At 40.8% G+C, this 144,179-nt stretch overlaps 2 protein-coding genes across 2 annotated transcripts; both read left to right on the forward strand.

Annotated features, from left to right (window-relative positions):
• Window positions 1–875: 875 nt before the first annotated feature.
• On the forward strand, window positions 876–116,269 carry nrn1la (neuritin 1-like a). Its single transcript, XM_033634424.2, has 3 exons — window positions 876–1,089; window positions 90,343–90,493; window positions 113,993–116,269. Exons 1-3 carry the CDS (start codon window positions 1,032–1,034, stop codon window positions 114,288–114,290), a joined length of 507 nt encoding a protein of 168 aa, XP_033490315.1. The 5' UTR covers window positions 876–1,031; the 3' UTR covers window positions 114,291–116,269.
• LOC117261868 (tripartite motif-containing protein 16-like) lies at window positions 43,888–47,187 on the forward strand. Its single transcript, XM_033634423.2, has one exon. The coding sequence runs from the start codon at window positions 44,022–44,024 to the stop codon at window positions 45,696–45,698; it is 1,677 nt and encodes a 558-aa protein (XP_033490314.1). The 5' UTR covers window positions 43,888–44,021; the 3' UTR covers window positions 45,699–47,187.
• Window positions 116,270–144,179: the final 27,910 nt, after the last annotated feature.

Here is a 144,179-nt window from a genome sequence, read left to right on the forward strand (position 1 = left end):
ATTTTAATCCCCTAAAAAAAGTCTTGTTTAATGTAGCACTAACAGACCCTCTAAGGAGTTGGATATTTAGTTTTTCTGGTAAGTTCATTTGTCTGAGTGGTTTTAGGCCTTTTTTTTCCAATAGCAAATATGCACATTAGCATTTGTATTATCAGAGCTAAGCATAAAATGCATTGTGCTAACTTAGCTAGCAGCTAGCATTGGCGTTATCTCCAGCCTCTCATCCAAATATGGTCACTTCTGGCTCCAGAAATCAATGGCAACGGCCAAAATGCCAAACGGGTGTCGAAAAACCAATGGCTGACGTCATGGTGGTGACGTTCATTATTTTATACAGTTTACGGTGTGAATTCATGAACATGGATGCATGTGTCTACATGGTTGCAGCTATTCAAATTTGCACTTTCCTCTTCCATGAGTCCTCTCAGGACCCATAAGATGTTTTTTGTGACCCTTCTGAGGGCACCAGAGCCCTAGGTAGGGAACCACTGGACAAAACTTTCTAGTTGGGTCACACAATCATCTAATAATGTCATGTTAGCCTATATAATGATACATCAATTACAAGGGTATATTAACTGCAGAATGATACTTTGATACTAGAGGTATGTTTTGGTGATGACACCTCTGCACTTTTACTTTACTAGGATTTTGACAGCGCGCATTATTTGTTAAGGAGTATTTCTACATTGTGACTTTCACCTAAGTAAAGCATCTCTACCACCCGTCCATCTACAACTGTGCAGCTCACCGGGGACTCTCTGAGCTGCTGTAGAGCTTCCTCCTCCTCCTCCTCTTCCTCCTCCTCCTCGGCACGGACGCGCCCTCCCCTTCAGCGGAGCGGATCAGCGCGCGGTGGATGCGCTCACACTGGAGTACAGAGCTGCACCAAGGACAGGAGGGAAGCACTTTGACCAGCACTGAGGAGCGGGACGGTGCGTGCTGCGTTTTCTATTGGAAGAACAACTTGGGGATTTCGGTGCAAGCCTCAAACTTATCTGTGAGGACGGAGGACGACTTGTCGGGTCAGCATGGCATCTCTCATGAACTCTGCGTGCCTCCTCTTCTTGCCTGTTGCTCTGCTACTGAGTAAGTACTGAACATATTTGCGTGATTCTGTGGAAAAACTTGTGTTTCTGAACAATGCGTAACTTCCACTGCGGCAGTGGGGATGTTTGGAGTAGTTCTGCCTGCGAGTCATTGCGCGTAATCGGATGGCACGGATGCATATCTGGACTTTGACTGAATGTTTATGATGCCTGTTCAATAGTCTTCTGTTGTAGCCTTCGTCCCCTCATCTTTTAGACTTGACTCTGTCCTGCATCTCTGTGCGCTGCAAGTTAGAGTGTCCCGTAGCTTCACACATTCATCTCCAGCATCCAGCGGAACATGTGCCTCTGCTGCAGGAGCCATCCGATCAGGGAGAGACCATATAGAAACTAATAAAAAAAATAGCCTAAAGGTTGTGGATGCAGCAGGAGGAGTGATCCCGTAACACTGGAATATGATATATTCCCCCCAGCTTTTAATACTGTTGCTAAATGGTAACTTTATTAGGCTATAGTAATAGTGCAGCAACGGTAGATTCATTCATGTTAACTAGGCAGATGATGGGAACCTTATGTCAAACCTGCAGTGGAGGTTTCTCTTGGGATTCCCATCGACCACTTTGCAAGTTTAATGAAGTGAAGTGATAAATTAAAGGGGTGCTCCAGCAATTTCATACTGCACTTCCTTTAAGTTGGGGGACTCAGACAGAGTGGGAAAAGAATGGTCAGAATCAGTACAGCAGAGGTTGTGATATCCTGACTTTACAAGGATAGCTTGGATCCCAGAAGTCTAAGATTCAAATCATCAGTCGGAGACCCCTCAGTCAACTAATATTCTTCAAGTCAAGCAGTCTTTTTATTTGTTTGTCATTGAATGAGCTGTGCACTTCAAAGGACATGTCCTTCCTCACATTCATCTGCAGAGTGAGTGGCCCTTGATTTCATGCTGCTCCGGTACAGGCAGCTGCGGTCCCCAGATCCAGGGTGAGAGTGAGATGGAGGCAGCTGAGGCTCTGCCTGCTCAGGCTCCGAGATAGCGTTATCTTCTGCCTTCTGCTTTGAAGTGGTGAATTCATAGCTCTTTGCAACTTTATACGATACTGTCTGTGGCTTTTGTTTGATATCTAGTGTCAGCAAATAACATTGCACCTTTACGATCTGTAGCAAGTGTAGTTAGCACGTATAGACTTGGAGGGCTAGCTTGGCTTGTTTAATGTTTAATGTGATGGTCCCTGTCACCCTGTGGTGACTGTGGCTCAAAGGAGGAGTGGGTCATCCACTAATTGGAAGATCAGCGGTTTGATCCCCGACTCTTCTAGTCCACATAAAGAAGTATCCTTAGTCAAGACACTGAACCCCAAACTGCTTGCGATGCCTGTTCTATTGGTGTGTGAAATCATGTGAATCGTCACTGAGTAGCAGGTGCCACCATGTGTGGTAGCCTCGGCCACCAGTGTGTAACTTTGTGTGTTAATGGGTGAATGTGACATGTAGTGTAAAAGCACTTTGAGTAGTTGTAAGACTAGAAAAGTGCTACATACTTTAAGTGCAGTCCATTTACCCTGAACGTCCCACCAGACCCTGCTCAAACTCTCAAACTCTATATGGAAAAAACTCTGAGTCGGGTACAGCACTAGTATAAGGTTCTGGGACTGCACCATTACCACACCAGCACACGCCTGTTGCGTGCCAAGAGGGCGGGGTCTGCACACCATTTGACAGTTAATGTAGTATGCAGATACAATGGATTTGCCGCTAAATCTCAGCAGCGAGACAGAGTCAACATTCAGGCTTACATAAAATCATTTTTTGAACATTACTGTTAATGCAGGCAGTTATTTGTTAACAAGAAAAGCTTTTGCCCTGTTTCCTCAGCTGAAAATTATGTGATTGCTGCCGATGACTGATAGATTGCACTCCCCCATATTAAGGGGGTTCCCTGGCGCACTGAAATGGAGTGGACCCACTTTTCCATAGTCAGTGTATTACAATCAATAGATGTCACTTAGCAGCCCCCAGCTTGGTGAAGTGGGCAGGAATACCGACATGGAAGCCTGGCAGTGTACTGCTGTGGATGGGGCAGCAAGAAAGTGTGTTTTAGCCACTTAAAAAAAGTCCAACCTAAAACAATCTATAATAGTTTGTGTGTAAGCGATTTAACAGTGGGGAGCTAGAGCCTTTATATCATTCTCTTCAAAGCCAGAATCCACTGAGAAAAAACAATAATTTAACACTGCTGGACACGGGAGCTGCTGGTTTACCGATCACTTAGTATTTTTTGTGTTATTGAGAGACTATGGCTGTTAAAAGGGTCAGTTCAGATTCACCAAAGTCACACAACAACACAAACAAACTGATGGAGGCAGCAGTAGAAAAGCAGTGTCCATGTTCAGTGGGCCAAAATTACTGTTGTCAATGGAGTCAGGTGGCGGATTACAAGAGCATTGATGGGGAATTGAAGCTGTTAACACCCCCCATCACGGAGCCACCTGTGTATGAGTAAAGTGCCAAAAATGTTCTCAATATAGTGCACATTTAAATTGTTATTAATTTTTTAAAGTGGCATAAATAAACCTATGCAGCTGCCCATCCACAGAAGTACATTGCACACCTTCCATGGTGGTACGCCTGCCTGTTTCTCCAAACTGGAGGTGTGCCAACAGACATTTACTGTCGGTAATACACTGACTATGGATAAGGATCTCTTGCAACCCCACCTCAAAACATCTGAACTATCACATTAAGTCCATAGAATAGGTCAAGCTCCAAAAACACTGGATCTTACATTTCCCATAATGCAACTTGAAAGCACATTTCATCAGACCCTCGTCTGGTGAATGCCCACATCTTCCAAACTCCATGCCCTCAGTTTGTAACAAAAACGTTTTGTTAAAAATCTATAAAGTCTCTAGAATAAAGCCAAGATAACCTAGGTTACATCACTATGACATCATCGTGGTTATTTGTTAAATTTTGGAAAGCTCCCTCCGGAGCCACAGGCGACGTTACACAACTGTTTTTTTCAGGCTGCATAGTAGCCTACTCTTCATGATGAATAAGCTGAACTTGAGGTCTGAAATTGGTGGAGTGGCTCTTTAAATGAACAAAAATACTATATTGGTCATCTGAAACAAATCTAATCTACTTTAAACTACACTATATGTTAAAACCAATCATCGTCATCATTGATCGTCGTCCCATGCTGCTGTGGATGTCAGAGCAATGTGGAAGAGGGGGTAGATGGGATGGGGCTCCCATGGGAGTGTGACACCGTGAGGGGAAAGGAAAAAAATGTCCCACGGATGGAGATAAATGATGAATGAATCACATCTGTCCCCCTCCTCTTGCACAGCAGAGTCTCTGGAGACTCCGTTCAGCCCCGCATCTGAACCTGACGGGGAAACACTTCTGTGCTGCTGTCATCTCATTCGCTCACTCTGTCCCTCATGTTACTCTCACAAAAGGAAAAGAATAGGCTCGTTACGTATTAATACAGGCTGATATTTTTACATGAAACTCTTTCTTTGTTCCTATCAAAATGTGTGCGTGTGTGTGTGTGTGTGCTTATGGCGATATGTGTGTGTATCCATGAGCGGTGCTCGCGGTCACCTTTGACTCTGACTATCATTAGTCACAAATTCTATAAATAACATAACTGAAGATCAAAACCTGTTTGAAAAAATATCATCCTTCAATTGCAATTGCTTCAAATACACTGAAACAGTTATTAAAACATAAATTGGCTAGGATTATTAATAGGACTAGTATTTATAGCTGCCTTTGATCACTATGGATCTTTACAGCACAGAGCTCTTATTTTCATGTGTCATACAGGAGCACATTAGTGTGGAAAGTCTTTCCCGTTTGTTTTGTAAGTCGGCTCTCAGTCACATGGGAGGAATTTCACAATATTTATACAACATTCTGCAAATGTTGCAAAAAAAAATCAAAATGTTTCTCAAAGGAAAAAAAGGAGGGGTTTGAAGCAGAAGAGTGAGAAAATTTAATCTGCTCAATATGCACACACATACAGGCGTTTTATGTTTTGGGTTTGGCTCTCTTCCTCAGCAGCATCAAAGGGGTTGTTCTTAGGTGTCTCTGGAAATAAAGGAAAAGAAAGAAATGACACACTGATTACATCATAAACAAAAAGCTATTACTACAAAACAAGAGACCTTTTTTTTCACAAAAGATATTTAGACATGTCACAGTGGGGAAAGCTAAGGTGTGAAATATAAAGCCGTTGATGACTGTATTCAAGTTAATTGCTTCAATTAAAAGGTTCTGGTCTTGTACATGCTGTGTGCCAAAAACTGCAGTTCTTTAAACGGCCACTTGAGGCTGAGCCAAAGGGATAGTGCACCCAAAAAAGGAAATTCAGCCATTATCTACTCACCCATATGCCGATGGAGGCTCAGGTGAAGTTTTAGAGTCCTCACAACACTTGTGGAGATCCAAGGGGAGAGGGGGTAGCAACACAACTCCACCTAATGGAGGCTTATGTTGCCCCAGATTCAAACGTCCAAAAACACATAATTGAAACCACAGAATATCTCCATACTGCTCGTCCGTAGTAATACAAGTGTCCTGAAGCTGGCTACAGTGAGGCTAAAAAAGTTCAAATGACGTTTTTCCGAACAACTTTTTATGTCGGGGCTTCAGGACACTTGGATCACTACGGACGAGCAGTATGGAGATATTTTGTGGTTTTAATTATGTGTTTTTGGACGTTTGAATCTGGGGCGCCTTAAGCCTCTATTAGGTGGAGTTGTGCTGTTACCCCCTCTGCCCTTGGATCTCCGCAAGTGTTGTGAGGACTCTAAAACTTCACCTGAGCCTCCCTCAGCATATGGGTTATTTTTGGGTGCACTATCCCTTTAGTCCCCATAGACACCAATGTTGAAATGCCCAACTTTACAGCAGAAATAAACATGTTTACAGCCTGGTACAAAATATGTTTTTTGTCTTTATAGCTTATTTCCTTTTTCATGACAACTCTAAGGGGGTGAATATTTATTTAACTCACCTGTTTACATTTTATTAAGGCTTAAAGTTATGCATAATTAATGCATAATTAAGGGCGGGCTGCTTTGAGTGACTGTCTACTGATAGTGTCCTCGGCTTTTAAGTCAGATCCACCCTTCACTCCTCCTCAGCACCAGCCTCTTGCCCAAATATGATCACATCTGGCTCCAAAAAACAAAGATGGTGATAGCCAAAATGCCAAACTCAAGGCTCCAAAATTGGAGTCCAAACACCAGTGGTTGGCATCTCAGTAGCAATGCCCATTATTTTTTACAGTCTGTGTTTCCTACTTCAAGGAATGTAAAAGTCTCTGTTGCAATACTTGTGCCTGTTGCGGTGGTTACCTGCAGCTTCCCTCTTGTATTTTGTTTGGTTTGATAGGCTAATTGGGCCAAAAGGAGAAGTGCCGCCTTACCTTAACAAGTATGACTGTGCTCTGCAGTTTGTAGGCTTGTGAATAAGCAGATCTGCACCCAGCCAGTGCAAAACTGTTAATGAGCTTCTTCTTTGGAAAAACACACAAAGAGTACACACTCAGTCCAAAAACAAGATAGTTCACAATGTCCGGATATGTAGACGGAGGCCTGTAATCCATTCTTGGGCTGACATCATGGAAGCCATGGATCTGTGTTGTTTATCGTGACTAGATCGTCCCAATACCTCTGCCTGGCACTGTGATTCAAATTCTTCTAGTACAGTTCCTTTTCTTTCTTTTTTCCTTTCTCCATCGGATTTGACTGATGACAGTTTTTAGTCAAACAAAACAAAAGGTAAGCGCATAAACCAGCATGGCACAGGTAGATTACAAGATTGTGCCCCCGTCCCAAAATTTAAAGGTGTAGTATAATTCTGCAGAAAGATAACTGATTTAATCTCATTTCCAAGTCGTCAAATACCGACACTTTGGGTTTGAAGTTTAGTCTGACTACCAATTTAAGGATGTTGGTATCAATATACGGGCTGGAAAACAGGTTAGTGAACAGTAGAAGGCAGCATGGAGGCCAGTGAAAATGTTATGGTGGTTGATTCTTTTTTATATCTCTTGCTCATTCAGTCTCTCTCTCAACATTGGTGCCGACATTTTGAATAAAATGTTTGAGTGCTGCTTGGATGGAGATGAATGGTATTACGTGGTGTCGCGTCATTGCATTGTGGCGGTAAGATTAGTGTGCCCACCTGTCATATTTCTGTCACTGCTGATGAAAGCCAATCGTAGCTGGAGCCAATGAATACCCTTAACTACTGCAGAGTCATTTGTCCAGAGAGTAAATACTGATTATAACCTCTACCAAAAGCCAGATTTTAGCATGTGTTAGTGGCTTAGTTGATCAGTGGGAAAGAGTTTTAAGGTCATACAGTAGATAAATGCTAATGTCAACATGCTAACATGTTTACAGTGGCAATGCTCCAATATCAATGTTTTATTATGGTTGCCATTTTAGTTTAGCATGTTAGCACACTAACATTTGCTAATTAGCACTTAATACAAACTGTTAAATATGACAGTTTGCTGCTTTACAGGGGTTTTGTGCCAGTAATTCCTGGACTCCCCACTGGTTGCTTGCTGTTTTTACACTTTGTTTGTTGTACAGATTAAACAAAAATTTGTGGGTATGCATTTGTTACCTTTGGACTGAGCCAGGCTAGCTGTTTCACCATTTCCAGTCTTAATGCTATGCTAAGATAACTGGTTCCAGGTACATTTTTACTGTAGAGACATGAGAGTGGTTTCAATTTTTCAGCAAAATCTCGACAAGGAAGCGAGTAAGTGTGTTTCCCAAAATGTCAAACTGTTCCTTTAACTTTATCTCAAAGTGGTAGTATCGAATATAGTTAATTTATTGGAACACAGGGAGCCTCTTTCTGTGTCTGTCCTCCTCTCCCGCTGAGTTTCAGTTATCTGTTTGTCTCCTCTGTCTCAGCTCAAAAAGCTGCAAGTATCAGGGCCAGAGACACAGAGAGGTTTCCCCTGGGTGCAGGTCTCCTCTGTGCGTCATCAGCGCCCCAATAATCACATTAAAAGGACTCCATGGGCGATGGGGAGAATATATTTGGCTTTTAATTGTTCTCCTCAGGAAACGCTTCCTAACCTCCCTCTCTCTCTAAGTTCCCCCACAGTGGGTCGACTGCAGTGCTTTTTGGAGGTGTTTTTTTTTTCTTTTCTTTTTTTAAATGCACCACAGACACATGTAGTGGAAGATTCCTCATTAAAATAGGTTTAAAAGTCTCGTGGAAAACTGCCTGCGCTTTCCCTCCGTCCTCCCTCCTTTCCTCCCCGTGCGACTCACAGAGATCACAGTCTCTGCTGCTGAGCACACACACACACAGCTGTGTCCACCACACTGCACACTTTCCTTTCCTTCTTCCCCCCTGCTTCCTTCACCCCCCTCTTCTTTCCTTCCTTACTCCTAGCAAACCTCATTTCCTCGTTTCTCTTACTTCTCATGTCTCTGCAGTCATTAATATCTCTATGCCATCCCTCCATCGCTCCTCTTCTTTTTTTATTTTATACTTGCTCATCTCTCTGCTTCTGCCTCTTTCATCATCTCCTACTCTTTTTTTCTTACTCTTTTCTGTGCTTCCTTCGTCCTTTTCATCAGGGATTCACAAATATTGATAAATGTGATAGCAAGAATCCTGCGTCACATGTGTCAGATCAAAGCAGAGCTGCTTAATTTCCAGGATATATATATTTTTTAAATAGAAGGATCTTAAGAGATGTCCTGGGGTGAGATGTACAGTATATAACCCATGTGGGCCAAACGGTCTGACTGACATGTGATCTCAGGAGATCACAAGTGAGGAAACATGGCAGCAGTGATTACTCTGCACCAAAGATGGAGCGAAAATAAAGGGACCATTGAGACACTTGTCCCTCCTCTCATTCACTTCCACTGAAGCCTAACCTGACTGACCACGTGAAAATATCATCCAGTAATCATTACAAGTCATTAAAACAGCTTCTGAAACAGCTCACTGTGAAGATGCACACTGTAAGTCCTGACTGTACAAGACAAAGCAGGTAGCAGCTGCACCTGTCTCCTCTTTCAGTCAGTTCAGTCTGAATAATCCTGAAGCTGAACAGTCTCCTGAATCGTTAGTGTCACTGTGTCTCAACTTTTGCATTGGAGCTCTACACACTGGGGACTGAAAGTCTGAAAGAATATTAAAAAAAACCTCCTGCATGGAAACTATACAATGTTTAAGTTTAGTAAAATATTGCAATTATGGCATATATTCATTCTGGTTAAATCTGCGAGAAGAAACTTTTTTTTGGCAACTTGAGGGCAGCAGGATTAAGTTATGAACACAACATTGAGATAGTACCTTTAAGTTGATATGGCAAACTTGTTTGCAAACAGTCGCTTGTTTAAGCAACACATGAATAAGCAACTGCCCGAAAACTTTATGTGAGCGCTGAGAGTGAGCCAGAAGAGTAAAGTTGCGGGCCAGACGGCGAAACAAAGAGCTGAAACTCAGTATAAAGCCAAAGGTCTAAATCTCTATAGTTTCATCACTACGAGCTCTTTCATGTCATCCCACTGTTTTCACATTATTATTTGATTCATTTTTATTTTACAAATACCAAATGTAGCTACTTTAAAGTTATAATCTGACATTGTCATGAAATCAAACCCCATTTGTTGTACTATTTATGGTCAGCATTTAATCAGCAATAGCCTTTCAATGTATTTACAGTCAGTGATTATTCCTCTAATAGTCATTTTTATTGAAAGTTGCGCAACGGCTTAAGGAAGTTATGACAGGCCGCAGTGCACACTATTATGACTGGCCCTAGTGCACACTATCGTGCATGTATTGTCTTGATGCAAATAGAGACTTGACATTGGGCAGCATCAACTTACATATTACCCAGCAATCATCATGGCATATCTGGGAAAAATATCAAAGAAAGTAAGAAATTAATAATTTCATTGATTTTTTTTTTATTGTATATTGATAGACTTTATCGCTTATATAGATAGAAGCATATCATTTTGTTTTAGATAGCTACTGACTATTTAGAAAAAGAAAAAGAAAAAACCATGACATAAATGTGTTTGCCTTTTTAGCAAATGGCACCATTTTTAAAGTAATAATAGCATGTGTATCCGTATATCCGCAGCGAATCTCACAAACTATTGGTCCAGTCAGCCTAATATGTTGTGTGTACATTTATGGCTGTATGCTATAGGTCTCCCATGGTTGCGGTGATTCACATTTAATGAAAAAGCCTGTTTTATTGGCTGCTTTATAACATCACTGACTGCTGATTCCTCAATCCTCTTAAGTGGTTAGTAGGGGCTGCAAGTTTTCCAGAAATTGTCTCGGCTAAAAACAACAAACCTTACTGTCTGTTCCAGGCCACATTTTGGTATTTGTCGTGGCTCAAAAACTGACATCTATATCATACCTGATACGTTGTGATCCACTAAAGTTAGGCACAATACTAGATAAATAAGTCAGTTGTTTTTTTTCCACCTGTTTTTCCTAATCTGCCTGGTCCTATTTCCTCCCCTCCATCTTTCAGCCTCCCATCTCCTTCTACCTTCCTTCACATCCCTTCCTCAGTCTCCCTGTTTGTGTGATCTTATCTTCAGCTTCCAATTGTTAATGAACATGCAGACACCCCTTGTTGGTAGAGTAATGCCTACATACACACACACACACACACACACACACACGCACATAATTAACAGACAGAAGGATATGTGAACATGCACATACGCACTTAAATCTTTCAAAGGCCCTTAAGCCCCTCTAAGGGCACACTTGAATCTTACACCAACAAACACACTGAGCACATATACAACAGCATATGCACAAATGTTACACACTCACACAAACACACATTAGCGCCCTGCATTTTTTTTTTATCTGCATCTCCTTGATTTCCTTAGGGGGGGATTGTTTTTGTAAGTGTGTGTGTATGTAAGCAAAGTGTGACAGTTTTTATGCGTACACACGTGTAGAATGAAGAAAGGATTGGATTTAGACAATTAAAACCACAAGTTTTGAGTGTGTGTGTGTGTGTGTATGTATGTGTGTGTATGTCAGAGTTTTCCTAACAAATACCAAGTAATGAAGTACCAGCAGAGCATGACTCTCTTTTCCCTATCCACAAACTACACTGAGCATGAATATTCATACACACACACACACACACACACACACACACCCCACACACACACACACACACACACAGAGTTTAAAGACGCTGTATGGCATGCACCCACACATATACTGTATGAAGGAGTCACTGTCCTCTGTTGTAATCAGTCAAATTGAATTCATCTCCTGTTCTCACTGTGTGGTCATGTGTGTGTGTGTGTGTGTGTGTGTGTTGGCATGTAGCTCCCCAAACCAAAGTTTTAATCTGAGTGCATATGCATATATGGGTGTGTGTGTGTGTCTACACTAATTCTCCCAAACCCCTCTTCCCACAAACACACACACACACTCTTCACCCTGCAGTGTGTACAGAGAGCATATAGGAATATTATTGGCAAGAAGGAGAGGGCTGGTTGTCCAAGGTCAGCGGAACTCTTGTCTTTTAGTCAGTCTCCACATCCCACACACACACACACACACACACACACACACACACACACACAGACATATACACAAATACACAATTCTATAGGGAAGCAGTGCAGAGAGCGTTCCCTTTCAGTCTGAAAGAAGCAAGGGAAATAGAGAAAAGTGAAAAATTGCAATGTAGTTTACAGAAACACAATACAAGCGAAGAGTTAGAGAAGTGTTATGGAGGTGAGTGAGAGAGGCAGAGGACAAGCGGAGAGAGAGGACGAAGAGAATAAGATGGAGAGAAGGAGGAGGAGTGAGGGATAGAGACGCAGGGAGAGATCAGGACCTGTATTTATCAGGCCTGTCAGAAAAAGGCAGACCATCATGGATCACTGACCAGAGCCTCCGGACAATTCAATTTAATAAGATCTGAAGCAAAAGGGAAAAAAAAGAGAGAGACAGAGATCCTGCAAAAGCTCTCCAACTGAGGAAACTTTGAATAAAACCCAGCAGAGAGGAACGGAAAGACGGAAATGGAGAAAGAGAGACCGATAACACAGAAAACCAGCAGTCATGTCGAGTGAAGGACGAACGGGGTGAGATCCATTTGCCACACAGGTTCAAAGGAGGAAGACTTCTTTGAGTACATCAGCAGCGTAAACAGAGACAGGGGGGCATGTCGCAACTGATGATGTCGTCATTAATCAAAATGTAATCAGGCTTCCCTCTAAATGGGCCGAAAATGTGATAACGCCTGTTAGTGTAATAAATGGCCAGATTATGTAGCATCTTTAGATTGATAATGCTCTCATCTTATCCCTGATGGGCAGACCATTATCCAGCAACACTACACTCAGAGAGGCTCTGCATGTGAGCAGGAGCAGACTGGCGACCACTGCAGTTCGCTAATGCACTTTATGCACAGCACACAGTTTGCTGGTGTTGTTTTAAAGCTGCAATAATTGATTTTTTGTCCACTTGGGAGCAACTGAACTCGTTGTATACAAAACACTGACATATTTTCACCTATAAACAATTAATTATGGCTAACGTGTTCTCAAACAATTGCCTATTTAACTCTAGCAGAAACAGAGCAACATTAGCATTTATTTGGAGTCTTGTTTCTGGCCACCTGACAAATGGTAGTTAAATCTTTAAACTCTCCTTAATCCGTTTGGATCTCTTTTAACTCCTGAGGGAGATATATCTGTTTCTTTAGTTGCTAAATGGTCCACTATGTTCATCAGCTAGTTGCTAACTTTGTCTGATTGCTGTTTGGTGCTGGGCAGGCAGTCAGTAAGAGTTTTCACTGAAAACAGCTGCCTGCTGCTGTAAAAGAAGTCTATGAGAGTGGTGTGTAAACCTGAAGGTTAAATGATGTGTCGAGCTGAGAGGAATTGAAGAGTCAGGTGAAAATTCTCTGTGCGTTCATCACTACAAGGGCCCCCTTTCCCCTGGAAACATTAGCTCCTTTGACAGTAGCCCCTTTTACACTGCCAGATTTTCTGTGTGTTGGACCGTTTTGCCATCAAGCTGTGAGCATTTAGACACACAGAGCCGGATTGGCGATTTGATCCAAGGTGCCCAATTTTCCGCCTCGTAGGGTAGTCATATTGGCAGAACCTTTTTGGTTTAAACAGAACGAGGCAGCCTTCCACCATGGGAGGGGCTGTTGATGACTTGTGGGAGGAGCTGTTGATGATGCCGCACGTGCGACCCACTGGCAGTGGATAAACAGGAAACAGCTGATAGCAGGAATGAGCAGCTAGTATTAGTAGCAAGAGGGAAACGCAAACCTGACAGACACTGTAAAGATGAGCAACTGGGGAGACAAGGAATTGCGTGCCCTCCTTGCCCTCACAAATGGAGAGGCCATTAAATGATGGGAACAGTGAAGGACAGGCCAGCCGCGCTTTCTTCGGAGTACGTCACTGTTTACGTCATACGCTGAGCTACACGTTTTGTTACTTGCTCACGCCCCGAAAAATGCACATGTATAAGGTATAGGTAGGCAGCATTTTGCCCCACTCCTCAATTTTGTTTTTATACTGCCAATGCTGAAAGAAGACTGATTGGGCTTTCCTGCAAATTTGCACAATTCCTGTCTAAAAAGGGCTACTGCCTCTTCAAGGTGGGAATTTCACACTGTTATGCTGCCTCACCATCACAAACGTGGAATGGGGTGACAAAGTCAAAAGCAACATCAGTATAGACATGACAGTGGGCAGGACAGGATCATGGTGGCACAGGTGTGAGGTTTTGATGATGTGCTATGTGTGTGATCCACTTTTTTAAAGATGTAGCTGATAGCAGTTAGCAGCTAACTCAAAGAAGAAGAGCAGCAACCAAAAATGTCCACAAATTGAGAAAACAATGAGGTGAGGTAGCTCCTTACGAGAACGAGAGCAACTGCTATATAACTGAGACGGTAAATTATTCGTGGTGCCATGTTAATGCCATTGTGGTTAGTTTAGAAAGCACTGCTGGCACATGTTTTATGTCACATTAGAGTCACTCTTGTGCTACGTCACACCCGTCACACCAAATGTGCTTCCTCAGAGCCAGCATGCTGTCTAAAATCATGTCGCTGTTGTTTGGTTCTGAGTTAAAATTCAAAGACAAAATAAAGAAGGGACTTCACAGTGGCCCAAAAAGGGCTATTCAGTGACTGTTGTTTGAATGTCCACTCAAGATGCTCCGTTACTGTTCAAAAATAGTTCCAAAATGAAATTTTTCTGTGATGTTACCTGGCCGTCAGCTGGACATCCTTCCTGAGCATCCTAGATACATCTAAATATGACAACAAACATGAGCTGAACTCAAAGATCTAAAACATTTTCTATACACACAAAAGACCATTTCCCTCAAATATTGTTCACAAATCTGTCTAAATCTGTGTTAGTGAGCACTTCTCCTTTGCTGAGATAATCCATCCCACCTCACAGGTGTGGCATATCAAGATGCTGATTAGACAGCATGATTATTGCACAGGTGTGCCTTAGGCTGGCCACAATAAAAGGCCACTCTAAAATGTTCAGTTTTATCACACAGCACAATGCCACAGATGTCGCAAGTTTTGAGGGAGCGTGTAATTGGCATGCTGACTGCAGGAATGTCCACTAGATCTGTTGCCTGTGAATTGAATGTTCATTTCTCTACCATAAGCCGTCTCCAAAGGCGACAATTTGGCAGTACATCCAACCGGCCTCACAACCGCAGACCACGTGTAACCACACCAGCCCAGGACCTCCACATCTAGCATGTTCACCTCCAAGATCATCTGAGACCAGCCACCCGGACAGCTGCTGCAACAATCGGTTTGCATAACCAAAGAATTTCTGCACAAACTGTCAGAAACCGTTTCAGGGAAGCTCATCTGCATGCTCGTCGTCCTCATCGCGGTCTCGACCTGACTGCAGTTCGTCGTCGTAACCGACTTGAGTGGGCAAATGCTCACATTCGATGGTGTCTGGCACGTTGGAGAGGTGTTCTCTTCACGGATGAATCCCGGTTTTCACTGTTCAGGGCAGATGGCAGACAGCGTGTGTGGCGTCGTGTGGGTGAGCGGTTTGCTGATGTCAACGTTGTGGATCGAGTGGCCCATGGTGGCGGTGGGGTTATGGTATGGGCAGGCGTATGTTATGGACAACGAACACAGGTGCATTTTATTGATGGCATTTTGAATGCACAGAGATACCGTGACGAGATCCTGAGGCCCAGTGTTGTGCCATTCATCCACGACCATCACCTCATGTTGCAGCATGATAATGCATGGCCCCATGTTGCAAGGATCTGTACACAATTCCTGGAAACTGAAAACATCCCAGTTCTTGCATGGCCAGCATACTCACTGGACATGTCACCCATTGAGTACGTTTGGGATGCTCTGGATCGGCGTATACGACAGCGTGTTCCAGTTCCTGCCAATATCCAGCAACTTTGCACAGCCATTGAAGAGGAATGGACCAACATTCCACAGGCCACAATCAACAACCTGATCAACTCTATGCGAAGGAGATGTGTTGCACTGCGTGAGGCAAATGGTGGTCACACCAGATACTGACTGGTTTTCTGACCCCCCCAGACCCCTCCAGTAAAGCAAAACTGCACATTTCAGAGTGGCCTTTTATTGTGGCCAGCCTAAGGCACACCTGTGCAATATTCATGCTGTCTAATCAGCATCTTGATATGCCACACCTGTGAGGTGGGATGGATTATCTCGTCAAAGGAGAAGTGCTCACTAACACAGATTTAGACAGATTTGTGGACAATATTTGTGAGAAATGGTCTTTTGTGTATAAAGAAAATGTTTTAGACCTTTGAGTTCAGCTCATGAAAAATGGGAGCAAAAACAAAAGTGTTGCGTTTATATTTTTGTTCAGTGTAGATATACATAAATCATATAGGCCTAAATGTCTTTTTTATATTAAAAAAAATGGGCATCGAGTAACGCTAGTATTTGGACGTGGAGTAGTCATCACAATGTGGCTGTCTGATTGCGACCATTTCACAACCAAACCAATAAATTGTCGATATCATTGTATTAAAAACAAAAAAAAACAAAGATTCAATTCAATTTTCAATTTATTTCAATTTTATTTATAAAGCCCAATATCACAAATCACAATTTGCCTCACAGGGCTTTACAGCATACGACATCCCTCTGTCCTTAAGACCCTCACAGCGGATAAGGAAAAACTCCCCAAAAAAAACCCCTTTAACGGGGAAAAAAAAAAACGGTAGAAACCTCAGGAAGAGCAACTGAGGAGGGATCCCTCTTCCAGGACGGACAGACGTGCAATAGATGTCGTACAGAACAGATCAGCATAATAAATTAACAGTAATCCATATGACACAATGAGACAGAGAGAGAGAGAGAGAGAGAGAGAGAGATGCAGGTAATGACAGTAGCTTACAACAACATTAATGAAAGTAATAATATTATAGTTCTGGCTACTGTGGTACAATATGTTGAAAGTATGTATTAATATCAGACAGTATACTTGTGTGACAATAGTCATATGTGTATAATAACAGTAGAAGTATGACTAATGACTAATGATGGCAGCAGCAGCAGGAGGCATCTGGCAGGACCACGGCAGCAGCACAAGCACACACGTCACACTGTCCAGGCACCGCTGCGGTATGAGTTATTCTGAGAGACAGTGGAGCACAAAGGCTCCGGAGAAGAAGCCGAGTTAGTGACATCCAGAATGGCCGAGTTAGCAAGATGCAGTAATAGGATGAGAGTGAGAGAGAGAGAGAGAGAGAGAGAGAGAGAGAGAGAGAGGGAGAGAGAGGGAGCCCGGTGTATTATAGGGGGTCCTCCGGCAGACTAGGCCTAAGTCAGCCTAACTAGGGGCTGGTACAGGGCAAGCCTGAGCCAGCCCTAACTATAAGCTTTATCAAAGAGGAAAGTCTTAAGTCTAGTCTTAAATGTGGAGACGGTGTCTGCCTCCCGGACCGTAACAGGAAGATGATTCCACAGGAGAGGAGCCTGATAGCTGAAGGCTCTGGCTCCTGATCTGCTTTTGGAGACTTTAGGGACCACGAGTAACCCTGCGTTCTCAGAGCGCAGTGTTCTGATGGGATAATATGGCACTATGAGCTCTCTAAGATATGACGGAGCTTGACCATTTAGAGCTTTATAAGTTAACAGTAGGATTTTAAATTCAATTCTGGATTTTACAGGGAGCCAGTGCAGAGAAGCTAAAACAGGAGAAATATGATCTCGTTTCTTAGTTCCTGTTAGTACACGTGCTGCTGCATTCTGAATTAGCTGGAGAGTTTTTAAGGACTTACTAGAGCTACCTGATAATAGAGAGTTACAGTAATCCAGCCTTGAGGTAACAAAAGCGTGGACCAATTTTTCTGCATCTTTTCGGGTCAGGATAGGCCTAATTTTCGCAATATTACGCAGATGAAAAAATGCAGTCCGTGAGGTTTGCTTTAAATGAGAATTAAAAGACAAATCTTGATCAAATATTACTCCGAGGTTTCTTACGGTAGTGCTAGAGGCCAGAGCAATGCCATCTAGAGAAACTATGTCATCAGATAAAGAGTCTCTGAGTTGTTTGGGGCCAAGAACAATAACTTCAGTTTTGTCTGAATTTAACATCAGGAAATTGGTGCTCATCCAATTTTTTATGTCTTTAAGGCAGTTATGGAGTTTAGTTAATTGATTACTTTCTTCTGGCTTCATCGATAAATACAACTGTGTATCATCCGCATAACAATGGAAATTTATAGAGTGATTTCTAATGATGTTACCTAAAGGAAGCATATATAGAGTAAATAGGATTGGTCCGAGCACAGAACCTTGCGGAACTCCAAAACAAACTTTGGTACGTAAGGATGATTCATTACGAACGTCAACAAATTGAAAACGATCAGATAAATAAGATTTAAACCAGCTTAGTGCTGAACCTTTTAGGCCAATTAAGTGATCCAGTCTCTGCAGTAGAATTTGATGGTCAATTGTGTCAAACGCCGCACTAAGATCTAATAAAACAAGAACAGAGACGAGTCCTTTGTCTGAAGCAATCAGAAGGTCATTTGTAATTTTAACTAGAGCTGTCTCAGTGCTATGATGCACTCTAAATCCTGACTGAAATTCCTCAAATAAATTATTATCCTGGAGAAAATCACACAGCTGGTCTGCGACTACTTTCTCAAGGATCTTTGACATAAAGGGAAGATTAGATATTGGTCTATAGTTGGCTAACACCTCTGGATCCAGGGTGGGCTTTTTTAGGAGAGGTTTAATTACAGCTACCTTAAAAGACTGTGGTACATAGCCTGTTAATAGGGATATATTGATCATATCTAATATATGAGTGTTAACTAAAGGAAAGACCTCCTTAAGTAGCCTAGTTGGGATGGGGTCTAAGAGACACGTTGATGATTTAGATGAAGAAATCACTGCGGTCAATTCTTGAAGAGAAATTGGGGAGAAGCAATCTAAATATATATTAGATTCTACAGCTGTGTTTGAGGTTAGATAGGTAGGCCTACCATCCGAGGGCAGGAGGTCATGAATTTTGCCTCTAATAGTTAGAATTTTGTCATTAAAAAAGCTCATAAAATCATTACTGCTAAGGGCTAAAGGAATACAAGGCTCAATAGAGCTTTGACTCTCAGTCAGCCTGGCTACAGTGCTGAAAAGAAACCTGGGGTTGTTCTTGTTTTCTTCTATTAATGCTGAGTAATAGTTTGCTCTGGCATTGCGGAGGCCCCTCTTATAAGTTTTGAGACTGTCTGTCCAGATTAAACGAGATTCTTCCAGTTTGGTTAATCGCCAATTCCTTTCAAATTTTCGCGATATTTGTTTTAACCTACGGGTTTGAGAGTTATACCAAGGAGCAAACTTTCTTTGCTTTGTTTACTTCTTTTTAAGAGGAGCTACAGAGTCGAGCGTTGTTCGCAGCGAGCCTACGGCGCTATCAACAAAATGATCAATTTGGGAGAGGTTAAAGTCGGCATGGGAAACCTCTGTTACTGAAGGTATTGGTATTGAATTTAACGACGAAGTAATCTTTTCCTTAAATTTTGTGACAGCACTATCTGATAAACATCTAGTATAGTAACTGTTGCTAAGTGGCGTGTAATCGAGTAAAAAGAAATCAAAAGTAATCAGATAATGATCTGATAGCAAGGGATTCTGTGGAAAGACTTTTAGGTTATCAATTTCAATTCCATACGTCAGAACTAGATCGAGGGTATGGTTAAAACAGTGAGTGGGTTCATGTACACCCTGACTGAAGCCAATGGAGTCTATTAATGAGATAAACGCGGTAGCCAGGGAGTCATTATCAACGTCGACATGAATGTTAAAATCGCCTACAATAATAACTTTATTTAAGAACTAAACTGGATAAAAACTCTGAGAATTCAGATACAAATTCAGAATACGGGCCAGGAGCACGGTACACTATAACAAATAAAAGTGGCTGCGAGGTTTTCCAGGTCGGATGTAAAACACTAAGAACGAGGCTTTCAAATGAATTATAATCTAGTTTAGGTTTAGGGCTGATTAACAGACTAGAGTTAAAAATGGCTGCAACTCCCCCTCCTCGGCCGCTGCCTCGAGGAATGTGGGTATTATTATGACTGGGAGGAGTGGACTCATTTAGACTAACATATTCATCTTGACACAGCCAGGTTTCAGTGAGACTGAGTAAATCAATATGATTATCTGATATTAATTCGTTTACTAACACTGCTTTAGACGATAGAGACCTGATATTTAACAGTCCGCATTTAATTCTCCTGTTTTGTCTTTCTGTCACAGAAGAGGTTTTTATTTTTATGAGGTTGTTATGCACAACTCCTCTTTGTTTAATTTTAGATTTAAATAATTTAGGTGGTCGGGGGACAGACACCGTTTGTATAAAACTATGAAAACTATGGCTGGGTAACTGAACTAGAAGCTCAGAAAGGCGTTTAGGACTGCAACTCTCTGTCCTGGTCTCAACTCTGGGTTGTCAGGGATTTAAATTACTAATAAAATTTGCCAGGTTCCTAGAAATGAGAGCAGCTCCATCCAAAGTGGGGTGAATGCCGTCTCTCCTAATAAGACCAGGTTTTCCCCAGAAAGTTTGCCAATTATTAACAAAACCCACATCGTTTGCTGGACACCACCTGGACAGCCAGCGGTTAAATGATGACATGCGGCTAAACATGTCATCACTGGTCAGATTTGGGAGGGGTCCAGAGAAAACTACGGAGTCCGACATCGTTTTTGCATATTCACACACCGAGGCAATATTAATTTTAGTGACCTCCGATTGGCGTAACCGGGTGTCATTGCCGCCGACGTGAATAACAATCTTACTGAATCTACGTTTAGCTTTAGCCAGCAGTTTTAAATTTGATTCAATGTCGCCCGCTCTGGCCCCAGGGATACATTTGACTATGGCCGCTGGTGTTGCTAACTTCACGTTCCTCAGAATAGAGCTGCCAATAACCAGAGTTTTATCCTCAGCGGGTGTGTCGCTGAGTGGGGAAAAGCGGTTGGAAACGTGAACAGGCTGGTGGTGAACCGTGGGCTTCTGCTCGGAGCTGTGCTTCTGGCGAACCGTAACCCAACCTCCCGGCTGAACGGGAGTTACCGGAGGACAGTTAGCAGAGGCTAAGGCTATGCTATGTGGCTCCGCACCGGCTACAGGGGGCTGGCTAACTACCGCAGCTTTTGAATGGTTTTCCATGGTGCGGAGCCGCGCTTCTAATTCACTAAGCCTCCAACGCAGCAAATAAGCTACACTTATTACAATTACCACTGTCGCTAAAGGAGGCAGAGGCATAACTGAACATTTGGCACACCGGGCAAGAAAGAGCAGGAGAAGGAGAAGCCATGGCTAAGCTAAAGTAGCTAACAAGGCTAAGAGCGTGCAAACAACAGCTAAGAGATTAGCGAGAAAGTCGTAGAAAGAAGGAGAGCTATAAGTGCTTAAACAGAACCAGTGTGGGTTATGACTTGAAGTAGACGTTAAAGCAGCGTTAAAGCAACTGAGGTGAGAAAGCAGGCTAGCAGAATTCACCAGAGCAGTACAGAGACACTGTCACAGAAACACCGGAAATGACACAACTCGCTTACCGCAATACGTCAGCACGTGAGTGGCTTGACCACTCATGCAATTGTAGAAGATACATGCAATTGTTTTTTTCGTGGCAATAATGGCGTCCAACTGGGACCATTTTTGGCCAGGGACATGATGTCCAACCCTTTGCTGGGAAGACACATTTGATCCATCATTAATATAGAGATATTGATTAATGCAGCTTTAATAAATATATAAAATAATACATATAAAATGCTAATTATATGTTCCCTGCGTTGGATTACTTATCTCAAGCAAGTTTAAAACCTGTTTTTTATACTTTTGTCATAAACCGAATATGATCCAGTGACTGGAACCATTAATTAATTCCCAGCAGATGGTAAGAAGTATGATCTACAAACTTTTGGCAAGCTTTGAAAATGGTCATTAATAACGTGAAGTGAAGTGTGTGATGGGCTGAACCATGAGAAATGTTCCAGCTAAAAACAAATGACATTACACTTTTGCTCTGAGGCGTATGTCGATTGAAGAGATGATGTTGCTGGCCATAAAAACCAAAACAATGAGCTAAAAGAAACATTTTCGCAGAGCTGAGGAGAACTGCAGTTAGGTTGTAATTCTCTGTGGGTTTGTCACAACAAGCGCCCACTTTCACAAGATAAAAATACTGATTTGTGCAGCTTGCTATTTTAAAATATTCTTTGCAGTTTCTTTGGTCAGTGCTTCTGCAGTTCAAGCGAGAACTATTTCACTTCTTTGAAACAGGGAGAAATCAAGGCTATACACAGTAAGATCCAATGCAGATATTTAATACCAAGTTATTAGAGTCTTCATCTTGGTAAAATGTTTGGAAAAAAGGGAATCTCAGAGCGTCTAATGACATTAAAGAGAGAACGCCTGTGTTTTATTTATTTTATTTTTTTGAGTTTTCTATGAATTTAGACATCAGGAACATTGAACTAGGAACTGCATAACAAATTTAGACCAATAAAAAAGAATTAGTGCAGCACTCACAACCTTTAAACTAACTAATTTATTTTTAAATGCTCAGATAATGGGCACAGAGCCTACATTTCTTCATGCAGTCCTTTTGGCCTTCTTGAACTTTAGCATTGTGTTGTGAATGCAGAGATTTTATCAAATGTATTCACCTCACTGAAATTTTTCATTTTGCTTTAGCTTTCACAAATCAAAAAACTTTGGGAAAAAAGTTTTTTTTATGGATTGCGAGACAGCATCGATTTCATGTGCATTGAACACAAACTTCAGTCAGAATGTGGTTAGCTTAGTTCAGCAATAAGACTGGAAGCAGTGGATAGCAGATAGCCTGGCTCTGTCTAAAGTTCAAAAATATGCACAGACAAAACAAATGAGATACACTGTGATAATTAGTGAGCTTTCAAATGTGTTGTAAGGTGTTTCTCTCCCACTCTCTCTGTTTTTGAGGACAGGCAGACTCAGTGGTTTGGTCTAGTTCATTGTAGTGGGTATGCTGTGATGAAGTCATATCAGCTGTGTGTTGAGACCGGAAAATACCCTAAATCATGTAACTGTATGCAATAACTGACAAATTTAATTATTCCTGCAATTTTGCTCTAAATTGAAGAAATAAAAAGGTATGTAAAAATTGCCGCAGATGGTTGATTGGTAGGTCAGGTGAAGGACAAGCCACCACTTCATAAGGTGTCACCCTGCAGTTCAGAGGCAAGGTACAGAAACGTTACTTGGTTCTTTAGAGCTGCAGTGTTCTTTCATGGACAAACTGCACTGTACATTTACTACCATTTGACAGCTTTACCACTAATTTCCTCTTTGCTCTGATTGCCAACACCTGCTCTGAGTGCATCCATCACTTTCTCTTTCTCGCTCTCTACCTCTACTACACACACTACGCACTGAGCTCAGTGGGGTGAGGGTGAGGAAAGATGACAAGTCCCTTTCTGTATGTTCTGCAGCATTTGTTCAGTTTACTTAGTGCTGGATGGTATACAGGTTGATCCAGTATACTGGCTGTACTTTACCGTACAAAATGAATTTTTCATATCCAACCATAGTGATGCAAAGCTGAAACAACTGCTGCAACTCTTCAACAGACAGTAAAATACACTGTGCCCCATGGCAGACCCTTCTTACCAAGGGTAAACTTTATAACCCTCTATAAAGTTAACTCTCTAAACAGACAAAGGCTCAAATAGAGGCCGGAACATATGAATAGATGCCAGACACAGTTTGCAGGGGGAAAAAGGCAAACAAAGTTTTATTTTCTAACAAAAACGGAACAATACTTTTAACCCAAGAGAGGAAACAAATGGGCTGGAGATCACGGCCGAAAGAAACAAAAGATGGGGAAGTCGCTGGGCCAACCACTCATCCCCCTAACTACCTCAACTGAACTGAACTTAACCAAACAAAATCCGAAAACTGAACTACCGCTAATCTTAAACCCAGACTAAAATAACTTAAATAGCAAAGCCTAATAACTTAATACATGCTGGGAATGAAATGGGAAGAAAACCATTCCCCCACTACTCCAGTGCTGCTGCTGCAGGCATATGTCGCTGTGTGTCTCGGTGTATCTCCCGCACTCTGCGCCTCAGCTCCTTTTATCCTCTCCTCCCAATTGCTCTCAGATGCTGCACTCCTATAGAGAGAGACAGGTATGGAGGAGTGACAGAGAGGAAGCTCGAGGGGGAAAGAGAGGGAGAGAGAGAGGAAGAGTGGAGTAAAGACAACCACACCTACTGGGGTGCACAATACACACAGTACAATGCAGGGCCACACGTAACAAAAACAATTAATAACCCACAACTAACTCTCCAACATGGCAAAACACCACGGCACAAAACGATGTGTAACACAAATACTTGTACATTTACAAAGTAACACTGCTGAACTGCATGCTGGGTACAGCTCACTTACTGGCACGTAAAGCAGTCTATTAACAGCTGGGAGAGGCTCTGTCGTTAAACCAATATTAAACTCAATTGTGATATTAAAATCAAAGGTCTCATCAAAATTGTGGATTTAGAAATTTCTGAGTCCCCGAGTATGATGACATTGACATGTTCTGTATTCTATGAAGTCCTGGCAGTCGAGTAACCTTTATGAAGGTTTTAATATACTGTGATACAAATTTTTTGGTCAAACCGCTCAGCACTAAGTTAACTGTCACATCTCTTGACCCTTATAAAATATCTGAAGTAAAAGTTCTGTCACAAAACTGTGTTGTTATGTATAGTTGTGTATGAAGCTGAAGCTACCTTGGCTCTATACATCACAAAGAAATAAGATTGATATCAATCCTCTCATCTTATTCTGGGAAAGAAAGCAAATAACCGTATTTTCGTCCGCATTGAAACAATTCTGCTTAGATGATTCATGAAACCGATTTGCATTCAGCATTCTGCTTTTGCAGCTTCCCAAACAGTTCAGTTAATCTAAAGTCCTGTTCTTGTGTTTTTGTTTGTCTGCATCCTGCGACAGATGAGAGAGGAAGTTGTTTGAATAAATGTGCTCAACCTGCGAGGATGTGAAGTGACACGAGCATTAAAAAAAGATGCGCATGCCTCGGTGGATGAGCACATATGCAAGCCTGCACCTGCCCCTGCGTACCTATGTGTGTTTGGTTGTGTGTGCTTGCATGCATGAACGCGTGTGTCTGTGGGATGGAGGGGAAGGTAAAGTGGACAGAGCTCAGGTTTGTGGCTGCGGGGCCGAGGGCTTTGTGGCTTAGAGACGAAGAAAGAACACGATCGACCGCAGACTCCTTCAGACACCAGACAGAGGAGATAAAGCAGATGCAGTCAAAGAAAAGAGAAAAGCAAGCCAACGGGAAAATCAAACCAAAGCCATCAAAGACGTGAAGGTTGAGGAAGACACATTTGTCCGCCTGCCTGAGTTGTTCACTGCTGAGGCAACCTACACAAACATTTAGACACATATAGTTGTTTTGGATGACAGGATCTTAACAACTCATGACCTTTTCATAACCTAAACCTTTAAGAACTTGTGAGGCTTTGGCACTCAGTTCTTTTGCTTTGTGTTTCAAATACAAAAATGCTTTAGAAATAGGTACCAGTAAGAGAAGTCTGGTCCTTGATTTTTACATAATCTTGTTTGAGTTTCTTCATTTCCTCTGTGCACCTTTTGAACATCCTCAGGTCTGTAAAAGAACTGCAATATCCTCTGCTACACATTTTAATTTCCTATAGCTGATTCCAGCTCCATCTAAATGGCATCTTCTTCTCCAAATGCTCATTAGGTCATTATAATCATGTTCTTTTATTCTCACTCATTTTTTTAAATCAGAGTCATTGTAGTTGTGGTAGTAAAATGGTGTTTGTTATGTATTTGTTGTAGTAGTCTTTGCTGTCATGATGTGACACACCTGCTTGAGCAGCAAATGTACCTGGAACTTAGGAATAGTATCACCTCTTGAGCAGGCCAGAAGCTGAGCACCAGGAACTTCTGTAATCCCCAAGTGTGCAGAGAATAACAGGAGTAATAGCCCACAACAGGTCACAAGTTTAACTGGTGAACGACTTCACTTTTGTGAGCAAATTAACTGGCTATTCCACTGAAATTAATTGATGTCAAGATGCTGTTGTAAATGCTGGTGTGACCAAGCCCTTACACTGGCTATATATCAAAGTCCTCGGACGAAAAGCAAGTGAGGTTTAATACTCGGAAAACACTCCTTTTGTCAGAAATACAGAAGAGCAACTGGTGTATCTGTTTACAGTGCAGCCAAACAAACTCACATTATTGTAATAGAAAAGTCAGTCAGTAATTGGCCTTTCCCATCATGCCATTAGCAGTTGCTGTCTAATTTAATGATGTGCACATTGCAAATGGTTTTCCACTCAACAGCAGGTCATATCAAAGTAAGTTATCTTGCTGAGGAATTAGTGGTGTACAGCCTGGTGTCTGTTCCATTACTCCCAATATTACAAACTGATCCACTGACCAAAGATAAAAATCCAAGATAATCATTATCTAACAATTAACGTTTTCTGGTTTTGCAGGTGTATTTTTGATGAGTGATTTCTGAGTGATCTAACCTCTGCGACACATACCCAGCTGACTTCAATATGAGTTCAGAAAGACGTTGGACTCTGATGTCAAACAGATGTTAAATTTTGGTTGGAATGAAAATCAGGTTGGCAATATTTTAAATGTCTAATAACGTAACAGTTTCACATTGCATGGATGTTAAAATTATGACATTTTGCAGATCCTGTTTTTTTTTCTTCATACCTTAGAAATAAATGTTGTTTGTAAGGTTAAATTCAACCAAATATCAGTGTCTAATGATGTTGACAGCTAGCTACATAGCCTTTTCTGCGACTGCTTCACATTAAAATCCACCCTGTGGTTTCACCATGTAAAAGCTTTTAATGTGAAGCAGTGCCAGTAGGAAATGTACCATTTTCATAAGCAGTTACTTAATACAGCTTTGACATAGTGTAAAGAAAGTTAACATGAAAATCTTAAAGATCATAGTTTAAGCCACTTTCCTCAGGCTATATGACAGATCATAATACATTAAAAGATGCTAAGATAACATAAGATACACAAAAAGTCACATTACGTTAGTGCCTAAATGTTAATACCAAAGTTCCCTCCAGGTTGGCCCTAAAACTGAGGAAACATGATGCATTGCCATAAAGACTGCCCAACATGCTAGAAATGAATGCATGCATTACAGATGTTTTTTTTTTTTTTTTTTTTTTTTGCATATACCCATGCGTTTTTATGTATTTTTAAAAGAAAATTCATATATCGTGTGACGTACCCTTCATGCCTCTGCAAATTGCCCCTCAAGGGACAAACAGAGTGTTTTAAATTTAACTGAATGCAGCTGGTGCCCAGTTTACTTTATTCTTTGCCCTTGCCCTTCAGTCAGCCTGAGTGCGGCACTGCTCGGAGACGTACACATGCCTGTAAATACACATATATGCAAATGCGTTGATAAGGTGGCACAGCCACAGGTTCACTCCTAATCACTCAGTGCTCTGAAATGTAAATGTGTATGGAAATTAACACATTTATCAACACATCCTCAGGTTATCACACAACAGCATCACACACACGCACAAACAGACCTAATTATTTACTGTGAGTTGAGTAACAGAATTTAAAAGGATCTACTTTGATTCTTGTGCAGAAAGTCATACACACACATGTACATCAGGCTCTTTATAGAGACATAACAACACACAACACATTCAGCCCCTGGGACTGGAAGGGGAAGGTTAGATTTCCATACTGCGTACATTCGAGGTGTTTTTCAGCCAGAGGATGGTAGCTTCCTGTTTGTGTGTCAGTGTGTATGTGGCCTAAAGGGAATAGAGGTGCAGGTTCAGACCCAAGGAGTCAGCTACAAAGAGAACATCTTTCATCTTTTAGTGATGAAAGATTTGAATTTGACTTAATTTCAGTGACAGCAAATTCAAAACTGTTATGTTCTTAGCCTACTATAATGAGAAAGATATATTCATCCCAATCATAAATCCTCACTAAAACACAAAATGTTTAAACAGATCATTTTTAAACTGAGCTGCTGTCGTGTGAGAGATGATTTGTGATGGACCACATGAATAAAAGTGACATCACTTGAATTGACGTGTAAGGATGATGACTCCGGTCTGGGGGAAAAGAATCACTGCGGGGATGAACAGTGGAGCTCGTTTCATTCAGCAGGGGTACGCTGTTACTCCTGCGTTTGTTGCCATGTAAACCAAAGATCTTGATTGTGCACTGTTGTTTTCCTTCAACCATTATGTTTGTGTTGATGCTGCCTCTTAGCAAGGTCTTTCTTGAAAAGATACATTTACAGAGAGTGACCTGCAATAAGTCCCTTTTTTTTTCTTCTTCTTTTTTGGTCATACTGGTTTTAATCAATATTTCAGGCTATAGTGTGTGATGGTTTCACCATGGGATATAATTTATTTATAAGTGCATTGAATGTTTTGTTTCTCATGATGGATGGAGGCGGATGGAATATTAGAAACAGCTTTAAGTGTAATGCAGTCCATTTCGACAAAAAATACTTAATGGCATGAGCAAAAGCTAAATATTTAAAGATATTTAATATAATAATGAAAAATGACAAGAATCTTGAAGCCAGTCAGGATCGTGTATCGTGGCTGTAAAGACTGACTTTGCATTTATTGGCTACTAGAAACACAAAAATTTGAATTTCCAGCTCACACAAACAAATTTTATGTCAACAGAATTTAAAGTTTAATGATGAATTCAGACAAAGAATATTTTCCTTCCTTTCTTCCTTCCTTCCTTCCTTTTCATGCCTCCACACTGGCAACAGCTGTGGCTGAAGGCATTATGTTAATTAATAATAATGTTTATTATAATGTTTTCGGCTTGTCCGTCCGTCTGTCCGTCTCATTCTTATGAACATGTTATCTCAAGAATGCCTTGAAGGAATTTCCCCAAATTTGGCATGAACGTCCACTTGGAGTCATTGATGAAGTAATGAGAATTTGATGGTCAAAGGTCAAGTGTCACTGTGAGCTCAAAATATATATTTTTGGCCATTACTGATGAATTTATTCACTAATAAAATTGGATGAAATGATGACATGTTATACCCAAAAGGTCAATGGTCAACTTCACCGTGTCATCATGAACAGAAGGGGAGATTGTTTCACATTTGGTCAGATACTGAACTGGTAACACTAATCTTGGGTGCCCACTAGGTTTGGGCTGATGAATGATGTCCATCACGGATTGCTGTCAGTCATCGACCACTGAGCCCAACATCATGATCCAAAAGCCCCTGTCCCTGTCCGAACCAACACTGAGGCGTGGGTTTGCAGTGGCGCTAAGGGCTAATATTGTGTGCTTTAAAGTGTGCTTAAGTTTATCTAGAAAATCCTAGGTCTTCAACAGGGGGTTCGGACCCCTAAGGGTCTCCAGAGTTACTGCAGGGGGGCCGCCAAATTATTGTTTGAAAATTTAAAGTTTCAATAAATATTTTTTTTCCCCAAAAATTAAAATGTTTGTTTTTAAAATGTTAAAAAATGTCTCAACATATCAGCAAAGATAACTCGACCTAATCATAAAAACACCCATTTAATTTACAGCACACAACATTAATGATAGGCTAACTGTTACTCATGAATCCTTGTGCAGAATATGAGGCAAACGCACCTTGTCATGCTACAACTACTGCTGACTCAGCAGTTATAGGCAAGCGCTAACAAGACAAGACCTGAAAATATTCAGAGAATTATCTCAAGTGCAACTCAGTTTGATGTAATACATGCAGTAGGGTGTCCCTGCTCTGTCTCTCTTTCAGCTAAGGGGACCTTGGCCTGAAAAACATTGAAGACTCCTGTACTAGATGAACTGAAGGCCGCCAGATGGGCGAGGAGTTACCTTTTTTAGCAACCAAGTTTGTTGCCACCATTATGAAGATTTGCCACCATCACTGATCAATATCACATGCTGTGGGCTTACTTTCTCTTTTTTAAATTCACTTGTAACGTTATAGAAAAATTACTGGTTCTGGCAGTTGGGTCAAAAAGTGACAATGTTCCGAGTAAGTTATTAATACTTAGGCCTATAGAGAAACACTGTATGCAATAGTCCACCTTACACCTCTTTCCCTCTCTTTGTCTCGCTTCTGGGTTGAAGATGAGTGTAAAGGTGTTGAATTTTAGCTTCTTTGCAGCAACATATCTGAATCATTGTCAACTGTCATGGCTACATATGCGTCTGAACAGAAATAGATGTAAACTGCAGCATGACTTGTTGATGGAGGCATACAACCACGACACAGTAATTCTAGTATTCTACAGATTTACTGGGACAGATCAGAGACATTGTTAATGTTATTAGTAGCACCTGTGTCTTCTTACTGCGACAAGTCTGCTGCTCCTTTCCTCACTAAATTCACTTCTTCCTATATAACAGACACAGCTCTATTTACTCTACAGTATAGTGAGCAGTAAATTGAGATCACAAGCTATGAAACATGTTTAAAGCTTACTTGTGAGTTCCTCTGTGTTTTTGTATCCCGGGAGATGCTGTGGGTTTACACACTGAAAGCTGACGGTTTGTGTGTTCCTGTGTCTCCATGGATCTTTACACACACCCATACACACACACACACACACACACACTCACAGTGTATATATATATATATGTATGTATGTGTGTGTGTGTGTGTGTGTGTGTGTGTGTGTGTGCGCGCTCCCCTGTGTGTAGTGCGTCTGGGGAGTGAGGTGCTAACAGTGATAAGTTATAGCTGCAGCTTCAGGTGCTGAAGTCAATAAAAGCTCATTAACTCAACAAGGAGGTCAGTGGCTCCGTCCACCACAATATACCTCCCACTTCGTCTTCTTCACAGGGGAGCGCGGTCTGTGTGGGAGTGGCTGCGTTTTTCTCCGTGTATGCATGCATGTGTGAGCTTCTGAATCAATGGGACTACACGGTTCATTTCCTCTGACTTTAGACAGAGCGGGAGGGAAGAAGTGGAGGGTGGAGAGTGGGAGGAAAGAAATGAAAGAGAACAACAATAACATGGTCAATAATAACAATAATTATGACAGAATTTGTCATAATTCTGGAGACCTGAAAATTGCTTTAGATCAGTAATATACCTTTTTCAAAACAGATATTTTGGCCAGTGATTGCAGGAAAAGCACAGGTGCAATTAATAACACTAATGATGAAACTGTCCAATTTAACCTCACCAGTTCCAAGCCCTTACTATAGCTCTGTTAGCTTTGTAGTACAGTCTCCATTGCTGGCTCATTAAAATCAAGCAGCATCCTCTGGGGCTGAAAAACGGCACCAATATGAAAGTGCCAAAAACTGCAGCTCCTTGAACGGCCACTTGAGGCTGGCTCCAAGAGTGAGTCAATCTCCATGGACCCCCATGTTAAAACGCCCAACTTTACAGCAGAGTACAAAAAACAGCTTCGGTCTCAGTAGCTAAGGGGGTGAATTTTCATGGAACTAACTTATTAAAGCTTTAATTTATGTATTAAGGGTGTGACCACTTTGAGTGACAGGTAAGTGCTGTCTGTTGACAAGTTGCTACAACGGCAAGGAGTTAACGGAAGTAAGGTAATGAAACTATGGTGTAACCCCAGAGCATAAGTGTAGCCATAGCTGTTGCTATTTGTTTCTTTATTTATTTGTTTGTGATTTCAGTTCACGTAAGATAATTGTAACGTTTTGGTTGGCTAAAAAAGTCTTGCCAATCATTTGCTTGTACTAAAAGACACTCGAAGGAGTCAAATATAATATATTCCGTTTTTCCTTATGTTCATTGATTTTAATAGTTTTAAGCCTGGCTTTTGCTAGCACAAATTAGCATTACCATAATAAGCAGGCTATTATCACAGTTAACCATCGCTGTAGATGTGCCTTACTAAATAAGCTAGCAAAGAGCGTAGGGTTAGTTCCACACACTCATCCAAATATGGTCAATTCTGGCTCCAAAATCCAAGATAGGCACAAAGTGGCAAACTCGTGCCTTCAAAACAGGAGGTCACAAGCCAACAACTGATGTCACCGTGGCTACGTCCATTGTACAGTCTGATGCTGTGTCTCAAATCACATACTTCCATTAGTACACTTAAATGTAGTATACTATGTGCACTATGTACTTATTGGCGTAGTGCGCGGATTTCGACAGGGTAGTGTTGTCTCAGACCAAACACAGCCGTTGTGTGCTCACTGGAAATGACGACCGCAAATTAGCTAGTTAGCAAACTAGCATTAGCACTCGCGTTATCGTTCGCGGCACCAAATCATTACAGACTGCTAAATTAACCCAATAAACATACTGCTGGCTTATACCCGACAACAGTATAGTGGTGCTTAGTGCAAAAAACACATGTATTTGTACAATGCAGCAATGTTCACGGTCGCACAGTCCTCGGCAACCATTTCCTGTTTGAAAAGTGGTCCCTCACCTAAATAATATACTAAAAGGTTTCCAACAGTCATACAATCGATCATATTACATCTGGATGACCTTAGCCTACTATACAGATAGTGTTTTTCACTTGCTCTGAGCAGCTGAAATGCATCTTTTGTTCATTTCCTCTCCCGGCTTTGAATGTATCCTCATCCCTGCAGATTGATCTATTAATCACCAACTATTTCTCACTAAAATTACCAGCATTTTCTGTATTTGGCAGCTGCTCTTGACACTGGTTGAAGTTTAGTCTACAAAATTACAGTTTTTCTCCTTGACTTCCTTAAATGCTAAAATGATTCTCTCTGTTGAATTATGTTTAATCAGTCATTCGTTTGCAGCATCCTGACAACCTTTAATGCTATCATCACATCACATTTTGTATATCTGAATCACACAGCAGCTGTAGCCCTTAAATCCTTAGTCGTTCCTTTTTCACAGTGGGGCAGTGGTAAGCATTGTTGCCTCGCAGCAATAGGGTTCCTCGTTCAACCCCAGGGTGGGGGAGCCCTTTTGTGTGGAGTCTGAGGCCATGTCCACATGGAGACGAGATTAGGTGTATCCGTTTTTTTTGTCATATAAACCTTTCGTAAACACGGAACCAGCCTTTTAGGAGCCCAAATATGCCAACTTTCTGTATTTCTGAGTACGCCTCTTTTCTGAAGCAATGACGCCATAACCCCACCTCTTCTTTAACCCGCATGCGCTAGGCGTAAAGGCGCCACAGCAACAATGGCTGACTACGCAGTGGTTGCGTTTGTGCTGTAGAAGCTACTGCTGACCCTACCTACTACAGCTCTACCTCGTCATCGGTCCATACACATACTCGCACAAGTTTTATGCGCATGCTCCATTTCTTATTCTCTGTTTTTGGTGTACTTTGTGGCAGCGTTGCAGCGCCACTTACAGGCCTTGCATATATACTACAGCGTTTCAGTGGCTTCATGTTTACGTACACATATCTTGAGACGATTCCGTGTTTATGGAAAACTTGTAAAAAACGAAATTGGTTCCGTCTTCGTGTGGATATGGCCTGAATGTTCTCCCCATGTCAGCGTGGGCCTTCTCAGGGTACTCCGGCTTCCTCTCACAATACGACGACATGCATGGTAGGTTCATTTGAGACTCTAAATTGCCTGTAGGTGTGAATGTGAGTGTGAATACATATCTGTCCAGTGCCTCTCACCCAATGTCAGCTGGGATAGGCTCCAGCCCCCCTGCAACCATCAACAGGATAAGCAGTTATGGAGAATAAATGGATGAATGAATGAGTCATTATTTTGCAGCATACTGACAGCCTTTACTGCTATCATTACCATACATTTTGTTTATCTGCACCACACAGAAGCTGTAGCCCTTAAATTCTCAGTAGTTCCTTTTCCTGTCAAAGTATTTTTTATTTTGCATTTTCATCAACAACTTTATTACATCTATTTTCAACACTCACATGTATCCACATGAAGTTTAGATCCATTCTACTTTACTGAGGCCAATTCAGTCAAGTCAGTTTTGTTTATACAGAACAAAAACACAACTTTGCCCCAAGAGGCTTTACAGTCCTTAAAGCAAAACCCTCTGTCCTTAGACTCTCAATTTGGATGAGGCAACAGCGGAGGGATCCCTCTCTTACGATAGACGTCTTGTGTACAGAATAAAACAACATAGTAAAATTACAATACAAACACAATGACAAAATTACAGATTGTAAACTAATATTGAGCTATATTTTCAATATAAAATTGACTTGTTAAAGATGTAGACATTGATCTTTGGAAATTAAGGATTATACAGTTATGTGTAGTTTGTCCTGTGTTCTCAGTACTGCATTTTGATTTTAGCATTTTTCTAACAACAATTACAACAGTAATATAACAATATATATGTAATATTGCGGATCTCCATTTTATTTGGCCTTCTTTAAGTCTTTGTCCAGGGATGATCTTCTTTCTTTGTCTAGATCGATCTTGGTCCAGAGGTTCAGGAAGTCCTTGTGGTTGGCCAGTTCCAGAAGGACTATTTGTCCATGGTGCCTGTGGAGGAATACGTTTCTCAATTAGCTTAAAGTTCAGAAAAATAAAATTAAGACTGTGAAAACACTCAACAAAAATGCAAGAGCTGCAAATCACAAGATTGTGCAAAATGTTGATAACTCACCTGACTTCTGGTGCACCATCAACGCACATCTTAGAGACAGCAAGAAGGAAACATTCAGTGAACGTCCTTCCTGCTGCCAAGACGTGTGCTGCTCTGAGGCTGTCAGCCAGCTGGTGCAGATGTTGTGCCATGCTGCCTCTCACTGCAACGCAATGGTGGCTGAGGAGGTACAAACACAGGGGGTTATGAAACAAATAAATCTACTTATTATGTTCTATTATCCTATTGAATTTCTTTTTAATGCTTCTGCTGATAAAATGAATTAAGCGTCCAGCGTCTCTCCTCTTACCTCAGCCCTGTGTTCAGCAGAGCACTCAGGATGCAACCATGGCTGCAGTTTGCCACCATGACATCCAGTGCAATATTGGCCTGCTGCTGAATCAAGTCGTTTGTAGATGATGCCAGTTTCAGCAGAAAGGCTTGGCCTGTTCCCTCCACCTCCGGGTCCATGGTCCTCTGGAGGTGATCATACAGCTCAGCTACAGTGTTCATGGCTGCACAGGCCACTGCAGAGCGCAGGTTTTTGATTTGTATCGTGAGAATAAACATCATCAGTCAAGATTTAGCTTGGATACTCATAGACAGATGCCGGCAAATGAAAATGCATGAAATAAAAAGAGGGAAATAAAGACACAAAGAGGAAAGTGTGTATAATACCTGCCCAATAAGAACCAAACACACTTCTTGTAGTTTGGTCTTCAGGATCTCTGAGTGATGTTGTGCCAGAGCTCGGATGATTTTCAGGCTGTCAATTTCCTTCATCCTGTATGTTTAAATGTAAAGAATAATTAACTGATCACAGTCATATTTGATGAGATTTACTGGCTCCTCACAGACGTTCAATAGAAAAGTTTCTGGCACAGTGTATTGACATGAAACTGACAGGTTTCATGTCAGACTAACTAGTTGCAACGTGACTGACTGAAATCAAGCATGCGTTGCACCGGTACAACAGACTGCTCTCCAGTGTCAGTGTCTTACCAGTCATCTGAAGAGAGAAGCTTGAAGCAGTCAGAGAGACTCTCCACTGGGTTGGCTAATAGCTGCAGCTCCATCTTTTTGACCTCTCTGTCTTTTGGAGCCTGAGGACTGCAGTCTAGGGCTGTCTTCTTGCCTGGTAAACAACAAAATCCTTTTCATTCAAAACATTGTTCTTGCCGTAGGTACTACAGTTCTGTACACAAAGCTAAAAGAAGGCCGTGAGTAAAGTTAACAGATTCTACTACAGTTATTCAGGATGTGCGAACTTACCTGCTCCAGCAGCTTTTGCGGGACCCAGGAACATCCTGCATCGAGCTCCTCCTTTCTGGGTGTAGGGAACTGCTGGAGGGGTGGGGACCAAAGGTGCCTCCACAGGGTCTTTTTAGGAGCAGCTGGGGGTCGAGGTGAAGGGATGGAGTCAAGCTATAAGCATCCCAGCCTGTCCACGTCAACCTTGACCTAATGTTTAGCCTTTTGGAGCCTATGTCCATCGGCTACCTCCTCGTCTGGTGACATTCATGGCAAAATAGAAATCACTTAAATCTCTACTGTTCTTATACCCAAGGGGATATTTAAATGGATGTTTGCATGAAACTGTCAATACTCTCTCAGACAGATTAATGTGTGACTGACAATAGCCGGCCTCTACAGTTAGCCTAGTACCTGAACATGGAATGTCCCGATCAGAATGTTCCTGAGTTCAATGTGACATCTAGGGATGCACTGATTTTGAAATTCTGGACTGATACTAATGTTTAAAATAACAATTTGGCCAATAGTTAATACAGATACCAATGTCTTTATTGTTGTTTAGTTTCCTTTTGTTGTTATTTATTCCTCCTTTTATACCAAGAAAGCAAAAAAATTCTAAACTATTAAAAAAATAACTGAACTGTTTTAAAGTTATTCAGTCCTTCATTACACTACCTTTGAATAAGCAAATTCAGTCATCTTTTCACATGAAAAACATCTTTTTAAAAACTGCTTCAAAAGCCGTTTTACCCTTTATATCATAATTCCCTCTCTAAAATCTATTTTAGATTGCTGTGGAAACATCACCAAATTTCTGCTTCAAACAGCTGTATTTATTCAAGTTTCTGACCAAAGACTACACTTTACAAGATTACAGCGAACACATCACGACAACATCAAAATTTGCCTTTGCACAATACTCACTTAACTGAATAGAGTTTGAATGCATCATAATGTCACTTAATGCAACCCCGTTGAGCTGTTAGTTGCGGCCACCGACTGCTAACAGCTCATGTCAACTAGCTCTCCTCCTTAACACGGATTTGTGGTAGCACTATCAGGGAAACAATAGGGTGTGTTTGACATAACGAAAGTGAGTTTACTGCGTTCTTTGAGGTGACAATCTCTGACTGTTCCAAACACATTTTCTGTTGTCCCCAGTACAATGTGTTGCTTGCTGCTACTCGCCCTCTCGTCACACAACAGTGAGGTCACAGAGCCTATCTGCCTATCTGTCATTGTATTCTTCTTGTACCTGCTCATTACTTTAAGTTTGTGGGAGTTAGTCTCGGGCCCTGCTTTTTAGTCTGCGCAAAATTGATGTGACATAACAGAAAAACATCAGCCTCTGCCATTTGTGAATCTCATCTTATTTGCCGATGGGCCGATGGTAGTCAACAAGGTGGAAATCGGTGAACCGATGTTCAGCCAATAAATCGGTGCATCCCTAGTGATATCATTTCTGCTCTGTGTGTGTTTGTGCGTGTGGGCATGTAATATAAATATATTTAGCTTACAGTTACTATATTTTGTCTCAAAATGTTCAAATTGTAGAAAGTAACATTATAATACATTTTATCTCCCTTTGACACCATTGCTGTTGTATACATGTGTTTTATTATGTACGTTTTATTCAATAAAACTGTCTTAACATGAGGCTTCTTAAGGATTCTTTTAAACAACTGCACCTTTATTATGTTTCCCTACACTGGTGCAAATGTAACAGCTTACAACTGCTCCAGCATATACAGCACAGTAGAGATAAGACAAAACACTGCACCCAAATCAGTGCTGCCACAAATATGTAAAAGGCTTTATCTCAGTAAAGGCACTCATATTCTTAAAATAAGGCATTTGGAATCTGGTTGATCCCTTTATCCCGGTACAGTTTTAAAAAAACATTTAATGCTTGAAGAGAACATTTGCAGCGATCCACTTCAGTGCATCTCTGATTAAACGGCCAATCAACTTTCCAAAAGTACCACTTTGAAGTGCCATAGCTTTACACTTTCTCTCAGGACTTTGAGAGGGAACTCCAACGTATGTAACCATTCACTAAGTGTTATCACCACCCACATCGCTTCCATGCCCCAAATCTAGCAACCTCAATTTCCTCGATGATGATGATGGACACATCAGCAGAAGTGGGGCTGTCATGTGCTGCACTTTCACAGAGGACAAAGATCTTCACGACATGCTCAGCATCGTCCTCTGTGAGGCAGCATCGTCCTCACGTTATGGCAGGTGAACTCCTGCCATAACGTGAATCAGTGCTCAGACGCAGAATACGGTACGTTTTCTTTAAGCATACATTCGCAACAGACATACTTATTCTATCCCAAACCATTATCTTTTCCTCAACCTAATCAAGTAGTTTGGTTGCCAAAGCCCACTCAAACTGCGACAGTTTCACAACATAAACTGCGACGATTAATGTATCATTTTTTTGTTGATCTTCTGCCACCTTTAGGTAGCCTGGAAATCCAGACCCAAATCTAGAAAGATTAGGGTCTGGCTATGAGTAATGCAAATGGCCCAACTCGAGGGGCGGCACCAAGCATGCAATTGGATAATACTACGACCAGAACAATACACGGGATGACGTATCCAGAGCTTAGCTACCAGCGGAGCTAACTGGTAGATTAGACTATTGCTATATCCGGTCGGCAAAACAGTAAAAACGTCCTTCTTGCAAAGGAAAGATTCGAGCGCCATCTTCTGTTCCTCTTTTAGAGAAAAAGCCAAGTCTAACTCGTTCACTGTAGCGGCCAAAGCTGTTTCAAACAACTGGTGTTCATACGTAGCCATCTTGCAATGTTTACTGACTGATTCTGGACTTCGTCGTCGCAGCGCTGTCGTCATCTGTTTAGCTCACCTCTGGCCCGCCTATATCAGATACACCGATGTGATTGGTGCAGCTCGGCTCCAACGGCATGAGTAATGAGCATCATTACCAATTGCCAGAGTGACTCGCTGAGAAAATTCAAATTGTGCTCTCGCGAGAATTCTGGATTTCCAGGATAACCTTTAGGGGTGCCAATTTAGGAAATGCTCCTGAGAGTCATATTAGATGGTAGGAAACAAATAACCTATGTGGTAGTATGGGGTGGAAGTCTTGTTGAAAACATCTTATGTTGCGCCAAAAGAAAAAAAAACACAACATGTGTAATTTGCTATGCTGCAACAGTCAGGATTACCCAATTTGTTAGGTCCCATTAGCTCAAACTAATATTATTTGTCACTTTGTGTACTTGTATATATGAATGTCTGCTACTATATGGATTTTATCCTTGTCTTTCTCTTTTTCCCATCTTTATAGCATTTCTATTTATTAACTAATGGATTAAGGTATACACTGTGCCTCGATCAAGCCCCACCTTTGTGTTGCTCATGTAGTTATTAATCATCTCATTTGCTTTGTGACCACTTGGGGGCAGCGGAACAAACGAAACACATTTTTACCTTTGACCTGGGTGTGTCAAAGATGAGGCAAATGATCTATATAGTGTCTATGTAGTGTAAATGCATGTTGAGATGTTAAAAAGTTGAGAAAATCTTTCTGATGCTGCATGGAGGTAGTACTGATGCCACTGTTTACAGTTGTGTAAGAAAATTATGCTTCACAGGCAAAATAAAATTTAACGTCTACAGCTGCTCTCTTCTCCACTGAAGTCATCTGAACCAGTTCATACAAAAATAATAAATAAGAAGTCCTTGAACCTGTACAGATTTTTTTTGGCCACTTGGGGGCAGTACAACATGCTGTTAACACATCATTGACATATTCACTTTATAAAGTTGCTATAACTAATGAGTTAGCGAACAGTTGCCTATTAACACATCCAGAGCAACATTATCATTCATTTTGAGTCGTTTTTCTGTCCACCTGGCAAATGTTGGTCCAATATTAATTTTCCTTTGAGCTGTGTGGTCTCCTAACTAAAAAATGTAGCTGTTTAGCGGCAAAATATTTTACTGTGTTTACCAGCTAGTCACTAACATAGTTGTCTGTGTGTTGTTTGGTGCTGAACCAGTAGTGTTCAGTGGGTTCATTTGGGGCTTTGTCACTGGAAACAACTGCCTGTTGCTGCTGGTTGACCAGATGAGAGTAAATACAAAACAACTACATGAAAGATGCTGATGATATTGTGGATTTATAATTATGAGTGACCCCTTTCACATTGCACCAGTGCTGGGCAGTAGCTAGATACATGTAATTAAATTTAAAAGGAAATGTAACTGTAATCTGTTACAGTTACTGAGAAAAATGTTTAATTAAATTACAGTTACTAATCAAAATGTTGGTGATTACAAAGGAGTTACATCTGAATATATGTGCTTTTCAGTAAAAATTTTATAGTAAAATGTAACATTCATTCTGTTGTTTTGCATCTTTCCTCTGTGTAGGAATGCCTTCTTTCAGCTTTATTGCCCAGTTTAAAGCATTTGTTAGAAAAGTAATCTAAAAGTAATTCATTGTAATAAGTTCTATTACTTTGACAAAGAAATTAAAAAATAGTTACATTACTTATTACATTTTTACCAGGGTAACAAGTAACCTATTTCAAAAGTAATCTTCCCAATACTGCATTCCTCATAATCTTTTGATCCATTGTTGGCATTAAAATATTGATTACACTACTACCAGTAATGATGATAACTGAATGACTGGAACCATTCAAAGATTTCCAACCAAAGCTAAGACATAAGTTTTCTAAACTCATGATCAGCTTGAAAATGTGTGTATATGTTTTTTTTTTTTTTACAATTTTAATTTAAAGAATAGCTCTGCTTAACTTTGGCAAGCATATTTGACCATCTTTTACTTAAAGTTGTGGTCTCTTGAGATAGATGATTTTAACCCCAGAGCAGCATCATGCCATAGAGTGTATCATGATGACAACTGTCCTGCTGGTCCATACTGGTTTGTTTCATACTGGTCTGCTCTGTGCTGCCATGTGCAGCGAGTTGCTGTTTGTCTCTGCACTATAATGCACTGTGTTCTGCTGACTTGTTTTTTTGTCTGGAGAGGTTGTAACTTGTGCCTCGTCTGGAGATGTTAGCTGATGCCTCAGGAGAACTTGATTAATTCATCTGAGATCTCTCTGTCTCTCACTCTTTCTTTTACTCTCTGTCTTTCATTCTTCCTGGGTTTCTAGGACTCCTCGTCTCTTTCTGATCTTGTGTTTCATTGTCACTCATTCTCATTTCTCCTCCTCCTTGTTAGGGGTGTTTGTCCTTTTGTCCTGCATCTGTGCTGAAATTCCCTCCTAACTCCCCTCTCTGTCTCTCCCTCTCTGCCCTTACATGCCCATCTCTCAACTGCTGTTTTATTGCTTTACATAACACGGGCTAACTAAACTGTTTTTTACACATCAATCTTTTATTACAGCTCCATTGTGAGCTCTTCTTAACAAGCTTTTAGGCTAAATAATGCACCGACCGGTGGCCGGCGGCCTCTGCTGCAGGTCTGTGAACATCAGTTATGTGTGTGTGTGTGTGTGTGTGTGTGTATGTGTACTGGATTGTGTGAGAGTATTATCAGATTCACATTCTCGTAGGTCAGATTCATTTCCATAGCATTCACCCATCTGCTGCTGGCATTGCTGCGGACAGCTCTGTGGCCCTGCAGGGAGGTTGGAGGGTTAAGTGCCTTGCCCAAGGGCACAAAGTAGGACATATGGGCAATTTCTCAATTAGTTGAGAAAACAACCAAAACTGTAACAATTTCACATGTGGGGCTGTGAACTGCTCTGTCTCAGTTGGTAAGGCAAAAACGACTTTAAATAGTCAAATAAAAGTGTGAAGGTTAATGCGACTCCTCATCATCAGTGGACACAAACTAGCGCTGGGATCTATATTCTGTTAAATTAGGAGCCAGCATCTGTTTCCTCAAACTTGTTAACTTATTGTAAATCAATACTCTGTGCCTCAAGAGAAAAGGTCAAAAAGGTATATGGTGGCTGTAATGACTCTGTGGAGGATTAGTAAGGTCACAGGCATGAGTCTGGATATATATTTGGTTAATGTTTAACTAATCAATATAAATCACTTCCTTGAAAAACATTAATGCTAACACATCGGCTGGGCCCCAGATCCCTAGGTAAGTGATCACGTCGCCCTGTCACCAGTGTGTGAAATATATAATTAACATCTGCAGCCCCTAAAATCCTTAAAATCATTTTTGTGGTGTCTCAAAAAAATAGGAAAAATATAAATAAATATATATAAAGTTGATGTGGCTAATATGCAAGCAAACAGTGTTTGATTTATCTAGACAGAGAACAACATTGGGAGTCGTGATTTTGGCCATCTGAAAAAAGTCTAATGTTCACTCTCAGTTTACCAACTGCTGAGAAAAATATCTGGCTCTTTAGGAGATTGATGCAAGGTTGTGCCAATTTTTGACAATTCTTGTAATTCAAAAGGATTAATGTAAAACACAGCCACAGGCCTTTGATCTATGTTGCTCACAACTGGACTTTTAACGGTATTAACTTTGTCTGTAGGCTACAGCACAACAAAGTAGGAAATAACAATAAACAGCATTACCACAGACAAATAAAGAAATAATGTAACTATATAGCCCGCTTACTTACGGTAAAAGCTCCAGTATCAAGGAAAAGTGACCAAATCAACAAAATTAGCATGTCTTCAAAATCAGGCAGGCAAAACGCTCCATGCTCCCAGTGTGGTGTAACACCCTTCAGCAACAGAACCAGACTGGATCCCAGCCGATACATGGTGCAGCTGCACCCAGTGGAATTGTCCCTCTCAGCTTCCTTACAGTCAAGATGGCGGTGACAATAGCAAAAATAGTGATCTATTCATCTCTTGTATTGTCCCATTAGTGGACAATATCATATTGGGTATGGGACTAATGTGCAGATGTTTCAATTTCAAATGAGACCAAACTTTTCTATGGATGTCAGTTTTTGAGCCATGACAGAGGCCAAAATGGCACTTGCATCCAACAGTGGGGCATGTTGCTTTTAGACAATTTCCACCAACTGCCGCCCTGGAGTCAGCAGTCACTGATGGCATAAAACAGTCAGTTAAACTGATTTTTCAAATATTCTGAATCAGCACAACCACAAGAGGTCCTTCAGCGTATAGTCATTAATTGGCGCACAAAATTATTAGGCTGATTGGTCCAGAAGTTTGTGGGATTAGCTACAGACAGATACACACACACTTACATTCTCACAGATACAATCATGCACACACGACCAAACGTGTGATCCTCTCCAGGTTTACACTTGGCAGAGATATTGAATTATAGAAAAATATGTAACACAAAGAGTATAGACAAAAACATTTAAATGTGCTTCACACTGTCTTCCAAAAGAGGAGCATTAAAAATTCATTACAAATACAAGATTGTGCATATTTATCACACCAACAAATTTATCTCAAGATCTATGGTTCTTAATGTGAGTTTTGTAAAAATGAAAAAGAAACAACTAAAAATCTCTTTTATGAGTGGATGTGACATTTCCTCGGGAAAATGAATAAGCTGACAGTTTGCTGAACTTTCTGGTTTTCGTTTTTATCGTATTACATCCTCAGCTCCCAGCGTAATTGAATGACCGGTTTGAGTGTCAAAATAGCCCTCTTTTTTTTTCTTTTTTTTCAGAAATCCAAAGTGTTCCAACATAAAGCCAAGATCTCGAGGCCTTGCCCTCTGTTTCAGGACTGAAGAATTAATTGGCTATTATTAGCATTTCTTCTTTTACTTCAATAAGATTTGTACCTGAAATGGATTGTACCAAGGTAGTATTTCTATTTTTACTGCCATGAGATTAAGACTTGTAGTATATCACTGTAGTATTTCAACTGTTACCTCAGTGAGATTTGTACTTGTAATGCATTGTTACACTGCAGCATTTCTAGTTCTTATTTGCTCGATTTGATTTGTTTAAACTCATCTGATGCTTGAAATGCAGTTTTGGTTTTAGGATGATATTCTGAAATTGAAATGTTTTGTCACAAATGCTTCAGAGTAAATAATTAGAGTTGTAAGTAAATTATTATACAGCAATTGGAGTATCTTATGACAGTTTAGTTTGATAACTTCCTGTTGTCAGTGAGCTGTTTTTAACCACTAAAATAAAACTGAACAGACTTTGAGGAAGAGTTGGACATATGGAGCCATCACCAAACCCTGAGTAGTCAAGAAGAATTTTACAATTAATAACCTGAATGTTTTCACATTTTTAACCAAGACTTTATTTGAAATAAGGAAACAAAGTTCCAATTCAAAGTGCTGCTCTCCGTCATGGAATGATGAAAAGCTTGATAACCACTACCTCTTCTTCCTGCTTTCAAACTAGATTTCCCTGTTCCCTCCCCTTCAGATCTACAGTGTAAATATGGGTGTCATCAACATGGTGATGCAAAGCGAGTGCTGACAGGTTGCATTCACTACAGAAACACGCCCTGTGTAGAACAGAGGCCAAACTAGTTTCACTTCCGAGAAAGCGAGACTGTCAACGACAGTCGTTGTCAGTGAGAGGTGAAATGGCTCAGAAAGGTGTTCAGCTGGACACAATTTCTTGTTTCATCTGTCAGTATCAACTGAAGGATCCGGTGACTACTCCCTGTGAACACAGCTACTGCATGAACTGTATTAAAAGCTTCTGGGATGAAGAGGATGAGAAGAAAATCTACAGCTGCCCTCTTTGTAGGCAAACTTTCGCACCGAGGCCTAACCTGCTGAAAAACACAACATTAGCAGTGTTAGTGGACATACTGAGGGAGACTGGACTCCAAGCTGCTCCTGCTGATCTCTGCTATGCTGGACCTAAAGATATGACCTGGGATGCCTGTGCGGGGAGAAAAATGAAAGCTCTCACACCCTGTCTATCGGCCTCTTACTGTGAGAAACACCTCCAGCTTCATTATGACTCAGCTCCATTAAATCAACACAAGCTGGTGGAGCCCTCTACGAAGCTCCCAGAGAACATCTGCTCTCGTCACGATGAGGTGATGACGATGTTCTGTCGTACGGATCAGCAGTGTATCTGTCATCTCTGCCCTGTGGACGAACATAAGGGCCACGACACAGTCTCAGCTGCAGCAGAGAGGACTGAGAGGCAGAGGGAGGTGGAGGTGAGTCGACAAAACATCCAGCAGAGAATCCAGGACAGAGAGAAAGATGTGAAGCTGCTCCAGCAGGAGGTGGAGGCTATCAGTCGCTCTGCTGATAAAACAGTGGAGGACAGTGACAAGCTCTTCACTGAGCTGATCCGTCTCATGGAGGAAAGAAGCTCTGATGTGGAGCAGCAGCTCAGATCACAGCAGAAGACTGAAGTAAGTCGAGTCAAAGAGCTTCAGGAGAAGCTGGAGCAGGAGATCACTGACCTGAAGAGGAAAGACACTGAGCTAAGGGAGCTTTCACACACAGAGGATCTCAACCAGTTTCTACACAGCTACCCCTCCCTGTTACCACTCAGTGAATCTACACACTCATCCAACATCAACATCGGTCCTCTGCGCTACTTCGAGGATGTGACAGCAGCTTTGTCAGAAGTCAGAGATAAACTGCAGGAAGTCTTGAGTGAGAAATGGACAAACATCTCTCTGACTGTGACTGAAGTGGATGTTTTACTGCCACAGCCAGAGCCCAAGAGCAGAGCCGGATTCTTAAAGTATTCATGTGAAATCACGCTGGATCCAAACACAGCATACACATGTCTGTTATTATCTGAGGGGAACAGAAAAGCAGCAAAAACGAGTGAAGCACAGCCTTATTCTAGTCACCCAGACAGATTCACTAAATATTGTCAGGTCCTGAGCAAAGAGAGTCTGACTGGACGTTGTTACTGGGAGGTGGAGTGGAGCGGGGGAGGAGTTTGTGTAGCAGTCGCATACAAGAATATCGGCAGAGCAGGGGGCTCGAATGAATGTCGTTTTGGATACAATGACAAGTCTTGGGCGTTATATTGCAACAATAACAGTTATAACTTTTGGTACAACAACGTCCACACTCGTGTCTCAGGCCCTCAGTCCTCCAGAGTAGGAGTGTACCTGGATCACAGTGCAGGTACTCTGTCCTTCTACAGTGTCTCTGAAACCATGACACTCCTCCACAGAGTGCAGACCTCTTTCACTCAGCCTCTCTATGCTGGACTTTGGGTTGATTTCTGGTTTGGACTTTCCTCTGGCGTCACTGCCCAGTTGTGTAACCCCAATTAGACAGAAGTCATTAAAGGGATAGCGGGTTCAATTCTGTGTTAAGCTCTTATTTTGTCTTCATGTTTGTTGTTAACAACTAATTGTTTTGTTTTTTTCTGCACTGCACACAGATCAGCTGTCAATCAAACATTATGGGTGGTACTTTGACATCTTTTTCATGAGTTGCTGGCCCCTGAGCACAGATATGCAAAAGGCCCAATCACCTCTTCTACATTAGAGCAAGACACTTAGACTTTGTGGTAGTTTTTTGGCTCTTTGTAGTCATTATGCATCTTTTTGTCGGTTTGTTTGTCTTTGAGGTAATTTTACATCCCTGTGGTCGTTTTGTGCTGCTTTGTAGTCATTTTGTATCTCCTTTCGGCGGTTTTGTGTCTCTTGGAGGTTATTTTCTGTCTCTCTGTGGTTGTTTTACCTGTTTTTGTAGTTGTGTTTTTCTTTTTCAGTTCCTTTGCATCTCTTTGTAGTCATTTTGAGTTACTTCCTGGTTGGTAGGTGTTAAATTAAGAAACATTTTGCAAGTGAAGGCCAGGGGGCCCCTGACACTTTTGGCCTCTGGGCCTGTGCCTGAAAGCCTTGTTAAGTGATCCAACCATGCTTCCTGTACAACCCAATTGCCAGAATAAATGTTGGTCTTGCACCTCCGTGCAAACTACATGTTGTCAAATTTGTATGTTTCATATGTAGCAGATATGTTAAAACTTGTGGGTAACGTGGTTAGGTTTAGGTACAAAAACCCCTTGGTTGTAGTTAAGATTAGGAAAACATCATGTTTTGTCCTGAAATACTCGGTTTGGTTGCCACAAATGCGGCTGACAGTGTCCCAACAAAAATACCCGCTTTTCTTCTCAAACAGTGTCCTACTGCTGTCTGCTGCACGCTGCACCACCATCCACCATTTCCTCCACCTCCTGATGAGAAACTCAGCTCATAAACATGTATTTAGAATTATGCCACTTTCGAAATGTTGATATTACGTATGAAACATAGAAATGTAACATATCCGTGGTTTGCAGAGATGGACAATATTGTTTTTCTCTAGTGACCGGGCTGTCCTTGTCTCGTCTATGTAGCCATGAAGGCTATCACTGCTTATGATGGTGTTGTTTTCCCGAACAGACTTTTCTCTGCATAAAAAATAATGTGAACTCCTTAGTGCTTGAAATGTTTGTTGAATATTAGCACTGATGTGTTTGTATGTTCTTGTTTCTCATCCTACACACTTTGTTTTCATTGTGTACATTTATTAAGAGATCTATATTCATGTTTGGCAGAAGAAAGGTTGTTATGAGATGTTATAGAACTGCCATTATCTTGATCATAATCAATAAGGAGAACATTCATTTTTTGTTTTACATAGCTACACAGAGTCGTGTGTGGGTGAAGGGAATCTGTACATGAAATCCTTGAGTCATTGGACAGACTTTACTGGTGGAATGTATGAACATGTGTGAAGCTTGACATGGGGAATAAACAAACATGGACAAAGTGATTTCTTCTTGTCTTCATTCCAGGGTATCATACAAAGCTGATGGAGAAAACTTTAAACTGATATGTCAGTATAACTGAGGCAGTTTTCCTTCCTGAAACACCACAAAGGACAGTGTTCATGTTTTAAGCAGAACAGCATTTGTCAGCCAGCCTTTGTCCATTCAACCTTCCTCACTTGCCACAAAGAAATGAGCACAGGTTTTTTTTCAATTGTCGCTTTATACAACTAATGTTTTCTTTGAGCACTTAGTCAATGAAAAGAATTTTCTACTGAGTCAAATACACTAGAGAATTAGTCAGAATTTATTCAGATTCAGATTCAGATTCAGATTCAGATTCATGTCAGTTTTTGAGCCACAGTGAAGATCAAAATGTGGCCTGCAACAGAGGGTAAGGCCCGTCTGTTTTAGCCAGGCTGATTTCCAAAAAACTTGTCACCTCTACGGGCTGGTTAAGAGGAGTTAGGAGTAGGCAGTTTTTCAACGATTGTCATTCACCGCAACCATGAGAGGTCTTCGGGCATACTGTGATAAATGTGCATACAAAATGATTAGGCTAATTGATCTAGTGGGTTGTGAGCGGACAGGCTGACACACCATCACACATACATGACTAAATGCATTATTCCCTCTAGGCTTACACCTGGCAGAGATAGCAGTCTACATTGATAAATGTCACTACAGGTAAGAATGAAACTGTGTATTTTTGATTTAACGAACTGTCCCTTTAACACATTCTGTTCCTCTGAGTCTGATGCCATGGTACATGGTCTTCACATGGTACAGTGAAGACAACATTAAGCAAGTTCAAGAAGACTTCCCATTTCTTTCCATCACAGTGAATTAAAATAATTAAAAAAAAAAAAAAATAGCAAATAGTTACCTATTCAGTAGTGACACAAAGCCAATTAGTATTAGTAGTTACCTGGATGTATCTCCAGGGGCCTGTTGCACAAAACACCCTAAGTTGTCTCCTTAAGTATGACACTTAAGGCTTAATTTCTCCTTAGCTTAGGGACTTTTGCAGTTGCACAGAATCCCTTAAAAGGTTTGCTTTGCTAAAAAAAAATTAACTCATTTGCTGTATTAAAAGACATTTTACAGTGGTACAAGTCTCCATGGAGATTGTTTGCTTGGCTTATAGTTAGGTGGTGGAAAAATGGCAGAATAAAAGAAGAAAGAAAGAAAAACCATATTGGTCAGAGGAGGAAAGGATTAAACTTCTGGAGGAATACAATCATAGAAAGCATATTCTACAAAGTTAATTTGATCCCCAAATACCAGAAAACAGAAAACGATTGTAAGAAGAAATTGCAATGAAAATTAATTCAGTCAGATCTAAAGCATCCATTGGGTTCTCCTGGTCGCAGAACACTCTTCTCAGGGTGTGTTAGTTTTTCTTATTTTTTTTTATCACCATAAATTTGATCATGTTGCAATTAAGATAAAGGTTTTTTTTTTACCTTGCTTTGGTTGTTAAGGTGTTTTGTGCAACGGTCAAGAGATTCTTTAAGTATAAAAGACCAAGGCAAGGAGAAAACCATTTATACTTAAGTGAACATTTTAAAGAGACTGTAAGTAGAAGACTTAACGGTGTTTTGTGCAACTGATTTTATTATGAGGAAACCTTAACTAGGACTTCAAGGAAAATCTTAACTTAAGTTGTTTTGTGCAGCCAGCCTTAGATCTATATATAGACACTGACACAAAAGGCATCTTTCACAGTATCATACCACAGTGTAACTAAGTTACAATATAAGGAGTTGGAAAGTGCCTATGGGACACTTGGGAGAGGAGGTGGAATGGATCCAACAAACCATGGACTTTCACCTGAGAGGTTGCTGTTCGCTTCCTGCTTGAATATTGAGCCAAACCAGAATGTTTTTTTTCTAAACCTGACAACGTGCTTTTGTTGCACAAGGAAATACACGTAGATACGAGGTGTTTTACTGACTTTCAGTTGTTGTTTTTTTTGAGACTGTATGCATCTACCGAGCAGAAACTGTATATTTCCTCCGAAAACAGAAGTGTATTTTGAAAAGACACGATGCATGTAACAAGCATAGATTGACACAGCATCCCATAACGTCAACAACAAATGCAAAAGGATACCTAGAGAGCCATATGTTGACATGAAGGATGAGAACGTGTTGAAGATCCATCAGTTCAGTGTAGCACAGTGAAATCTGTATCTAAACCTAAGTTGTTGTTAACCCTTTGCAACAACTTTAAACCCAGCTGAGGCAACAACAGAAGATGGATGGATGTTTCCTGGCTGGCTGATGATATTTTAACAGCAAAACATCAAGATGAAACTTAACAACAGCAACACCACTATAAGCTCTGTCCCATTTGCTATTTGAATGATATGAAAGTCACAGATTTATGCTTCAGTGTTAGTTTTGAAAATGATAAAGCAGCAAAGAGGATCATCATACTTTCTCTTATTGTGAAAAGCCACTTTGCGTAACCATCAAATAAAATAAATCCATTCTTCTAGCGACAGATGAGGTTTCGTCTGCGTGCAGTCTAGTCTGGAGCATTATTTGTGCCATTTCAGTGCTCTCTGATAGGCTGTTATGTAATGTTGTGTATTCTTGCACACAACACCTCATAATGCTACATGGGCACTTATGAATAAAGCACACATTGTAACTGTGCATAAGTTTGACAGAAACTGTGATAATTATTTTTGGAACACAACTACATTTGCATGAGCTTTGAGCAGAATCAGAAATGGCCACAGACAGCGGATTATAAACAAGGTAATTATCTCAGGGTGTTGCGTGAAGGCATAAAAACAAAAACCCTGCTCAACTGAAGTGGCTCTGTTCACAGGCAGTAACTCGGTGTATGGCTCTTGCCAAATGGGCTTTCCCAGAGTGGAGTCAGTCTCAACAGGGCAGCCAGTATTTTTAGTTTTAATTTTTAACAAATGTTTTTGTAAGCACTTTAGTTTCTTCTGATTTTGTTTTTTATATTGCCATGAGGAATCAAGTTTATTGCTCAGCAGGTTGCACTTAAAACACCCACAGAGCTGACGGAGTCATCAGACGAGACAACCGAAAACGGCTGGAATGAGTTGGAGAGAAAGTTCACTCTAATTTGTTTTTAATTACCTGGCAGCTGGGTCTATACTGACCAGAGGACAAGCAAATGAGGGTGGTGGAGTCCAAACAGGCCAAAGTGCAAAGGTGTGAACTTCAATACACCGCTGAAATTTTGTCTAAATTTCAAATCAAAATGTTTTTACTTGTAAGCTCCAAGTATCATATATATTCCATAATGTACGTCTGCCAAGAAACAGATGACGCTTCGGTGATTTTGGAAGAAAACTTCTTCTTATGGCTCCCTTCTCTTGTCTCCTCTGGCCAGGTGCGTTTGTTTTATTGTCATGCGCTGTCCTGATGCGCAGAGAGGCTGATGGGAGCAAGTCTGCTGAATAAAACACAGGCACTGATGTTAAAAGCTTCCTGCCAAAATGATTAGATCCTCCACCTCCTGAGGTGCAACAGTCACTGAGGTGTGTGTGTATGGCAAGGAATGCATTCAGCTTTAAACGCCCGGAGGATCCTCTACCATTTTGTGCACATGCACACACACACATGCTTTTGAGAGGTGAACAGACATTCCTCAACGAACGCCTTTGTTCAAAGGGCTTTTTAATCACCCCGGTGTTGCTCTGCGGGGACTGAAACTGAGGCAGGAGTGTGTGTGTTGTCTCCACTTACAATGGTGTGTGTGAGTGTGTGACAGAGAGACAGAGACCAGTAGGGAAATCACCAGGAACAATCATGACCACACATCGCTGCTTTCTTTGTTTCATACCAGAGACAGATATTTATCACAGCAGAACGACTTTGTCTCTGTCTCGTTTTCTGAATCTTTCCGTCCATCTCCATCTCTCTCGTTGCTTTCTCTGTCTCTTTCACTTCTTTATCTACTTTCTCTCTGTTTTTTCTCCCTCCTCACAGCTGTACCTCAGAACAGTTTAACTAACTCCCAGACAGAAAACTCACACATGATTTGGGTGGTTGCATTTTTAATCAACCATCATTTAGTCTGCTTTCTCCTTCTCAAGGTGTCCTCTTCTCCACACTTCCTCCTCTTCTTCACCATCACCACCACCTCACCCTCCCTTCTCTTCTTTTCTCTTCTCACCAACCTTTCTTTCTCACTCCATCGTCGCAACTTTCCCCAGAGCCTCCTCTAACTTTTCCTCCCATTTTTTTGTCCTCTCTTAAAATTCTTCCCAGCCTCCTCTCTCTCTCTCTCTCTCTCTCTCTCTCTTTCTCTTTCTTTTTCTCAGATAAATGCATCAGTCGCTCCCACTCAGAGGATTGCCTCCCTTAGATCGTCTTGTGTGAGAGTGAGGTTGTACCCATCAGAGTCGGTCTCTGGAGGAATTCACTTTACACATGTGCTGCGGCGGTTCAAACTGAGCCTTATACATATTCATCGACGCAACTCTGCATATTTCCAAAAATGCGGAAAGTCTGATGTGTTCCTGTCCAACTTTATTAAGCTGTGTTATGTGCCACTCTGTGTGGTGACATGATGCAGTGCAGCAGTGGAGGTTTAGTGGGGGGTAAACCCACCTAAACTTCGACTATTTGGCATGTACTTCAGACAAAGGTAAACCTTCAAGAATACTCTTAGTTTGATGTTCACAGTTAGCAGTAACAGCAATGCTGGCTTGAAGTCTTATTCAACAACCTGAATGTATCTGAAGAATAACACATTATAGCTCTTGATTAGTAACAGAATCATCCACCACCTCAAAACATCTCTTCTAGAGAAGCAGATTTAACCCCTTGAACTGTTAATAAGTAGCATCTTGTGCTTCTATAATGCTGTGTCTTGTGTCTTGTGTTAGCTAACTTTACTGGTTCTAAGAAGAAATATATTTATGGACTAAAATCATCTTCAATCCCGCTGACAGTTAGAATCAGAAATTGTTTATTCCCAAGTGAAGCAATCTGGCTTTGTATTATCAGTGCTATTTAGCAGCTATAATTTCATTATTGGAACACATAATAATGTAATATAATATATTACATAATAATGTAAGATAATATATAATTTTCCTGTTATGTCCCTATATTTGGGGTGGTAGTAACTCAGTCCATGGGGACTTGGCTTGGAATCGGAGAGTCCCTGTCCGCACTAAACATGGAATGTGGACTGGTGGCTGGAGAGGCATCAGTTTTCCTCCTGGGCACTGTTGAGGCACCCTTGAGCAAAGCACCGAACCCCAACTGCTTGGGTGTCTGTCCAAGGCTGCCCCCTCACTCTGACATCTCTCCATTTAATGCATGTATAGGTCCTGTTTATGCATGTGTGTTTATTAACAGAGTGAAAAAAAAAAAAAATTTCTCTACAAGGATTAATAAAGTATCTTCTTCTTCTTCTATTGAACTAACATTAATCAAGAAAAGGGACTAAAGCTTACATGCATTTTTATCAAAAATAAAACAAAATCTGGTGCCAAAGTTAATACTGCTCTGAGGGTGGCCATTTTCTTTTTAATGACTAACGGAAAGTCATAGTTAATTGAGCAACATGCATGTGACACTGCGTGTTTGTTGGGTGTATATATGGTTTAAGGATCTGGGGGATGGACTACACCACTCACTCACAAGCTATACTAGAACTGCATATTTATCAGCCAACTTTTTGAGTAGCTTCAATCAAATAAATATATTTAGAGAGTTAATCTTTAACACTAGTCAGCCTGTTAGTTGGTTATCTGATTGAGATAGTCACTGTGCCAAAATCCAACAGAATCGGCTGGTGTTAATTTGAGACTCCCTCTGATCCGTCCAACTTTGTTAGCGGTGGTGCCGGCCTGTCTGGGCTTCAACACACCTTAATCAGAGTCTCGATGTTTGTTTGTCAGTGGGAAATATAGGTTTTGGCAGTGAGTCTGTAATTGGCTATGCACCAGTAACTTAAAGCCAAGACAGAGCCTTATTACACAGGTTTTACTCAGTAAATCCCATCCCAAATTGGGATTTCATCCAGTGATCATTAGTAGGAATACAGTACGTGATATTGGTGTAATGAATGAGTGAATGGAAATATGCACATGAATAGCTGAGAAATAATTTAAGATATTAACACTTTTTTAATGAGCAAAAGAGAAGAGAAACACGGAGCAGTGCTATGGCAGAGGATTTTCCTCCTGACTCTTTCTCCAGCAGTTTACACTCACTTATCGATCCAAATGCCACAGACATATACTGTATCACCTGGTGGACACACAGTATACCCATCAGCAACACACAGTCACTATACACTACAACACTGCATGCGCTGCAGTCCTTTCACCTCAGTCTGTTGACTGGCATCTTAACTACATCTTGTTCTTTGGAATGGAGAGGATGGACATGGCCTCAGTGCAGCAGATTTGCTTGGTGAACTGAGAGAAGCACGAAGTAAAAGCAGAGAGTTTGGAAGATGTTGCTGTACTAATGCAGCACAGTGCAGTGTTAATGGCTCAGAGACCAGGAGTGCTGCATTTGTAAATACAGCAATTTCAACTTTCCTGTGTGAAAGGGGCCAGAAACCCTTGTCTGTGACGTCATCAAGAGACTCTTTGTGAAGCTGCTCCATTGAAAATTAATAACTTTGTGGACCCAGCTTTAGTATGGAGGAGTCTTTTAAACATAATGCATGAATAAACACGTAGATAGATAGATAGAAGGTGTTGAGAACCAATACCCAGGGCTGGCTGGTTGGATGGTTGGATGGTTGGATGGATGGATAGATAGGTGTAAGTATTTTTCAGAAAGGAAAGCATAATATGGAACCAGCTGGTCACTGGATATGATCACATCCATTTGACTCAATTCAGTCAGAGAACTGATCATTTATAACAAGTGGGTATTAGTGTTAGGCTCATCACTCTAAAAGTGTAATATATTACTCATTACCTGTTACTCTTTGCAAAAGTAATTAATTATTACTCCCCGCCAACAGTAATTTGTTACATTCCTTATTATATTATTTATCTGTTACACCCCATAAAATTGGTAATTACGAATTTCCCCAAAATTCAGCTGTGTGCCTCTTTGTGAACGCCAGGGTTATTGCTGGTAAGTGTGATCAGATGTGGCTTTTTTTTTACCTGAGGGTTTTTTGTTGCCTGTGACTGGTATTTCTCACGACTCATGGAGCAACATTTCATACACTCCGTATCCACCCACAAGCTTCATAACTTCTTCCCGCAGCTGTCCACGATTAAAATTCAGTTTTGGGTGTTTAGCCAGTGTAGTGCTACAGCCGACGTCTGCGGCCTGGAGGGCTCACCTTTGGTGGAGCTTCAGGTTGTTGTGCCGTCAGTCGTAGTAGCCAAGGTGTTTCAGACTGGAGGTTTTTCACAGTGGAAAGAGTTTTAGTTCAACTACCTGCAGCAACAGGTTTTGTCAACTTTCTTCCTGACAAATTCAAAGTAATGGGAATATTTCCAGCTGCTAAGGTGAGCGTTTCCATTGAGCTTGCTGCTTTGTGATGTGCCTCCAATTACAAAAATGAGTCCAGTGATGTGATTGTTGTATTTCAACTGGAATATTATTACTGAAATTTCACTAGTAATTACTTACACTACTCATTAGTAATATTATTACTGTGACGCGTTACTGCCAAACACTGGTTGGTACGAAGTTTGATGGAAAGGGCGCCGTTCAATTTGGAGGCTCTAAAGGAGTAACAGCAAACCCCCCTTAATACACACATACTGTATGTCAACATACGATCCTATACATCAGCTGATTTATAGTGAGAAGTTTTAGGCTATAAAGGCCACACTATGGACATGCATGAATTGAGCCCAATGTTAGCTGGGATAGGCTCCAGCCCCCTGTGACCCCTAACAGGATAAGCAGTTACAAAAAAATGAATGAATGAATCAACAAAAGAAAAAAGCAAACAGTAAAAGTCTGCATAATTGTGTGGAGCAGAAAATTATGTTTTTTTCTGCTTTCCTGTCCCCGAGATTTATCTTGCAAACCTTGGAAACCACTGACTACCATTTTACAGACAATAAATGTTGTAGCTGCAAAAAACACCAACACAAAAGCACAATTTCCGAATCTATGAAGCTGTTTTAGTCCTTGTCCTCGGCAAGAGCCCGGGGCAGTTCAGGATGGAGTCAAGAAAACAATTAGAACAATTATCAGACCTCTCTACAGAGTCTCAGTGGGCCTCATCATTTCTCTGGTGTTTTTCTGCCTGTTGTCCTAGAGACAGATGCACAGTATAAGAAATCAACAAATTACAACTACAGTTTGTCAGTATGTTGGTGCAACTGATTTCCTACACAACTACAAATCACCTACAGCACTGCCACTCTGAAATGCAAACCAACAATATAAGTCAGACGTTCCTGCAGTCGAGGTGCAAACTTTGAGTGTTGATTGAAGTCGGAGAAATGCACTCACTGATTGCGACTGATGACCGAAAGTGAATAACAAAATATGTTTTGCATCTTATGGCGGAGTGGAGTGAGATGAGCGCTCTTATTTAGAAGGCAAACAGTCTCCTGTGATGGCTGTGAATAACACCTCTTTAACACAACAAGCACCAAACAGTAGCAAAGCTGAGTGTCAGTTCACTGCCAGTGGACCAGGAAGAGGTGGGCACAAGCCACAGCGATGAAGATATCAGTCCTTTGCTGTGAAAAATATTGATTGGCAGCAGCAACCAGCCGAGAGAGTGAAATAAATGTGTACAAAGATTCAGTGCTGACTGAGAGAATCAGTGAGCCGCCCTCATTTACTCTACACAGTGGACAGCAGCAGCAAACACTCGCTGTGTGTCTGCATATGAAATTAACCAACTTTTAGATTCTGTTGGACCTTTTTTTTTTTTGTTCCCAGTAATTATAATATGTCTATTTGTATATTCTGGTTTAGGGAGCAGGTAATCCTTTGTTAGCCCTCTGGTTGCACTGTGGCAGGTCTGAGTGCATACCTGGTGTAGAGCTGAATTGATTTTTTAAGGAAATGTTGCTGTGGAGCACGAAGGAACAACTACAACGGCATACAAAGTGGAAGCGGATGTTCTGCTGACGTAGCGTATTGAGTGTATCCAATGCATGCTGTAACCATAGCAACATATATTACAGACCAAATGTGGTAAATGTCTTATTTGTAATTTCTTGCTTTAACTTTAACCTGACATTCTTTAGCATTTCTTTTGACTTCTTCTCCACACATGAGAGGAAAATGGCTTTAATCATCGTGTGTATGTCTTATTATCATAATATGATGTTCAATCACTGGTCCGGCGCTTCTCTGGTGCAGAAATGATCTGAATCAGCACTTCATGTTTGCCCTGATAGTAGAACAGGGTGTCACGCTGGATCATTAGCATGTGTAAAGGATTTAAGTGTCCCACGAGGAGAATGAGGAGAAACGGTTGTATTTCACTGCAGCGTGAATACAGCCCGTGTGTTTCGGCTGCTCTTAGGATAAACTCCAGCTGTGACCTCAAATGTGTGCTGTATCAATGAATATTCATTCACCTACAGTCACGTATTGCCAGCCAGCAGGGGCCCAAACAGTTTCTGATACTTTCTTGTTCCGTCCTTTACCTTTAACACAGCTCCAAGATCATCCAGAGGTGGAGAGAATGGAAGGCATCTGCTTATGGAGCAATGAGGAGAAAAGGGATTCATATGAGGGATAAAACACAAGTTTTTCTCTCAAATACTTGTCCTCTATGAGCACCTGCCCCAGAATAGAGCGAGGGGAGTGAGAGAGTTGCAAAATGCGGCTACAAGCTCCAATTTGACCAATTTATATCAAAGCAAAAAAAACACACTTGCACCCACACATGCTCAGACCTCCCTGCTATTAAAGCCAATTTAATCACTGATCACAAGCCTTATCAGACTTAAAAGCCCTGCGTAAACTCTGAGACTTGTTTCATTTCATCTCTGCTTTAGAGGGAAAGTTGTGCTAGTCCGCCTAGTTGGTATTAAACATCTCGCTCCTGCCAACTGTCTAATGCACCAAACGTCTTAAGATCAGAGCTGGCTCGGTCTGCAAGTGCAATAACTTCTACAGAGTTGAGCTGATGGCTTGTTGGTATAAATACAGCATTGGCCCAATTGTGACAAAGTAATTCTTCCTGCTGTTTACATTACTAATAATATATTTGGCAAAAAGAGGACAAGTAGGATGAAGGAAAGTTTTTCAGCCCCTGATTATTATACGTGTGCTTATTTGTGACATTAAGTAATAGTTGATTTGGTTTCCAGGAGTACTTCCTGACAATAAAAGTTTTACTTAAATCAGTTTAGAACAAGACTTAACGGATATTTTCAACTGGTAAATTAACTGAGTCATGCCAGCAGCTCAGTGAGGCTGTACTTTAGCACAACACTTTGAGCTAAATGCTACTGTCGGCATGCTAATGCACAGCTGCCAACTCTCATGCACTGACTGTGAGACTCATGAAATTAACACTTTTCACACTCTCTCATGCGGTGAAACACAACTTTGTAACTGATAATGTTTTGAATAAAAAGAATAACACTGAAAGGGTGTCATGCCAATAGTCCAAAATAAGGTCCCATTGGGCTGAAAGCCATTTGTACGACAGACCAGTTTCCCAAAAACAAACGCCAATTGCTCCACAGACCCATTGCTCTAATACAAATACACACTCTCCCTGCAGTTACAAAGATTCATGACTGCAGTCAGTCAGCCCTGACTCTTAATGTTTTACACCCTCCTTACCGCAGTTGACTGAGAGCACCTGTCTGTATATATGGCTGTTGGAGCTAATGTCCGGTAACTTACCAACTACACCATTCAGCCACTCCAAACAGTTCCCCGTGTGCGTGTGGTGTGATTTGGATGTAGCCTTATTATTAATTAATTACATTAGTCATTAGAGGAAGCTGTGACCGTGAGCAGTTTCTGGGTAACGTAGTATGTGCAAAAAATGTGGTCGAGTTCATGAACATTGGTCAGTGAACTTCATGACAGTGCATCCATGAAGAAAAGTGAGTAGCTTATTTGATCATAATATCATTCAGAAAAGAAGGATTGTTAGATTATAAATTCCACAAGGTGCGTTGCATGGAAGGTCTGATGATGTCATTCTGCATAATAATTAGCCGTGTGCTTCTGTTTGTTTGTGAAACAATGGAAGATACAGTGTGAACACATGAAGGCACATGAAGAGAGATAACTCTGCCTCTGAGTAGATTTACTTCAGTAGAATTATTATTATGAATCTTTTTTAAATTACAATTAATTTAATTTGTAAAGTTGTTCTACAAATAATGATCTGAGGGCAACTAATGTGATTTATTTAACTTTATTTGTTTTGGATATTTCCTTATTATTCATGTACTTTTTCTACATCTCTCCAGCACATCAAAGCGAATTTTAAGTAAACTTTAAATTTGATCAGCCAAATGAAAATCTGCCTCTGTCTTCCATCAGTTATCTGACCGTGGCTTACCTGCTCACCTTCACTTCGGAAATTAGGTTAATAGAACACGCATGATGATATGTTACTATGGTGATGTAGTATTGTAGCATTTTGCCTTTAGAGAGAGAGAGGGCATGACATGCAGCAAAGGGCCACAGGCTGGACTCGAACTCGGGCCGCTGCGGCAACAGCCTTGTACATGGGGGCGTACTCTATCCACTAAACCACAGACGCACCCAGTAAAGACATTTTTAATCATCAAAATCATTTTTTTCTTTTTTTAAATATACACTCAATCTGAATTTGATGCCTGCAATGCCTTCCAAAAAAAGTTGCCACAGGGACATGTTTACCACTGTGTGACATCACCTTTTCTTTTAACAACACTCAGTATGCGTTTGGGATCTGAGGACACTAACTGCTGAAGTTTTTATAGTAAAATTCTTTCCCATATTTGCGAGATATATGACTTCAGTTGCTCAACAGTCTGGGGTCTCTGTTGTTCTATTTTGGGTGTCATAATGCGCCATGTATTTTCAGTGGGAGACAGATCTGGACTGCAGACAGGCTCTTTTAGTATATCCAGTTTGCTGTCTACTTGATTCCATGTGAACGCAACATTAGTTTAGCACGATAGTATGCTAACGTTAGCATTAAAAACTAAGCCTGGTGGGAGTGTCATAACTTCAGCAGGTGACTTAGTCATAATGGACACATTTTTCCCTGATGATGATGCTAGAGGATGGAGTCAGTGGATGACCAAAGTCAGTAGGTTCATCAGCTGGGAACCACGAATGTCTGCACAAACTGTTGTGCTAATCCGTCTGGTACATGTTGAGATATTTCACAGGACAAGTGAAAACTTTGACCTGCTGGTGGTGCTCGAAGAAAGTTCGTTTCTAATTATCACAGTTATAGCTACAAATCTAACAACCTGTCTCCTGTAGTCTACAACACAGGAATCTATTTCTGAAGGTGTGAGCATCATGTGTGTGAGTTGCCTCTCACAGCTTGTTAGGTGATGTGAAAAATGGATACGCAGTAATACAACATGACTGTGGGCTGACTTGCTGTGATGAAACCACAGTGCAAATTGTTTAATCGACCGCCTGTCTGAAAAACATGCACGCTACCACGACTCACTTTTGTTTGGATTTGTAGAAGTCAATTTACCCTTCTGCATGCATGTGTGTAAAAGTGTATCTCTGAATGTGATTTTACAGCAAACAAGCGCGCAAACCTTGTTTATATAGCACACGACACGAATTACAAAGTGCTTTACGTGAAAAAGAAAAGGGGACAGAGGGAGTTGAAAAAGAAATAAGACAATGTATAAAACAAGCTTGGTAAAAGATGTCAAATCAAGAACGACAACCACAGCAAAAGCCCCATCACCTTTTAACCCTAAAGAGAAATAAAACTGGGATAATGTGTGAGTTACATTATGTTCTGGTAAAAAAAAAAAAAGTTTGCTGCAGATTCTGGACCAGTTGGACTTGCAGTAGAGCAGACTGTAGTCAGAATGTGGTGTAATAATTCAGTGCATGACTACATGATATCTGCATTCTGATAATACTGATGTCAGAGAGAGTGACAGAGTAAGGAAGTGCATTAAGTTTACATGGGTTTACTGTATCACTGACACTGAAGCACTTTAATAATATTAATGATGACATGTTTTCTTTCATATAAGCAATAAAACCATGAACAACATGATCAACATGTCCGCAGTAGGAACACCACAACTAATGAAGCTCAGCTTAAGTTCAATCGGGAAGACTACCTTTATGCTTTGTTCATTCACAAGCCTCCCGGTCTATTTCCTCCTCCTGCTTCTGTCGCAGGGAAACCAATCAAATTTTGCCACAGCCTCTATCAGCCAATCATGTTGCTGCTGTCAACCTTCAGATCTCTCCTCTCTGCTGCTGTCAGCTGTCATTTCAGGCAAATTCTTGCACCCTCCTCCACCCCATTCACCTCCAGTCATCATATCCAGCGCCTTTGTCATATCCTTATCACAGATCCTCGGCACCTTCCGCATATCACCACCATCACTACCACCACTAAGACCCCAGGGGCTTCCTTATTCTACTCTACAGCTTCTCCACCTCCCTTACAATATGCGGTTTCACAATAGGGTCTAATTGCCTAAGGCTGTTCACATTTCTCATCCTCCTGTGCTCATGTAAAGAAAATGTATCTTTCCCTCAGAATGAATATCTCTCTTACTGAAAAACAAAACAAAAAAGGATAATGGAGAGGTAAGAGAAAGTGAGGATTCAAATGACAGGTATGTGAAATATAGTAGATGGGAACACTGCATTCATTATATATGTATATATATATATATATATATGTACACATGGTATTTGTCCTTCTTTCTCATTCTTTCCATGGTAGAGCTGCACCATAAAGTGCTTGTGAAAATGCAGTTCATCCTCTTCGCTTTCTTGAGTCTTTTATTATTTAGCTGTCACTGAATCTGTTGGTGAATGTAAAGGTATGCCCTTTTACTGAAATAAAAGCCAATGTCATGTTTAAAGTCTAAATTTGCTTTCACACTTGTACAGTAGTTCAGGTCAGTCATGTCCAAGGACAAAAAATATATATATTTCCAGATTTCCCTTCAAATTTAGTGCAAAGTTTAAATTCATTTCCAAAATTTCTGCAGAGAAAATGGTAATTAGTGTGCGTTTTCTCGAGGAACGAGGGTCAACATTGGGGTAGCCTTTCCCAGGTGGAGAAAACTGCTGAAGGAGAATCACAGCTAACAGCGGCTAACAGCTGTTAGCAACCAGTGCCGCTAACAGCTGTAAGCCGCTGTTAGTGCTGTTAGTGGCGCTGGTCGCTAACAGCTGTTAGCCACGCAGTGTTGCGAGGAGAGGGATGAGGTGTGTGAGGTTGAGCCACTTGTCAGTTGTCAAAAGACAAGACGTGATTGGTTTGTTTCAATTTACACATGGCCCAACAGTCCTACATTGTAAACACAGCCAGCATGGTGAGGAGGGGGTTTGTCAACTTGCATCGCGTGTGTCTGTGTAGGAGCCTGAATGAATAGTCCATGAATTATCGGATGACATGGTTTCATCAATGTTATCATAGCTTTTGGTACACAGCAGCTACTGTTGTTGCAATACGCATTTGAAACAGTGAGGCGCTAGAGTGCGCTATCCATTTGAATGCAATATAGCTACGATCTCAACACTGGATGGGAGAAATTCCTAAACAGTGCCCGTTTAAGTAAACTTCTCCTGCCTCTGGTAAATGTATTTATTTATTTGTCACTTTTTGTTAATGTCTATATACTGACAGTTCCTCTTTTAATTAGTGATTTAAGAGAGAACCTTTTGTTTGTTGCCAGCCAGATCTCTGCCCGACAACATCACTGCCTAACCCAATATGCAAAAAGGATAAACTCAGCAATGATGTAGACCCACTAAGTAACATATGACTCTGTTTGCACACCACCTTTTTAACAGTGTTAGAAAACCTTATCAGATGCTCTTCACAGACTGTCATGTAAAACAAAGAACAAAGGTCAGTAATCAGCACAGGGAATTACACATTGCTTTTATTTATTTCTTTTCCGTTCTGCATCGGCGATGTCAACAGAGCTGAACTGATGGTGGCAGAGTTTATATGAATAACACATTAATTTTAACTCTGCGAAACATTTCTGTGTGGATAAAACATAAGCCGTAATTTGAATAGTTGTCATCTGAGGAGGAGGGAAAGGAGTCCTGTGTGGGAGGAACTTCAGAACGAGGCTTCAAACGACTGGAAAATTAAGTTTATGTCTCTATCTTTCCTGTACATCTTTTCATGGTAACAAGCATAGAAGTGGCCCACAGAGGCTCTCCGTGCACATCTCTCCCTTTTCACAGGTTGCACACTCTTCAAAGTCAGTTACCTAAAGCCTTTTCACTAACGAAGGACCTGCTTATTGGACGCCTTTCTTTCTTTTGATTTTTTCTTGCTTTTATTTCATCACTTTCTTGGCTCTTGCCCCCCCTTAAGGTGATAACAGGCACTTGGAAAGCACACGCACACGCGCACACACACACACACACACACACACACACACACACACACACACACACACACACACAGGTGTTAATGGAAAGGTACTGTAGAGCAGGTTTCCCAGTCACGTTGAATTGTCATCTGACCTAGACCGCTCTAATTATAAGGTGTTGTTGTCCACTTCTGGTCCCATGAACACAAAGGCAACCAGAGTAACACACAAACATGCACACACACACACACACACACACACACACACACACACACACACACACACACACACATGCACACCCTTGCATTAATATGCATGGAGGGATGTACTGTATACATGCACATGTATAAACTAATTTGTCCTTATTTTGTTTTTTTTAATGCTTTACACAAGGAAACACCAACACTGGAGCATTATCTCTCTCTCTCTCTCTCTCTCTCTCTCTCTCTCTCTCTCACACACACACACACACACACACACACGAAAACAGTCACCACAGTCTCAATGGGACATTGTTTCTCACGCAACGAGGTCTGTCACCCTGAGTGCCATCATTAGTTCTATATATGTTTAAGAGGAGGCACGTCAGAGGCCAAAGTTTCCATAGTGAAAGTAACCATAGCTTCGTATATAAACACCCGCTGCTACGTGTTGTGTATGTGTGTAAGTGTGTGTGTGTGGAGGGTGTTGGATAGGGGGGTTGGGTGGGATGGGGCGGGCAGGGTCAGGAGGAGCCATGTTCATCATGCAGGGATGGATTGACAACTGAAGAAAAATAGCTCAAGGTCTAATCAATTTGAATGCATTCCCTTGAGATACAGCTCTGTGTATGTGTGTGTGTGTGTGTGTGTGTGTGTGTTTGCGTGTGTAAGTGTTTGTCAGGTGAGGTGAGCAGCAGGCATCAGCAGCATTTCAGTCCAGTCAGCAGTGATCTTGCCAGCCGCTGTACGACCAGACTCATGAATAGATCAGTACGGTGTGTGTGTGTGTGTGTGTGTGTGTGTGTGCTATTGTGTGTGTTATGGACGTGTCTGGAGGCCATCTGCATTCTCTTTTCTCAAGACTACATGATGGTGACTGTGGGTCCATCTCATGTACTGGATGTTAGGAGTGTGTAGCATGGCAGCAGCCCTCTGCCTGCTCTGTGCAGTCAGCGGGGCGTCACTGTGTTCTGGCTGCTCCGCACAGCACGCTGCTTTGAAAGCGGAGCAGAGGGGAAAAGAAGAACTTTGATGTTTTTTCACTGCACGCACAAATGTAAACAAAACCTGAGCTGGAACTATGGCACAAACACAGGTAGAGTTGGTAGAACGGCAAAGAATTATAAAGGGAGTTTGACATCAGTGAGCTTACTGTCAGTTCTCTCAGCATGTGTGAGCAATTTCACACAGAGACACACATTAAAGTTGCTTTCTATCAACGAAGTTGTAGTATATTCAAGTTTGCTAAATTTTACAGACACTATAAACCCCACATCCCAGGCTGTTGTCATCCACTTTTAGTAAGTTTTCCTAAAAAACAGTAAAGCACAACCATTTGTATATAACCCACATAATCATGAACCAGTAATTTGTGTATAACCCATATGATTGGAAAGGCTGCGATAATGAGACCAATGCCTCGACAAGGGTAAATAAGGAAGTAATCCGTGTAAGGAGGCAGGTTGGGTTTTGTGGAACAAAGTGTCCTAAACCCAACCAAAGTAACTTTAAGCCCAGTTCAGTGTGCCGTTCTGCAACGTTCTAAAAACCTGTCGGTTCACACCAATGCAACTAGCTGAGATGGTGTACCATCTCTATGCAACAAGTCTCTGTACTTTAGTTTTGATTTCCAGCTTCTCAGACTTATTTTGTGTCTTAATATAATTTGAAGCTTCTTAAAATATGAATGAGGATAGTGTACTGTATTCATAATAAATACACCACAATAATACAGTGCCAATTAGTCAATGAGAATGTGTGTGAGGGGGCATAAGGACAGACATGTAGCAGCAGCAGCGACCCACCACACGACCTCGGCACATCATGAGGATGGAAACAGAGAGCTCAGCAGGGATGGAACACCTGCCGCAGCAAGTGAACGCACCATCTGTCAGTGTGACTTGACCATCGGACTTAATTACAAGCCGATTGTCTGTAGAAACAGGTGACATGCTTTACATTCCCAAACTAGCCGCCTGCGAGTTGCAGGTGACACCATCAGCTAGCTTTACTCAAGCTCAGATGGCCAGTTCACACCACTGCAACTTTTCTCTGTGATGTTGTAAGATGGTTTTGTTTGGTTGGATGGTTTTTGCGAATTGTTGGTCTGAACTGGGCTTTACTTGTCTAAACCTAACCCACATAACCCACAATCGCTATGTTTCCATCCAAAAGCGATTTGAATCATTGGGAAATGCGCATTAAAAGAAATACGAATCCTGTGTGTTTCCATTAAACGACGGACTTTGGTGAAAACTACAAACTTGCGCGTTGAGAGTTTTCCGCAGAACCGGGAACAAAACAAGTCTCGCATTCTTCTTCTTCTTCTACGTTTTCTGGCAGTTGGCAACCAGCTTGTAAATGCATTACCGCCTTCCCGACCCGGAGTGTGGATATCACCATGGAGAGAGGTGCACTACATCAGACTTAATTCGAACATAACTGTTTCTATCCCCCGTTTTAAGAATCAACATTTTTTCGAATCAACCAAAACCCGGCTAAAGCGAGCGTATTTTAGTTTGTGCAAATCAGGGGATTTTAATTCGAATTTTGGCGTTTCCATCGTAATTTTCTGATGCGATACTTCTAGATGCGCATCTAAACAGGCTGATGGAAACATGGCTAATGGTACGCATTATGATGCCAGTAGGACAAAAAAAATATTTTTTTGGTCATAAAATAGACTAAACATAATGTAGAGAAAGTTTCAAAAAAAATATTTTTTTGGCAGGGTGAACTTTTAGGTAAATGCAGTGCTCATGGAAAATATTCACAAACCTTTAAGTTTAAAATGCATGGCATTTGAAATGAAAACATTAAAATTAACCCTTCACAAGTTTGTCTGCATGTTACCTTCAGACAACATTGTACCACCATGGAACAGCCTATAGGAATGAATGTGGTACAGAGTGTATGCATATTTCAGGAAGCTTTACATTTACAGTTTATCAAACTAAACTATTATAACCCTCTTCAAAACAGAGCATAGTGCGCTAATTTTTATAGTTTGATTATTTGTTTTACATTTAATTGCCTGACATACTGTATGTCGCCACCATATGTTGTGTTGCTGCTGGGTTGCTAGCAGTATGTTGTCTTCATAGCTACTAAATTCTGATTAATCCTCACATCAACTGGGAATGCTAATTTTACCTTATTGAATAATACTCACTGAATAATATGGCATTCATTCTGTAAATGGAAGAAAAATGTGCGTAACATATCCACCTTATTCCTGAAGCCACTACTGAGCAATTGACCTATGGCTAAGCCACGCCCCCTCCACTCACTGGACAAAATATCAACATTCAGTGACTGGGCGCTATGGCAGGTGTCACAGTACACGGCATTTCGCAGGGGTCCATGTCATTGGTTCGACAGCCCATTGGTTTGACATCCCATTAGTCCGACTGTCCGCGGTGCTGAACGGCTCGCGGCGGACGTATGGCGCGCCGCGACCGGCTTGAGGCGGAGCAGGCTCACGGCTTATGTGTTTGTCACTTTCTTTTTCATTTTAACCCTCACCATGATCTTTTCCTGACCCTAACCAAGTGGTTTTTGTGTCTAAACCTAACCAGACCTTAACCACAGGGCATCATGATGATTTCGGAACGGACTTTGGAGCAATGAGTTTAATATGGTCGGAACAATGGGCTGTCGAACCAATGGGCTGTCGGACCAATGGGCAGTTCCCATTTTGCAGGAGGGAATTGCTAATTAACGATCAGATGTCATTGAGACGTAACCAAAAGGGCCTAAACTATGCATTGGAGGGATATATTAATCATTTTATTGTTGAGAAGGTTGATGAAAAGCTTAAATTACAAGCCAAAATTTACAGATCCCAGCGTAAGTGTGATAAACCGCATCTCGTTGGCGTCACCATCAAAGACAACAAGATAGAGGACCAGCATTGTTCCACTGAAGTTAAGGTTTTTGGCTCAGAATATGAGAAAAGGATAACGGCCTTGTTACCATCTTTACCAAGAGTGTCTCTCCATTAGTTTGGTGCTACAGTATTTACACTGAATCATTCAGCATAATGTTTGCCAACCTTTGCTATCTCTGCCATTACAGATAAGTTAATGAAGCTAAGCTCCAGAAGTTAACGTTAGTTTAACTAGAGCCCTTTGGACAACAGCTAACAATGATGTACGATCACCAAAGTACAAAACAGCTACAAAATAGGCTAATGAACTCCCAGCAAACAAGGTGACATGATGAACAATGCAGCTAGGAGCTAACTTTAGGCTAACTTTAGCTAACGTTAGCTAGAGATGTTAAAGATAACTTTATATTTCTTTCCAGCAAAGTGACAATATGTTGCCTCAAACACGATGTTGTCTTACCTTAGAACAGATGTAGACATCCTTGTTAATCTTATTCATGTTGAGATGATGTTGTGGTCTAACGTTAACTTACCACACGACTTTATCCAAAGGAGACACTTTTCTCGGTTGAGATGTGGTTTAGGAAAGGGTAAAAAATACACCCCGTCACCCAGCCTCTCAGGATACCTTGTGCCAGAGTTGCATGTACCCCATGCACACCGTTTGACCATTTTTAAATTTCAAATCATTAACACAGGTGAGCGGAGGATTAGCTGGGAAACATCACATATAGTCCCTTCACATGGAGCTACAGTTAATACTGAATTATGTTAAATGTTTGCCAAATGTGTCAGTATCTCTTAATAACTCATCAGAAATCATAAATAATCTTTAGAAGGAGCAGATGTTGAGATGTCTTAAGCTAGTTTGGGACATGTTAAAGTTAACAATATTCTAACTGAGCAAGGCAAGCTAATTGCTAGTGTGCTTAGTTGAAAAGGGCAAAACAAAATGCTTTGAGATGGCTGTCAGAGATGATGGAGGTATGATCACATAATTCCCTTTTGAGCTATAACAGGTGGTGTGTTCCAAGTTTTATTTCCCAATTGCTCTTGGAGAGAAGAATAGAGTACTGTAAACAAACTGTTTTCATTTGAAATTGCTGGTTTCGTTTCCACGCAAGGTATCATGGGGGATAGGAATAAGGTGTATAAGCATGCAGTCTGCTGCAGAGAGGACTCACAGAGTGCACTGTTATAGTAAACTGTATAGAGTCATAGCCTGAAATGTATTGAAAATAACATTATTAAACTTATCTATGTGAATGTGTAGAGATAAAAGAAAAGTATGATGACTGCTGTGCATTTGAACAGTATATAAACCAAAATACACAACAGCAAAAACTGTCACTCTGGGATTTCATACCTATACGATGCTAAGTCAAGGCAACCTTTGCATTTTAACAATTACTTGAATATCAAATAAAGTACATAAACAATTAAAAATTAAACATTAAACGTTACTCGTCTATTATTGGGAATCCATTTTTTCAAGATTGTAAAATGACAGAAAAAGATGAGCAAAACCATTTTTGTGGAGAGTTGATACAGTTGAACCATATGAGGGAGGCCCCCAAAAAAGAGACTCAGCATGGCTTCCAGAAAGTCATGTTACAATATAAACAGTGCCATTGGTGTCCTTAGGGCCCTGGCTATTATGGTGAATATTGCAACATAACCGAGGATGTACTGTGTGAGTGTAGACAGCCAAAAATGGGATATTACCTAGAGGCAATATGTTACCATAGAGGGTCGTGCGTGGTGTCCTTCTAATTTCTTTGATACCATAGGAACCGTTGTATGAGAATACATTGCACATACCCATGGACAAAAAAAGAGGTGCATAAACAACTGAAAAACCAGTAGCCAGCTTGTTAGTTTGCTAATAAAGTTGCAAGGTAGGAAGGGATATTTTGGATGTCCACTGTTGTGGAAGTTAACATTTTGCAAATGTCCTGTAGAGTCAATAGTAGTGACCAAAAGATGGACATAGAATCATAGTAATCTGTTAATCAGTCAAAGATACAAACTTGTGACAATAAAAAAAAAATGTAAGAAAGGAAGTTAACTATAACTCCAAAGGACTATTTTGTCAAGAATCGTAAAATCACAGAGCCTAAAGTTCAGTTGTGTGAGCAGCTATTGGTGAGCAAAAGCTAAAGATAAGACTCAATATAAACCTCAGCAGGCGGTTCCACTGCACCCTCAGATTATTGGTGTATTATAGATACATTTGGCAACTGTGGCGTAGTGTTTTGTCCCCAGTTGTTACAATGAGGCATTCTTAATTTGTTTTTCAATTTGTACTTCTGTCTTCGTCTCCATAGCGTCAACAGTTTAACCATTAAATCACCTCAAAGAAGATATAACATGATTTCTTGTTGAGTTTTTGTATTGTTAGAATTACAATATTTTAAAATGAAATGGGAACTCACTGTGGGAAAACATAAACAGCAGCTCCTTGGCAACTCTATCTAGTCTGTTTGTTGGTTATTTTACTAGGTAACATGTATTTTGAATAGAGTATTTACCTCTAAACAAGGTCCAATTTGGTACAAATGGTCCTGGCTTATCAAAAATTCAGCTGTGCAGGCTTCTGTGTTCCCAGTATAGCTGTGTGTATTTATGTCTCATCAGAAAAAAAAACTTTTCTTTTTGATTTGACAAGTGTGGGTGATGCCAATTCACTGTGGGACAGCTCCTGGGATTATAAGCAAACTAGATGATATTAAACCTTATAAAAATGTTTTATGTGATGGTGACATCTGTTGTCTGTAACTGAGTTGAGAAGATACAACAGAGTTATGAAGTTGTCGTGTGTTTCAGTGTGTCAGGCATCACTTTGCCAAATCTGTTAACTCATTTCAGAAGGTTATTTTCAGGTTGACTGGTGGATTGTTCTGCTTAGTCTGGTGTGAAACGCAACATGCTGCTGCTCGTTTGATTGATTTATTTCAGTTGAAACCAAACATACAATTTAAAGTAACTCTTCTCAGGCCTAACACTCTACTTTGATCATGAGCTTGACTTGATATAGAAGTAATGGAATTGGCGTTGACCTTCAAGCTTATTTGATGGCAGGCCTTTAAAGAACAGAAAACAAGTTCTAGTCAAAGCTTTCTAAAAGGGCTTCTCACCTTTCTTGCCTTTGCTTTTGCCTCGGTAATTGCTTAAGGGTGGTACAGTGGGCTGGCCAGGTTGTCACAGACTTTTCTGGGGGTATCCATGTTCTCCAGAGGTTGATAATGATTTTGTTGTTGATTTTGTCATGAAATTTACAAGCACATTCATGTTCCCCAGAGGATATCTAATGGCTGTTTTACCAAGAAAATTGTATGTATGGGCACATTCCCCAGAAAAACACTCTACTGTTTACACTGACCCCCTTTAAACATATCTAAACATAACTGTCTAGTGCACTGTTAAACTGCATGTGCTGAGTCAGTCAAACTCAGACATAGCAGCTTTTGCTATTAGGGTAATAATTCTATTGTCCACCTTAGTTTTCACTTCTTAATATGTGGTTTAGATAATTAGGCTGACCTTGGATTTTTGATGTAAATCCTTTCTAGTTGCTTGTAATAGGGGAGAGTGGGGTCGTTTGGAACAGGGCACAGTTGGGACAGTCCCTTTTTAGCAAGTTAGGAAGCAACTATGCCTATGCCTTTCACTATGCTCATACTCAGCCACACCCTCTCCACTTTTAACCTCAAAGTGGAGACCTTCTAAAAATATCCTCACATTTTAATCACAGTTTTGAGAGTTTCTCCCCTTCAAAAACCCTTGCGCTGCATAGAAAATATGAAAATTTTACAATTTTTTTCTTTTTCTCATAGAAATATGTGAACAAGTGACACTGTAAATAGAAGATGTTCAAATTCTAAGTGCATTTTTTCAGTTGAATAATATATTTTTTTTCATCCAGAATAAAGTCTCTCTACCAAACCTACTCACTGTCTCAACTGCCCCAGGGAAGTGGAATTTTGGGAGAATGCACTCCTTGCACAGTTAACAAGTGGTCACATTATTTTCATTACGGTTGAAGTAGTCTGTGAGTTCTGGAAGGTAATTTTGTGTTAATCCAAAAGTGACCCACCTGGCCCCCCAGCATAAATTGCAGGCAGTTGGATGACTTCAGTCCAGAGTTGTCTGGGCTGAAGTTAACATCCTCTGCGCTCTTTAAAGAGCACCTTAACACCACCAGAAACTCTGGTTAACTGGTCAACTTGCTGTAGTGATGTAAAATGGTACTCTGGGTGTGTCAGTGCACCATGATGTCACTGTTAGGTGTGGTTACAGATTCATCAAAGTGCACCTCTGACCACACCTGGCGACACCAATCAGTGATGCTGGCAATAACCACAAAAGGTTATATCCAGCATCACTGATACCCCTCTACTTTACCCAGGTGAAAAGTAGTCTCCACCCTGTTTTGCCAAAGACTGTGATTTATGGAATAAATGGCTCAGTTATCTGATTAAAGGCTTCCATTATAAGTGAGTCAACATGCCACAGAGGGTAAAACTGAATGTGTTTAACACCACCCTTTAATATATTTATGGCCCTAAATCACATATTTGAGCAAAGCACGTACTGCTGTAACAGTCATTCTGTATACTGACATATCAGGGTGAATCTTAAATCAAGAGAAAGTAGAATCCAGCATACTTTAATGTTTTCATGATAAAAAATATACTCTGAGAAACGCCTTTTAATAAGTGCAGATGAATTTCAAAGTGCCAGTGGAAGATGCAGGGGGAAAAGGTGAGCTGTCTGGCATCTCTAAGACAACAAATCAAAGACATTAAATAAAGAAGAGAGTGTCTTTGAGTTTCCCAAACAGTCTTAATAATGTGAACACCTCGCAAAGATCAACAAACGTGTCGCATCTTTGAAAACAACAGCATGGATTGCATTACACTGTAGCGCTGCATATTGCTTACTTAAATTTGATTGATATAGTTTGGTTTCTTGAAGATACATGCCACACTGACCGCTGAGGTTTTTCTTTTGAAGATACAAACACAACAAAAATACTTTTGCTTATTATCTTCAGACCAGAAAAAAGAAGCTGTTATAGTTTAAGAGAAATGTTTTTGATGCCGTTTAAGAAAGAGAGAAGCATATATTTACATTTTCTTTTTTAGGAAGTTTCAGGGTAGATGTCCAGTAACTCAACAGTCAAAGGTTTAACAGAGAAGTTGGCAATGGATGGTTTATATATATGTATATATACATACACTCACACATATGTATATATATATATATATATATATATATGTGTGTGTGTGTGTGTATATGTATAGCCCTGGACAGGTCGCCAGACTATCTCAGGGTTGACACATAGAGACAGACAACAGTTCACGCTCGCATTCACAGCATCTGAGGTCTCTGTCTAGAAGAGTGCAGTCCTAGGAACAGCTAAGATACTGCGCAGGACCCTCAAACTCCCAGGCCTCAGAAATGGTCCAAGGAACGTGACAAAGTGCTCAAGGTATCGGCTTAGCTTACAAATTCCCCAGATCCCAATCTGATCCAGCATCTGTGCGACAAACCGGTACCCCAGAGGTCCTTTGTCCGGGCCTCAATAAGTCAGAGTCAAATCTGATCTACAGTGACCTGTTGAGACATGGAGACAGGACCTCTGGGGGGTGTTCTGTGTTGTCTGGCACCAAGGCATTGTTGACAGATCCTTTGAATCCTGTGGGTTGCAAGGTAAGGTACCGGCATGCCCTATGGATGTTCGATCGGATTGGGATCTGAGGAATTTGGAGGCCAGGTTGACGCCTTGAGCTCTTAGTTACGTCCCCCAGGCCATTCCTGAGCACTTTTTGTGGTGTGGCATGGTGCATTGTTCTGCTGGGGAGGAACACTGCCATCAGGGAGTGTAGTTGCCAGTAGGGGGGTGTACCTAGTCTGTAATGTTGTTTGGGCAGGTGTAGCGTGCCAAGTGGTATCTACATGAATGGCAGGAGCCGAGGTTCCTCAGGAGAACATTGCACTGTAACAAGATGATCAGTGTTGTTCACTTCACCAGCCAGTGGTTTTAATGTTTTGGCTGATCGGTGTATGACCGTATGCTGAAGGACCTTTCGTGGTTGCAGTGATTCACAGTTGGTGAAAAAGTTTTATTGACTGTTTATTACTATAATTACCTGCTGCCTCCTCACCCCTCCTAACCAGCTGATAAGGGCTTTAAGTTTCCCAGGAATCGACTCAGCTGAAAACAACAAGCCTATCCTAATCTTTTACAAGCCACATTTTGGCTTTCATTGTGGCTAAAACCTGACATCCATAGAAATATTTGGTCTCATTTTGGCCCACAGTATATGCAGGTTATTTCCAAACTAGATATGATATGATCTATTTAGGCACGATACAGGGCGAAGAAATGTCGGGAGGAATAATTCCAGCGGGTGCAGCTACACCTGGTTCTGGCTACCATGGGTGCAACCTGGTTTATGTTCCTTCCAACACACGGCGTCATGTTACCCCGAGAGTGTTTGTGGATCAAAGCATTTCGCCTGACAGATTTTGTTGATTTGGTCATTTTTCCTCCATATTTGTGCTTCTATGCCAAATAAATAAGCAGGCTATGGAGTTAAATGCTTTGCCTGTTGTAATTGACCAATTATCAACAATATATGAAGGCCTTAAGGTGTGTCCTTGTATTACTGTGAATATGCCTGTAGTCCCAAACAAAGTTACAATAAATCAAGTCCAATAATACACATACCTCTTTTCCACAACAGGAATTTAACGATTCGTGAAGAAGCTTCCCATAACCTTAAACTCTAAGAGGCTGTAAGGCTTTGATCCTAGATCCTGCCTTCTGTTTTACAAATTGGAACGTTTCAGATTATATCATTAAAAAGCCCTCACTGACTGTACTGTCCCACCAAAACAGCCTGCTACATGATTCTCTCCAAGATCCGAGGTGAGAGACAAGATGGTGAAGAAACAATTGGGAGAATGGTTTGGATGCAACATAATCATTTTGGAGCCCTTTTTTTTCTTGGAGAGAAAATAAAATAGAGATGTAGTGTTTGGTTGTGCTGCTTCACTGCTTAGTGGGGAAAAAATAGCCCACTACTGGAAATGTTGCCATGTGGAAAATGAAGTGTTGCATTTCTTTTCCCCTAAAGTATCTGAAACTTGGATTTAGTATCAACTACTGAGCAGAGCCAAATCTGCTGCCCACTTCACCAGCCTGGTACTATTTACTGATTTTTGATAAACTGTTGCAAAACACTACAGCTCCCAGCTGTTTTGGGAAAAATGAAACTAGTGACCTGTTTTAAAGATTTACATCCTCAGTGGGAATAAATGGGCTCAGGGAGACTGTAGGGAAGTCATAAAGTATAGAGAGACCGGACTAACACGCTGTTGGTCTTTTCATGGGATTTGTTGACGATAAGAAAAAATATTGGATAACACCTGTCTTATCCTTCAACATTTGACATACAGATATTATACCCCACTGTACTGGGTGCAGTGAGAGCAACATTTCCTGACATCAATAGTCCTAAACAGCTCTGCCAAACAAATACTATTTATCAGTGCAATTCATCAACCCCCTCAGAAAAATGCCTTTCCACACTTCTTCATCTCTTTTTATCCTCTTCATCTCTTTTCGATCGCAATCAAATCTGCAAAGCCTGGAGATTTCTCTCGCTGTCCATATCAATCAGTCACTCCACCTCTCTGCTCTTACTGCTCTCTGTCTCTCTCTCTCCCTGGGCTCAGTCTTAGTTCAGATATCAAATATTAATCAAGGCAGGTTGAGAAGCAGTTGATCAGCTGTCCCTTCATTGATCTGCCTGCTCCCCTCAGCACTGATATGTCCCAGCAGCTGGAGTTATACTTCTAATAAGCATTTGTAGTTTCAAGTGTGTCTCTCTCCCTCTCTGTCTTTGGTAGTTTTCTACTTACATCCACATTTCACTTTCTTTTCTGCTGAGCATCTCTGTACTTGTTAGCCTATATCTTCACGTCATATTGCAGCATTTCAAAAGCAGTGATATTTCAATTCCAAAATTCAAACTAGGCGTCTGACGCTCAGCCCTACTTGTGTTAAAATAGTCCATTCAGATTCAGTCAGTGAGCGCACATCTGCACTAACCTTGGCATATTCTTGCCACTGACTAATGGGCAAAGTCCTGCAAGAGCGTTAATAATTCTCTATGGACCCAAATTATTTAAATTCTGAGTTGGACATATCTTTGGCTCATTCAATGATTTATTTTATTTACCTGCCCTCCCCTGCAACAGGAATGAAGCCCTGCCCAACATGCACTAAGCAGGAATCAGGGTCAGACCCTGAACAGCCCGACTGCACACAACATCAGGATTTAGTAACAAATAAACTGCTGGCCCTTTTTGACCCTGTGAGCCTTTTCGGGAACCTTTTGTAGGAGCTTGACCTGCATTTTAACTGCATGAGTCTAGCTTTGGTTTGATTCCTGGGCTATAGATCTAAGTCAAAAAAAAAATCTGCTCTGGAAGTAGTACTTTCTGATGGCCCAGGAACTGTCAGGATTGAGTTTGCAGGGCTGAGAAGCATTGTATTTTCTATGATTTTTTTCTCATATCCATGATTTCTTTTTTTTTTTTTTAATTTGTATTGATTTCTAGGATTCACCAATTTTTTCTTTCTCCAACAGAAACTTTTATGAGTGGTCAAGAGCACCCTTTTTTTTTAAATTTTTTTTTATATACTTTATTAATCCCCGAGGGGACATTCAATTTTTCACTCTGTTGTCAATTACACACAGGTCCGAACACACACATGCACAAACTGGACCTATACATGCACTAAGTGGAGAGATGTCAGAGTGGGCTGCCCATGACAGGCGCTTGTTTTGACGGTCTACAAATTATTGTCCAACTCGAGGAAACACAAGTTTCAAATCCTGGAAAATAGTGGAATTTAATTTGGTACATTTACTCAACCACTGTACTAAATGTACACATTTGAAGTACTTTACTTGAGTATTTCAATCTCATGCCACTTTTTACTCATTCTCACTACACTTAAGAGAGAAGTATAGTACTGCTCAGTTTTTACTGCACTACAGTTATTTGCTAACTTGAGTTACTAGTTACTTTACAAATTAAGATTGTTGCACACAGACCATATAAAAATATAGAAGTGCAGCTGAAACAATTAGTTGTTTGATTAAGAAATTACTTGGCAACTGATTTTGAAAATTGTTTAAACAATATTTAATGCAAAAACATTTCATGGTTCCAGCTTCTCGAAAATGAGAACTTGTTGCTTTTCCATGTAATTGGTTCAGTAATTTTGATGTTTTGAATTTAATTAAATTTTTCTGCTTTTACCTTTAATACTTAAGTACATTTTTCCTGATTGTACTTACATACTTTTACCTAAGTAACATTGTCAATGAAGGGCTTTTACCAGTAACAGAGTATTTTTACAGTGTGGTATTAGTACTTTTACTTAAGTAAAAGGCTGAATACTTCCTCCATCACTGCTGCTGACATGAGATTTACAGCATCACAAATGTTTTGTCATTGCTGGATTTTTGATTTTACTTGCTGGCTCCCTGGAAAATCACATTTACCTTTTTTAAGTTTGTTATACAGTACATCAGTTTCACTACTACTATAGCTCTTCTTCTTCTTCTCACAGTTTTTTTTTGGTGGCATCTCTCCAAGTCTTGGGTATGTGCCAGAGTATTTGCACACGGCACCACATCTGCTCTTACACAGTTTTTAGGGGACATTACCTATGCTAATAGTGGGATTCATCATTTAAGAGACCCGAGAATGAGCAGATTTGGATGGTTAAAAACATTTGGTGCAGTTGACTTCTCTTATGTTTTCTCTTAATGGAAAATTATGTGTATCCCTTGCATAGACACGTTATTGTGTTAAAAATGTGTTAATTCTGTTCCTAAAGATTTTAATATAAACAGGAGGATACCCAGCTGTAGAAAATGGTTAACATCTATGGTACAATTTATCATAACAATCGTAGTCACCACATAAATTATTTAATCAATAAAATTTTAAATGCATATAGTTAATTTTTCTTTTTTCTTTCTAAAATTCCTCATGTACAAAGTAAGAAAGTACACGTTCCCGTTCTGTATAACATTTATTCATTTAACGCTTTTGGTATAATATAATTCTATATAAAATTAAGGTATAGCTACAGGTATTTTGGTATAAAATACTTCTATAGAAAAAATGAAGATATAGTGTAATTAATTAAGGTAGTTGAGATTTGCTTGCATCAATTAATTCTGCAGCATATTGGAGTTTATAAACTTTCTTGCACATCTCTCTGCCATCAAGGAAAATTGTTGCAAGTCTTTTCCTCTTGCCATCCATTTGCTGCAAAAGAGACAAAACAGGTTTCAGTCATTATTTACTGAGATTGCTCGCAAATGTGCATACATCTCTGTGTTGTTGCTTTTCACTGAATGTATAGCTGGCAAGGCTGTAGGGGTGGCAGTGTCAGTCAGTTGGTCAGTCAAGCCACCACTTTGGCCCAGACTGAAATACCTCAATGGGTTGCTATGAATTTTAGAATAGATGTTCATTATCTGCCAGAGAATAACTCCCACTGACACTCATGATCCCCTGACTGAACTCAAGGGACCTTGATGTCTGGGGTTTTGATCCCGGGGCTCTTTGTTTGAAAAGGTCCTATATACATAGAAAACTTTAGATAGTTCACAGACTCCTCACATACAGTACATATCTTTATGTGAGAGAAACCAGAAGATCATATATACTCTGTACAGTAAAGGCCATTCAATCATCTCTGGAGATTTTTATTGCTGTGAGGCCACAGTGTTACAACACTCAGCTATTAGAGTTAAGCAACGCTGCCCTGTCAGACCCCCCGGTGACCTCAGTGAGAGGTGGAGAAGGCTCAATCAGGCCTTTCAAACAGATCATTAGTTTACAAGCCAAAACAGGAACAACAAATTCCTGCCAATTGAACAGATGTGCTTCCCTGCCTTGATTTCCCAACTGCATCCCATGAACTCATTTCAGTTTGAATAGCGGCTGGTGGAGATAATCATTCAGAACTTCTCTGAGGACCTTTTTCAAAGAACTGTAGAAATTCAAATCAGTGTGTCACGGGACTATTTTATACCCTGTTGATATACATTTTATCATTACAATGGGCTGAATTACACATAATTCATATATACATACTGCAACAATAATTCTGAGCTTGTTGGCACTTAGAGATGGTTCTACTGTTTAAAAAACATACTACTAACTAGAGAATGCAATTTCTGAAGAAATTGCAGAGGGATTGCGAGCTGTTGAAAAGCATACCTGACCTGTGTTGCTTCATGAGCAGTAGCTGGGAGCAGAACAGCATTTCTGGCTTAACTTTACATGAAGTAACAGCTGAGGGAGTATGAAGAGTTGGAATGGTATGAAAGGAAAAACAAGTGCAAACTACGGTGTGCTGAAATGAGAGTTTCAGTGTTAAGACTTAACAAGTGTACAGAGAAGTTGCTGATGTAACAGTCAAGTGTCTTAGTAGGTGTAACGGTAAATCAGCAACCCACCACCCTTTTCTTCTTTTTTACATTTTTATTAACAAGTATGCATGAAGAGTGACATTTGTGGGTTTAAGAGGAAGTTGAAAATAAACATTTTAAAACAACTGGAAAATCGGCTTGAAACTGTAAAAATCCATATATATCAAAGCTGTGTCATTAAGCATCCACAAAAATGTGAGTGAAAATAGACGTTCACACCAAAAGGAAAACCTAGTTTATAATTTTGCTGTTAAGACTATGAAGACTGTGTAGGTGCAGCAGATGATGTGTTGATTGACATCTCCCTCATAAGTCAGTTACATGTACAGTAGCTTAACTTTATCTATGGGCAACAGCCATAGATTAACCTCCTGACACTTGAACTTTTGTTTGGTATGCATTTTTGATTATTTCTCCTAGCCATCTGGGATCAGTAGGACCTGATAATTATAAAAAAAAACTCAACATTGTCAACAATAATAAAGTCCCAATGTCCTCATTTGAGACGACAATCAAGTCCCAGTGTCCTCAAACAAGATGATAATTAAGTCCCAGTGTCCGCAAATGAGATGATAGTCAAGTCCTAGTGTCCTCAAACGAGATGATAATCAAGTCTCAGTGTCCTCAAACGAGATGATAGTCAAGTCTCAATGTCCTCAAACGAGATGATAGTCAAGTCCCAGTGTCCTCAAACGAGGTGATAATTAAGTCTCTATGTCCTCAAACGAGATGATAATCAAGTCTCAGTGTCCTCAAACGAGATGATAATTAAGTCTCTATGTCCTCAAACGAGATGATAGTCAAGTCTCAATGTCCTCAAATGAGGTGATAATCAAGTCTCAATGTCCTCAAACGAGGTGATAATCAAGTCTCAATGTCCTCAAACGAGATGATAATTAAGTCTCTATGTCCTCAAACGAGATGATGGTCAAGTCCCAGTGTCCTCAAACGAGATGATAGTCAAGTCCCAGTGTCCCCAAACGAGATGATTGTCAAGTCCCAGTGTCCTCAAACGAGATGATGGTCAAGTCCCAGTGTCCTCAGACGAGATGATAGTCAAGTCCCAGTGTCCCCAAACGAGATGATTGTCAAGTCCCAGTGTCCTCAAACGAGATGATGGTCAAGTCCCAATGTCCTCAAACGAGATGATAATCAAGTCCCAGTGTCCCCAAACGAGATGATTGTCAAGTCCCAGTGTCCCCAAACGAGATGATTGTCAAGTCCCAGTGTCATCAAACGAGATGATTGTCAAGTCCCAGTGTCCTCAAACGAGATGATATTTAAAGGACAACCTCGGTATTTTTCAACCTGGGCTCTATTTCCCCATGTGTATGTGTGCGTATGATTCATGGGTACCACTCGTTCTAAAATTGGTTCAGTATTGAGCCGCGAAACAAGCTAAAACGATAATGGGGGCAAATGCGTCCGTATAAAAGTGCTTTTTTTCGCCACTGACCGGTTCAGATCGCCAGTGCTATTTCTGTAGATAGCATATGGTGGCGGCCCTGGGGCAGTGGTGAGTGTGAATGAGTGGAGTCAGCTGTCAGTCAGTGTTGGAGCAGAAAGGCGGAAGTTGTCCCCGCTCGGTATTGTAAGTGAGTATGTGTGTGTGAAGTGTGTTTTTTTTTTCGCCACTGACCGGTTCAGTGCTATCTCCGTAAATAGCATGCTAACTTAGCCATTCCCTTACCTCTGGGCTGTGTGATGTTACAAGCTTTGCTCCACTGTGTCTGTAGCTCTCTCTACCCGTGGGACAGCCGTTTTCTTGAGGAAGAGGTGTTTTGGGATTGGATGTCTTCTCTTCTTCGGCTGGCAGTAGTCATCTTGGGAGAAGTGAGCACTGCAGACCCAATGGTCTGCGAGGCGTAGTGTCTGGAGAGGAGTGTTAGCATCCATTTGTAGCACAACTAGCCACAACTTCAGCATCTCGCCGTCCGACAAAGGCAGCCTGTGAAAGCTGTACGGGGTGTTGCGCGACATCCTGTTCTTGTGTTCGGGAAAAAGGCCTGTTTATTTGAGCACTCCAAAAACTCCGCTAACACTCCAGGGGGTAGCACGTAAAAGACTCTGACTCTTCTAGCGTAACACACACTTCACACACACATACTCATTTACATTACCAAGCGGGGACAACTTCCGCCTTTCTGCTCCAACACTGACTGACAGCTGACTCCACTCATTCACACTCACCACTGCCCCAGGGCCGCCACCATATGCTATTTACAGAAATAGCACTGGCGATCTGAACCGGTCAGTGGCGAAAAAAAGCACTTTTATACGGGACGCATTTGCCCCCATTACCGTTTTAGCTCATTTCGCGGCTCAATACTGAACCAATTTTAGAACGAGTTGTACCTATGAATCATACGCACACATACACATGGGGAATTAGAGCCCAGGTTGAAAAATACCGAGGTTATCCTTTAAGTCCCAATGTCTTCAAATGAGTACTTCAAAATTAACAGTGTCTTATCTTGTTATCACGTTTTTACCTTGTCCACATTTGTGTCAGGATCGGCTGCAGACTGACTTGGCAGAGATGGCTGCCATCTTGTTTTTACATCGAGTAGTGTATAGTGCTCTTACTACCACTAGATGAGACAAAAAAAGTGTCCACAAACGAGGACAAGAGGTCAAGTTAAATGACGTATAGGGTCAAGCAAACCCAAAATATGATGTCCTCATATGAGGACACTGGGGTCTCAGGAGGTTAATAACACCAGACACCAACATGGGACCTATTAATTCCAGTGGAGTTGCTTGCCTGGAGCATACACTGGATTTCTCTATTCTATGTAATTCAGCAAAGTTTCGATGTTTCTGTTGTTCTACATGAAAATGAATTTGCGATGACGTCCCCAACATGCTGATGGGAGTATGATGTGGTGACTTTTAGTGACTTTTCGAGTTAGTGCTCGCTACTTTCATTGGAAAAGAGTTGGGAACACTGAGTGACTGTGCACAGCATCCCAGTCACAGTGGGGTTGCAACATTTGATATGTGTCTATACAGAGACCAAAACCTAAACTTGTGCTAATGGATGGTACATGTAGCCAGAGACACTGCAGAAAGTACAGGGTGGATGGATACTAGATAGCTCAGACATGCTGTTGCTCAATTCCATTTGTGCATACATCAAGTTAGCTGATTAGCTTTAGAGGTGTTGGTAGGGGAAAATTTTTAACGAACGATTACTGTTCATATGAGACATTAACATCACACTTCTGATGAAGAGGCATTGTTTGCCTAATCAGTGCCCAAAACTTATTTGCTCATTACTACATCTAGCATAGTTAGTCGCTTTCTGTTTTCCTCCCCCTTCAACTCTCCACCTCTTTTCCTCTCACACCTGTCTTCTTTTCTCCCTCTTCAGCCGTTTTTCCTCCTCAGGTCTTCATTAAAACTTGATGGAGATGAGTGAAGCCAATAATCTTCAGGCCCTGTGAACAACCCTGCCTGAAATCAATAGTTTTCCTGGAGAAAACAACAACAACAACAACAACACAAAGAGAGTGGGGGGGTAGGGAGAAGGTCTGGTTTATTAAATATTAAACAGCAGGTCTCTGGGGAGAGGGGGAAGAGTTGTGGTGATGCAGTGTCTGACCCAATTAGCATCTCCTGTTCACCTGCCAAGCTCCACTCTGACTTTTACTCGTCAAGACAAGTCACTTCTGGAACAGTCACACTCTTCAGGAGCGTTATCCTCGCTGCCTTGTACACTAATCATGACATGATGCATCTGTGCCTGTCACACCCTTGAAGAGGGCCATCTTAGCTCAGTGAAAAATCGGTCACTACCAGCTCTGAGATGATCTACCTCTTACAGAGAGCCGGCTGTCAACAAGTCACGATGAGGCTCCTCTGGGATGAGCTAACTCTTGCGAAACATTGTCTCAGCTTTTTGTGTTCCCAGTAATGTGGTTTCTCAGGGACTGTGTTACTCCTCACTTACACATAAAACACCTTGGCTTCCTTTGATTTTTTTATTAACATTTTACATTAACAGAAAAATCAACCTTTTCATTTGAAAACACACACACAAAAAAAATAGAACATTTCACCCTGCCCTGCTAGCATGTAAATGCATGAACACTGACTGCTACAGACGCTACACCATTACTCACGTTAGTTAATTAGGAAACTGACTGGCCTAATCATCTAATCTGAACGGGCTTAATGGGCACAGGCCCAGGAGCCCAAATTGTCAGAGGGCCCCTGGCCTTCACTTGCAAAATGTCAAATATTAAATCAACACATAGCAACCAGGAAAAGACTCAAAATAATGACAAAGGGACACAAAATAAGTACAAAGCAACACAAAAGACCAAAAAGACACAGCATTACCTGAAAAAGACCCAAATGTCTACACAAAAAACAAAACACAAAACAACCACAAGGAGTTACAAAATGACTACAAAGAGGTAAAAATGCCAAAAAAAGACACTTTTTTTTTTTTTTTTTAAATGAGACACAAAACAACTACAATGAGACACACGATAGATCCAAAACAAAAACAAACAAAAAAGCTTAATGACTGCAAAGAGATGTCTTGCTCCTTTGCTTAATGGTGGTGGGGCCCTTTGCATATCTGTGCCCAGGGGCTGATAATGTCATAATCCGCCTATGAGCCTCATTGTGTGGGATGAACAACAGCTCATATTAATATAAAAGAGAAGTAGGCACATCATAAGTTGCTCATTCTTTGTATGGAGTTTTTAATTTCTTTTGTAATTTTTAATCACCTTAGCAGTGGACTGTAGGCCATTGTTCAAAAGGTCACTAACGTTAACTTCAGCTGTCGCTTCGCTGAGCTTATTAAGATTTCGTGCGGATACGTGCTAATATTTCTAGCCATGAGAACACCTTTGCGGGGACAGTAGCCTATATGCACTTCCCTTGAACAATTTGAATGAATGGACGAGCTCAATGTTTAACTTTTGCGTGGATGGGAGCATTTATCATTTAAAATGTGTCTGTTTGGCAGGGGCTTATTGTTTGGCCTGTGTTATTGCTGCTTGCATCTTTCTCAAGAACTGCTCATACAAACAACTTGACACCCAACAATGCTCTTCCTTGAGTCTTGAGCAATACACCTGCCATGGCAGTCACATAACCAAGTCAGAGTACTTTAGTCATGGACAGATACACTCTGGTTCAGGGGAAAAACACAGGGCAGACTTTATTTTTACACAAGATAGGCAACTGCCTCAGGCCCCCAACTAATAGGGTCCCAAACAGCTACAGATTTATTACAATGTTTAGATATGAAAAACACTGACTATAGATAAGTATCTCATATAGCCCCACTTAAGAAAACCCAAACTATCCCTTTAACATGCGGGTCTATGGGGATTGACTTGTTCTTGGAGCCAGCCTCAAGTGGCTCTTCAAGGAACTGCAACTTTTGGAATGTTGGTGTTGGCTTTATTGTTTCTGGTCTGATATGTATGAAATAAAAAACATGTAACATATCTGTGTTTGCAGAAACATACAATGCCAACATTTTATTCTGGTGACTGGGCCGGTTGTTTTTCAAGACATTATTGTCCCTACATGAAGATGTGAAGACAGCCACATGACATGCTGTGGGGAAAGCAAGGCTTTGTTCCATGACTGGATTTTTAGTTATTGGCGTAGTTACAAAGGTAGCAAAGGGCCGTAGTTGAGGAATCGAGCCAGCAGCCCACATGGGCTGGCCATTAGATCATCTAGTAGAGTGTCAGTAGAGTTTGATATACTATATACTGAACAGAACCCAGACATGTCAATCTTACTTTGGCCCTCTAGTGCTCCACGACCACCTTACTTTTACTTGTAATTAAGTATTTTTGTTTTATCTAATACTTAAACTTAACTAAAGTTTACACTTCCTCCACCACAGTCTTTGACATATAATACAAGCGCAAACACTGAATAGTTTAAGTGGACAGAGCTGTAATGAATGGTGAACAAAAAGATTAAATAAATCAATTATATCAAACTCTCATTTGTTTCTATATTTAAGGTCACAGGTTTTATCGGCTCCATTGCCACTGAGAGCGAGTTCCACTCCGTATCCCTTCTCTCTCTCTCATGTATATGCAGTGATCACTATTCAAACACTGTAATAGGCAGGTAGTCATTGGTGTGCATTGCCGGTCATGAGACAGGAGCTTCGAGATGAATGAGTAAAGAGATGAATTCAGATAGAAGAAAGACAGGAATAAGTAACAGATGGCAAAAGAAAGAAGCTGCCAAAACCTTTCACAGCACCTTCTTTTGTCTCCACCTTCTCCATCAGTCAAAGTAGGCCAAGTAAAAGTGGAGGTAAGAACATGCAATAGGGATAATACCTGTGTATCATCCATAAAACAAACATATTCCAGAAAGGTCTTTGTCAATCATTTATTGAATCTTTGAGTATCTGTTTCAGCCAGTCAAGTGACAGCTGATTTCGATTTCTAGACACGTGTGAGACAGTGAATCATTTATTGATCACTTCTCCATCAAAATCATGATGGACAGAAATGTAGCCTGATAATCGGACTGAACTGCCCCTTTGTTTTACTGCATCATTCAGCCTGACTTCCTGTTTGTTAGCTGATTTCTGTTTGGGAGGGTTGATATTTTGCTGTAATCGGTCAGTAACAAGCCATTTATCTGTCCTGCTGACATAATTTTCAGTCAGCATGGAAGCTGAGGCAGCAATTTACTTTGAGGACAACATGTTTGATTTAAGAAATACAGCTGCATAACATCATGTCGTCCATGTATATTGCCATGTTTATTTTTGGCATTTTCCTGCCCAACCCTGTTTCCTAGAAACTGTGGTAATATCATGCTAATTTGCAACAGTAAAAATATGTTTTGAAGGAAATGCCATGCTGCCTGTTTTCCAACTATGTTTTTTTATCAGCGTAATGAGGAAACCTTTTTAATTAATGTATCTGGCAAGTGTTGATTCTGAATATATCAGCCAAACTTACACTGACAATGTATTTCACTTGTTTTCTGACAATTTTTATTTTTTGCAATTTAATCTCTACTCATGGCAAATGCAACATTATTAAAATTTTTGTGGTTATGTTTAGACTCCCGCAGCTTAGTAAAGAACCGAATCCTGAAGATTTTAATCTGGTTGTTTTGGTCGTACTTATAAGGTCACAATAAAAGGAACTGGAGGTTCATAGCCTCTTCATCTAACAGCTCGCTGTAGCTGCTTTGTACTCCCTATAAAAAAAATTCAAATGATCTGCTGATGAAAATATGCCAAAAATTACCACTGTCCTGTAGACGTATTTTTCATTAATGTTTGCAGGTAGCGCCAACCTTGATGATTGTGTTGAGACTGCTTTATAATAAAAGCCACAATATTTCCTGAGTTGGACACTCTGACGTGAAGCTGCAGTAGAATGTTCTGTTTGCTTAAACATTGCTGAACATCAATAAACTGAACTCTATGTCTGTGCACTTTCCTAGATTTACACATATCTTGGGCAAGCTAAATCAGGTTTGCAACTAATATGAAAGCCTATCACTGTCTAATATTGGAAACACATAATAACAGGGTTATGATTTCCACACAACACCGGTAAAGAAACCTGAAACATCCAGCACAGAGTGAAGTTGTCAGTACAGAGAGCAATAATTAGCATTAGCTTTGTGAAAGTTTTGACCGCTAACACAGTGCAGTGTGAAGTTTTTGGATGTAAACTGGACTCTGGAGCTTCCTTTTTGCCATCTACCAAAAGCCTCATCAAAGCAGATGTTATTGTATGTTTCACAAGCTTTAACGCTATTTCAACCACTGCCAGTTAGCCTACAAGCTAACAACATAAATAAAGATGCTAACCCAACTTAGCATTCTGTCATATCTGCTGGTCACTGATTTTGGTGATCAACAGACTCCTCACCGGAGTGTGGGTCTGACTAAGGCTCAGACATGTATCAGAAGTCTTTGAATACCGATGTTTGGGCAGTGACTTGTGCGTCAGACACCAATGGAAAAAGCCAACCTTTCATATCGGCATTATACATGGCCAGGGGCTGTCAGGGTGTAATGTGATTGGGGGAAATGCGACTGGACAACAACGTCAGTTAAGAGGGTGAAAAGCTTGAGTATGGCAGATGGGAGAGGCGGAGGATGGGTCCGACAGTACCGACTTTCAGCCAAGAGGCCAAAGCACGTTCCCCGAATGATTATAAAGCCAAACCCTGTTATTTCTTTCTTAACCTAACCATGTACGGCCAAACGTAACCACGTGTGTTTGTTGTTCATGGAAAAAAACATAAATTTGTGGTGTTGTAGCAATGTAGTAGGTTTATTTTGAAAGACACTGTATGCAAACTGTTCATTTCCTGTGAAAACGGAAGTGTATTTTGAAAAGACATAATGCATGCAACAGGCTGAAGTTGACATGGCGTCCCAGAACATCAACAACAGAAGCGCTAAGGCTACCCTGCACGTCATATGTCTACGTGGAAAGTCTACAACCAAGCGGCAATATGTGACAAGGTTGGAATGTGTTGGAATCTCTCTGATGTTTCCTCTAATGCTAATGTGTGCATTGCTCTGACATTGGCCAACCTATTGTGAGCAGCACTGTAGAAAGCAGAAGCAAAACATACTGCAAGCAAATTTCTCAATAAGGGAGGAAAAAGTAGATCTACTTCCACAGTGTCATCTAAAACATGTTTACCAATTAAATGTCTATTGAGCAGCTTCAGACTTTATAACTTATGACTTCTCAAATCTGAGCTTTAGAGCTCGAGTTTTTGGACCTGGGAGAGAGTTGTCCATTATAAATTATATGTTTGGATTGTCTTAGACCATAGGAATGACATGTATGGATTTTGAAAAAGGGCGTAGATTGCTTTAAGGATTATAACTTTAAGGTGTGGGAAAGATATTTTGTTCTCTTAATACAAATTAAGTCTACAGTAATCTGAGACAACGTGTTCCCCAAAATCACAATCACCATCTTCCCTTAACCATAACTGCAGTGCTTGGTTGGCCCTACCTAACAACACACGGGACATGATGCAGGTCAGGTCGGCAGGAATGCTGTTTAGCCTTGCTTCAAATTTTTCTCAGTGGCGACAATTGTAAAAGAGACATCTGTAAAACTGACAAGACACCTTGAACTGCAAACAAGATCAATTATGACTCTTTCTATTATGAATTTTTGAACCATTGAGGTTTTATTTCTGAGGCAAACAGCAGTAATAAACACAACGCCGGCCTTTTTGTATCATTGAAAAATCTGGAAATGTGGGTGGTGACTAAAAGGTCTGCAACCAGGCAAGAAATGTCGAGACAGGGTGATGAAGCTTTGAATTAATTGAAGGAAGTAATATTGGAAATTTCAAAGCCTGTGATGGAATGATTCCATCTTCTGTTTTCAGGACACTTAACCGCTCCTTGAAGTCTTCTCAGGCCTCTGATTCACATTCATCTGCTGCTGCTTCAAAGATGAGAAAGGATCAGCCTAATCAAACAGTGGTGCCCACGTCCCAGAAGAGATCTAGGTCTCTGCCGTGTGTACATTTAAGCTTAGTTCATTTCAATCCTCTATAAATGGTGGTACAACACTATAAAGATTGAATGATTGCTAATAATTATTTTAACCAAACGCACAACTTTTTGGACAAAATTTCTCCTCCTCAAGTCTGACTCAGCAAACAGCTTTGGGCTTTGGTGAGATGCTGTAAATAGCTATGCACAAAATAAATGACTTGTGAGACTGTGTTCTCGGGGGTGCGTGTGTAGTTGTGCGTGCATGAAATGTGCACTTTAGTGCCAGACTTTGAAATCCTGGGAGAGGCTTTGATGGGGGTTTCTTCACATTTTCATAAAGACATGAAGAAGAAGTGGTTTTGCTAAATGGGCCCCTGATTGTACTCATCTTTTAGGTTCACCTGGTGGGACATATACACCGATCAACTACAACTTTAAAAACACTGACTGGTAAAGTGAGTAACATTTATCATCTCGCTACAATGCAGTGTTCTTCTTAGGAACATCGGGTCCTGGCATTCATGTGGATGCCACTTGACATGCGCCACCCAAACACCATTGCAGACAGTGTACACCCCCTCATAGCAACAGACCACCACAATTACACTAAGCCCAACCAGCAGGATAGTGTGCCATGCCACACCGCAAAAACTGCTCAGTAATGGCCTGAGAAACGTGACGAAGAGTTCAAGGAGTCAACCTGACTTCCAAATTCCCCAGAACCCAACATGATTGAGCACTTGTGGGACGTGCAGGAACTCCAACTTGCAACCCACCGGACTCAAAGGATCTGCTGCCAACACCCTGGTGCCAGACACCAGAGGAGACCCCAAGAGGTCCTGTTTTCATATCTCTGTTGGGATCAGACTCGGCTCCTACGTGTTGAGGCATGGACACAGGACCTCTGGGGTAGAGGACTGCATTGAGATTGGGATCCCTTGGGCCTCGCCGGACCCAAACAGAAATCTCGTGGGTATGGGTGGATTTATTTTTGCCGTGGGTGGGAGCAGGTGGTCAAAAGAAAATGTGCGGGTCCTGGAGATTAATTGACATGAGGGATAGAGACATCAACAAGCGACGTGGACAAGACAATAAAAGCAGGACATCACGATACAAAATAAGAGAAGGGCAAGTTGGACAATTTGGAGAATTTTTCTTGGAATGTTATAAATAATAACACTGAATCCCAGAGACACCAGAATAACTGTAATTGTGATTGTAATTATGCACTACAATGTAAGTTCACTACTTATTACTGACATGTGTGCATATTGTTTTTTAATACCACAGTAAAATAGCATGTTTTTCCTGCGGGACAGGAGGCAACTCTATCTACTGATAATCAGTCTATTGTGCGAGCATGTATGGCTAGAATGTTTACGGGTGCAGGTGGAAACTGACAACCACCCTGTGGGAACACACTCTGAAGGAGTAAGTGGTAATGCCCTGGAATCCAGTGGGAGTGGGCAGGAGAGGGACTGGGATGGCGGGTTGCATGTCATGTGGCATCCACATGAGTGCTAGGACCCAAGGTTTCCTGGCAGATCATTGCACTGTAGCCAGAAGATCAATGTCACTTCACCTGTAGGTGGTTTTAATATTGTCACTCATCAGTGTATATTTCCTTTGCAATATGACTGTATGTGGAAACAGTGTGACATTTTATGATCTGTTATGTTGTAGACAGTTGACTTCAAATCAGAAATAACCATGTTATGAATTAAAATTAAAATGCTTTTCCAATATAAAAATCGGATTTCCCCTCTCTCTGGCTAAAGTACAGATTGTACGGCAGTTCCTACCCAAATCTTTGTATGTACTTAGAAATGACAGTAAGCACCTCGTTTTGCTTGTTCTCCGTCAGCAAGTGTTTTGACAATCTATGCTGACAACTGACAAGATGCTGCCTGAGCGGCTTGACGCCTGACAGATTTGTTGTTGTTGCTGCTGGTTGGATCCTACTCTAAAAGATGATCTGGGTCTCTGTAGTCAGTGTTATGTATCTTGGTGGAAATGGTCCTTTTGTGAGGGTTGTCAAGTAATTTCAAGGTGTCAGTAAACTTAAGGTGTGTAGAGGTGATTGGGTCTTGGCTGTGCTCAAACACATCTGTGTGTGTGTGTTGTTGCGAGTCTGATCGCTGAGGATAAATAAATAAATTTCTCCTCTGTTGCGCTTCCATTTCCTGGTCAACGAGCCTTGACGTGTCTCATCTTTGATATGAGCAATCGATCAGCAGCGGGCTTTAAATACTGAATGAGTGAGAAGGGAAAGGATTGAAGATGGACCGTCAGCTGTCTGTAGCTCTGTATGTATGATGGATAATACTCAACCTCTCAGTCCATCACTGAAACAAAAAGCTGCAGAGACAGCAGTGTCACTTGCAGTCTTTGTATCTGCACATCTCACTTTGGCCCAACAGCTGCAACCACTAACAAAGAGAAAAAGAAATGCATTTATTGTCAACTGCTGCATTTGATATTTCTGCACAGATTTCCCAGTTCACATGACACAGTGAGTTCAACTTTCAATTCATCTTTTTTGTGTGTGCGTGTGTTTTTTGTGTGTGTTCCCCAGTGCTGAGCCCGTGCCCTGTTGCTGCATCGTCAGCCAGACGGTGTCACTCCATCTATAAGGGTTTTGCTCAGTGTCTGATGGCTCTGGGCGACAGTCTCACGGACAGCGCTCGCAAGGATGAAGACATGCATGAGATACACTCCATCTGCAGGTCAGTGTAATCACACACATCCAGTGCCACATTAAACACAAACGCTGTCTGAAAAAATCCCATAGTACTGAGTTGTTTAAATAGGAAGCCGAGTTTCAGGATTCAAATATGCATTTGTAAACCCCACAGGGCAGTCAGGTCAGTATCAGTGGGTATTCAGTTACTTTAGGAGAAAGGATTTAGAAAACAAAGACAGCAGCTCTCTGGGGATGGCAGTACATATTCTCTGAGTATGCAAGGCTTTCCCAGAGAAAAGTTTAGACAAGCATTTTACATTTCCACAATGTCAGTCTCCTATCTGATATCAATAGGGCATGTACATCTGAACAATACCACAGATCGAAGCCTTGGCTCTCTAATCCTTTGTTGGACTTGCTCATGACCTGTTCACATGCAGTTACCAAAGACATATTGAAACACTGCATGAAAGTTTCATGGCTGTTGTAAATGAGGATCAATGGCTTTAGAATGTGCTAGTGGTGAATATATCCTGTGTGCAATTCAAAGGTTTTGAATTTACACATGCACTAAATTAGATTCTTCATTGTTATCACCTACATAAATGAGAACACTGTTAAGACCATTAGCTGCCCAATATATCCCCATACAAACATTTGTTTGTGTCACCCCAGGTAGGTTAGATTTAGGCAATTATAGTTATGTAGCGTAGGTTTAGGAAAAGAAACATAGTGACAATGTACCTTAAAATGACCCAAAAGTTCACTTGGATAGACACAGTTCTGATCAGGTGTCGTGGGGGGAAGTCCTGTGTTGTAAAGTCTTGTATTTAGTGACTCATTTTCCACCCCAGCCTGCTCCTTATGTGGACTACTTTGTTCTTTACTTCTGTCAGCGTATTATTCACGTGTTTGCGGCCTTCCCAAGTACGTGGGTTATACACAAATGACTGGCACAAGATTACGTAGTGTATATACGAATTGTGGTGCATTATTTTTTTGTAGGCATACATGCGAACAGTGCATACTGCATGCTACTTCTGGTTTAGTGCTCCGTATGGGGTAGGGCTGCTCGATTATGGAAAAAAATCATAATCACAATTATTTTGGTCAAAATTGACATCACGATTATGCAAACGATTACGCGGCAGACGTGATGACTTGTATTGTTTACACGATGGCATGTCATTTCTATTTCTACATGGTCTTGCGTTTACAATTCTCCTCTGCTCTCTGTATCGCGCATGGTGGAGTTCGGCCCCAATGCGCGCACACACACAGACACGTGCACACACACACACACACACACACACACACACACACAGACCAACCGCTCTCGCTCTCCCTCTGCCATTTTCTGCAAGCTGTTTTTGAAATCTTCTGCGATCACGTGCCCCCCTCGCATTATTCGTAGTTCACCTACTTGACTGAGTGAATAGAGGAGAGGAGAGGAGAGGAGGGGGCCGTATTGCGCATGCGCGGCTTCCGTAGAAGACAAAATAACATCTCCAGGCGTCCGTGACCAAAAATTGTTTACCCTCGATTTCATTAATTCGGAAATCGTTTGACCTCAAAATCGTAATTGCGATCACCAGACGATTACTTGCACAGCCTTAGTATGGGGATAAACTGATTTAATCTTGCAGCTCTCCTAGATATTACAAATGTTATTTAATGTTAAATGGATCAAATCTTGATAGTGAAATGAGTCATTTCGTAGGGCTTGTGATGAAAAAAAAAGGGAACTGCCCATTGGTCCGACATCCCATTGTTCCGACCATATTAAACACATTGTTCCAAAGTCCCGTTGTTCCGAAATCATCATGATGCCCTGTGGTTAAGGTCTGGTTAGGTTTAGGCACAAAAACCACTTGGTTAGGGTCAGGAAAAGATCATGGTGTGGATTCAAATGAAAAAGAAAGTGACAAACACATAAGCTGTGAGCCTGCTTTGCCTCAAGCCGGTCGCGGCGCACCATCAAGGCAGAAATACACCCGTCGGGAGCCGTTCAGCACCGCGGCCTGTCGGACTAATGGGATGTCGGACCAATGGGCTGTCGGACCAATGACATGGACCCAAAAAGATGTATCCATAGATTTACAGACATCTCTTTCCTGGTGAAAGTTAATGGGAAAAAGTCTTCTTGGGCCCAATGGCATCACGTGATCGACCCTGGAATTTGCAGTTCTACTATGGAAATTGGCTTCAAAGACTTTCTTGGGGCCTGATACTTACACACTAGGTTGTTGATACAGAAACAAACTCAACTGACTTTTGGTGTCACACAGGAAACAGAAGATTTCTGGGTGAAGGTCCATAGTTTTTGTTGATCCACCCATCGTATGGAGACTTTCTCACTCCTACACTACGGTAGTTGCCAGCAGCATCAGAAACAGCTGCTGCCCCGTGTGTGACATACTGCTGCAAAGGGTGCCTTTGTGCATTGGTTTCTGTTGCGGAGGTCCAAAACAGCATTATTGGATGAGTTGGTAGTGAGAACAATCTTGACACCCAGGTGGACACACTAATTTTTGCCTCTTTTCCAGTGTGATCCAATGATGTGCCTTCACAAATTCCATCCGATTCCATCTAAGCAACAAACATCGTTCCAAATTAGTCAGCACTGTCTTTGAAAGAGAGACTGGATAATTACAGATATAAACCACTGTAACATTTTCACTGGCCTCTGTGCTGCTTTCTGATTACTAACCTGTTTTCTGTAGCATGTATGAGGTTGGACGTGACATACAAGTAAAAAGAAAGAAAAAAACAAACAGAAAGGCATACTCATGTCCTGAAGAGCTGTGTACACGGCTCTGGACTATTGGCAATGGGAAGGGAGTCTATCACCTAGTTTTACTGGGTTTTACCGCTCTTAAAAAACCCACACATATGCACTATTTCAATGGAAAACGGATATTAGTGGCTGTTGTAAAGGATGGGGTCTGTAAAGGATAGGACATTCTGCACTGTGAGCCAGAAACTCTGAAGAGAGATTTGTTGTGTTCTGAGTTTGGTGTCATCAACACTATGATACTGAAGATGCTGGTGCACCAAACTGACATCAACACTGTTGATTTTTCTTTCATTTCTTCCTTTGTTGTTGCAGACTGTTGAGAATTGAGAATTCCCGGCGCGATTTGCCTTTTGTGAAGCAGTGTTGCTGTGATAAACACCCTGATAAAATAAAAAGTGATTTTACTGAGTGGGCTTCAGTGAGAGGGATATTGAGTCTTTCACTTACACAAAGAGAGTGATTACAGTGATTTATGCAGCATGACTGCTAGATTGCCACAACTCCGCCAGGTGTCAGCTGAAGTTGAAGGAGATATTACTTCCAACATGTTTATCTTGTTCAGTGTGGCGTTTATTTTATACAAAGGCATCACATTTAATTTGACACTGATATTGAAAAATGCTTCATGCAGCACCTTTAAATGGAGTCATTTTAACCTCCTCCAGTTTAATGTGAACAAATATAAACGGTAATGATGGTGTGGAGACAGCGTCTAGGATTCAGGCGTCTGGGTGGATGTTACCTATGACTGTGGTGACATGTGAGAGCAAGTGTCGCTATATAGGACACACTGTCAACATCCGTAATGCACTTTCGACTTGAGTATGGTGTAGCCCTGTATAGTATACGAACACTGACGACCCACTTTTCAGCAAGTCCGCAGTGTTGGTCATGTACTGTAAAACAAGGACCCATCGAGCTGTTAAAGGAACTACAAGAAAATTTTATTTAAGTTTTTTTTTTGGTGGCACCTGTGGACAAAAGCGGGAGAGTTTTCCTTGAATGAAGACTGCATTTCCCATGAGCACCCCTGCCTCATTTCTTAATGTGGCCAGCGTATGCATTTGTTCTGTAAGCCAGCAATAGAAAGAACCAACTTATTTTTAATACTATTTTTCTTGTTTAAACACAGCTGTTTGCAGGATGCTTAGCGATGAGGTAATGTATTTATTAGTGTTTATATGAGATTAATAACTGTAATATGATGATGCCGTTCATAAACGAGTAAGCCTTAATAGATGTGTTTGCTCGGTAATAGTAATTTTGTTGAGAATGCTGAAGTTATCAACATAATGTTATGTCTTCATAATAATGAGCCAACAGCATAATATAAAAGTTTACATTATAAGCCAGTTGTATTACATAATGTCCACCTTGACCTCTATGGACTGTACACAGCCTTTTGCATTAGTAGACATACAGTATAACATACCTGTCCAGGAAAGAGGGCCAATTCAGGATCAGTTCTGAATCCTTTCAGGTTCCATAATTCTCTCCATCTGTTGAATGACCAACCAAGGTTGACATGTTTTTTCATGTGCTCTATCACTGTATGCTTTACTTTTTTTGTTCTCAGCCATAACCACAAAATAAAGCTTCAGAAATAAAATTATCTGTTTCTTTTGAACTAACGATCTTTGTGTGGGAAAATGTAAACATAGGCTCCTCCAGTTTATATGCGTCATCTGGTTTCAAGGGAATCAGACTCAGGGACAGGCATTAAGAATAACTACACAGAAATAGGCAACCTTCTTGCTGATGGGCTGGTTTGCTTTTGTAGGTAGGAAGTACCCAATCGGGGGTCTGGTGACCCCCAGGGGTCCTTGAGGGGAAAATGGGGAAGTGTTTTTTTCCCTATTAAATTCACTATAGAGGTGAGCCAATCATATCTAACAACCAAAGGTCCCTGACATGAAATTTTATCAAATGGGGGTCTGACAGCAAATTTATGGATCCTTGACACAACAAAGCTTGAGAAGCACCCATGAAGGTCATAAAGAGTTATCACTATTCAAATGTGACTGTTTCATAATCAGTCCAAAACACCTTTCAGCTTACAGGAGTTGATATTCTACTTAAAGCTACCCACTAGAGAGCCTCAGAGCCCCATCTAGTGGATTGCAGAGGTACTGCCAAATGGTATAGTTAATTAAAAACAAATTATTTATAAACAATTCACAAGGCTAGTTATTTTTATATCAAAATGTGCTCAAGAATTTACATTTTAACAGAGCAACAAATCAGAATACATATTCTCAATGACTACATTAATCTGACTATCACCAAGCGTCATGTTTTTTAATGAAAAATATATATGGGAGAACCCTCCATGCCAGTAAAAGCACCAACGCATGTGGTGAGGAAATATGACCCTGAATACATTAAATTTAAATTCACAATGGCAGGTAGTGATGCTGAGCCAAAAGCACAGTGTGTTGAATGTGAAATCCTGTCAAATGAGGCACTAAAACCATTGATGCTCTGGAGACACTTAAACACAAAGCATCTGGGATGGATTTGGAAGCCAAGTGAAATTTTCGTCAGAAAAGGGGATGGACTTCTGGCACAACAGATCTGATGATCTCAGTATATACACACCTGTTCTGGAAAATCCCAGTCTGCAATACCACTAAGCGATGTAAACCACAAAGCAAGTGGCACCATGAAGACCAAAGATTTCTCCAAGTTCCGGAGAAGTACATATCAGGGTTAGGCTTTTAAAAAAATTTGAAACTTTGAACATACCAGTGAACACCATTAAATCCATTATTAGAAAATGGAAAAAATATGGAACCACAACAAATCTGTCATGAGAGGGTTGCCCACCGAAACTCAGGATCAGGCAAGATCAGAGACAACAAGTAGAAAAAAGATAACCCTGAAGGAGTTGGAAAGCTCAACAATGGAGACTGGAGTAAATATGTCAGTAGGACCATTTAAGATGTACACTCCACAGAGCTGGGCGTTATGGACAAGGGGCCAAAAAAGCACCATTGCTCAAATAAAGAAATAAGAGCATGTTGGAGTGTGACAAAAGGTTTGTCGGAGACTCCCTAAACATATGGAAGAAGGTACTCTGGAGACTAGAATTAAAATTTCTGGCCACTCGTCCTTAAAGTCCAGCTCTGTGAAGTGTTTGGCTTAAAGTGGACAAATACGCCAGTCTCTGCTGTAGAGCGTTCCAGCTCCAACAGGGTTATCTTTTCTCCTTTTTTCCTCTAAATGCCCTTCTTGCTTGGTCCGTGAGTTTTGGTGGACAGCCCCTCTCTTGGCAGGTTTGTTGTGGTGACACTTTTGTAATAATGGATTTAATCCTGCTCAGTAGGATGTTCAAAGTTTCATATAATCCAACCCTGATCCAGAAATGTATCCCTGACCTGTTTGGAGAGCCCCTTGGTCTTCATGGTGCCACTTGCTTTTTGGTACCCATTGCTTAGCAGCACTGCATATTCTCATGTGACACTTAGACTGCACACAAGTGTACTTTGTTTAACTAATTATGTGACTTCTTAAGGTAAATGGTAGCACCAGGTCTTATTTAGGGGCGTCATTCGTGCGTCTCTTCATTTGATTTCACAAATTTTGACTGATTTTAGGTCCATTACAAAAAATCTCAGTAAAAATCAATTTAAATTGCAGGTTGTAATGTAATAAAACAGGGAAAATGCCACAGGGGATGAATACTTTTGTAAGGCACTGTATTTTTTTGGTCATTACAACTGAGAGTGGCATAACATATTCACAGCCCAGTTATGTTTACTCATTGTTTTGTCTTTTCTTTTCATTGTTAATTTGGTCAGGTGGTAACAGTCAGAAATGGGGCTTAAGTAACAAAAGCGTAAAACCCGCTGGTCTACCCTGCTAACGTTGGCACTGTTTCCCACTAGACGTAAGTTTTTGTTCATGTTCAACTTGCTGAATCGTCGGCAGCTCCTGTACACTCAGTACTGTGATTTTCCTGCATTATATAAAGGAAGAGTTCTACCAGGTGTTAGCTGTCAGAAGGAATCACAAAGTAATGTAGGCAGTTCTCAAATCACTGATAGGACTAAGCAACACTGTCTGTCCCCAGGCTAGTGGAGTGCCTGTGTGGCTGTTGAAATTTAAAGGAAAGCTGCTGCTGACTGTAGCTTCATGTGTAGCACACAGAGAACAGTATCAGTCCTCTCATTTTATTCTAGAAAGCAAATGAACATATTTCCCCAAAATGTTGAACTTTTCCTTCAAGTGACAGGCTATTTTTAGTGATCACCCACACAGACATTGAACCTATCAAATTGGTCACTGCAGATTTTTCTTTTTTTATTATTTAAATTTCTGGTCATTTCTTTGGTAATTAGAATTTGAACCAAATCAGTGAGGCTATCCAAGTCAAAATAAACACCTAGGATGTACTGACTTCTCAGAAAATTTCCATTTGATTTTAACTTTGAACACTTACTCCTGAAGAGCGCTGCCTCTTCTCTTCTCCCAGCATATTTTCACTCTGCAGCTCTCTTTTTAGCCCCTCATTGTTTGGGCTGGAGGCCTAATGACGCTGATTAAAGATGCAGAACATCTCTCACTTCCCTTCTCTCTTTCCCCTCCTTTTCCTTCGCTCACCACTCCATTTCTCTATATCCTGTATCCATCCATCATTCCTCCCTCCCTATCTGCCATCTCCGCTCACCACTCTATTTATACATACCTCTATCATCCATCTTTCAGAGAAGTCATATCCTCTCGACCAGGGAAGGGAGCGATTAATGTGTGAGGGGTCTTAGAATAGTATCGCTGATCTGAGAGCAGTGTTTCTGTTGAGTGAAATTTGTACAGTGCCAAAATTATATTGAACTCCTGAAGTACACAGAATTATCACAGCAGACTGTACACAGAAACTGAAAACAGTAGATGTCGACTTAAGAAGTCAAAGTAGTTGTTACACTTGAATAAGGCTGCAGTATTGCAGAGCTGACAGGTTAAGTACTTATTTAATGTGATACAGTGGAATTGTGACCACCAGTCTTTCCTCACTGCATTATGAATGAGGCTTTTGTAAACTAAAGAGCGTGATCAGGCAGCCGCAGCATACACGCTCTATATAATACAGCTTACAGACATTAGTTCACAGGCAAGTGTTGTCACACAGCTCACTGTGTGTGACTCAGTGAAAGTGACTCCAGGGAGGATTTCCTTTTGTTTAAGACACATTTTCATTGAGATCTACAAAGTGTGACATTATAGTCCTTGAGGAAAACCTAATGGAGTTATCCTGAGTATATATCCTCCTGTGAGGGTGTGTGTGTGTGTGTGTGTGTGTGTGTGTGTGTGTGTGTGTGTGCGTGTGCGAAACTCTCCTTGCAGTATCAGTCATCTCACTGATATCTTGGCTCAAGCTTAACTGCACTTTCTGAACTCTCTATTCCTCGTTCCCTCCCACCTTTTTGAACCATGCTGACAGGATGGCTCTTGAGATGGCGATGTCGGTCTGTAGGTCCACCACTTTTGTCAATACTGCAATGTCTCCACAACTAAAAGATGGAATGTATTGAATTTTTGTACAAACGTTCATGGCCTTCAATGAATGAACCTCAGTGGCTTTGGTGATTTTCTGGTTTTTCCTCTGGTGCCACCAGGAAGTCAAATATCTCAACTATTGGATGGGATGCAGTGATGGAAAGTAACCAAGTACTCAAGTATGGTACTTAAGCACAACTTTGAGGTACTTGTACTTTTCTTGAGTATCTGAGGTGGCTGTGGCTCAGGAAGTAGAGCAGGTCGTCCACTAATTGGAAGATCAGCAGTTTGATCCCCGGCTCCTCTGGTCCGCATGTCAAAGTGTCCCTGTGCGAAATACTGAACCCCAAATTGCTCCCAATGGCAGTGCCATTGGTGTGTGAATGTGTGTAATCTGAATGATCAGATTTGATTAGATCCTGATGAGCAGCTTGGTGTGTGTAAATGGGTGAATGTGACATGTAGTGTTGAAGTGCTTTGAGAGGTCAGAAGGCTAGAAAGGTGCTATGTTAGGGCAGGCCTATTAACCATTACCATTTTCTGCTACTTAATGCCACTGCTCCACTTCAGTTCATTGGGAAATTTTGTACTTTACACTCTTATGCATTTATTTTATAACTTAAGTTACTTTGCAGATTCAGGTTATTAATACAGTATGCAGGCAAAGATAAGACTTCATTGATCTCTTGGTGAAAGTCAAAAGCTACACAGCAGGCTATATAGTAAAATCAGCCCCTCCTTCCATGTTGTTTCTGCAGTAGCCCAAAACAGACAAATCAAACACTGGCTCTACAGAGGGCCATTCACGTTTAAGCATCGGCCACCGTGGTTTTCCTTCACCCTTGGTACACAGCAGAAGTTTTAGTTTGTCAATCTCATCGCTAGATGCCACTAAATCCTCCACACTGGACCTTTAAGTAAAATTTTGAATATAAAATTTTGAACATCACTGAGGCAGCTCTGGATACTGATAGATTGGAACAAAATGTGCAGATTCCCCTCCCACATAGAAGATGACTTCAGTGATCCCCTTCCTGTAGTGAGAGACTGACATTTTTGGCCTTTCGTAAAATTTTATGGACTGCCATGAAATTTAGTACATGCATTCATGTCCCCCTCAGGATGAATTATAGTAGCTTTGATGACCCACTAGCTCCATCATCAGGTTTGTCCAGCACTTTGGCTTATGACCAAAAACCTGCAAAACATGTGACATTTCCATCAGCCTCAGCTTTACTTTGTATATAGTCGTAATTAGCAAATGTTTGCATGCTTACACACTCAACTACGATTGAGAGAATTTTTAGCATGCTGAAATTAGTAGGGACAGGCGAGTAGACAACATCTGTATCTGTTTCTATCAACTACATTATCTGTATCCATATCTGTACTCAGAATGGACGGGGTTTAAACCGGAAGTGAGTGTGACATAACCAGAAGTTGTTAATTTACACCTGAAATGGCAATGGGTTGATCAGAAGTTGCTATATTTATTATTTATGAGAAGACTATTTGCAGAACAGCCTCAGAATTGAGCTTCAGATCATTTTTGATCAAAAGAGTAAGAGAACTTACTCAAGTGACGATATTTCTTCATTGATATTGATACAGTTTACTTGGATGACACTTGTGCTTGTATTTAAGTACATTATCCATACCGTATATTAATTTTATCTGAGTACTGGGATAGAAATTAGCATTTACCTTGAAACACTGCTGCACCTACGGGTTGGATTGAAAAAAGCTATTTCGTATGTGTTGTCCAATCTGGTCAGAAGGTAGAAATATTTACAGCTGTTCCAAACAGCCAGGTGTGGAGGGAGAGGGTTTTCAAAGCTGCTCAAACATTCAAGCAGTTTTCCTCTGCATCATTTCATCTATATGATAATAATGTGTGTATTAGTGTGCATTTATGCAAAAGCATTCTAATTTTCAAAAAATTTAGAGACTAAGTTTGGTTTTTACCGTGACTTTTGATTAAAAGGGGGGTAAGGGAATGGTTCAAGAGAATATTCTCACAAGTAGAATAACAACTTGTGTAAGTGTGTGTGTGTTATTGTGTGTGTGTGTGCGTGTCACCATGGTCCTGCAGCCCACTTGTGGTACCACTCCACTGTTGTTAAATCTCTTCTATTCCTTGAGGTACCAATTAAACTACTAATCCTGCAACCCAGCCACCTTAGTGTGAGTGTTGCCTAATGCAGGGACATAAGAGCTCTCCCTCTCTTTCTCTCTCTCTCTCACACACACAAACACACACACACTTCCACACACTTCCACACACACACTCCTCCCCAATCTACACTCTGTGTGTCCTCACCTCACTTCTTCTTTCTCTTACTTTTCACCCTCTCTCTCCATCCCTCCATGCCTCCCCCTCTCTTACTTCCTCTTTGTTTGCTCTCTCTTTCCCTCCCTCTCTCTTCTCTTCTTTCACCTCCCTCCATCCCTCCACTCTGTTTTTCTTTTCAGCTCCCGCCCTCCCACCCTCTCTCCACTCAGGAACATGGTTTTAGCGCTCCTATTAGAGCCACCTAATGAGGAGGTAGCATGGCGCTCCCCTCTGAAGATCCTCAAGTATGTGCACACTCAAACGTGCACGCACACACATGCGGGCTACAGCGTAGTCTGAATAAGAGGCTATGATTTGCATCTAGGCCAAGGCTGCTCCATTGTCAGAGCTCTCCCAGGAGTGCAGCGCTGCTTTTACTCCTCTTATTCACAATAGGCTTTATGCAGTTGCAATCATTCACTGTGGATCCAGAGGAGTTGAGGTGAAAAGGAAATATTTCGGGCTAAAGATATAGAGTAATTAGGCACAATAGAAATAAACAGTAACCTTTATCTGCAGTTTTAGAATGAATAGGGGATGTTCAGAAGAAAAATAGACACCACTTTACATTAAGGGAAAGCTATAAAAGGTTTTTAAATGTATCACTAATAAGTCAATTAAATGTATACTATGCAGGATTTTCCTTAGAAACAATAGACTCATTAAAAAGTAATCCCTTTCAATCATCACATATGACCCACTAGAAGGGTTGTATTTACCTGCGGAGACCTCTGCCTTTGTTTTGCTGTGATTGGGATATTCCTGGGCACAGCCCGCAGGTGAAGTCAGGACTTTATAAATAAGGCAGCGACCAAGTGACAGACCATAAGCAACATATATCCAATAGAAAGCTACAAAAATTGCTGACACAGTGATGAAAAACACAAATATAGCAAGGTAAATCACCAAGTGGACAAAGTTGGGGTTGGCTTCCACTTTTATATTCACTTTTCACTTTCACTGGCAATACTAAAACTGGTCCATCTATACAGCAGAAAGACACAAATACTTTTGAAATTGTTGCTACATGAAAAATAAGGGCTGTGGCATTTGCTTTTGCTCAAGAGGGGGAAAACCAGCAACTATCAGAATGCTCTGCACCACACCAGACCAATAAATGCTTCCACTGGTGGATGACGTTATGCTGTACATTGTCGGTATACTATAAATAGATGCCAGTTTTGTTTGTTTTTTAAAGCTAAATATTTTTTTAAATGATAATAAATACATAAAGGCTTCAGAATTTCCTCCTGAGCTGTATTCCTGACAATGAAGAGAAGGATTTGAAATACCTAAGTAATTAAATATATATTATTTTTTTTGTTTCTGGTCAAAATTTTGTGGTGAGGGGTGCAACGCCTTGGTTAGGTTAAGGTAAAGATGTTCCTTTGGGTTTAAATGATTACTTAATAAAAGGGAGGGAAGATTCACTGTCATGGTTACAATAGTAACTACAGGCGGAGCTACCCATAGCGCCTATTAGGACTGCCTTGGGACTGGGATTGCGTGGGTCCCACAGGACCCAACACAAATCTTACAGTAGCTGGAGGATTGATCTTTGCTGCGAGTGGGAGCAGGGTGTCAAAAAATAAACTGCAGGTCCTGCAATTTGTTGGAATACAACAAAATTAGGAGCACTACTCCTGATCAGGGGGTTGAAAGTCTGTTTCTTTATTGGCCCTCCTTGTGCCAAAATTTGCGTTTGGTAGCACAGGCATGACCCACTGTACTCTACCTTACTCTGCCTCTGATTGGCTTAGCCTAGTTCATCCCTATTGTTGTTTGTTTTGAGCGCCACAACCCCCGTGAAATCCATTATCAGAATTTGATCAGTTCATTCAGAAAACATATGGAAAGTCTGAAGAGCTGCACAATTGAATGATTTTATCCCAATTCAAGTTAGCATAGAGTTAAACTGGGGGTAGCTGTCTTTTTTTGCGCAGGCCCATTCTATGAAAGATATATAAAGAATAATGTGGATATGCCCAGTCAAAGATACAGAATGACCACACCAGTGATAAAAGATTTATTTCAGTTTATCATCTGAAGGATGCCATAGAAAAAAATCAATTATATTACAATATACAAGCGATGCAATAAAAAAAGCAATTAAAAAAGAAAAAGTCTGAAGAGAGGTCTGACCTAAATGACAGGATGTAGACATAGCCTAAGTAAGAAAACTCTTCATTCAGACCTTCTATTCAAAGGTAAAGGTAAAAATGTGGCATTTGTTTCCTTGGTTACAGTCGCACAAACAAAAGCTGGAGTCTGCCGATCGCTAAAACGGGTGTTATCAGAAAACTCTCTCTCACAAGGTTTCGTTTCTTTCACTCAGCCGTCTTTCACTGCGGCCTTTCTATTTGCCTTTATATTTATATCCTCTACAGATTTAGATAAGGCCATTCATGCGTTCATTGCATCTCATTGCAGCGTCTCTATTCCTATTCCTGCCTCACTTTAAAGTCACTTTGAGCTCTACAGCTCATTTAGGATGCAGCAGTTAGGATTTAAACTGCTGCCAAACAAAGACAGCATAATATTCCCAAGTTGTGCATCTCTTTCTGGTTATCATGTAGATTTAGAAATTTATTTTAAGGGGCAAGAAGGAAGAGTTTCAATTCTTCCTTTTTTCATTTCTACAAAAAAGCTGTCACATATAAGAAAGGGTGATTATAGATCTGTACAATCCTCTGCTGCTCGCAAATTCTACATGAAAAGGTTGTTTAACATGTGTAAAAATAGTCATTTACTGCGTAAACCTTTACTGCTGCGACACTGCAGCTGCAAAATATAGATCAAGTATTGTGTGGGTGGAAAATCGGGAAAGTTTATTTTTCTGCTCAACAAGGTGAAGGAAGCCTTCTTGAGGCATGTCAACACGGTAACACTGATGAAGGCCACTGCAGCTGAAGCATGATGATTTTAATATAAAAGCCTTGTAAAACTCTTACTCAAGAATAGCTGAATTCTTTTCATTTCTCTGCTTCTTTTCAATTCATGCAGCTCACCGGAGCTGAGAGGCTGCAGCAGGGTTTTTCTTTCTTTTTTTTCTACCTTTTAGTACATCAACCTTGGACAGAATAGTCACGACAGTTTTTGAGATTGCTTCAGGATGTGAATAAAGACCCACATTATTGATGGTTTAGACAAAATCGCTTCTACATCCATGTTGTGTTATTTTCAGCTTTGAAATAGAAGATGATAATGGAGTGTGGGTATATTTGTTAAGTATTTGGTAATATAATGGCTTCATAATAAAATGTATAACACCCATTAATCTAAAAGTTTCCATTGTATCAGGATCAATGATGAATTAGAAACAGAATCAGGGTTATTGCCAAGTAGGTTTTCACATACAAGGAATTTGCTTTGGTGTATTGGAGCAATAAACATAGTGAGAGAAAATGAAATTAGAAAGATAAAAACAAGCACTGCAAAAATCAAATACATAATTCTAGAATAGAAGAACATTAAGATCTTTGCTGCCCAACTCAGGGTGCTTGAGGCGTGCAGGTCCTGAAGCTACGGCAGATTGCAGCCAGTCACCTTCCCTGCAGAAGAATGATTCGTTGCCCTTGGCAGTGGCAGCAGCATACCAGATGGTGATGAGGAAGTCAGGATGGACTCGTCGACAGCAGTGTAGAAGTGAACCTTCATTGTCTTTGGCAGGTTGGACCTCTTCAGCTGCTACTGAAAGTACATCCTCTGTGTTTTTTTTTTAAGAGGGAGCTCCCACTTGAGGCCCTGGGTGATGATGCAGCTCAGGAAACAGAGGGACTCCACAGTGTCGACTAGGAAGTCACACAGAGTGTTGGGGGATGGTGGGGCTGTGTTTTTTCTAAAGTCCACAATCATCTCCACTGTTCTGGAGTGTTGAGCTCCAAGTTGTTCTGTTCGCACCAGGTCACCAGATGGTCAATTACCCACCTGTAGGTGGACTCATCTCAACCAGAGATGAGACCATTGAGAGTGGTGTCTTCCGCGAACTTCAAGAGTTTGACAGACTGGTGACTGGAGGTGCAGCTGTTTGTGTACAGGGAGAAGAGCAGAGTGGAAAGGAAGCAACATTTAGGGGAACTGGTGCTGATGGTGAGGGAGTCAGAGACTTGTTGCCCTAGTGTCATGTGCTGCTTCCTCAAGCAGGAAGTCTCTGATCCACCAGCAGGTTAAGTCAGATGTGAAGAGGTATAGGTGAGGTTTATTTTCAGGGCTTTCCTGCCACAAGCCCTTTCTGGCAGAAAATGTAACAAGGAAACAGCTTTCTGGCAGAAACCCTGAAGGCAAACTTTTTCCAGAAGCAGTTGGGCACAGAGCTTGTCCTACAGCAATGTGATCTCATCCATACTCATCATATTTTGATGCTTGGGCAAAAACCTTTTGTGTTGTATCTAGAAGCAGAAGGCATCTTTAAGACACATCTTTACATAGAGGGGGTGGCGGTAAGTCATGTGAGTCGACTCAAGCAACAAAGACAGGGTCGTTAGGAGAGTTAGGAGAAGATTGTGGTTAGTAACATGAGACAACTCATGAATCTACCAACTTCTGTGAAAAAAACCCCTCAATGTTGACTTTAGGTTTCACATGGGACACTAACACCAGTCTACTGGGTCAAAGTCCTGTGCTTGTTGGACCCATCAGAGCAAACATGATTATACAAAGCCAAACACAACACAGGATCTGACATACTGGGGCTGAAGGCCTAAATTAATAATGAAGTCACTGATCTCTGCCCACAATATACAGGGTACAGGCTGTGTCACCAGAGTTGAGCATACTGTACCTTTTGCTCTTTGTGTCCCCTAATATCTGTTGTGCTGCTGTTGTTTATTAAATAGCGATGATGTGAAGGTGATGAAGGAGATTCCACTGACACCGTCTTGCTTGTATATAGAAAGGTTTATTACAAGAAGTCCAGCATCAAATCAAGCACCTAGGATTGCCTGAGAGAGGGTTCGAAGGCAATATGAGCTGCTCTGAATAACAGCTCCAACTATTCTGTTTATAGAGGTTGGTTGTTTTTGTGAACTTTGAGACAAAGTGAAACATGTAACAGAGAGACACTCTAAATGAAATTCAACCTTTCAACCTAGCTAATCAATTCTTGACCTGGGCCCCTAACTGATCATATCAGACCCAGGACGTCAAATACCATATGGAACTTCAGATACTACACCGCTCTTCTGTGTTTCACTCTTCTCTTTTCTCCTTAAGTGCATTCTATTGACCTCTCCAATTTTCTGAAACAACTTTGCTTAGCTATATGTGTTACATATTGACCCAGATGTCAGTAAATGTAGCGTGTGACATAAAGCCAAGAAACTCAGTTTAACAAAACTTGGATGGCCATATTGCTGTGTACATTCATTTCAAGTCAAAAAAACGATGAAAAATAAGTTTAGAACTGGGGTTTGGAGGTTTTCGGATGTCAGCAGCAGCAGCATGTTAGCAGCAGAGCAGACGTACTCTCAGGAGGTTTTATTATTGTGAAAGCAGCTGGTTGTCTGTCAGTGTCCTCACTGTGTTTCTGCTGTCTCTGCACCACCTGTGACTTGAGCAGAGACCCACAAACCTCCACCCAAACACACACAAACACACACACTGCAGGAAGACACACACAAACTCAGACCCATGCACACCAAAAAGTGCACTGCTGCACATGATCTCCTTCTCTTTCTGGCTTTGTTATCACTTTGCTGTCCCTTAGACACACTCTCACACACACAGTCACACATGTGCATACACACTCAGGTAAACAGACAATAGCCAGATGCTGGCATCCCCCATCCACCTTGCCTCTATCAGCTGCTTTTCCCACACCAGCAGGTAAGCAGCCATCCTCCTCCAGTTTTCAGAGAAGCACTACTGGAGTGTTTAAGTCCTGGACACAGGCCAAACACACACACATGCAGAGTCATCAAGGAAGGCCCAGCCTGCAGGGGTCATGGTGGCTGTTACTGTAATTTTATAAAGCTGAAGAAAGTGTGTGTGTGTGTGTGTGTGTGTGTGTGTGTGTGTATCTGTGCTAATAATCAGAAGAAAATGTCCCTAAAATGACACAGTGCAGATTAGAAAACGTCACTTCTTACCCATTTAAAGGTTGTTTTTTTAATGTTTACAGCTGTAAAGTTGTGATTTAGGAGTTCAGTTTAGGTGAGTAATTACAGCTACACTTTGTAAGATTAGTTATGATACAAGCCCTCAGAGCTTCACAATGTAGTACTGCAACAATCGCGTCATGATTTATCTTATTTGTCTGAATTGGATTCTGGTGATCAATCCCTCTCCGAAAACAGTGATAAATCAAACCAGATAAAAAGGCTTCATTCAGAGGCAGCTGGACTCACCAACAATACATTAGATCTAGAAAGCTGCCTTTTGCTGTTATCTGAAAATACATAAAGCATATATGGATAAAGGTACAGGCCTGGAAATTAGGAGCCATCAAACCTGAACTCTGATGAGAAGTTTGATATTAGTGTCATTTTGTGTGTCTACAGACATAGATCTAAGATGTGATAAGATGTACGTTACAATGGAAGCAGGCCCTTGTCCGTTTTTTTTGTTTGTTTGTTTGTTCATTCTTTTGACATTGTGTAAAAGGCATCAGTACCCATCTTGCTAACCACTGCTTTTTGTGTTGTAAAAAGATAATCAATGGAAAACAGCACAACACAAGCCATCCTTGAAAGTCAAGCACTCTTGACAAGGGAAAAAACATAGTCATACCTGCATTTATTCTTTTACTTCTGTCTAGCTTGGAAAAATACGTTGGAATGTACCAATTATTAAAAAAGAATAGAGAATGTTAAAGAGGCAACAGACAGGATTCAGGTTTTTTTTAGCTTGACACCACCTAGCGTCAGCAGCGTTGCTCGCACTGTCGCAAAGACCAAATTGACTGTGGGGATCAGAGATAATCAATAAAATGTAGGCTGCAAAGCCACCAGTATACCTCTATGTGTATGTAGAATGAGAGGGTGTGTGGATACTATACTAAATAAATGAGTCAAGAGACCGAGCAACAATTATAAGATTTATCTGAAGAAAGAAACAAATCACTGTTCGAAGGCTGCCGTAGAATGGCAATGAGGATGTCAGCCGACCAACACTCACTACCCGGTCCCTGATTGCGGCAATTTGCGATGCTGGCCAGCTAGGAATTAACTAGCAGCCAGTACAGTGCAGTCCTCTCTCAGCTAACATTTAGCCGTGTTACTTACTGATCCATTAGAAAGAAAGCTAGCTGGACACCGGTGTTGAAGCCTCTTTGGTCACGGAGCTCCCTCCATCTCTTGAACACCTGACTGAGGTTTACTCTTGTTTTTCCTCTTCTTTTATCACTCTCCTTTTTGTGCATCCTCGCCTCCTCAGACAGAGGAGCTCGTTTTCTTTTGGGAGGCCGTTTTTTTAACTTATCTCCAAACTTTGTCCGTCTGCCATTGTGCTCCTGACTCAGCTATCTCATGCCCTGGCCAGTTCCTCATAAGGACCAGCTCCAGTCCCTGATTGGCTGACCGACCAGTTTGGCAATACATGACGCATTTCCTGCCATAAAGCAGATTTTTTCCGCGAAAATTCGTCCTAGGTGGCAGAAGCTTATTGCAAAAATCGCAAAGCCATTAAGTAACCTATGTAAACACTGATAGTCTGATTTTACTGTGTATACTACCCCGTGCAACCCACATTATTTTCATAATGATATATATAGGCAAAAATGCTGTCTGTTGCTTCTTTAAGTTGAGGTCACAGTGTGTTCAATGTTATTGTGGATTGGGCTGTGTTACCTGTGCCTGCTATCATGGACAAACTAATCATGATAAACAACATAGATCCACCACTACTTGGCAGGGGGATCAGAGACCCTCCACTCCAATCACATACCTAGACATTGTAAACTATGCCATTCTTGGACTAATTGCATACACTTTGGTAACAAAGATAACAAAGCACAAACCTCATAATATGGTGCTCCTGTCCCACATGCCATCATGCCTTCACATTCTCTATTTCAAGAAAAACAAACCAATTAAATACTGGTAGTTACCCTCAATATAAGTCTATATGATCACAGTACGTTTGTACGTTTTCCTACGAAAAATAATGCAGCAAATATCGGACATATCCAGTGTAATGATGAGCCAATGCTTTATGCAAAACCCCCATATTTTGGAAGGCTGAGATCATGTCACCAATGCACTGACAAGAGTAAAGAAAGGAAGCAGCCCCGAGCGGGCCACTTATGAGGTAGGTTGGCATGATGGATGGGTCACAAGACAAAGGACTTTGCCCAGAAGAAGGGTGTTCTGACCATGTGAACTTTGAGACATTTTAAAGGTACATCCTCAACATGTTTCTTTTCCTAAACCTAATCACAGTAACTTTTCTTACCTCAGCCTAACCTCCATAATTTACGTCAATAACGGGTTTTTTCTCCCTGCTTCCAGTGTGCTAATTGACCATCGCCAAGCCATGATCCCTTTAGCTCTTTTTTTTTTGGAAACTTTATTTCGTGGTTTCAGAGAATAAGAATGCTCAGAGATGTACAAAAACTAAAGAAGCTTTTTTGTTGAGATAGTTCCCATAAGACAACAGAAAATTAAGGTTTTGATACCAAAAAATTTGCATCTATATATAGGCTACATGAGGAAATTGTTACTTGTTAGATCTGTGAAAACTGTAAAAACCAAATGGCAAAAATCATTATTAGGGGTGTAAATCATAAGTTTCATAAAAATATAATACAAAACAAAAACGATATGATATTTGCTGATATCACAAAGTCTGCCACGATACGATTTCATTTTGCTTCAACTCAGGGGCCTGTGATCGATACAAGACGCTATCAGTAAATATATTCTTTGTGTTTTTCTTGGTTGCTCACCATTATCTGCCTGGCACTAGGCCGCTATCATTGTTTGAATATTTAGGAAGTGACAAGACTCAGATAAAGGACACAATTGCACAACTCAGAAAAAGGTCAAAGTACAGTTTATTAAACAATGGGCAAAATCGTGGTCAGGCAGAATCAAGGTCAAAAATCCTCATAGGCAAAATCAGGCAGAGGTACAAAAGGGAAAGGCTCAGGCGGGTCTGAAAAAAATGCTAATAAGATTAAAAACCGAGGATCAAAAACACTGGCAAGAAATGCTGGTTGGCTTGACGATACCAACAAGACAAACTGTCACAGTACAACACACAACACAGGGTTTTAAACATGAGGGAGGGTGAGACAATGAGACACAGGTGGAAACAATCAGGGCGGGGCTGCTGATGATCAGCACACAGGAGAACACAAGGGCAGGAAGTCAAGACACCTGAAACGAGAGGAGAGTTACTACAAAATAAAACAGGAAGTGCAACAAAAACACAGAGAAAACATGACCTTATCCCTGATGAATCCTGACAGGAAGGAGGATGGAAATGGTGACACAGACATGCCATGGGAATTTCAAATTTAAGGACAATATGAAATGGTGCTTTCACATTGATTTGATAATATTGGAACGTTAATCATTGAATCAATGTATCAGTCCAGATTAATGTAATAATTACATATATTGACAACATGAAACCAGCAAGATCCTGCCAAATCACTTTGGTGGAGATCAAAATAAATGTAGTAGTATTTCAGACTGCTCTAGCCAATTAGACTAATATTAGCTTTATCAATTGGTTTACAAAACTGTGACCGGCAGGGATGGGCATGGGTACTCGAGTACTTGTTTGGACGTCAGTATAGAGTAATCGCGACTCAGTATTTCATTGTAGAACTGCTTGCAGTGTATTGCTTCGCTTAATACTTCCTTGCCCCATTGTCCCTCTCTCTCTGTTTATAGAGAGAGACTACTGCTGCAGGAGTGTGAGCTCCGCAGGGACAGTTGCCCGAACACATACACACACAGTGACAGGGCTAATTGTTTGCATCACATCGCTAACGTTACCATAACGGTTATAAAGGGGACAGAGTCCAGCTCTTTCGGTGTCAGTGTGAGTTTGTTGGGTCCATTTAACAGCTCAGTGTCAGATGTTAATCTCAAATTGCACTTGTTTTTCATTGCTGACCAATGTAAATTCTTATTCTCATGCTACTTTTTTTTTTTTTTCTTGCAAGGACTTGAGTATAATAATTTAATCTGAGCACTGGATTATGGAGGTTATTTGACATGCCCATATTTTGCACAAAGACTGAAGCTACAGCTACATGTCTGAGTCAAAAAGTCAGCATTCCCACTACTGTTTAGGGCTAGTTAGTTCTAGTATTATAACTATGATAACGAAAAGTTATGGTTGGCAAGCTATAATTGGCCTTTTGCTGGAGAGGTTTACAGCCCATTAGGCTACACATATGGAGCAACCTCTGTTCAGAATGGTTTGACATAAATCTTTTTATCTGACCACAGGTTAGACTGTGAATGAACGTATTCCAGATTGTTATTTTAAGAAGCTGACACAAAGCAGTCATAGTGTAGAACAAAAAATGATGCAGCATGTATTGTGTATCTGGACAACATACACAGAGTGCCTCTGTTACGTAAGTAGGGAAGCGTCATGCTGTTCATATTAATTACACAGACTTCCATGTTTTTTTGTGTTAAAGTGCTTTAATTGTCTCGTGTCAGGCACATTTTGAACGGAGCCATCTGCTTCTGCTTCCTCCACCAGCCCTCCTTCTCTCTTCGTCTACTTAACACTCAGCCAGTATTTCCTCAGAGACAACTTAGCCAACACATTCACGATGAGAGGAAGAATTAGCAGCCAATTACAGTCAGATAGACTTAGCTTTGGATGTGGAGCTTGAAGGTTATTGGAATGAAGTTTAATGCTGTGATTTACTGAAAAAAAGATGTTTATATCCAAAAGAGCTCTGTGTAAGATTACTTCCGTCTGTTTTCCCTTCATCATCTTTCCCTCCTCCTCTTTTCTTTTCCTTTTTACTGTTTTTCCCCTTATTGTTACTCTTCTTAGGTCTGCGAAAGTGTTTGAAATGGATGGATGTAACACAGCAGTGGTTCAACAAACACCTAGTTCATGACAGCTTTTCCATTCCCTGAACTAATGAAGGTTTTTCCACATTTCACTCTAACCCACAGGGCGACCTTTGCTCTCAGAGTGGTGAAGATCAGCAGATGGTCTCTTGGCAACTGCAAAGAGAAGTCAAGGGAGCAAGCAAATAGACTGAATTTGATTTACTCAGTAAAGGGACTAGTGCTTCACTGTCACTGCATCCTCATGAGTTATTTTAGGAGCTGTCTGGTTAAATCTTCATTAGTTAAATCATGTGAGCATACATTAGTCAGGATAATCATGTGTCTCTTAGAGATTATTTTCTCGGTCAGGCGTAAGTCTGGAGGGGATCAGCTGTGGGTCGTGTGTGAGTGTGTGTGTAGTATGTGTCAGTGTGTATCTGTCTGTCTGCAGCCAATCTGGCAAACTCCTGGACCAATCAGCCTAATATTTTGTGTGCACAATAATGACTGTATGATCAAGGACCTCTCACAGTTGCAGTGATTCACAATTGTTGAAAAACCTGCTTATCTGATTGTCATCAACTGCTCAATCCTAACTTTTTTGCAAGTTGTCTTGAAAGCAATTTGGCTAAAAACTACAAGCCATACTTTCTTTTGCAGGCCACATTTTGGCTCACGTCATGGCTCAAAAACTGACAACCATAGAAAAGTCTTGTCTCTTTCAGAACCGGAGCATCTGCAGATTAATTACATACCTGATATGTTATGATCCACCAAAGTTAGGCACGATACAAGATGAATTAGGCCCTGTTCTTGTTATCTTCACTGCCATCTTGACTATGAGAAAGCTGGAAAGGACAATGCCACCAGGCAAAGCTGCGACGTGGTTCTGTTCAATACTCCTCATGGAGGCATTGCATCTATATTTCTCTTTTGCTCTGTGCAACATGCTGTGGCTAGACATGCGTGTATTTTTATTAGCTTCTGAGATGCTTCTGAAAAACGCTGTGTGGTGCATCTGCTGGAATTACAAGAATTATCTAAAGTTGCTGCGATCGGCTCTGGTGGCACATTCCTCATACAAGGTATATGCAATGCTAACATGCTGATGTTAAGCAGGTATAATGCTTCGCTTGTTCACCATCTACTGTAGGCTGATAGGAATGTCATTAAATATTTGGGAAGACACAGGCTTCCATCATCCAACACATCCATTTATCCAACCCAGTCTCCAGAATTTTTTTTTAATGTAGCCGATAACATTGAAACTTTATGTCCTCTAAAGCTGTGGTTACTGTGTGGTTAGATTTAGGCACAAAAACCACTTGGTTATGGATAGGAGAGGAACATGTTTGACTTAAAAGCAGCTCTGTAAGAAATATTTGCTTTTCGTGGAGCTATCCTGGTGAATAATCAGTAACGGGTCTTTAGCATGCCTAAGTTTGGTGCCTTAAGAGCCACTGGAAACACAGCAGTTACTCACTAAAACAAGATTGGTTTTGTGGGTTGTTGGTCATGCACAGTGTTCTGCAAATTGGCAGGTGTCTTGCCAAGTTATCATCGCCTCCATCATCCCCTCCACATCCCAACGACAGTCAACTCATATTATGTCACTTTAGAAACGCTGATATGATGCAAATGAAACATGCAAATGTTACATCTTTGCAGAAATGTACAATGCCAACATTGTATTCTGGTGACTGGGCTCATTTATCATAAACACAGGAACTTTGCCTCTGGTAATTCAAGCTGTCCAAAACTTTTGTACCATATTATATGTAGAATTTTACTTTTTCCTAATGCAAATTGCTACTTTGACTTACCATACCCTTTGTACTCATTTAGGGTCTTTTATATCTTAGCTTTTGGTGTCATGTATCCCAAGTTCTATCTGAAGGTGTCCTCATGTCTCATAATCTCATAATTTCTTTCTCTTCTTCTTGTCTTCAGGTCATGGGATGAGTTCCATGACTGCGCCAACGTGGCGATGGCTGGTTGTCCTGATGAGGCTGCAGCTGTCTGGGAATCTCTCCGTCAGGAATCCAAAAAGATGCAGTTCTCCGGAAACCTGTACGACATGTGCTCCAACCGTAACAACCACCCAGTGGCCTCAGTCTCCCCGCACGGCTCACCCAACCAGGAAGAGATCAACCAGGAGTCTCTAAGAGGGTGCGCTGATCATCTGGCGGGCTGCCTCCACTTTCTCATGCTACTTTCTCCTCTGCTGCTGTTGTTGTTTTGGATATAGCTACCCCCAAAGAAATGGGACTAGTGTGAATAGATATAAACTTTGTGTATTTTTTTCTTTCACAAGTCCATAGACTTTCCACTTTTTTTTTTTTCCTCTGCTCTGCCAGGGGGTGAATATTTCTAGCTGCATGTTCAGAGGCCCGACAGTCTTTTTGATAATGTATCTTTAAACTGCCTGTGCCGTTTCATGCATATTCTCTGCCTTTTAATTAGTCTCTCTGTTGGAAACACACAAAATTCATACAGAGATGCACAACCACTAAACAAACAGACCTGCAAACACATACATAGTTAAACAGATACATACGGCAGCCTCATGTCATCTGTCTTCATCCCCTCTCCCCCTACATCTAGTTTATCTGGTTAGTATGAGCTTGTGTATGATGGTTCCTGGGAGAGTTTATCTTCCTGAGTGTAATAAAAGAGACATACTTGATGAACGTGAAAACTAAGTGATAAAGAGGCCAGATGCCACGACTAGCTAAACTCATTCATTCATCAGCTTTAAAGTATGAAGCATTTGATAATCATTTAAATCTAACATACCTTACTTCAGGATCTGAAATTAACACTCGCCAAGCATCAAATGCAAATATATTTATTTTGTTTGGAGAGTAAATCTCGGAAGGCTATCCACCACACTGGCGGTAAATGTTTGTATTAAAATAGCCATGTAATAAAAAACCATGCTTAGAGTCTCTATGGCATTTTGACGTCATTTTGGGCGAACTAATCTGCTTTTCCTCTGCTGTCAGTATCGCAGTTTGACACATACTACAAATGTTCATACATGCATCTAAACGTTGCCGCAATGCTGACAGTTTTGAGCACTCTGAGATTTGCAGCTCTATTTACCGTACAGGACTTCAGCTGCTCCACTAAACGATCACTTGCTGCTGGTCTGCTGCTAGCTAACATTAGGCCAATGTTGATGAGGGTTGCGAGTTGCGCACATACTTATGGCAAACTTTCGCATCACATTACAGCTTTACTCCACCTGCTCTTACCTTTCACAGTAGAAGCCCTCTGGATCCCTTCCCAAACTTTTTCTCATGCCGAGGCTGTTTAGTAATAATTTGGATTCTGATTATGCTCTGGCTTCTTCTTTAAGTTTATATTTAACACAATACCTCATTATCTCAGTGAAATGTACTGAAACAAATGTTATGTATCAGTTTATTATTTTGGCTGGTACAGAATATACTTGGCTGGTGGATATTTTCATCTACCAGTCCCTTGGGCCGGTGAGTCAAAAAGTTAATTCTGGACACTGCCTGGCTCGCGTTGACTCAATTATCCAGTTGGCTAAATTTTCATTTCCCTTGTGTTGTCTTAATGCTGCCTATGTTAAAGCCCCTATTTCTATGGCATACAAGAATTACACTGTAAAAAAGACACCATTGCTTTTGATTTTTTTTTTTAAGTTAGTGTGCAGGCTGCCTCAAAATTTTTAACATGATTAATTTGGGAAGACATGTTGAGTTAATTACTTTCTTTAAGAGAAAACCTAAACAAAAAATCTTATTGTAGAGACTGGACTCCTTTTGTGGATTTCTTTAAAGATATTTGAGGACATTTTTTCTTAAAATGTAACACTTGAGTTTTAATCCATTGTTCTGCACTAATTGTTATCTTTCTACCTGTCAAATATACATTAGAAAAATAACATTTTGCCTAGCTAACCCCTGGACCAGTGGTTCCCAACTGGTCCAGCCACAGGGTCCACATTTCTCCTTAGTCATTCGTTCAAGGTCCACACAGTTTAATATATTCAGCCTCACACTTGCATTTGGCCATGTAGTCAAGCTAGTTTGCTGTCTCTGTTAAATAGTTGTCCGTTAATCATTCGCTCTACAGCAGGAAATGGCACTTCAAAATAAAAGCTATGCATTAGAACTGTACCTCAAAATAGAGTTTTTTAAAAACTTGACACATTCGCGAGTCATTTGCAGTCCATTCAGAACAGACCCACAACCCACTTTTGGACCCTGACCCACCAGTTGGGAATCACTGCCTTAGACTATATAATAATGATGGATGGCATGACAGCTCCCCAAAAGTGCAGCCAAAACATTTCGATCACCCTCTGGTGGCTGGCTGTAGTATAGGTCATAAACCTCACACCCTCCATGTTAGCAGATGGGACATGAGCCAAACTAAAAGATCAACGTACATGTCAGATGCTTTATTCTTAAAAATGGCTTGTCATTTTAGGTAGTTCTTATCACCCTGATGTATGTTCAGGTGTTCAATTGTCTGATTAGTTTATATAAAAAGGGGGTTGACATCATGACTGACAGCTTGCAATTCCTTGGATTGGTGTATGGGCGGGAACCTCATATTGTGGAGATCGCTACAGCACAGACTCAATGACATCACTAGCACAAGATGGCAGCAGCAGGATATTTTGGCTCCATTTTTGAACAGTAGGAGGAAGAGGGGATGTGTCAGCCATCTTTATATACAATCTATGAGCCAAACCCTCCTATCTTACCTTAACTATACTTTGCGTTAGTGTTAGCTTGTAAGTAGTAGCTCAGCAGTTAGCAGGGTGTGGGGTTTGTTGGCAAAAACATGTCTGTTTATATTCCAATAGTGCGTAGTTACAGTGTAATTTCATTTCTTCCTTATCCCCCACCTTCTGATCTAACAACATGAATGTGGTTGTATAGGTGAAGGCCAACAGTCCAAATCACCATCCCACTGTTTTCAATCATATCCCAACCCACAGATCAAATCTGTCTTGAATTTTCCAATCTAACTCAAAACTGTGTACTGGAGAAGATTAAGATGCCCTTATTGACATTTTGCTGTGTCCTTCATGATTCTGATCGGTTGGAAAGATTCAAACAACCAATAATGGCTCTTTAAGACCTTTAGTGTTTGCTAGTAAAGCAAATGCAGTGTGGAGATCAGTCTGGTTTTATGAGAGTAGAGGGTTTTTTTTTTAATTCTCCCTTCAAGGATTCATATAAACTACATTTAGGGCTCTAGTTTTGCAGACCGGGCGAGGCGGAGGCGCAGCGTACCTGCGCTTCGCCAACTGGGTGCGGCCAGGCGGATTTTGCAAGTTTGGCACACCGTGCACCCTGGCGCAGCTACTCCTCTTTCCCACCTCCATCCCTCCTACTGGCGCAAGTCGGAAAGAGGAAGGAGAGAAGGCGTGGAGTGGGTTTTATACACATCACACCAATCAAATGAGCCCCTCTCCTCGCCCTTAAATGCGCCGCGTGAAGGTGTAATGAGAGTTTACTCAATTCGCCATGGCAGAAGAGAGCAGCAGCGTCAGACGGCCAAACTTCTCCCAGGAGGAAACTGATGTTTTGGTCCAGGAGGTCCAAGCTCACAGTGTCCGAATATACAGAACTGCGAGCAGACCTCCACGGGCTGATGATGCAAAGGTAGCCTGGGAGGAGGTCACCACAATTGTAAATCAATGTTGCGTTTCTCTCGTGCGTGCGCGCTCTCTCTTTCTCTCTCGCAGTCTCACTCTGTTTGTTTTCTTTTGACTTGAAGATGGCAGATGATGAATATATACTCCCTATCTGATGCTGTGGCTGTTTGTGGTTGGCTGAGAGGGATGTGAACTCATTAGTTTGCAGCTGTGTTAATCAAATCAGGTTGGGTTTCCATTACGCATGCCAAACGTGCCAAACGGTGCCAATCCCCTTTGATCTGACATCAGATGTGACGGGACAGTCGATATAGAGATACATTTATGTGCTGATTGCAGATAGTTGCATTGAATAGTAGTTTTGTGGGTATTTATTGCACCATTAATGTGCCTGATATTCTGGAAACCTGCCTGTGAGGTTTTGGTGACGTGTGTGCACTGTCCGCCAGTCAGCCAAACTTCGGCTTACACCGGCTGCGCTCTGCCTGCGCTGACAGTAGACCTGGTTTCAGCTGGCAAGCTTTTAGTGCACCTTCTGCGAAGCCTTTTGGCACGAAACTGTCACTGCGCCAAGCTGGATCTGTCGACACCTCCCCCTGCTGCGCCGCCACACCCATCTCAGCGCACCTCAGTCTGCCAAACTACCAAACTGAGCGTGCCTCGGGTTGCGCTGCTCGAAACTAGCTCTGCGCGGGGTTCACCACCCTGCGCCACCTGCGCTGCGCCGGGAAACTAGAGCCCATAGTCTCTACCAACAATCTTGGCTTAATAGAGTGTACAGTTACATTCGAGAAAGTACTACAAAAAACCCAAGGTCTAAGCACAAAAAATGGAAAAGGACTCCTGCTAGTGTTGACAATTCATCTCCAAATAAAGGAACTACTCGGTGCTCAAAAAGTCGTACATTGTTTCCCTAAGTGTGTGTTCTTAGCTCACAGCACAGCACTGTAAATTGGCTTTGGGTGTACAGATTTGTCTGAAAATGCTTTGGGCAGGGGTAACATTGTTTCGGATTGTATGAAAAACTAGGCTTTTTAGCTGCCTTTGAGAAACTGCATCATCTAAGAGAATCTTAAATGTCAGTGTGATCAAACTGGGAATAATGGCTCCTGCAATTTGTCTTCGTACTGAGTGTGCACTACCGCCCCATAGGATCATATATAGGACCACAAAACTGAATAAATTAAAGACAATGAAGGAACATTTGCATACAGTCTCAACTTCAGCACTGGAAAGAAACTGATGGATAAATAGTTTCACTATAAAAACAAGTGGCATGTAATCTTATGATGCTCTCCGATCAGGCTTTCTCTCTGCATACACACACACACACACATACACACACACACACATATGTATATATATATATATATATATATATATATGTATATACTGCTCAAAAAATTAAGGGAACACTTAATGGGGACAAATAGGGATATCAATCTGTCCGTGGAAGCACAAGTGACAACAGGTGCAATAGAGGGGCAAAGGACGACCAAGACAACCCCCAAAAAGGAAATGTGTTTTTTACATGTGGTGGCCACAGACAGTTGCTCTCTCCTTATCCTTCCTGACTGATTCTTCTCTAGTTTTGTGTTCTGGTAATGTCCTTGTCAGTACTGGTAGCAAGAGGCGGTACCTGCAGCCCAATCAGGTTGCACAGGTAGTCCAGCTCCTCTAGGATGGCACATTCATATGTGCAGTTTGCTTTGTCTCCCAACACAGTCTCAAGAGCATGGAAGAGATACCAGGGTACCGGCCGTTACATGAGGAGGGCATCAACCCAGCAGCGGGACTGGTATCTGCTCCTTTGTGTGAGGAGGAGCAGGAGGAGCACTGTCAGAGCCCTACAAAATGACCTCCAGCAGGCTACTGGTGCGCATGTTTCTGACCGAACTGTCAGAAACAGATTCCATGACGGTGGCATGACGGCCTGACGTCCTTTAATGGGACCTGTGCTCACAGCCCAGCACCATGCAGCTCGATTGGCATTCGCCAGAAAACACCAGAATTGGCATGTCCGCCACTGGACCCGTTCTCTTCACAAATGAGAGCAGGTTCACACTGAGCACATGTGACAGGCATCAAAGAGTCTGGATACACCGTGGTGAAGGTTATGCTGCCTGTAACATCATCCAGCATGACGGGTTTGGCAGTCAGTCAGTGATGGTCTGGGAAGGCATATCCTTGGAGAGTCGCACAGACCTCCATGTCATAGCCAGTGGTACCCTGACTGCTGTTAGGTACCGGGATGAAATCCTCAGAGTGATTGTAAGACCTTACGCTGGTGCAGTGGGCCCTGGGTTCCTCCTGGTGCAGGACAGTGCCCGGCCTCATGTGACCAGAGTGTGTAGGCAGTTCCTGGATGATGGAGACATTGATGATTGACTGGCCCTCTTGTTCCCCTGACCTAAATCCAAATGAGCACCTATGAGATGTCATGTATACATTACACACACACACACACACACACACACACACACACACACACACACATATATATAAACATATAACTTTTATTCTTTTTATTTAAAAAAAATTAATGGATTGCTAAAAAGCATAGCAGTTTCTTCTACAGCTGCTGCAGCAACATGAGTTTGAGCTGAAGTTAAAGTGAAGTAAAAGTGTACTGGAGTTGTTTTTATTTGGTGCTTGCCCAGGTATGAAGTCCTCCGAGGCTCCTCCTTGGCATCCCACACTGTAGCCCTACAGTATGGGACCAATATGTTCTCCAGTCAGAATCACGATCGTCTCGCATGCCAAGTGTATTTCATGCTCCAGGAGTCGTAGTTTGGCCCTGCAGGCCTGCCGAAGCTGCTTGTTATTCTAAGTGGCTCTGGGTAACAGTTGTTTCTGTCTGGCCCAGGATCAGAAATACTATCAGATTAGAGACAGTCTGAGAGAGAGAGGGAGAGATGAATACACCTGGAAAACAAACACCATTCTGCCGAGTTGAAGATTGAATCCACTTGTCTGGCAGCGAGTGTGTATTACACAGGGGGCTTTAGGTTGTAGGTTTACTTTGCTTTCTTCACAAAAATAAATCAAAGCTGGGCCAACTTTAAAGAGTTATGCTAGAATGTGAAATAGCCAAAACAAAATCCTCAAAGGCTGCAACAGTAAGAGAGAAATGAATAAATAAAAACTGATTAGACAAAGAGAGCAGTGGTTCATTGAGCCTGTTTACCTTGCCAGTGGCAAGTGTGTTAAGTACACCTACAGGGTTGAATTTAACAGAGAGGTATGGCAAGCAGATCTGAAGACAGGTGTATACAGTAGTGGGAATTTTATTAGTCTCCTTTGGTTTGGGGCCTCAGTTTCAAAGGTAGACCTTTCATTGAAATATTTTGTCACTCTTGTCACACCAATTTTACCTGTTGACCCTGGGATGTTTAGAATAAACCCAGTGGTTACAGGAGCCCCCTTGCAGCATACACTGTGAGTTAAATCTGAGTGAAAGACTAAAAGAACTGAACAGAAATAAGAGGAGTACTCTTAAAATGAAAAAAAAAAAGAAAAAAACTCCAATCAGCCCACAGCTATTTTTTTTTTACATAAGGGACTTCACCCAGAGATATGCTTGGATGGTTTAAAGAGGCTGCTGTAGTTTTGAACTTTAATTAAACTGACAGAATTAGCAATTAGAGGCCTCAATGGCTGATTCACCAAGGTGTAGCAATTTGAAAACCATCTCCATGGAGCACAGATAAGATGTTGTCACTGGAGGCTAAATCGGAATAAATCACAAACTTGACGCTATAGGAGCATCAGATTGGATGTATATGTATAAATACAGGCCTATAGTGAGTTCAGTCATTTTTTTCTTAATGGGAAAATAACTACTTCGGATTAAATTGTAAAGTCTCTTTTCTGTAGGGATGCGCATAAACCCCCCCACCCTCAAAAAAAAAAAAAACCCACATGAAATCTATTTATAAGAAGATATGTTTCATGTACAATACATGGACAAATCCAATTTCAGAGTGGTTTGCAATAGTGCTGCAGGGTAAATGCAACGTTATTGACCAGAGAGGAGCAGGAAATTATTTTCCACCACTACATTTGAGACTGTACATCTCTTCGCCTCCAGCAACAGCTTAGTGCTTGGGCAAATAGGTTAAATTGGACAGAAACAACTGCAGGAGAGATTGTAACATTCTCAAACACCAATACATCATTGTCAGATTAATGGTACACTGTATTTGGTGTTATTGCTGTGAACAAATGGCAGGGTCACTTAGTAGCCTCTATATCACGTGGTTGTTAGTGCTAATGTTGCCTCACATTAAGACATATTACATAAACCCTTTGCTTCATGTTGCAACTTAAAGTGTTTGGCACAAATGGTACAACCCTCCTCAGCAAGGAGTTGTTCACTCTTTCTCTATTGGGTAGTACATATGTGTAGGGTTGGGAGTTTGATCATCTCTATAAGCAGGTATCTGCAGAATCTATAGGCAATAGTTCAAGATTTTGGTATCAGAAGAGTTCTGGTTTCTGTTTGTAGTCTGCATAGTATTGACCAATAATGTTTTATCGCACTTTGTTTATATGAGGGTAAACAGTCCATGTAGAGAGCAAAAGAGGTGAACCATAGACTGTATTTAAGGTTGGACAACGCATCTCCACTTACCTCCATTGTACAGAAGAGGAGCTAAAATATCTCAGATATGGCCACTTCCAACTGGTTTTGGTGTTGTCATTTGGAGCTGCATAGTAGCAATCTTCGCAGCATTAAGTCCCCCCCCACCCCCATACACCCATCCGACCAATCATGAGGAGTGCCACTGAAACACATGAACATACGGCAGTGTGATAAAAACTACCTTAAGTGACAGAAACCAACTTTGGGAAAAATATATTGGATGTATACTTTGAGTTTTTAGTTTGGCCCATCCGCTAACATGGAAAGGACGGGCTTTATGACCTATACTGCAGCCAGCCACCAGGGGGCCATGGAGATGTTTCGGCTTCACTTTTAGGGAGCTGTCATGTCATCCATGTGGTGAACACATTGCAACCAATTTTCATAAGCTTTTTGGTGATTTATCTGCATTCATATGCAGAAATGTTGCCTGGAACTGTCTCAAATTGCTATTCAAACTGTAAATGAGTGGAGCACTGAAGAGTAAGTCTTGGCCCGGATATCTGGCTACACCAGGTCTCCTGAATTAGTGGCCGTTGCCCACAGAGGCTTTATTGTTGTTAGACGATAGCCATTTGTTTCCAGATTGGATTGGAGCATTTTACTGAATCCAAATCATTCCCTTATAAAATATTCTGACTCCTGAAATTCTATGTATCACAGTCTGTGACAACTGCCTTTTGCAAAAACACATTCCTCACGTATTTGGTTTGCCTGGGGCCAAACCTTTCGAGTTCGAGTTGACTGATTTATTTGGCATCGTGATATGAAACAGCGTTTCCTTAGTTAAAATAAAAAACAACCAGTGGCTGTGGTGCCAATCAGTAATACGGGCGAGACTAATAGCATTGTCAAACATTGTCAAATGTTGTTAGGTGGTGCATTGGAACCAATAAGAAGTAAAAACAACAATGCCAAGTGCTATAGACAAGACAGACATTGCTATTGAGGCTATTCTAAATCAACACCATCCCAGTATTGCCTGACATTGTAGTTTGTTTTACTTTGCTCGCTCCACTCTTAAAACCTTGGCAAAACATGCATGTTGGCATGACTACGCATCAGTGTGGATTGAAAATGATGCTACATTCAGATCACGATCAGTCTTATAGTGTGGTGTTTCTCTTGCTACCAAACAATCTTGGTTAAGTCAGACACTACCTTGCAGTGAGTGCATTAAGTTTCGTCTTAAATATAATATAGGTGCAGAATTCAACATAGTTAGCCACAGCCAATATAATCAGCTGCTGGTGATATTTCTTATTTTAAATGGAAAAAGCAATGATCAAAATGCGTGTATAAATGCGTACTAAGATTACCTGAATGTTTCCTGCATTTGTCTCTGCTAATGAAAAAGACAAAAGGTCTCATAGGGATTCATTAGCATTGAAGCTTACCAAATCCGGCTATCACAGACACAAAAGCAAAATGGTAATCAGAGCCTAAATGTGTCATAAGTAAAGCTGCCCACAACCTTTCATTCCTTAATGTTTTTGCTCTGGAAGTACAATGCCCTCCTACAGTTTAGTGCAGATATATTCATTTTACTCCAAGCCCACTGTTGCACCATATAACATATAGAGTCTGATAGATGCTGCGTAAGTTCTCAGCAATGGTCTTAATGGTTTAAAGGAAGTTAATATGATTCCTCAGACTAATTAACACATATTAAAAAAAAAACAATTTTACAAAAAAATTGGGAAATATTCACATGCACCGTCTTTTCAAGAGTTAGATAAGAAGTTTAATTGATTGAAGAGCTAAGGAGGCATGAAACACCAACGCAGACTCAACAGCACTTTTAGCCAGCAACCTTGAGTGTGAACAAGTTAGGCCGGTAGAGACGTGGCAGATGGCAGTAGTGAAAAATGCATGACATTTTGACCAGAGTTTTAAGTGGAACAACGAGGATCAGACTAGAGACAAAACACACAGACAGACAAACTCTCACCTGGGTACTAGATCCATATACTCGCCTCCAGCAAGTAGCTGCAAGCACAACTGTGTTTTCAAGTTCAAACCTGAGGCCTCACAGTTTTAATTACTGATAAGACAAAAGAAAAATTACCGGAAACTGACAACTTGGGAAAACGGAGAAGATAAGTATGGCACTGACCTATGTACGTCTTTGAAGATGCATTATGTGAAGATTGACGGAAATAATTCTTTTTCCTTTATCTAAATTTTACCATTAATATAGAAGAAAATGAGAGTAGTTTAATGCATCTAAATTCGCCCTCTCGCAGTTTTACACACTCACACACACACACACACACACACACACACACTGATTAAAGAAACTGAAACAGGTATTTTTAAATATGGAAGGTCAAATCACTGCTTTATGAAAAGAAACACAGACTGACAATGTGCTAGGTCACATCACTCTGTATAGTGTGAATAACTACAGTTCTACAAATATCAATGTATATAACAGTAATATATTTCATATGTATATAGACAATATCATATATGCCCTGCAAGTGCTACTTTTAAAGCTTTAACATTTTCTAATAGTTGTGCATTACACCTTATCCACATTATTCGTAGGCCCATAATACCTGGCATGAACTATGGGAGCGACTTATTCATTTCAGTGAACTGAGAGTTAGCGATATGCTACAGGTGCCTTTTTTGAGCCTTTTTTTTTTTTTTTTTTTTAGAAATAAATGATTTGGGAACAACATCCGGCGGCACCTTAAACTTAGCAATGTGACCATACCTCTTCCTTCTACTACCAGCAGGGAAGGACCCAAATAAGTGGGCTAAGTTAGCTCATTGTTAGCTTAAGTGTTACAGGGTTTTGGGAGAAGTTGCACTGTCAAGCCTGTACCAACAAAAGGTAAACTAAATTCTGTAGCATACCACGAGGTCTCGCAAAACGCCAGTTCAGTAAATGAGGTCACCAATGGAGAGCCGAAGTAAAACTGCAATGTCTGGATTGTGTTCCAGAAACAAACAAAAAAAAAATGAATTTAGAATCCCATTGAGATGAGTAACAATGCTAATAACTAAAAATCTAGCCTTGAAACTGAGCCTTTTTTCTACAGTATGCTGTGTGGCTTGCTTCATATTTCTAATTAAAGACGGTTGTTGTTTTGAGAAAAGATATAATAGGTTTTGGCCTTTCACCCACATACAAACTGTGTTTTGGGTCACTTTAACTGAACCTTCTCTAAACCTTCATCCAGGGTGAAGATTTTCAGAAACTCAGTTTTCAGTGTTGACGTGTTGACACAAGAAACAGTGTGCCCCATTATCTCCTTTGTGAGGCGACACAAATTAGGTGGAATTTCCTGCAATGGCTGACGTGACCCAAATAGTGCTGGCTCTAAATTTGCTAACAGGACTTTTAACATGTTGACTCATAAATGTTCACTTTACTCTTCCACTATATTTAGCAACAGAGGTGTCAGAATGCACTATGAAGGTCAATGCTCCAGCCTTCCAGTAATAGCTTTTTTTTTTTCAGGTTGCTGATTGGTCAACATTTTAGGGTTTTAGGGTAGGCTTTAGGGTTAGGGTTATATCGCCACTTGGGGTTTTGCATACTCTTGACAGTGTTTCAGTTGTGTTTTTGCAATTTTATTTGGACAGAGATTTTTGTAAAACAAACAAAAAAAAGGTCAACGTGGATGGGAATAAACCCTGTTTACAAAAATACCTCTATTCATGTGGACTAGGCCTGATGGGGTTGGTGAATTTCATGGATTGGACAAAGCCAAGTCAGGATGATGTATCAGCGCTGATATCTGTGCACACACAGTAATCATTTAACTTTGTTAAAATCACATAGATTTTGATTACTAATAGCAGCTGCTGTAGTGGAGCTAATTTATTATAATAAATGCAAAATAAACCCCAGCAACATGCTTAATTTTTCTCAGAGAGGCTGATGAAAGAAATCCTGAATGAAAGATTGCATTGAGTTATGGAAGATAGTGGAACGGAGGTTAGCTCCGGAAGTGACGTCATAACTTCTGCTCTCACTAATCCACGCATGGTATTGTGGTGCTACGAACAAGGTGAATCGGCCTAGCAGAACACACATCCTGTGTTGTTTAAAATGACTAACAGGAAGTTAAAGTCACATACTGGATTTCCACCTTTAGTCAACTGCACAATAAACTCTAAAAACAAGAAAAGAAAAGCAGCTCATCGTAAACTCTATGACAATATGTAACTCAGTTGTTTGTCCTTCCCTCACTGTATTGTTGTCTTTGTACCGCAGATGGTGATTTCTTGTCTTCAAGGTTGTGTGCAAGTGTGTTTGTGTGTGAGAGAGAGAAAGAGAGATCAAATATCTCACTGTGGTGTAAATTAGCTTGTTGAATTAACCATTCATCCACACAACACTTTGTACATTTCATTGTTACTGATTAAAATGCTCTTCCCCGGCACTTCCCAATCCCAATCGCTCCCTATAACTTTGTTTGTAGAAATAGCATGCAGTGCTGAGCTTTCTTTGCCTTTTTATATGTGAGCAACCAAATCGCAGGACTGAAGCCAGTTTGTATGTTCCTGTGACATATATTAACTCCATACATACATCACACACCTATGTGAAGCTGAAAAACAAAGAGAGTGCGATCCTATGAAAGAAACATCCGGGCTGGCTTTAAAGTGGTGCTGCTGTTGCCGCTTTGGGCTTCCCATCAAACAGAATGGAGATCCAAACATCTGGGATCATGGCTGATGGATGGACTTTTCCAGGGATGAAAGCAGGAAGCTGCACAACAGAAGCTCTTTGCACATACAGATCATATAGCTGTGTTTTTCTGTGGACAGTAACAAAAGCTCCGTATTGTACATCCACACATAGAGACAAGTGTCTTTTCAAATGGTGCCGATGCAGCGTTTCCTGCTTTTAAAAGAACTTTGTGAAGAATTTCTGTATTTGTCCTTGGCTGTCTATCGTAATGTCTGCTTGTCTCACACTTTTTCCATCCGTTCTTTACCTTTCATGAACCATCTCTTTGCTCCTCTTTCAGGTATTTTCTCTGCTCCTCCATCCCTCTTTCCATCCATACGTAGTAGGTTTTGCTACCTTTATAGAAAATCATTAAACTGGTGCTGCCTGACCGACTGACTAATTGAGTGTGTATGTATTGCTCTATTACGAATGTTCAAATGAATGTTTCTGGGTAGGGGATTAAGTGCTTGGGGTGAAAATGAGGTTAGTGCAAAAAAGAAAAAGAAAAAGGTAGAAGTATCTCTATGGAGGATGAAACATTTTACATTATGCACTCCTCTCATGACAGTTAAAACCTTGGTAAAGTTGTATGTTACCTGAAGCAGCTGGAGTGCTTCGTGATCAGGTGTCATGAGCTGTATCTGGAGCAGTATTATGTTTTTAGAGCTGCAGTGAGTGTGTACATAGCTCTCACTGCTGACATTACTTCCACGAGAGTTCATGTTTGTCCTCAAAGCTCTTCAATGTGAAGACAAAGCTAAGAATGAAAGTTCACCGACAACCAAATTACTTCAAAAGCACAAGACAAATTTTAATACAAACACATCTGCAAGTCAACATTGGAGAGCAAGGACATGTTTGTGGCACAGAACACGTTTTAAGAGAAAGCAAAGGCCAGAATTCTGACTAAAATACAAGCTTCAAGCCTGGACGAGGAGTAGAGTTGTTAACATTAATTTATGCAGTGCAGTAGAGATTCATTCACTCAGTATCTTCAAAGCAACATGCTCTCTGCAGTGGCAGTTTGCTTTTCTTGTATGCAAATACCAAGTGTGAGAAGAGTAACAATTCTTAGGATTTGACCTAAACAAAAAGTGGCACGCTTCATTTCCGATGATGCTTCTGGTTTATTGCAATTTGGTTTCATTTTCATAGTTTTTATCATCATTTTGGTAATAATTACACACAAAGCTAATTGCTAAAAACTGTTTTTCTCCTCTATTTGTTGAAGGTGAGATATATAATAGATAGATAGATAGATAGATAGATAGATAGATAGATAGATAGAAAATAAAACAATTTGCTATGTGTAGTATGAGTAATGAGTGTGTCATAGAAAAATGTGTAATTAACTATCCAGCCAAATCTGAATGATTAAAAAAGTTGACAAGTTTATTTAATTAGGTTTCAAAATCATGAAAAAATGAACAGCATTCTCTACTCTGAGCAACACATTCTCACTCCGACCTCATCTCATATTGACATTTTGGTCATGGACTTTCCACATCCAGGTACGACGTGCAAGGTACCCTGGATATGTTGGTTGTTGACGCTCTGGGATGGCGTGTCAAGTTCTGCCTGTTACATGTATTGTCTGTTTTCAAATTACTCATTACTCACCATTTTCACTGAAAATTTACCATTTACATACAGTCTCTTTCAAAATACTTAATAATAATAATAATAATGCGAGCTGACGTTTTTTTTCCCCATTTTTTCCAGCTAACAACAAAAACACATGGTTGGGTTTAGGAACAAACAACAGGGTTTGGCTTTAGAATTTTACGGGACGTGAACACCACTCTCCCGGGTGAAAGTTGGACCCATCCACCATCCCTCCTTAGGACTTTAGCCACCTTAACTTTTGCTCATGTCCAGCCGTGTTTCCCCCTGATGCCCCAAGCCACCTTTAAACTAATGCAACTGGCTGCATATCATGCTGACATTAAAGTACAGCTATTTTCATTGGTGTCTGATGTTGGAGCCCAGTCTCAATCCGATGCTTGGGCAGTTACTTGAGCGTCAGAAACAAACAAAAATTGCGTCCTTTATTATTGGCATGATACATGGCCAGTTGCTATTATAGTTTAACGGTGCCTGGTGGCGTCAGGGAAACACAGCAGGACAAGGATGAAAGTTGAGGCGGCGAAAGTCCGACTGGGGCAAGAGAGAGGGATGGTGGATGGATCCAACAAACACACTTTCACCCGAGAGAGCGGTGTTTGCGTCCTGTGAGATTCTTAAGCCAAACCCTGTTCTTTTTTCCCAAACCCAACCATGTGTGTTTGTTGTTGAAGGAAAAAATTTGCGGTGTTGTACCGATGTAGTGAGTTTATTCTCAAAGAGAAGTGAAAAGTCCATGATCAAACGTCAATATGTGTCAGATGTTTATTGTTTATTGTTGTTTATTATTTTATACGGATCCCCATTAGTCTCCACTATAGTGAAGACTATTCTTCCTGGGGTCCACCCAACGTGTGTCTGACGCTGGAAGTCACTACCCAAGCGCTGGATTTCGACAACTTCTGAGATGCTGAGGATGTATCTACTAAGAACAAATCTGAAGAACAAATCACTGTGTAGCCACCTAAATTCACAATTCAGTACTACAGTCTTTTCATGTTTTCAACAAGTAAAACATGATGTGTTTAGAAAGAAATCACTGAGTTTTCTTTACCCGGACTTTAACAAACTTTTAGTGCACTACATTTGCTCTGAGCCCATTAGTTTTGTATGTAATGCACTCACATGAATGACCACAGTTAAGGCAATAATTTGACAACTTGGAAAGTATATGCTTATGTGCTTTCTTGATGAAATTCAGCAGCAGGTTAGTTTAGCTTAGCATAAAGACTGTAAACTGGGAAACAGCTAGCCTAGCTCTATCCACAGGTAAAATGGCATATACCCAGCGTTGGAGAGTAATGTAAAATAGGTAACTATGTTACATACGTAAAATACAAAATATGAGTAACTGTATTCTGTTACAGTTTAAATTGGTGGTATTTTTAATACAGTTACTGCCTTTAAAAATTCATCCTTTGTCAAGGATACGTATCATCTTGGAAAATGTCTCTCACCCACTTAACGATGTGCTGGTCAAACACAGGAGAACATTCAATGATAGGCTCATTCCCCCAAGATCCACCACAGAGCACCACAGGAAGTCATTCCTGCCTGTGTCCATCAACCTGTACAGCTCCTCCCTCAGAGTGTCAGCTGCTCTGAGTCAATAGACTAACATGTGGACTTTATTCACCTACTGCATTTATAATGTATTGGATGTAATAATTCAACTGCAATATTTCTCAGTATACAACTTTATTCTCACCAACACCTCTTGAATGTATATATTTATTTAGCATACGATGCACATGACTGTACATATCCCTTTTGTTTACTCTTATTTATTTTGTGTTTTATTCTATTGATGTGTACAGTATATTGTAGTTAAATTTTCACACTTACAGCCTCAGCCTGTGATGATATATATTTCAAATATTTTCAGTATCTTAAGTACTAGTGTTAAACACTGTAGTATAATTCACATTTTATTTTTATTTTTAATGTACATGTTCATTTTTATTTGTTATATTCTTTGCTTTGTATTTACATTCTTCTATTTCATACTGTTATTCTTACTCCTTTCTTCTTATTTCTGATTTCTAAACTTTTGTCGGACGCCCTGTATCTATGTATTCCTGTCGCTCACTTTGAAAGCTCCATAGTGGACGACGAACAGCTGATTTATGAAGTTAAAATGAGGAGTTATTACGCAACACCTTTAATTGCAAAACCCAAATATGGCGACAGCTGGATGGAGGGAGATCATCTGGGAACTTCTTGCTGTTGGCTATTATGTTTGTCATTTGTCACTTTGTTTAAAGAGTACAAATGTATAAAGATAGAAAGTACTCACTCATCTTTTAAGTGGTTACGTCTCCAGTCGAGCACACAGCTGATAGGTAGCCAGGTGCCTACATGGTCATCGTGCATTCAGTCTGGACAGAAAGAGACATTTGCTTGCTGTTGGGACACGGTGCAAAAATCATATGAGACATGCACCTGCCACACGACAGTGGCAGAGGAGATGCTTAGCCAGGACGCTGTCATGTGTTCTGGGAAATATAAGACCAAGACAAATGAGCTCAACAAGATGATTTTGAAGTGTCACAAAGGTAATCCATAGTATTTAGAATATGCCACTTAGTTTGCGTAATCTAATGGAATACATTACAAATTACATTTTAGGGCATGTATTCAGTAATCTGTGGTGGAATACGTTTTAAAAGTAAACCTCCCAACACTGCATATACTGATAATGGGATTTCAGGAGAGAGACAGGCGAGCTGTATCCAGTCTTTAAGATGAGCTAAGCTAACAGCTACTGACTGTTTTATCTTCTCATCCGACTCTCGGCAAAAAAACAAATGTATTTCCCAAAATGTTAACCTTCAGTATTGCTGTAATGCACACTGTTGTGTCACAATGGCAAAACAAAGTCTAATCAGGTTATGCCACAGATAATGGGACTTGATTACACAAGATTTCACTAAAAAGTTGCTGGATTATTTTTTTCTGTGACATTTTCGTGACTCCAGATTAAAGCATCACCGGGTAACTCAGCATGTTTACAGCTCCAAATGGCTGCGAGAGATAAGTCTTTGAACATTTTGAACTTCAATACCCAGAAATCTTTTAAGGTGACATCAGTAAGCAGCACACCATGCTCGTCTGTGGTGCTTTATACATAAGAGGAGAGCAAAGTAATGAAGGCGGAAAAGGTCTGCTGAGTGCAGCTTTTTCTGGACAGAGTGCTGCTCTCTCTGCTGTGTCAGATTGTATTTCACTCTTAAATTTTGATTCTTCATTTCCTGTGGCCAGAAAAGTCAACACATCCACCAGTAGGATTTTATTTGGGCAGACAGCGGGGAATCTGCTACAATTTACAGAGATGGGACAAACTTCTTTGTTGCAGCCACACTTTTTCCTCATAAATGAGGAATATTTGTCACTTAAAATTGTGTCTCCTGCAGATAACAATGCTTTTGGATGGACCATTTTTGCAAGTAATTTGAAGTTGGATTCAGAGGCCTTACTGCACCAAACACCATAAAGGAGTTCTGGTTGAATGTGTTTGGAATAAAGCAAATGAAGTGAACTTACAACATGTGCCTGGCAATATTGAGTACCACCAGCTGAAAAGGAAAATGTTGTGCTGCTTTCTATAACAGCTGCTGGATATGAGTACCAAAGCTGAACACATGGTCCAAGTTTGATTGAATCTTCTCTCAGGCTTCTCACTTGAGTGTTTTCTCTGACAACCCAAAGATGTCACACACAGCATGTCGTGCCTTTTTTCTTGAAAATAACTTCCAGGTTCACCAGGGGTTAGTGCTTCAGCATGGATTCCAGGAACACTATTTTTGAACATTATGGCCATTATGTGAAATATGATTCAGGATACTTACACACTGCCTCGACTCCTCATGTTCATGCAAAACCACCACAGGGATAGTTTTACCCTCGGGGCCTCCTAAAATATCTCCTGTGTGAATGTGGTAAGAGGTGTTGTCCTACACTGGGCAAAGTGCCTCCTGACCTTTTGCTGCTGTTTGCACACAATGAGCCAAACATGTGGATCGTCATGTGACCCATAACATAATATATATCCATCTAATTTATGGGACTTATATAAATGTACACAGATAATGTGCATATATATGTCTGTCATCAATATTCACATATAGTCTAGCATATATTTCAAAATATAACAAAATTTGTTCATATATGAACTATATATTTTTACAACTGTAGGCCTACATATACAGACTATACTATTAGAATGCTGTTATGTGAGGTGTATGTTGTTTATTAAATGAATTGCAGGTTCATCCACCCAGCTTGCTTGTAGATTAAAACCAGGATTGTCTTACTCTGAGGAGACAAATATCCTAAATATGGATGCTTCTAATGTCTCATAATGTGCATTTAAAAGTGCAATATATTTTGTTGATATTTTGGATATTATTTTCAAAAGTTGACATTTATTCTAATTCAAACACTGCAGTTTCCAAAAAAAATAAATAAATCTTTACCCCGGGCTAACAGAAAACATGTTTTAGATAATGACATAATTTTGGAATACTTTAAACCACACATGCTTGATATGTATTCTTACATTTAATATGTGTGTTTTTTAACATGTACAAAACAAATATTTCTGCCACTGTACATGTTAGAACCTATAGTTTTTAATACCTGTGAAACATATGAAACAGTGGTGAAAACATGTCCATGCATGTATATGTTAACATATATTGTCCATTATTGTGTGGGTGTATGTACATATATATATATATATATATATATATATATATATATATATATATAGTATGTTTATACTGTAAAAGGCCATATATCAAATGAGGAGCCTTGAACATTAGTTCTTCATGTTATTACCATTTTAAATTTTATCATGTTTATTTATTTTATTTATTTATTTACAATAGCTTTATGGGTTAAGGACAAATGGGTAAATAGGAAGTTTTAAAAGCATAATTCTGAACAACCCAATCACCAGGATAAATGCTGGCATTGTCTGTTTCTGCTAACAACAGATATGAAACATTTGTATGTTATTATGTAGCTGTTGACACTTAACATTTCTTCAGTGCTGTGGTTAATATGGTTAGGTTTAGGCACAAAAACCAGACTTGATTATGGTTAAGAAAAGATCAAGTTTTTGGCTTAAGATACCAGCTGGAAACACAGCAGTGGCTGCCGTTAAAGCAACGTTAAAAAAAAGAAGAAGAAAAAACTGAAATGTTATTTGTCGGTCTTGAACAGAGGTCTGCAGCTTGGCAGCTGTTGCACCTAGGTGTCCAAGCCATGCACCACCCCCTCCACCTCCTGATGAAAAACTCAGCTCATATACATGTAATTAAACTATGTCACTTTAGAAATGTTACTATAATATGTATGAAACACACAAATGTAACGTATAAATGGTTTGCAGAAACATACAGTGCCGTCATTTTCTACTGGCAGCTGGTCTGTTTTACAGTTTTCTTCTGAATGCTTCAACAGTAACAGTGATTCTTCAAGCACTGTTTCTGAAACAATTAACCCTTGTGGCTAAAGCATAGTGTGCCAAACTAAATGCAAGTTTTTTGCTTCACATTCAATTTGCAATTTAATAACATACTTCTACATAGGCTACCTGTCAGCTGTGTGCTTGGCTGAAGCCATAACCACTAAAAAGATGGCAAGTAAATGGACCTGCATTTGTATAGCGCCTTTCTAGTCATCTGACCACTCAAAGCACTTTGTACACTATGAGTCACATTCACACACACATTCATACACTGAGGCTACCATACAAGGTGTCACCTGCTACTCAGTTTTCAACACACTAACACACTGATGGACGCATCACTGGGAGCAATTTGGGGTTCAGTATCTTGCTCAAGGATACTTTGACATGCAGACTGGAGGGGCCAGAGATTGAACTGCTGATCTTGTGATAGGTGGACGACCCGCTCTACCTCTGAGCCACAGCCGCCCCAGTGCTCTCTATCTTCCTGCGTTTTTACTTTTTAAACAGAAAACACAAGTTTTATATTTTGATTTACTGGAAATGACATCAAATATAGCCAACAGCAAGTAGGTTGTTTTTAACGATGGTCCCTGGCGATCTCCCTCCAGCCAGCTGCCCCCTTCTTTAAGGTTTTGCAGTTACATGAGGATGTATCATTTAGATAATTCCTCATTTCAACTTTTCAGATGAGTTGTTCTTCATCACTGAAGTGACAGTAATCCGACAAAGGTTTAGCTCATCACTGCATCTCTTTTTCACACACAGCCAGTTGTAACATCCAATAGAAAACGATGCCATCAAACTGATGCTCACTCACATCACTTTCAGTGAGGACACAGTGTAATAGCTAATAAAACAAAGTTATCCCTTCAGGTAATCTATTAATAAAGACAGTAACTGTATTCAGAATACCAACAATTTAAACTGTAACTGAATACAGTTACTCATAGTTAGTATTTCAAATACATACTTAGTAACTTGTATTCTGTTACTACCCAGACCTGATTAGGATTTATCCTGAGGGCAACATGAAAGTGTGTACCACATCTCATAGCAATCCATCGAATAGTTGTCAAAAGACTGAAAACCACAGCTTTAAACCCCAGAGTGCCAAATTACCGAAGTTAGTGGGATTTATCATCTGGGCACTGTAAATGTCTGTATCAAAATTTCAATAGCAATCTATCTGATAATTGTTGAGGTATTTAAGTCTGGACTAAACCCACCGACTGCCATTGCCGTCCCTAGAGCCACACTGCTGGCAGCATCTTTGAGGTTCGAGTTATGCTTAACTCCTGTGCTTAAGACAAAAAACAAATTCTGGTCATTTAGAGACAGTCCCCCGAGCAGTAAATGCACACCTAAGAAAGAATAAAAGAGAAAGAAAGGGTGCAGGTTAGTGTGTGCGTGTGTCATCACAGCATGGTGTGAGAGAGTGTGAGTGAGAGTCTCAGGTGAAAGCCATGTATGTTATGCAGGAGTCGCTCCCAGTTATTTGGATGGTTTTTGCAGATGAATATTTTATCACTGCCGGATGCCTCTGTAAACAGAGAAGCAGCAGCAGTTTATAGAGTGAAGATGAAGTCCCAGGCCTCTCTGGGTTTACACAGTAAGCGCATAAGCATGTGTAAACACACACTCCAATGGTCTGGGACACTGACACACAAATACTTGCAGACTCAGAAACTACATCCGCACTTATAGACAGTGTGAGGGGATTACGATATTAGTTCGGACTCAGCAATCTGCGTCAAAGGTTATTTTCCTTCCTGCAGGTTCCTCTGTGTTTCCAACAGACAATGAGCAGCAAACCTCCAGCTCCAGTGGCCTCAATTGCAGGGAAAGCTTCTTCTCAGGTTTGTGCTCAGAAAACTGTGGGTAGAAATCTGTGCCAAAGTTCGTGATTTATTCATTTTGATCCTGAGGTGCAAATGTTTCCAACACAGCAGCAGCTCTCCTGCACATATACGAGACAGCTGTGGAGCACATGATTGTACCTATGATGAAAGACAACAATGAGCTGCGGCAATCTGTATTGTAATAGCAATTAATTGTGAGTGGAAGCTAAAGCACTGAATGGTAAATGATGATGTGTATCTTTGTTCTTCCATTTCTGAGAATTAGTTGTGCAGCTGAGTTTAAAAAGCCATCAGGAGATTTAGTTGAAGAACAAAATCTCAGTCCTCTCTTTTTAATGAGGCCCCTGCACTGTCTGCTTTACAGCAAAACTCACTCATCTGATAAAATTTTTACTTTTTTATATTGATAAATTTAGTTTTTTATTAGGAATGACCATGGCACATATATAAAGCTGTTGTCTGGGGATGTAATTAAAGGGATTTAATCTAAAGTATCCATCCATATTGAGCATCACTGGAGCCTATCCCTGCACGCTTTGAGCAAGAGGCAGTTTACATCCCAGACACTCTGTCATGGGATTACACACACTCAGAAAAACTGGGGAAAATATACACCTAAAATCAGTTCAGGGTTGCCAGTTACCTAACCTGCATGTTTTCGGACTATTGGAGGAAACTCTACACAGAAAAGCTCCAGCCAGCCAACAAACCTAGAAACATCTTCATATGATTCATTCTGCACCATTAAGCTGTAAGTAAGAAGCCAACCAAGTACATCATGTCTGTATCCTTTAAGGTAATTGTAGTGTTATATTAATAGATTTGATGGATATCTGAGAGTGACAATTAACTACTAAATTATTCATGACATATCTAATAATTACCCTGGCAGAATGTATTAATAGCTTAGTGTACGAGAGAAACCTCACTGCTCTGCTGTTACAGTCACAAAAACACTGGATGATTTATAAATAACAAAGCTTTCATTGTTCACAGAATTTACATACAATGGAGTTTTGTCTTCACTACGCTGATAAAGGGTGAAAATGCAATTATAATCAGCGTGTGCATACATATATGCAAAATACAGTAGCCACATGTGCGTGCTTTATATTACTGTAGAGGACGCCTTTGATTGGAAGGTCACTGCTTTAAATCACCTGATATCTTGGACTGAGTGAGAAAGATTTCTCCATCATTCTCCTTATAAATTGTACTGATGTGCCCTCGAGTAAGTCACTGAAACATGTAGTACAACTACTTCTTGCTATTATTTTTGTATATCTACCATTAAGCCCAATGCTGCATGTATTTAAATTAGGAGAGACTCATCTTTTTCAGTAAAAAGAATATTTATTAACTTGTGCACATGAGAATGAAAAATGTGAAATGTCTTTGGCAGTTACACCCGTAGAGATGGTATGATTTAAGTAGGGTAATGAATCCGTAGTCAAATAGGGACTCCCCCTGGGGTCTAGACACTGGTGGTGGTAGAGGTGGTGAAGATGAGATGATCTGGATGAGTAGAGGAATGAGCCTTTGTTGAGCTTGTCCTGGATACGGTGGCTGGAGAAGAATGGGGTGGAAGAGGGCACAACAATTCAGATATAAAAACTTTGCAGTACCATCCTGATGGCTGATAGAGATCGTGGCGAAGTTGATTAAATAACTAGAAGAGTGAATACCCATAGTTAGCTGATTAGAGGAAGCAGTGGGAGTGGGATGGAGAGAGTTGTGAATGGATGAGCACAAGGAAAGACTTTCAGATTGAACCTACGCTGAGCTTCATTATTACTTAAAGGTAATTAAAAATGTTTTAATATGTTTTGAGTATCTAAAATTGTTTCAAATTTAGAAATATTTCAAAAGAAAAATAGAAAAAATATTTTAATGGGCGGTGGTTGGAAAATTGTTATGCAACAATATGCAATCACATAAAATCAAATTTTTCCGATTTAACTTCATTTGTTTCAAATTCCCTTGACGTTCCCCATTCTGACACAATTTGACCTCTTATGCCCAGTTCAGACCCAAGATTCGTAACAAGATGATTTGAAACAGGCACCTACTTGCAATGTGCAGTTCTGCAACATTCTTAAAACCTGCCAGTTCACACCAATGCAACTAGATGAGAGGGTGTATCATCTCTATTGAACAACTTTCTGTGCTTCCGTTCTGTTTTCCAGTTTTTCAGGCTTATTTTGTTGTGTTCTAAATCTGTGTTGTCTTATCACGAATAACTAGTCTGAACTGAGCTTTAAGTCGAAAAAAGCAGTTCTTCCATAGAAACAGAATGACAGTAGGATGGACATTAAACTGTTTGCTGTGGTCATTTCACTAGTACAAAAGAAAATGTCAGTTGTTGTTAGTTGTTACGGTAACAACCACAGACTAAATAAAGATGGAAGACATGACGGCTCCCCAAAACATTCTGATCACCTGCTGGTGGCTGGCTGCAGTATAGGTCATAAACCCCGCCCCTCAATGTTAGGGGATGGGACATGGGCCAAACAAAAAACTTGAAGTACATGTCAAATGATTTTTGCCCTGAGATGGTTTCTGTCATTTTAGGTAGTTCTTATCAAGTTGATTTGTTTTCAAGTGTTTGTTAAGTTCTTTCTGATAAGTTTGATTTTAATAATTTTTTTATGCTATTAAAAAGGGAAATGAAATGATGACTGATAGTTGTGTGTGCCAGTTGTACTTGTGACCAGTGGTGCCGATTGCGATTGGTTTGATGGGTGTATGGACGGGAACTGGTTACCGCTCAGATTGCTACTGCGTAGACTCTGGCTCCAAATGACATCAACAGTGCAAGTAGCGTGAGTGTCAGACTGAAGCTCCCAGAACCTTCAGTCTGACATCGCCTCCACTGAAGGCGATTTACAAGGGGGAGGGAATTTGATTTTTTCCCTAACCAATCAGTAGAGATCAACGACTCACCCAGAATCTGACGTCATTAGTATCCATGCCTCGGGGGTGCCGAAAACAAGTGAGCATTGCCCGTTTAAAATGTCTCTGTCGTCGTGTACGCCCAGCTGCATCGCCGTTAAATCCAGCTTAGCAGCTTCCTTAATTTGGTCCTCCATTAACGCAAGTAGTGGCGAAATACCTCGATAGCATCGTTAATGTGGTCTGTAGGATCTGTAGCGGTCACCATTGTTGCTATCCTCACCAGTTACCCACCGGCATACAGCTTGCTTGATATCAGTGTGGCACTGATTGGCTAATCGCTAGACCCGCCCCCACCCCCGGCGTTCATTGGTCCTTCCATCTTTTGGACGAGATAAATCGCAAATTCATTGCAGTATGCCAGACCAGAGATGCAAGCCTACTCAGCTGAGTGGCCGGGGTCTATGGTCTGGAACCAGGCTACAGTGCAAGATGAGAATGGCTGTATCCAGGACATTTTGGTTCCATATTTGTACTGTGGGAGTAAGTGAAGACATGTTGTCCATCTTTATATACAGTCTATGGTTACAACACATGTCAGTGGGGCTGTAAAGTGTGTCACACACACTAGTTTTAGAACTCTGTGTGTTGTAGAGCAAGCAGGACATGAAGGTATCAAGGGTAAACGTACAACGGAGTTTACAGTTTGTGCGATAATAAAGGCTGCAGCTCCTCAAGACCAGCAGAAATGTTCCGTATCTTGTCGTCGTTGGTGGTTTGCTCCAGAGTGAGCACTGACTCTGGCTAAGGAGAAAACAAAGTCTCCTCTGTGCTTTCTGACCACAATCTGGAAGCCGAAGCGGGAAAAGTTAACACTAACTTAATTGCCTTGTTAACTCACCATAAATCACTCTTCATTCAAACTCACCAGAAACTAAATTAAACTCCCAAAAACTGTCTTAGTCTTGTTAGTCGTTTAGGAACTTTGTCCTCTGTTTCAACAATCACCAACTCTGGTTTGGTCAAAATAATAATCAATGTAAAAAAAAAATGCTGATCTACATCCCTGTGGTCTCTCAGTACTGGCTGAGCAGCTGTCTACTGAGAGGCAGCTATGGTACAGTACAAACATAAAATTAATGGAAACAAAAGAATGAGGAAAATAGTAGTTAAGGTAATATTTTAAAACTAACAAACTGGAAATGAAAATGTATCATTCCTACTCCACTGCTCATTTTGGTCATTAGTGTACGACATCATCTCTGTGAGTGCGCCACTTGCTGCAAGTTGTTTTGTTTATACAGAAGTTTATACGTAAGTTAGGCCACTACAGCGGTTGCAATGACAACGTACAAATATCCTTTCCACCCTCATTTTATTTCAATGAATTCTTGTGAAGCACGTGCTCCTCACATGGCCTGGGATCCAGGGGGATCCAGGGGAAAACCAGGCCTGCCAAGTGTCTTGCTAATGCTAAGATGATCTCCAAAGGCTCCCATGTATTTTTGACAAATTATTCCAGCAGGTTATAGAGGGCCCTTCCTTGACCCCGGGCTGGGACAACTAACCCACGATTCCCTCCACATCGGCAGCCCTGGGGAATACAGTCCAATAGGATGAATACAGGTCACTTCGATATTCACATACAGTTGCCATATGGCAACCAATTATTTTGACCATTTTACAAAAAAACTATCACATCTAAACTGGTTTTAATGATGAAATCAAAAGTTGACTTACCCTAGATAGTATTTAAAAAAAAATTCTTGACAGAATTTTATAACATAACGGTAGCACAACCAAAGAAGAGTTGTAAAGTCAATGAACTGATGCCTGTTACACAGTCAAGCCATATGCATACAGTGCACTTTCATTACCCACTATGAGCTCCTGTTCATACCAACAGTCTGGGTTTATTTAGTTGAGTAAAAGTGAGTGTTATTGCTCATACACTAAATTCGACTTTTAATTTTCAGAAAGACTGTTATTTCTTCTTTCAAAAGTTCCATAGTCTTGTTTCAAACTACACAACAGTATATGAAGAGGTGGTGTCTTTCATGTTAGCACATTAATAACTTAAAGGGACCACTCTTCAAAAAGAGTACATTTACTCACTCTGAACATCAACATTCACTGCAAGTGAAACAAAAAGTACAGAGAAGGGAAAGCTGTGAAGTAGAAATAATCAAAAGTATCAAATGTGCAGTTGTCAGAGGGAGAGAAGAAGAGAGCAACTTCCCAATTCCTTCAGTTTATTTGCTTTTAAAACAACATCGTTTGAATGTACGTAGAGCACAGAGAGTGGAAGAAGAATGGATGGGAGGGGGTTAGTGAAAAAGAGAGTAAAGGAAAAACAGAGAAAAAGAAGACATACTGAGGGGATACGAGGACTTGAAGGACAGATTATGAAGATATATGCAAGGGAGGGGTGAACACGAGGGAAAGAGAGAAAGAACAGAAAGAGATTGAAGGTTATACTAATGAATGGTTAAACTGGGGAAGGCAGAGAGGAGATGGAGGAGGAGAGAGAAGAAAGCAAAGGAGAGGATGAGAATGTGCGGGTGTCAAGGGATGTTTAAAGAAAGATGGTTTGTTATGAGAAAAAAAAACGAGGAAGGTCTCTTTGTGTGTGTGCGTTTGTGTGCGTGCGTGTGCGTGTGTGTGTGTGTGTGTGTGTGTGACCTTGAGTGACCAAATCAGTAGTTACATGGAATTCAAGGCATTTTACTGAAGTGTGGAAAAAACACAGAGATATTCAGTATTAGTGACGAAGTACATGGTCTGCAAGGCTCATGACACATGAAGAGCATCGATCCAGTGTTCAGAACAGCAATCAGATACGCAACAGGAGGTGTGTGTGTGTGTGTGTGTGTGTATGTGTCAACATTGGTTCTCTCAGCTTGAAAAAAACTGTGCGTCATGGACATATAAGTTCTGTTCATCTGTCTCTATTGGATGTACTCATGTGTGCATGATGTTTAACATGACATCCCACGAGTAATGCGCATGAATGTGTGTATGTGTGTATGTATGTTTCGCTGCAGTGATCCCAGGGAAAGTAGTCTTATTGCCCCAGCTGTGGCCTGACCTTTTCTCTAATTGACTCTAATCAATTGAGCTCTATCCTTTCTATCTAAAGGGGGATGAAGCTCCCCTTCACTCACTGCGTGTTCCAGTCAAGCCTTCGTGTTCTCTTACAAGAGGAATGCCACTTAATGTGCAGTATTCCTGCTCCAAAAACTCTTTCCATTTATATGCTAGCATTTGAATGTGGATGAATCAGATGTACTGTACTACACTGAATCCTCGGTTGTTCTGCAGCTAAATACCGAGATACAGTAGTGAATTTATTATCCATTTACATGAGGAGAAAGCTAGTTCTTTTCAAAGTGCAGCTTTCTGCCACTGTTTTTCTATTTTAAATTGCAGCTTTCTTATTTCCCTGTGGGTAAATTAGTTTGCACTCCTTCTCCTCAAAAGGGAGTGACACTAATTGCAGTGCAAATGAAAGGTTGTTTCTTTCAACTCTGTTTTTCATGAGAGCTAAGTTCAGTATCCACTCGCTGTGCTATTCTTCTTAATTTTGTCCCTGCAAAATCTCTTAACAGTATTAACTCAGTTGACAAAACAATCTGAACTCAAGGTCCACTTATGCAGTCGGGTCTCACTCCTCGGGTATCAAAATATGCCGCTCGGGCAGTGCTCCTGGAAACACTACAGTATGATGCCAGGGGGCACCCTGTAGAGTCTGTATTATATGCACTGGGCTTTTAATCAACTCCAATGTAAACCAGTCTGCATTATTATTAGACATTAAGAGCAAGAGACATAGTATAACAGTCTTTCTGAAGATGTGAGACAGGCCTCTACTCTGACAATGTTCAAATCTAGGCTCAAAACAGCTCTATTTCACTGTGCATATGACTGAAAGGATCTTATCTGCACTCTTCTCTTTTAAAGTTCATTTTATAATGATTATTTATGTTTTTATTTTGTATTGTGATTTTAATGCATTTTCTTGTTCTGTAAAGCACTTTGAATTACTTTGTGTACGAATTGTGCTCTACAAATAAACTTGCCTTGCCTTGCCTTGCCTTACCCTTAAAACTTAAATTAGTAGCCCGGGCCATTATTTGCATAAATTACCGAACTCAACAGGCATATTTTTGGGATAGGCTTTTAATTCCTTTTGCTCAAAACTGTTGCTCAGCACAGATGGAAAATGTGATCAAGTTGTTTATTTGAACCAGTATGATTATTACTTTTCTAAAAGTTACACTTCAAGTAAGATATCAATAATATGTTATGTTCTGACACCTGTTTCATGGCACTCGAAGATTACGGCACACGGCATACCAACACAACACCACTTTACCCTGTTAAAACAATATTCAGAACCTGGATTAACTTTTATGAAAAAATCTGTTGATTGTTTTGATTGGTGTACCCTTACAGATCGAGGAATGGACACATATTCTGACTTTATGACAGCTTCAGGTGAAGCGAGTCACCACTTGTGTTTTTCGTCATGCAGGTAAATCTCAATGACTGACAGTCTTCTCTGGTGCTCATGGTTTCAGTAAAATGAACTCAACCAAGCTAACAATGTGTAGCTGCTCCACGTTGACAAAAGTTTAAACATCTATAGTTGTATGTATCTAAACAGCTAACTAACGTTAGCTCAAGTGGGTAGCCAACAACCTGGTTTTATACATCCAAAGAACTTCTGTAAAAATGAACTGCTTGGCAACCAGACTGGGCGTCTAATTGAGACAGGCCTTTATTTGTCAAAATGAGCAACCACACTGTGCTAGTAAAAGGGACTGGGTGTTTATTTGGGACTGGGCTTTTAATTGAAGTTATACGGAATTTTAGGTTCAGGATAAACAACATGCTAACAACGTACCTTAAGAGACCTCATAGTTCACTTGTTTCACTTGCATTTTTTGACCCATTCACCACTCCAACCTCTCCTGACATGGACTTCACTCTTTATACTACTTCCTTCTTTACTCCCATCAGCACACTGGTCACTAGATCACAGCCTTCCTGTTTACATATGTTTTATACAAATTACTGGCTCATGATTATGTGGGATATATAGCCTACCAGTTGTGGTGTATTACTTTTCAAAGTTATATGTACAAACAGTGCATTAGAACCAAGCAGCAACCTCCAGGGATGAAGAGTGAAGCCAATGTGTAAGTGCCAAAAACTGCAGTTCGTTGAATGGCCACTTGAGGCAGGCTCCAAAAGCGAGTCAATTCTCACAGACCCCCACGTGAAAATGCTCAACTTTACAGCA

Source organism: Epinephelus lanceolatus, chromosome 5 (genome assembly GCF_041903045.1).
Source record: "Epinephelus lanceolatus isolate andai-2023 chromosome 5, ASM4190304v1, whole genome shotgun sequence".
Taxonomy (NCBI): Eukaryota; Metazoa; Chordata; class Actinopteri; order Perciformes; family Serranidae; genus Epinephelus; species Epinephelus lanceolatus.

What these genes read in the sequence shown, in the direction of transcription:
- nrn1la (XM_033634424.2), top strand. Translation starts at nt 1,032, where the DNA reads ATGGCATCTCTCATGAACTCTGCGTGCCTCCTCTTCTTGCCTGTTGCT. An exon ending in GCCTGTTGCTCTGCTACTGA is followed by an intron (nt 1,090 to 90,342) that starts GTAAGTACTGAA and finishes TGTGTTCCCCAG; the next exon opens with TGCTGAGCCCGTGCCCTGTT. An exon ending in GAGATACACTCCATCTGCAG is followed by an intron (nt 90,494 to 113,992) that starts GTCAGTGTAATC and finishes TCTTGTCTTCAG; the next exon opens with GTCATGGGATGAGTTCCATG.
- LOC117261868 (XM_033634423.2), top strand. Translation starts at nt 44,022, where the DNA reads ATGGCTCAGAAAGGTGTTCAGCTGGACACAATTTCTTGTTTCATCTGT.